Below are 144179 nucleotides of genomic sequence, written 5' to 3' on the forward strand. Positions count from 1 at the left end.
AAAATATTTTTAACTCAGAGTCAGAAACTGTAGGCAGATTCCAGCAGGAAGATGTATTGGAGCACAGGGGGAACAGTGGCACCGCGCTATAAAAAGGATGAGAAAACCTTGGCCATGACTGTGCCTGGCTGATGGTAGCCACTGTCCTAAACAGCCTCCCCAGACAGTGATACCCAGTGGGGAGCAAGAAGAGCTGCCTATTTTTGTGGTGGGGGCTTCAACTATGTAGGGAGGTGTGAGTCTTACTAGATCTCCTTTATTCTTAAACTCTTTTTTTTTTTTTTTTCACGGAGAAACTCAAGGGCAAGAATAGACAACACAAGGTTGGCAAGAAGTGATATGCTCCTAGCTTACTAAAAATGGGGATCTAAAGCCAAACTTCTAATGTCACTATTTAGACATTTGAAGGTATAACCTGGAAAAGGTTTTAAAATCTCAGAAAAAAATTAAGCTTTATGATCTATTCCATTATCTGTCAGTTCTCTGTCTCAGGCAACTCTCATTTCCAATGTGGTTACCTTTGCATAATGTCACATATTTCATTTTAATTTGTGAGACACTTTTGTGTGCTAAATGTTACTTGCTATTATTTTGGAAGTGTAGTGCTGCAAATATTTTCAACAAAATATTATGAATAGAAAAGGACAAAATGTGGAGTGGGGAGAGATTTTAACAAAGCAAAAATGGAAATGGTTGATTATACATAGTTTGCATTGTATTTATTATTAATAAAAGACAAATTGAACAAAATGCAGACAAGCTGTTCAAGGAAGCCAGTGGGTGAGTCTCACAGACCTTACACACACCTACATTTCTCATCCCTTGACATCCCAGAGATTTGGGCATTGGTTGATATACAGCTACTGACTCTGGCTAATTCTCCTTCACAGGCTTTATTTCAGTAAGATGGGTAGCACAGAGCTCAGTCCAGTCATAAATTTTATCCTTGTAGTACAACTATGAATGATGATGCTTTGTCAGCACTATCTGCAAAAAGCACCCAGCACGTCCTATGTGGTCAAGTGCTGCCCAGCGTGTGTCTCAGTGCCAGCCCGTTGCCACCTGAACCCTCTGCTCTTAGTCAGGAGCAAGGATCCATGTGGGAATCCTTGTGCACAGAATATTGATCTCAGGACTGGGCTGCATTTTCACCTTTAGAGAAGTGTTTGCAGCATCATTCTCAACATGAGAAATGAAGGTGCTTATGTGGGAACTCAGGCAAGTGGCTGCTGACCTGCCTTTTGGGAACGGATGGGCCACTCCCAAATGTTCCCTGGGCTAGAAGAGAAAGATGGGATCTGTCTCAATCACGATGGCAGCATGACCTGGTGTCCATGCCATGTACCATAGCACACACCTCTGCAGCGGTTGCATTTAACACCCTCAGTCATTGGCCTTGCAGTGGACCCTGTTGCATCCCACAGCAGCTAGGAATCAAGCTCTCAAATAATGCATCAATCTGTCAAGCTATTGCCAAATAATAGCAGATAAAAGAAGACAACTGAAAGAAGGAACCCACAAATCTGACTGCAGGCAGATGGTGTGTCCTGAGGACATGTCAAGGTCTTGGTGAGTTCTGTCCACCTTTTGTTCTTCAGTTTATGTGAAAGATGCTCAGGTGCCAGTCACGAAGGGCAGTGTGATACAAGTAACCAGCAACTTATTCAGGAAGCTCTGTGATCTAGGAACAGGGGCTCCTTCGGATGTCCCAGCCTTGATGAATGTGTAGGTTCATCCCATCTAACTTTAGTCATCCAGAACGTACATTTCATGCACTCTGCTCTTACATGACCAATAGGTAAATAAATATGCATGTTTGCAACACTTAGAGTAGGGGTGAATCATCCCAACTCCCCATGCAGGGAGGAATTGCTCTCTATAGGTGTCTCTCTCCCTCACACAGAATCACAGAATCACAGAATGGTTGAGGTCAGAAGGGATCTCTAGAGACCCTGGGCTAGCAAGAAAAAACAGACCATTGGCTTGAAAATTTATCTTGGATTAAAGATGCATCTAATTTTTTGACAGTTCACATTAGGTAAGACAAACTTACCTTTGCTGTGTTTAGCTCAGATAAGGATAGCACAAGCACTAAGGAGTTAATATTTACAGCAAGCTGAAAATGAAGGGTTCTAAGATGCAAAATATGGCAAAAATTTTAAATCCAATTACACAAAGGAACTAGTCCATAAATATGGCAGCAGACTTTCTCATTTGTGGTTAGTTCAAGATAGAAAGATTTTGACAGATAATCTTTTTTTTGAAAAAAGGGAAAGACCAACACACAACAAATTTCTTTTCTTTGATGAGATGTGAGATTGCATTCCTTTTGACTTCAAATTTTATGATATGCTGTTACAGCAAAGTGGTGATGAATCTTCTGAGTACAAACTACTACCAGCTGTTGATAAAATTGTGATCACCCAAGACTTGTTCTAGCTAAATTCTGTACATCTGTGGAACCAGATTTAAGGCAAAGGACCTGTTACTCTTTTTCTAAGTCAGGACGTCTGTTTATTGGTGGACTTTGCTGGAGTACAAGGGAAATTAACCTAATTCAACCTAACCTAACAGTTTTCTGAAGCTTAGTGGGGGTTCACCTACATTTTAAAAGTCAAAGGTAACATTTAATATTTCACATTTTTCTTTGAATATTTTTCCCTTGCATTTTTCTTTGAAGCAGTATGAGTACAAGCAAACTTCTGTTCTGCACTGGCACCCATTTCTTCCTATCGTGCTTTCCAGGGTCACACGGAACCCTGGAAACCTGGTCAAAATAAATAAGGGAGAAGGAGGTGGCATCTGAAGGGAGTCTGTCGCTTTGTGGAGCACTATGGACAATGTGGACTGAGAAAACAATGTGAGATGTTAGGGGCTGTACTGTAATCAGTTCAACTTTCCAGGTAAGTTGCACCAAAACATATTTATGGTGTTAGCAGAAGAGAAAAAAAAAGTATTGCCCTTAGATCCCCTGCCAGCAGTGACACCGTGTTCCTTTCCCCACCGTTTTGAAGTGACATTCTCCTCACTTACTGGTCTGAAGTTCTACTATCACAGCCATTTTTTTCCAAGCTGTACAGGATTCACAGATTTCTATACAGGTTCTCAAGGAATTCTCAAGGAATAAATGTTGGCGACTTAAAGATATGGTAAGTTGAAATTCTTTTAAAAAGATAGGAGTTGAAGAAAAACTAACATATAGAACTGCCATAAGACAACTAATCCCATGACTAGGAAACAGAAACAGGATATATGTTGAAATTTCTACATTCATTTTTTAGTATTTCTGAGCAGCAATAGCGTTTGCAAAATACTTTTCACCAGCAGGCAGTCTGTTTATGGAAGTAAAGGTGTGTGTGCTGCGAGACCCTTGTGCCTGGGCCTCTCTTCAACAAACCTGACCTGTGCAGAAGATTTGCGCTGCTCTGCTTAGACGAAGCCATTCTGCCAAAGAATGCTCTGAAAACAGCACATCAGGGATGTATCCCCCTGGATCCGTGCTAGGGAGCAGCAGCATAGCAGGGAGCCTCGAGCACATTAGGTGATTGCTGCCTGATGAAATGTATTCAGAACTCTCTGCTCTGGAAAAGATGTTAGTCACATTGTGAGAACAAGCTGTTCAGTCCTCAGTGAGTTTCTGGCCAGGTCAGTAATGATGTAAAAATTCTGTCATATTGCATATAATCGTACGGAGTCGACCTGTCGAGGCGTGTGTGCTCATCACCCCGGCATTGGAGTGCTTCAGTGGAGACAGTAATTGTGGTGGTGTCACCAGGAGGAGCTCAGAGTGCAGGACAGGATGTGCGGGAGAGAGAATTCCTTTTATCAAACCAACAGACAGAGCTGACTAAAAGAAAAGTGGCAAGATCTTCCTTTCTTCAAGACTGAAAAAGGGCTGATATCTCCCTGTCTTGTCTCTCTTCTCTTTGTAACATCCCCTGCTCTCCTCAGATGCTATTTTTCTCTTTGTTCCACCTGCTCATAAATCAAATTAAACTCAGAACAGTTGTTCTGTGCCTGTATTCACCCCTTTTTCTGTGTCAGTCCTAAAGAAAGGCCTGTTTTCCTTAAGGCTCTTTTTTTTTTTTTTTTTTTTTTTTTTTCCCAACGGCTGCCCTTGGTTTAAAGAAAGCATCACCTTGACCTTCATTGGCCCTAGTGGGGAAGTCATTTCAGGGATCAGAGATCAAACCAAAGAGGAACATGAAATTTAAATCACATTACAGAGTTAAGCTGTGTTCAACAGCTGAACATAGCACACCATGATTTTGTCCCCCAGCTCTACTTGCTCTTGATCTTGCAGACAGCAGCAGGCAGCTCCTACTTACTGGCAGAGGCTGGCAGCCCTGGTGGAGATATATATATATATACACATACATATATATATACACATATATATGTAAGTTTATTCGTGCAGGCCAAGGAAGAGACAGCTGGGTTTGTTTTCTGTTCAGTGCAGAAATGCAGAGCACATGTGGGTCTGGAAGCAGTGGAACTTCGTTTCTCCATCTGTGCTGGAGGGAAGTCAGTGCCATTGGCTCTACCTGGCCTCAGTGCTGTGCGGGACAGGCAGGGCTGGCACCCTGTCTGACAAGGCTGGTCCTGCTGGCAAGGGCAGGGCACTGACACTGTACCTGGCCCTGCATGAGGTGACCAGGCTTCAGCATTGCCTGTGCATGAATCACATCACCAACCATCCAACTGCTTCATGCTGCACGCTATAGATAGATTCATTTTAGAAAGCAGATTGTGCAAATAATTTCTTTAGGAATTCCTCTTCTCGTTTTGCTGACAGCTTTCAGTGTTTCTTTTATTTTTTTTTCTCTTTAAACTTCTCCTTACACTTTATTTGCCGTTTTTAATATTAATTCAAATGTGGATGCTAGGAATAGATTTTAGGAAAGAGGCTTGAGCTCTCATTTTGATACAGTTGCATTCATGTAAGAGCAGTAACAAAACACAGTAGTGTAGTTCTGGGCATAGTTACGCTTATGTGCTAAGTGGAGACCACCAAAACCTTCAGCTACAGCAAACCTGTGCCAACACGGCTACAAGATAGGGAGCTTTATCCCAGACTGACAGAGCTGAGATAGTAAAAGGTACCAATTCCTGTTTATGTACCACCTACACAGGCAGAACGGTGCTTTTAAAAGGATAGCTTGTTTTATTTTATGAGAATGGGTAGCAAAGAAAAGAGTGCATAGACCCTCCTGCTGTAGATAGAGCATGTATACATTCTGTAGTTTACTAGCACAGCGCTTTTAATGCTGTGCTGACCAGCTATGATCTTCTAAATGAATGATTTTTCTCACAGCACTTGCAAGTTGCATTTCTTACAAAAATACTGCTCTAAGCATCATGCTATCCAGGCTGCATAGTGGTGAACCACGGAATCACAGAACAGCTGAGGATGGAAGGGACCTCTGGAGATCACCTAGTCCAACTTCTCTGCTCAAGCAGAGTAACCTAGACAACGTTGCACAGGACCACGTCCCGGCAGCATTTGAATACCTCCAAGGAAGGAGACTGCACAAGTTCTCTCAACCATCAGCTACAGTGCTTTGTCATACTCAACATAAAGATTTTTTTCCTGATGTTTAGATAGAGCTTCCTGGTTTCTGTTTGTGCTTGTTGTTTCTCACCCTATCAGTGAACACCACTGAAGATAGTCTGGTCCCATCCTCTCGACACCCTCCATCTGATACTTATATGCATTGATAAGGCCTCCCCTCAGTCTTCTCTTCTCCAGATTGGACAAGTCCAGGTCTCTGAGTTGCTGCTCGTAGGAGAGATGCTCCAGTATCTTCATCATCTTAGTAGCCCTCCGCTGGACTTGATCCAGTAGCTCCATGTCCCTCTTTCTCCGTGAGCCCAGCAATGGACACAGCACTCCAGATGTGGCCTCACCAGGGCTGAGTAGAGGGGCAAGATCCCCTCCCTCCAACTGTTGGCAGTGCTCTTCCTAATGCAGCCTGGGATACCACTGTACTTCTTGGCCACAAAGGCATGTTGCTCACTCATAGAATCATGGTCAACTTCTTGTTCACCAGGACTCCAGGTTCTTCTCTGCAGAGCTGCTCTTCAGCAGCTCAGCCCCCAGCCTGTCCCAGTATCTGGGGTTATGCTTCCCCAGGTGCAGGACCCTGCACTTGCTTTTGTTGAACTTCATGCAGTTCCCTCTGTCCACCTCTCTATCCTATTGAGGTCCCTCTGAAGGTCAGCACAGACTGCTGGGGTATCAGCTACTCCTTCCAGTTTTGTATCATCAGCAGACGTGCTGACGGAGTGCTCTGTCCCTGCATGCAGGCCACTGTTGAATTAGGACCTCAGGATTGGCCTAATCCAATAAGGTCAATATTGGACCCAATATTGGACCCAATATTGATTCTTGGGGGAGGTCCCTAGCTACAGGCTTCCACAGCTCACTGCCCTCTACCACCTACCATCAGTCACTCAGTCAGTTCTCAGTCCACCTCTCTGTCTAGTTGTCTATCCTGTACTTCCTGAGCTTGCCTGTGAGGATGTTATGGGAGACAGTGTCAAAAGCCTTCCTGAAGTCAAGGCAGACAACATCCATAGCACCCCCCTCCCATGCTATGAGAAGTGCCTGGAGGTGTAAGCTAACACCCATCACCATGAGGGAAGCATCCATCCTGAAGACCACTTTTTTTTCCAGTGTTTGCTAAGCTCCTGCATTTCACAGACACTCTGGAAAGAGTGGTCCTCAAAGTGGATGCTGTTCCCATGGTGATGGGTGCTTGGGAAGTTCCTGCACAAATGCTCAAGCAATTTAGAAGGTATTGTTCTCTGTGTAATTGAATGTGAAATTTCATCCACATTTTATTGCAGAGGTTAGTATATACCTGGCTGGTTCCCATTCTTATTTCCTTTGAGTACTAAGCTGTGCTTATCAGTGTTTTAGGGCAGAATACCTTTTGTTTGCCTCTCTCTTTATTCAGGTTGTCTGTTTCCTTAAGCATCTGTTTTCCAAATGTACACCTCTTGCTCTGAACTGGGTCAAAATAAGGTATGAGTTTTGATAGATATGTTATATCCAGAACTCTAATTTCAGAAAGGTTTGAATCTAGGCTTGAAGGCTTGGCGATCTCTAATCAAAACAGTATTTTGAAGAGAAACAGCCAAGTTTTGACTATGCTTGTGTACCTGGAAGAGAAGGGATGGTTTTTGTGAAGCTCTGGGAGCAAACATTCATTGCAGAGATATTGAGAGACTTTATTCATTACTGCTGGCAAAGTACCTTGATTATAAGGTGCTTTGGGCATGAGTGGCAGTATTTTGATGTTTTGATGTTTTAGGTAGAGAATGTAAATGGCATTCCTATGGTACAACCACCTGAGTATGTTAAGTCCTCCTACTTACATTTCTGTGTTGTTGCAGCTAGGAATGCCACGATTCGCTGCAATTCTTTATGGACTGCCAAAGAAACAAATTATTATGCACTACAAAATGGAACTGGCATTTTAAATTTAAAACATATGACATCAGCATTACATATGGAACCAGATACCATCAAATCACATGCCACCTCGTAAATATTCAGGCTGGTGGGGCAAAAGAAATGAGCAATGGGTTGCTGGCCAAGAATGTTCCCCAGGGTCTATCGCTTTCTAAAAGACTTTTGAGCACTATGAGTGCACAGTCCACTTTGAACAACCCACGAGGAGCTACCTCCATGTTGACTGCAGATTTCCTTGGGGACTGTATGAGCGTGCACCCCAAAGCCATGGGTGTGCAAGGGGACAAGGGTAAAGAAAGAGCAGCAGTGCCCAGATTGACCATAACCCAAAGGTTATGCGGTGATGTCCAAAAGGATTCGCATCTCCCTTTTTGCCGTAGCTGAGCAGACTCAGCTGGTCACATGAGGCAACGTCACGATATGCGCTGGAGGACAACCTGTTTTCACCCTGCCTGGAATGCAGAGAGCTCACACACAAGCTCCAAGTCGTGGTTTGATTTCCCGGAATCATCCACCAGTGAAAAAAGTCCCTGCAGAGCTACTTTTGGTTATTTGAAACATTAATATTACATCAAAATATCACCGAGTTTTCTTTCTTTTTGGTGATATTGGAAAAAAAATCCTTTTCTGAGTTAGACCCCATCCAGACTCCAGAATAGCTTGATACATTAGAAATGCGATTCTCCCATTATCTCTCTGCACAACCTCTGTAAGAAACTCCATTTAAATCACATTTACCTAATACTAAGAATAGACTATTCTGCTCTGAATATCCATCCATCCTTAATTTATTAGGAGTTAACCAAGTATTTGCCCTTTCTTTTTGAAAGGTAAAAGGGATATGAACTCATATGAGTCTGATAGAAGAACTTAATGCTAAGCTTATGAAAGATTTGGACAGAATACTTTCTAATAAGAACTAAAACCTGCTTCTAAGGCCTGGGGGAAGAGGGGTCTTCTCCTCCAGCATTTTCAGCAATATGCTGTAATAATAAAGGTTTTCTTATTTTTACACTATTTTATATCCTTTACTGGTGAAGGACAGTTCTCTAAGGCAAAAGTAGACAAGTAGAAATAACAGAAACAGGTTTTTCTTTACTCCTTGCAAGATCTCTATCCACTCCATGCAAAGAAATTATCATTTTCAGATATTCCTTGTCACAAAAGACAGTTACCAGAAAACCCATTGGCATAACATTCCCAACAAACTCAGTGTCCATGATAAAAGAAGAAAAGAGACAGCTGATGTGTCCTTCAGCCAAAGGACCTCCTTACACAGCGCAGGCAGAGCATCGTCACAGACCTTTACGGGAGGTTTGCAATGAGCAAAGTGGCATGACCTCTGCAACCTAACATCCTCAGGCTGGCTACATGATGCATTTCTGACAGTTTGAACTTTGGATGGTGCGCTGTAAAAGGGAGGAGGGGGATTCAGGTTAAAATTTAATGACTCAAAAATGTTTGATTTCACTTTGAATGCTCTTGCTGGGATTTTATAAACATTTCTTCCATTTGTGTGGCTAAAGAATAAAACATTACTGGATTCTGTAGCAGATTCCATGAAGACCTTAGTGAAGCAGGGCTCTGCTTGAGTAGGATCTTTATGTGGGTTTGATGGTGATGCTTAACTGCAGAGTTAAATAAACAGCATTTTGCATATCGATTCACTTCTGAAATGGTGAGATTTTTATCCAGACCCTATGTGACATCTGAGGTAGCCCTAAGAAGAATTCAGAACACCACCCTGAGGAGCCAGGACCCCAGTGGTTCTCATGGTGAAAGGCTGGGACATACAGAACTGCATGCTGCGGGGGCTATGGGGAAAGTCAAGATGGAGATGATCTTCTGGACATTGATCACAAATAAATTATCTACAGGTGAATCACCAGAAAGGGGTGTGTGTAAAGCAGAAGATGCCTCCATTGAAAACATAACAGCTTGAACTCTGTGAACTGGCATGGTTGTGACCTGCTCTCCTGGCATGCACTCCTGATGAGCACACCCAGTGCTTTCTGCAGCACCCAAAGGACACATCACCTGCCTGTAGCTGTGCACACAAGTGATGCTGTGCCAAGGTCTTCTCTATCACAAAAGGGATGAGGATGGTGATGGTGGCACTGGGTGACCTGGGCTGAACTGATGCCGAGGAGCTGCTCCATGGGAACTCACTGTGGTGGTGTCACCTTCCGCACAGCCTCCCCCCGGCGTAGCTTAGCTTTCATTCCACTTCTTACAAACAGCAAATTTCCAACTGTAACAAGTATTGAGAATATCTGGAAAATGTGACCTGCAAGGGGTCAGAAACCAGAAGGCAGGGAACAAGAACCCATTATTCATACTTTTTATGATATTTAAAGGCAGCCTATGGAGGGGGTCGTGCAGGGAAGGCGGCTGATTTGTGATGTTTGAACAGCTGGAGCTGGCAGACCTGCGAGTGGGGCAGCTTGCACCCCTCAGGGCAGCCAATCACACCTGGCCCACATTTGAGAAGATTTCTGCCCCACCACAATTTCTGCCCTCTCTCTCTCTTTCTCTCTTTCCCTTCATACATATACATATAAGTATATAAAATATTTTTATGTATACTTATATACACACATGTACACTTCTAGGTACAGAAAGTCAAAGATGATGGCAAACAAGCTTGTAGCTGAGCTTGAAGCTGAGTAGTTTGCTCTACTTTCCTTTCCTTCTACCCCAGGCATTACGTGGGTGAGCGGTAGGAATGGGGGAAGAATAGAGTCTTTATAAATATCATTTGCTGTCTCTTTGAAGTAGGATGGAAGATCTGAGGAAACTGTACATCAGATCAATCTTTTGGAGTTATTCCTTTGGCAATGTATTCCTCATGTAGGATGTTTTCTGGAAGTGCGCGCTTGCTCATAGTTAATAAAAATAAGGTGATTTAGGTGTACAGGAGCAAACAGGAGAAAAAAAAAGCAATTAACTCATTTTCAGGAGTCATAGCAAGGCAAAAAATTAAATTATTTCCATTTGTATTTTACATTTCAATTGTCATAGTTTGCTTACCAGTCATGGAAGAGTCTCTGTCTTCTACTTCCCACTTCCCGATCTCATTTTTCTACTGAAAATATTTTTATTTCTGTTTCAGCTGTACAACAAACTTCTGAAGAGGCAGGGATTACAAAGACAAAGTGGGAAGCTGCCAATAGAAAGGGTGCTGAGTGAAGGCAAAAACTGAAAAAAAAAAAAAAAGGAAAAAAAGAGTATCAGAGATATTTTTTTTTGCTTTGCTTTTAGCTAGACTGAGCTGTGGTTTTATTTGCAGCAAGGGACAGTAAGTCGTTCCAGGCAGAGAAACAGCAATTTCTAAATGGACAATGCCCTTGCAAGAACTCAATGGTATTTCTAGCGCATGTATTTAGCACAAATCAAGGGAATGGAGAAGACTCATTTATAACTATTTGTATTTTGATGTTCCCACAGACCTCTGGCTTTTTTCCTTTTATGACAGTGAAGGACAGAGAATTAGTATCATCTCATATTTTACCCTCTGCTAGTGAAACAAATAGAAATTGAAAATGAACATTTATTCCAAGAAAATTCAAGATGGAGTGGAATAATATACAGCAAAATTGCCATCAACTTTAACAACCACAGAGGAGATTGCAAAGGTTAATAAGGGCATGTTTTAGAGTGCCTATTTACACTGAGCTCAGCTTGCGGTCAGTTAGCCAGTGGAAAAGTTGATTAACTCAAGTTGTAAGAACTTGGCCTGTTATGATAATAGATGATTAAAAGAAGCAACAAGATGGAAGAGAAATGTAAGAAACAACAAAACTTATGCTGTGCCATAGTAATTCTGTTTACCCTATTTTGTTATTCCTTCTCTCTCACCAGCACTTGCCAGCATTTTTATTTAGGTCTTATCTATAAACACACTTGTTCTTGCTGAACTGTGCTTGAAACAAATGCATTCTCCTTTCCCCTCCTGTGGTCACCCTGAGGTGTTCATTTCAAGTAGACTATGAGCATGTAATTTATGGTGGCCTAACAAGTTATCACCAAATTATAATTTGTTGTAGGCATCAAAGCTGATGAATCACAGTCAGACAGACCTGATTGCACCAGTGCTTAAATTGCTATAACCAAACATGGATTTCAGAGCATATCTCACCCCATCTCTGCAACCAGATGATAAGAGGGGCAGCTACAGTCCCACCTTCCCCCGGCTTAGCTCCCGTTGCTGGCTCTGCATGTGGCCAGGCAAGCTCCAGGGAAAGCTCAAGGGAAGCAGGGCCAGGACTTGGGCAGAAATGGAGGGCTGGGGGCCTGTTCTGGATGCCGCCTTCTCGACAGGCCTTGCTGCAGAAGGAGAGGAGGAACAAGGAAGAATGGAGGAGGAAGGATTGTTAGGAAAATAATAGCTGGCAGTTTTAATATTCAAGCATATACATAGCTTGATAGCACTGTATGGTGGGTGCTAGTGGCAATAAAGTATGTTTATGTGTGTGGTAAAATTTGCTGCAATCATTGTGCTATTTCCATTTGGTAGTGTTGACATCACACATATGTAGTATAGAAAATATGTTTTTCTTTTCCCTAAAAATTCAGTGCACTTTGGTTCACGAACTGCCAACCAATTAGCATTGGTGAGGAAGGTTTGGATGTTTCTTTCAGAATATTTTTATCTTTTAGGCCACTACTAGGTTCTTAAAGAGAAAATCTCAGAAGCATGGCTGACCTTGAATTGTCATTACGCCATGGAAGCCATCTACCTCTGTAGAAGAATAAAGTGTTCTTCAAGATTGTTTGCTTTTTACACAAGGCTTTCTGTTGGTGGCTGTTAAAAAACATGGGATGAGCCTGTGGGTCCAATACTGTGAAGTCCTCAGAATAATGGAGCAGTGAAGCCAGACTGTCTTCTGGGCAGTTGTTCTGGTTCTGCCTCTGTCACAGCTGAGTCTATAAGTGAGTAAACACAATCTGATGCTGTACAGTCCCCAGGTGACTGTGAGAGGAGCAACCAAAGATGAGAAAACACATCTTGGATGATCAGGTGGCCTCCGTGCTGCTCCTCAGCCATCACCTCACACAATCACTTTCACTGAATCCTCAGGGTCCTGGAGACTGAGCCCTGGCCCCGAGTGAGGACCACTTCAGAGCTTACTTCACACCAGGGGATGATGCCAGTGTGTGTCCAGAACTGTCAACTCCTCGCAGCAAGAAGAGAAAGAGCCCAGTGTTCCTGCTGCCCAGAATGCAGGGGGCACACATTCCGTTCTGTTTTCTTCACCAAATACAGTAATTCACATTTGTCTAAGTTAGACGTAACAGATCCTGATGAGACCTTGGTCTTGAGGGTAGGCCATGCCTGTTAGCAAGCTAAAAGAGGCTTGTGTTGCTGTTCTTGGTGGTGACTATATCGATAAACACAATTCTGATAAATTACAGAATGTTTATTAGCTGTTTTTATCTGCTTTCTTTTAAGAGAAAGGGTTCTAAAAATATAAGATATTGGTTTAATGGAACTCAATATTGAATTCAGTGGGGAAAATGGAGCAGGCGGGATTTGGCAGCTTCAGGGGGTGTTTTACAAGTGAAAAGTCTTCCCAGAAGTGATGATGCCGATCACCTGACTTACCAGTGAACATTCCAGATGTACTTGGCCACAGGAAGCCCATGTGTTTTTCATGAAGCAGTGAGGGTGTTTTGCTATCTCCATGTCTTAGTGGATCAGACCAAATCACATCTTTTGGGGTAGAATTGGATGTTGCCAGTTAAACATCAGGATGGGTACTTTCACAAGACAACCCTCAAAGAAAAACTTAGCAACATGTGATTCTCCCCAGAATCCCTGATCAGTGAAATAAGGAACTTCTGGCACTAAAAAGCTCTTTGAGCAGCAGCTCTAAGGCCTAGGAGGTGCAATATTTGCAAAACCATCACAGATCTTAAAACTCTTGAGTTCTTATGCTCCTCAGAGTTCCTAAACTATTACAAATATGATAACCCTTGCTTTTTTCCTTGATTAAAGTCCAGCACTGACCTTTATTCGAGAATAAGAGACCATCTGTACTGAGGGTGAACGTTTTAATTCAGAGTGCACCATTCAGGGATGAAGCATGATTTTGAAATCCTATCATTTGATGAATGTTGCAGTAAGTTATAAGGCAATATCCTTTGTTAAAGACCAATTAATCACCAAGAAAAAGTCAATCAAAAGTAATCTAAACTTTTATGCTAATTTTCAAATTTCAAATGAATAGGGCTATTCAAAAATCAGTATGTTGCTTAGCTCCAGAGCTGGAGATATTTGGAGAATGGAAGGAGTTTTTGTAAATGGCCACTTTGGGTATTTCAAAACTTTCAGATTAGGTTCTCTGTAATTTTGGTGGCCAAGAAGCAGTCATGCTTCAAATTGTAATAATCTGTGTGAATGTAAAAGCCCAGAGAGTGCTCTACACATGCCATCTAATTCACAAAAAATGTCACTTTTTCTGGTCATATCAATAGGAAACAGTACCACTGCTACTGAGCCACAGCTCATTTCTAAACTCCAGAAATGAGTAGGCTGCATCGTTATGTATTCCTGTTTTGGCACTGCGACATTGAACCTTGTCAGCCCAATCATCCAGAGACTCATGGTCAGACGAATGAATGACAATGCAGGACAGATGAATTTCTCTCTTTACCCTTTCCAAATTCTTGTCTAATAAATATTTCTACAAGGTAAAGTCCATCAAACTTCCTTCCCCTCTCTAGTCTCATTCTGATCTATGAGAGGGTTCTTTAGTTTCTCTGACTCCTGTTTTGCTTCAATACCTATACGACACCCATCTCAAGGCTCATACACAACCTTTGAGGTTGCAAAAGAAAGAGACTTAATAAAGATATTTTGTTACTGGCAGAATATTCATAATTAGATAATTATAATTTTTTAGATACAAAACACATAGCTTGAGACTGATATCATATGGGGAAAAATAGACTATCAGTTTCTATGACTACTTTAACAAATCAATCCACAACATTTTTGATTATAATTACCTTTTCTTGAAGTACCTACTTCGCACTTCATATATTTACTGACATGCAAATAATACATTTTCTTGATGAAAGAGGCCAGGATCAATACGCATAAAGAATTACTTGTCAAACAGACTTGAGACCTATGATATTTTGAGCGAGACTGGCTTACTCGATCATCTGTCAGGGATGCAATGGAACACAAATATCCTGAGGAACAGCCAGACATCATCCTGCTTGGTAAACATGAAGCCCTTATGTCCCTCTATCTGCAGTCACTAACTTCTTTTGGGCAGGCGGCATCCCTCCAAAACCTGGGGTGTCTAATGCATTGGGCAAACTGTGAGGCAGGAGGCTGCAGAGGATGCCCTGCAGTAAGAAGCTGTTGTGCAGAGGATGAGACCAACAGTGAAGCCAGAACGGAGCCGTGTGGTAGGGCTGCAGTGCTGGACCGTGGCGGTGAGCTGCTGAGCTCTGCATGGTGGTGCGAGGAGGCAGGGAGGAGAGATCGGTGCTTATTCAGCATTAACTCTTGCTTAATTGCAGCAGATGAGTACAGATTCCTTTAGAAGGTGTTTAGAGGGTTCCCTTATTGGCCATGGGCAAATATAATACTGTAGGGGATTCTTAGAGCTATGCAACTATGCAACTACAGTCATACGAACATAAATGTGGTTTTGTTATTTTGTTTTTTTTTGTAATGTTTTTGGCAGCTGAGTATTTGAGACTGCTGTGGAAGATGAATGTTATGATCTGTTTTCATCTGAAATGACTTGCGAGCTCTGTGTTTAGCTTGTCAGCTGGCACGCTGCAAATCAGTTGAATAATCAGAGCTGAACGAGCTCCTCTGCTCTGGTCTGTGCTCTGGCTCTTTTCCCCATCTGTGGATAGTGGTTACCTACACAGCATCATTTTCCTCGTGTCGCATGATATTTGGTCACCAATTTTCCTCTTGCTTCTGCACAGGGCTGGTTGGCTCTATTGGTCTGCATTTCCTTCTGAATTACTGAAATATATACAAGTAGCCTGGATATCAGAAAAGACAGATCACTAAAACTGACGAAGGAGATGTGACTCAGGCCAATTTGAGTTAGCCTGCTTATCATAGTCTTTGCTGCTTTGGGGCTGACTTCAGATGTGACTCATGTTGTACTAGTACTTGCAAAAAAAAAAAAAGCCTTGAAAATATTTTGATAGTATATCTCAAATAATTGGCAGCATTTCTGTTAAAGCTCTATCCTCTGAGTGCTATCTAACCTTTGAAAACACAGTACAGAATAAAGGGGGGAAAGGGAGAGAGGAAAAAGATGAACTTTGCTAAAGCTACAATACAGGTCACCAGTGGATACAAAATCATAATTCTTCCTGACCAGTTCCATGCTGTGGTTCTCCTTGTGAGGACACCGTTCACTACAGAAAAACAGAGTCATTCACATGGTGGGTGCTTTGACAGTTAACGCATCCTTGATTAACATGGTCTGTCTACATAATTAAAAATGAGCTTCAAATTAAAAGGATGGGGGAACTGAATCAGGACAATAACTATGAAATTAAGAGCAGGTTATCATGGTAATGATTGCTCTTCTGCAGTAGAGACTGTTCAGCACAAGAGGCTGGAAATCAGTCTGTTGTGGGAAATCTCAGTGTAGCACTTCCTAGAACAAAATGTTTTCCAGGTGAATTTCAAAATGTGATGATGAAGATGATCTGTAGGCAGCTCTAGCAGTTGTCCAGTGGATTTAGCTGCTGCTCTGATGTCCCTGAAGCAGCGCTGCTACATCAAGATCTGATACCCTGACTTTCAGTAACCTTCATCATCCTCATTTGCAATTGCAGTTGGTGTTTTGCAGCCCCTTATACGTAACAAAACAACCGTAAGTTGTGAGTGCTGTCTGCAGGCAGCTTGTCCAAGGGGCACCTTGTCCACTCCGCAAAGCCAAGGCCGACTACTGGGCACTTGCTTGCACTCTTTCAGGGCACTTTTTTTTTTTTTTTTTCTTTTTGATAGTGTTGCAATCTAATAAAGGAGAGTGGAAGAATAAAATATCTAAATTGATACTTGTTAGTCAACTGGCCATCCAGAAGATGAGGAGCTGAAAGCAATTTAATAAACAGATCTCACTACACAGTGCATCTGCAGGGTTAGTGTGGCTGGAAAACAGTTTTTATTTTCCATAACTATTTCACTCTACTGTCCCATTCCTTCCAACATCTCAGTTGTTTAGGAATCACAACATGTGAGTTGCTTGGGTAACCCAAATCTGTCCGACCACCTATATCCAGCTGTCTGCGAGACATGATTTTCCAGGGCATGGACAAATCCTGGAAAGAAATCTTGGGTAGATATAGCCTGGTTTGTCACAGGCTCCAACATCTCCTGGGTAGCACTGGGTAGCCCCTGGGTAGCCCCTGGTCTCCTGGGTAGCACTGTCATGTTGTTTCTTGCTTGAAGCACCCCTCCTGCAGAGAAGAATAAGCAGGACCTGCCAGGCTTTTGAAAAACCTTTTTGGAGAAGATTTGATACATGTATCCAGCTCAATCTGTTGTAATCTCCTTTGGATGCTGGCTTTGGTCACAGTTTCTTTTTATTCATTAATGTTTGTGAATCTATAAATGTGATTTTTGGTCAAAACTCTGCATGCTGTGTTAAGGATGTGTGCTCCAACTTGAACTGAATTATTACAGCCCACAGGGCATAAGTGCACATGGTGGGGAGCTGTGTCTAGAAGTATTTTGTTGGGGTTGATGCTGGGTTGAGGTTAGCAGGCAAATGCCCCAGGGAAAGATCAAGGCTTCTCCTTTTTTTTTCTGTTTAACTCTATTTTCCTGAAATGTGTATTTGAAGCAAATGTATAGAGGAGACAGCCCTTGTTTTGCTATTGATTTACTATACTGGGAAGAAGGGTTGATGGGAACTGTGTAAGCAGGGGATCCACGACGTGACTCTCCCAGACGTTGTCTCAGGGAGGCTCTTGTGCATCCCTCAATGAACAAATGCACTCCTGGGCACCTGTAGAAAGTTTAAAATGTTTCTTATAAGTGACCTGTTTATCATTTCAAACTAATGAAACACTTGTTCTCCTAAAAATCTTCATATAAGTAAGGGGAGTTCTCAGGTCCCAAATCAACTCTTTCTGGTTTGAAACCAGCTGCCCTTCAAATTGTTCTTGCACTATTGTGTCCTCATGCTCCTTCTTTTGGAACATGCTAACATTAGCCTGGTGCTTTAATATTGACACCTCCTTGTTTTTTATGATAAGTGGAATTGATACTCTTGGAAAAAAATCTCTCTTCAGCATTGAAAATTACATAGGCATCTGCTGCAGGTATTAGAAGATGTGTACTTAAGGCACTGAAAAGTAAGCTGGATAAAGCAACAGGCTATGTATCACAGAAGCAAACCTGAAGGAAGAAGAGGACGGGAGATAGCCCAGCATATTTCATCCCAAGAGGTCACTCTCCTTCCTTCTGGAATGGCAGAGTGTGGTTACAGCTCAGATGGCTCCTCATCATGCCTCTGTCATGCTCCTCTGACCACCATACTTCCCATGTGTTTGCCTGTCCTCTTTGAGAGCTTTGCCAGATCTCTGCCTGGATCTCTCATTCTCCATCTTTTCTTCAAGCAGTTGTTTGAGTTATTTCCTTTCAAGAGCTCTGCCAGGTAAGGAAATGTCAGCCTCATTCAGGAGATGCGGAGCACAGAGGCTGTATGAGTTGCCGAAGACTTTGTGAAATATCTCTCATGGAGGAGGGAATTGAATCCCAGTAAATCCTTTTCCTCACTCTAATTTTCAAAACTGATGTCATCCTAGTCAATATTAATTAATCTGATCGCGTGTGTCGTGCTGCTGCTTTCACAGTTATTCCTATAACCATTATTAGAAATGTGATGAATCATTTGTTTTTTCCTGGAAATGTACTTGAATCTTCTGCAGACTTGTGTTACATCCATCTTCTTCCTTCCAGTCCAAAAATCTGCTGTGCCTCTTGGCTGGAAAGTTTTACTGAGTTTGACTGACCTGCTCTAAGTATGAGTTCAAAGAGTAGTTGTTACAAAAAGATGTTCTTTAAAAAATAATCACTTCTGCCACTTTCTCCAAAAAGACATGCAGTGATAACAGAGAATAAAATGTGAGATCCTTGCTCCGGATGTCTGTAATGCAGTAGCATTTCAGCAACACAGCCTGAGGGGCCATTGCAGTAGGTACCATATAAGCACTGGGCAGATGGTCCTAATCCAAAGTGAGTGTAATCTAATTGCCAGGTCTGTGTTTTCATTAGCACGTGGGCACTTTTCCCAGTCCATGATACATGGCTGTATGTATGTCTGGCCAGCTGATGGACATAACCACACTGGTGCTTATCCCCTGTGGTTTCTCTCTCCAACTGTGAGCTCTATTGGTCCCAGGCTGCCAACTTCTAGACCTCTGTCCACAGCTCTTTCGTTGCCACTTGGTCTGCTTGGAGGATTCTCTCTTGCACATGGACCTGCAAAGCCATCACACAGATTTTCTCTTGTGCCAAAACTTGTGCCATGTCACTTGTCACCGCGTCCACCTGGGAACAGTGAGACAGGTGGCAAGAGGCAAGTGGCCTTTGCTTGGCTTATTTAACCCTGTTAGTAGGAGCAGGCACTTGAACACCTGCATCAGAGCATGGTGACTAGCTAGGAAAATATTGTCTCCTGTTACTGCAATTAGAATGTCTCTTCACAGCATGGTTGACATTGGAGGGACCTGTGGGTTGCATGGGGTTGTATCAAGGCACGTTTTGAAAATTTCCAGAGAAGGAGACACCACAATCTCTCTGGGCAGCCTGTCAGTGCTCTGTCACCCTCACAGCCAAGAAGTTTTCCTTATGTTCAGTTTGAACTTCCTGTATTTCACTTTGTGCCCATTGTCTCTTGTCCTAGTGTTGGGCACCACTGAAAAGAGTCTGGCCCTATCCTCTTTATACACTCCCTTTGGATACTTACACATATTGATAAGATCCCCCTTAGTCATGTCTTCTCCAGGATGAACAAGCCCAACTCCCTCAGCATCTCCTTCTAGGAGAGATGCTCTACTCCTTTCATCTACTCCAGTAGCCCTTTCCTGGACTTGTTCCAGTAGCTCCACATCCCTCTTGTGCTGGGGAGCCCAGCACTGGACACAGCACTTAGGTGCGGTCTCACCAGGGCTGAGTAGAGGGGCAGGATCCCCTCCTTCCAACTGCCAGTAATGCTCTTCCCAATGCAGCCCAGGATACTGTTGGGCTTCTTGGCCACAGGGGCACATTGCCTGCTCACGGTCAACTTCTTGTTCACCAGGACTCCAGGTTCTTCTCTGCAAAGCTGCTTTCCAGCAGGTCAGTCCCCAGTCTGTCCTGGTGCCTGGGGTTATCCCTCCCTGAGTGCAGGATCCTGCACTTGCCTTTGTTGAACTCCATGAGGTTCCTTCAGTCCAGCTCTCCGTCCTGTTGAAGTCCTTCTGAAGGTCAGCACAGCCCTCTGGGGTATCAGCCACTCCTCCCAGTTTTGTATTATCAGCAAACGTGCTGAGGCTGCGCTCTGTCCCTTCAACCAGGCCACTTTCCCTCCTTCTGCTCTGAGGGATGCCTTGTTTATCTGTTGTTTTTCATACTTCCAATTTACCTTCTCTGAAAATACCTGCAGGTAGTTAAATGGTGCTAATATATACACACCAAGGGACGCTGTAAAAATTTTAAATGGCGATTTGGGTGTTTGGCAGGCAAAGGCAAATTGTTCTGTCTTTCCATGATCTCACACATCACATAAGGGTGAACAAGGGATTTTCTAAACTGCAAAATCCCAGCGCTGCTGTCATTCAGCAATGCTGGAAACATACGTTGAACAGCTCTTGTTTTTATTGGAAGTATTTCACTACAGTAAAATGGGTTTGAAAAACAAAACACCATGCGGTTTCTCAACCCCAGAGGTGGCTCCCAAGTGTCAGGGTTGAGCAGCACTGGAGGATGCTACAGTTGGGGAGGTTTGGACTCTTGTGCTGTATAGATGAAATTGACCCTGGAATAAAGGATTTAGATAGGATTTGGTTCCTAGATCTTGTATTTCCCCTTTTTACTGAGCTGAATTCTGTCCTGCAGAGACAGAAATGATCATTCTTCAGAGCATTCATTCTGATACTTTAAGAAGAAAATCACATTCAAATATACAGAAACAAATAACCTCTCTGTGCTGCACACACCAGGAACATGCTGCCACATAGATTAGCATGTCCCTGCTACTGAATATCGCAGGCCCAGGGCCATCAAACAGGAAAACGCAGTACATGTTGACCTTTCAGATGCTTTCTGGTTTTATATGCTTTCATGCTAAGTGATCTCTCTTTTTTTTTTTTTTTAACCTACACTGAAGCACACTCTGGAGGAGTCTGAGCAGAAGGCTCTATTTCACTGGTTGTGGCTGGGACAGCTTTATGTTGGTGCTGAGAATATGTTTGTGTTGATAACAGTGACGCATAAGATAGATTTACACACTATGAATTATATGCACATTAGTGCCATGCATATAAAGCCAAAGGGCTCACTTGTCTTGCACAAGGTGAAACATGCACATATCTGAGAAGCAGGACCTCAATCTATGCACTGCCGAGAGCTTTGCAGTTTCAAGGCACTCTCCAGACTTTGCTGTGAATTGCTTAAGTCCTGGACTCTGTCCATGCTTGGACCCAGCCAGCAGCTTCTCAGATGTGGTTTAGCTGCACACAACGCCAAGGGACAACCTGCTCCAGAACCTTGGCGCAGGTTTCGCGCCCAGCATCATATGAGCCAGGGTGATTTTACACGGGGAGGGCAGCAGCATTCCACTATCAGGGTCCAAGAAAGGGTTTTTTCCAAAAAGCTAAGCTGCAGGAGCACACCAGGTAGCTGGTTTGCTACAGCTTTACACTGTGCAAGGAACTGCACCATCTTCACAGGCTTCTGAGCAGGATCTGTGCAGAGTACCGGGCTGGGAGCTTGCAGGGAAACCTTTGCTTTCTGCAATGGGGAAATGAGGTGAAGGGGGGATTTCAGATGTTAATTCTTAAAGCCCACAGTCACTGCAGCAACAGTGACTTCTCAGAAAGAGGGGTAAAAAAAAAAGAACTTATTTTCTCTTTTCTTTTCTTTCCTTTTTCTTTTTTTTTTTTTTTTTTTAGGGGGGAAATGTAGTCTGGTACATAATGTCCCAAGTTATCAGTCTTGATATTCTGTGTTGTTTCATCCACTCTAAATAGCATCACTTTCTGCAGTGTGGCTTGACCTATTCTTTTCTGAATATCTCATTTTGATGTGTACAAATGCATCTGTGACCTCACCCCAAATTATGAAAGGATGTCATGAATATGTATTATTCAAGCCAGAGCAATAAAGCTTCTCTTCAGTGACCAAGCACTAATTTCTCCATAAGTGTCTTGGCCCAGGAAAGCCATTTTATTCAGGTTGAATATTTCATGTAGGTCACAATTCATCAAAACGTGCAAGCATGTTCTTAACTTCAGCAGATGGATATGCCTATAGCTGCTTAGTAAAACACATCAGGATGTGCTGAAGCCCTCCTGAAGGCAATACAAATTCCAGGCTGAGTGTGACTCTGACATTTGAATTGACGCTAAAGGAAACGTAGTTCTTGATTTTCAGCTTTGAGAATCGGTGGCGGTGCAGGTGCTCTGGGCAGGCAGGGAGCTGAAGGCGCTGAAAGACTCGATGCCGCGTGCCGCACACAGCAGCGCTCGGGTACGGACCCCCGTGCACGATCTGTAGTATCACCAGCACGTCCTGCCAAGCCCCGTGCGGCAGCGTTTCCAAGGAGATGTTACATCATGTCGCTGTCTCGTAGGAGGTTGAAAGCAGCTCCATCTGACATGTTATTTAAGATTTCCATTAATAGAGCTTTGTGAAACTACCAATTTATGGACAAACTTCTCTCCAGTCTCTGTAAAAGAGACCAAGAAATATCTCTGCATGCTGAAGAGGGTTCACATGTTAAAGGATGTCAAAAAAAAAAGTCAGAAAGTGTCAAGTGGAGCTTCAGAAATGCTGCTGGGTTAGAAAGACAACTTGTAGTAGAAGACTTCAGCAGGTCCCTGGGTTCCTGTGGACAGGAATGAGGGCAGAGAGGGAGAGAAAAATCTTCGGTGAAGCAGAGAAGCTCACTGAGAACTTGTGTCCATCAAAATGGAAGTGTTTTGTGAAGTGAGCGCTGTGCACGTTGCCTGTTTAGGAGGTAAAAAGGAGAAATTGTTGACCTTTCAGTATGAAACTCAGTTTTTTTCTTTCTAACCAGTGACATCCGTTTCAAAAGTGATTGGGCACAGAATATGCGAGAGATGTTGCCAGTGCAGATTGGGGAAGTAAACTGCTCTCAGCCCACAGTGGACAGGCCAGTGGGGAAACAGCACTAACCTTCACTCCCTGGAACGTTCATTAGTTCCCTCATGTACTCTCACGCACGGCAAAGCAAGGACTTGTTAGGCAGTAGTGAGTGGAGTTTTGACTCCAAATCCTATAAATTACCACTAAGCACTAAGAACCCTCTTATCAGCTGCTTCATTACCTCCCTCTGGAGCTGTGTGGCACAGAAGAGGCAATCAGCTAAACCTGCAGCTGGAGAGGTTTAATTTCCAAGCTTTCTAATTACAAGGATAATTAAAGATTTTTAAGACAAGGTCAGAGAAACATCTGCCAGGGATGGCCCAGATGCGCTGCATCTGGTCTCAGTGCAGGGGTTTGGACAGCACCTTCTCCTGGGGTCCTTTCCATCCCTGTGCTTTTGTGCCTTCTCATCCAGCAGGAGCGATGCTGCCTGCTCGATGCTGAGTGCAACAAGCTGCCCCTCCAGAGGAGGCTTTTTTCAAGAGGAAGGCAGGAAGCTCTCCAGGACTTCCACGCTGAAAGCAAATATAGTCTTGTATTGTAAATGCCAGAGCTGAATCTGAGCTAAATCTGGGCTGAATCTATGAATCTGAGCTGCAGGGCTAAACAAGGCTGAATCTCTTCTTCTCTGTGCTAGATTCACTCACGTGTCACCTCCATTCACTTTCATTTTACTCTCACCTTTTGCTGGTGGAAGCAAAGACTGGATGCTTGACTCCAGAGTGTGGCCGCCTTCAGTAAACCCTTGTGTGCTTGTGCCTTGCAGCCTCAGGAGAAGCTTTCATATGAACTGCGGTCACTCTCTAACAAGTGATGTAGGTCATACCTGATAAATTTTTTACAGGATTACTGGACAAAGAAGAAAGAGTAGGCAGGATTTATCCAGCTGTCAGGGGTGCATTTAATACTGCAATGCACAACAGATTGATTCGCAAGGTCAGAAAGCATGGCACAGAGTAGGCAGAAAAATACTGAAAGGGATTTAAAAATGGGTTAAGGGCAGAGAATAGGCAATGTCATTAAGGGGAAACATTTTAAGCCTGTTATCCTTATTATGCAGCTTTTTTTGTTGCAAATCACCTTGAGGAAGGTCTTGGGAAAATAGCAAAGGGGAGGGGGCAGTGAAGAGCATTATAATCTTAGAGGGTACCAAAGGCTGCAACCGAGACCTGAGACACCTTCACGAAGTTCCTTTTTGTTCTAAGCATCCAGGCACCAGTTTACATCAGCTGCTGGCTGATCCACTGCCACCTGTATGGCCAGGACAGGTAGCACTGAAGCCATAACCGCAACAATACGGGATGGCTTTACAGAACAAGAAAGCACAGCAGGGAAGGCCGACTTCTCTTCATCTTTCTAAACATTTCAGCAAAAATTGCAAGAATGTGACACTTTGAGCATACCCTGACTGTAACCATCTGGGAGAAGTTTTGGTTCCTTCCTGGCTTGAGAAAAACTATAGTCAAAAATGTGCAAATGTAGATTCCCCAACAATTCAGTCTTGCCTCATTTTTATCTTTCCTACTTTCACTTTCAGATAAACTTCTCTACATGATCATTAGCAGGCCTAAAGTGACCAAGATAACACTGCTTTTGGAAACTGGCTTTTTCTGTTGTTTTGTTTTCTTCCTTCTTTCTTGGTTTTAGATTTAACACATTTTCTTTTCTCAACCATACGCTAAGTAACATTGCAGTGCTATGAGAGAGTAATTTAAAAAATAGCTTAAAACAGGCAAGTGTTACAAAAATAACCGGGCCTGTGGGTTGCATCCAAAAGGCTTTCCATCATGATGACTGATTAGAAGGCTCACTTAATTGTCTGTATGCAAATTTCGTGTCACCAATCCCTGACAGTCAGAAATCTTGAAATTTTTATACTTAAATGTTCACATCATCTTATTTGTGCTTTGGCTGATTTTGTTACCTCCAGCCTATAAGGAACTGTAGGAGTCTTTGGTTTTCACAATTAAGGAAACACACAGATTTCAGTTTCAGAATCCCCAATATTAGCACATTTCTACAAGTAATTGGCCTCACAATTTGGTAGGACTAGCTGTTTGGTGGCTTGGGTCACCAAGTAGAAACGGTATGAAATGGACTGGGATGGGAGGAAAAATAGGCCATGCAACACAACCTTTCCAGGACTGAATCCTGGAAGGTTGAATGTCTCCTGAAACGAGTGACTCAAAGTCTCCTGAAATCAGTGGAAAGGTGTCCTGGCTCCTGCCTGTTTCTGTTATGCCCTTTCCTGCTAGTCACATGCACCATGAAGGCTCACCGTTCACTCTAATGTCCCTTAGAGTGTTACCCTCTCCACCTCTGTCCCCATGTCCCATGAGCAGGAACAAGTGGCAGGGCTGGACCCTGAGCCTTTGGCTGCTCCCCGCAGCTGCAGCGTTGCCCAGGGGGGCAGGGGTGTACCCGGATTGCATGTTACACCAGTTTCTGTGTCTCGCAACATGTTCTTCAGTAAAGGTCAGTGAGTGTTTCTCCTTATCTCTCTGCTGGCTCCTGTTTTATGCTCCGTTGTTCCCAGGCCTTTTGCCAGAAGTCAGCAGTGCAGAGGCGTGCGAGCTGTCCCTTCCTCCAGCACTGGCTGTGCTTGTGGCAGGATCCAGCCTTCCCAAGGAAAGGAAACACTGCTTATGCTCCCATCACTGTGAACTCATGCACTGCATGCTTACAGGGTTTTAAAAAATATTTAACCCTGCAGCGAGGTGACTTCGGCAAACTGCTGCTGGCCATGGCACAGCTCCGTGCACCCCTTCCCAAGGTGAGCCTGCCAGCTGTAATTTCACGGATGGGCAAAGGGAGTTTCCTTTCCTGCAGAGATCCCCCGTTGGCAGCAGGCAGGTGTCAGAGCCAGGAGCAGGGAGACGGCAGCAGGTTCCCAAAGGCAGCAGCAGTGGAGTCATGGCCTTGGTGACAAGGGCTTGATGGGTCCTGATGCTAAAGGGGAGGTGAGACTGAATTTTTTGGGAAAAAAAGACCGATTAAGATGTGACTAAATGCACCCTGTACATTGATTATTAAACAGCACTGGGAGCTAATTGGTTTAGCTCTCAGATTTCTGCTGTATCTCAGCCTCAGGTTTACAGTCTCAGTAGCAGTTACACTGTCCCTAGCTAAACTCTCTTTAAAGTTACCATCATCCTCATTTCAGAGGATTTAGTGAAATCAGGGATCCCTTTGATCAAATAAGCCAATGTCTTAAAGCTTAAAAGTTCTGTAAAAGTAATGTGGTTGTGTTATCAATTCTAAGACCAAATATGAATGTGGCTATAACTGAGTCTTGTGTATATTGTTATTGTTTAAAAACTTCAGTCAGCCCAGGCTTTCCTTGATTAAGAGCAGCCAGATGGACACTGTAAATCAGTTTGAGAACTCTGTGCCAAACTCCATGCTCCAACAGATTCATACAGCTCCATTTAATGTCACAAATGGGATTTATGCAAATGGAACCCAGATCAGAATTTGGCCTTTTATGTTTGTTTAGATTAAGAAATTTGGACAGTAAAAGCCCGATTATATTCTGGCTAGCAGACTGGGTATTACCGTACTCTGACTAGTGGGAAGCCCAGGCAGATGGCTACATGATTCACAGGGAGGTAGGTCTGATTATATTGATATTTTCTGTGTAATAAAGCGGAGGGACATTGTGCCATATGGTAGAATATGGTTGAGGACCCTCAGCAGATGAGCACGATGTGAGCTGAGCTTTCTCATATGCAAGTGTCACAGTAAAACGCTCACTCCCGAGATGAGATGGCAGGAGAGGAAAGACAAGAAGGGGAGACTTCTGGCACTGCCATAGACACTGATCCAGATAAGTCTCTTGTGACGATGGGGCAGTGCCCATCCTCGCATGCCATAAGTGTCTGGCTTGTAAGTGTGGATGGTGAGAAGTTTAGTGGCCAAAGGGCGGTGAAGATGCTGACTGTGCATAACGTGGAGCTCCACAGCCTGTGGTGATATAACCTTTGGAAGACGGTTTTACAGGTTGGCTTCCCAGCATGTGAGTCTCCTGGGGAAAAGGGAGACCCCCCTGATGAATATAAGGAGCTTTGACCTGAGCAGAGCTTTGACTTGTGGGTGCAGCCCGGGCTGCAGAACACACGGGCATTGCAATGACTGGAGCCCTTGGTGACCAGAAAAGCGGTGGTTGGATGGGGCTGTCCAACACCACACAGAGCCAGGAGGACAGACAACTCTGTGTGGCATGAGCACATCAGGATGCAGGGCAGCAGGGAGGGAGAAAGCAAATGACTGGGGTGCAGATGAAAAAATAAGAGGGAGGGAAGATTAATATCACATGGAGCAGGAAAACCAGCAGCTTTTATGGAGCAGAAAGTTTGAAGGGAGCGAAAGAACTGCTACCAATGGAGAACAGATATATCTACTTTCTATATCCAAATGGTTGCTGTTGTTTTGATGCAACTCAAGGCTGCTCCGGAATAGGAACAAGCAGGTCTGCTGTCCTTCTTCTGTCCTTCCTCTTTGCAGTTCCGTGTCTTCTGCGAGCTTCAGGAAAAAAAAGGAAATTGCATAAAAAGAGTAGATTTTCGCAAGCTCTTTTTTAGAGTGTACTTGTGCATCAGGACCATCTAGGGCCACTTCACCTTTATATTTTGTCGAGTGAGGTTGTTGGTGGGAGGCTTTCCGTTCTGTATACTGCAAACTCATTTGCAGAACATTGCATTTTTTTAAAAAAGTGCTGCCTCAAAGCAAGGAAATTTGCTCCTCTAAGGCAATCACAGGAGACAGTGGGTTTATTCTTTGGGACCTAATCGGCAAGAACGACACAAAAGTGCCTTGAGGCTGGGCTTTTGGCAGTAGGCTGGAAGATCCCTCCTCCAAATCGGGCCTGGGACCTGCTGTGGCCCTGGCAGGAGCTGGTCAATCTCCGTGGCCCCCGTGGCTGCAGAGGGAGCCAGGGAAGAGCAGGGTCTGCGTCACAGCTCGCCCAGCGCTGGCCCCCAAGGGCATTCGAATTGAGGGACTTGCAGAGGAATCGCACAGGTTTGAATTGGGGAAGTGTTGCAAAGTTGTTTATGTCTGGTAGCAGATAAAAGAGGGAAATGAAGAATGAGTTTTCTTTATTTTGGGTGCTGTGGTTTGTTCACCAAAGCCTATGGCTGGCTGTATATTTAGCAGCTCTAAAACATCCGTCTAGACACATCAATGAGCAAGTGGAAAAGTACCGGAAAGAAAGTGCACAAGGCTGCCTGGCTGCTGCCTCGTGGCCCTGCAGCACATGGGATGTTGGGCAGGCCCAGCCCCACGACCCAACATTTCGCTGGTGGCCAACGCGGCTCCTTTGTGAGCAGGGGTTTTGATCCCAGGAACACAAGTGCTTCCAGAGCCTCAGCACCGTGGATTACTGGTCCCCAACCTCAAAAGCCTCCCCAGGCACCAGTCCGGCAGGCAAAAAGTGGGAAGGAGACATTGCAAAGCCAAGCTGAACTCTTCTCATGGGCAAAATATCAATAGTTTGAAATGCAAGTAATTAGCAGTACAGGTAACTCTTAGCGAGAAATGACAAATATTTTCAGATCAAATGCCTAGCTTCACAGGTACACAAGTGTAACCTGGCGTTCATGTAGCAGCTCCCATTAACTGATGTCCAGCAGCATAATTCCAGAGTGAAAACCTAATTTTCACCTTTTTCCTGGTAGTTTCCTGGCTTTTCTATAAAGATTGCTTAGACTATGGGTGCTGCTAATACAGTGGCAATTTTTAATTTTTTCACAGTGGAGTTGCACTCTTCTATTTCACTTCAAGAAAAAGAGAGCCTTGCAACTTCCTGAAATGAAGTCATTATCCAATAAAATAATTAATTCTCTTCTGTATGCAGAATAAAAAGTTAATACTTCTGTTTTGCCATTAGAACATAAAATGGACAGATTACATCAAAGAGGAACTCTGGCCTTTCGTGTGGAGAAATAGCTGTGCGCAGTAAGAAATGGCCTTTTGAGTTAGCACATGGCTCTCTCAAGAAATATGGGACAGATTTGCATGGATATATAAGTGCCAGGGCTTGCCTTGCCTCTTGTTACAGGTATTTAATGAGAGACCCAAGGGCATGGAAGTGGTATGGAGCAATCGTAAGGTCCGTGAGGTGTGGTTGCACAGCGTGTTACTGTGTGTGTAGGAATGATTCACCATGGTTGTCAAAAAGCAGGATTTAGGGTGAGAAAAGGAAATTGATATCAAATTTAATGTCTGAGGCATTTCGTGGAATGATTTTGGCAATTTGTTATCCAGGTCAACATATGATTTCTTACTTAGGGAAGAAATGTTCCTCTCTGGTAGACACGCCAACAAGAGGGATGGATGCTGGTGCAAGCAAGAAAAAAAGGCCTGTTTGCCTCGTCTGGCTTCCTGGCAAATGTCTTTATTTTCAGTAGTTTACGGCTTCTATCTTCTCTGCATAATTCTGCACTGTTTGGTTAAGAAATATCTCCAGATAAACCCTGAATTCAGAGGCAAAGACATCAAATCACTTGCCAGCAATGACCCAGCAAGTATCCGAGCAAGGAATGGGTATCAGAAGCCCTCATGGAGAGCAGGGATGCCTGGATGAAGGATCCGGCTCCCAGACAGATCTCTGCTCCGGCAAACGCCAGGGAAGATGCACATCTAAATGGGATGTTCTCCTAGATCTCCAATCTCAGCGATGATGCCGCTCAGGAAGAGGAAGCAAAAGAATTCTGACTTCTGCTTCATGGAAAGGAGGGGGGAGGACTGGGGAGTCAGACACAGAGATTGGGGAGGAAGGGAAAAATGGATAATATCCAGAAATCTGAGCAAAACTGAGCATAAAGGGAGAAAGAGACCTTCTCTGGGTGACAGAAAGTAGATCAGTGGTTGGGGACAGGTTCTCAGTGCACTTGAACACATCCCAGCTGCAGGGGCCGCTGTGAAAAACAGTTATCGGAAGGGATCATGAAAGATGGAGCTCCTTGCTCACCAGGACTGAAATTATTTCTCGAAACTGATGGGGATTTGTTGCTTTGTGTGACAGGCTCTGACTGTAACTTCATAACATAACATGTGCTGTGGCTGAATGGCAACTATCCAGGTTCAAAACAGAAGTTGCTGCCATGGATCCTCTTTTTCCAATAGTTACATAATAAGCAATGACTTCCCGTCGCAGCACAGCAAGCAGATAAACCCTGGTGGCATCTGCCACCGCTCCTCACTCCGGACAAGGGCACGCAGGGATGACATTTGAGATCAGGGATGATAACAATCAAAAGCAACGGGAAAATGTATTTTTCTGTAGTTTTGCACACAAATGTTGGCCATTTTCTGTTCTACATTTGCATATTCATCCTATGACATTTTATTCCCAATTTTAGCACATGGATACTCTCCCCAAAATATCAGGCCCTGCTTCCTTATATGACAAGTAATAACAATTACAAATAACAATGGCTGGGTCAAAAGACAGTTTAAGCAGCAGAAAGCTTGTGAAAAGTATCTTCTCTGGAGATCTTCCAAACATGCCTGAATGCCACCCTGTGCCCTCTGCTCTAGGTGTCCCTGCTGGAGCAGGGGGTTGGACTAGATGATCTCTAGAGGTCCCTTCCAACCTTAACCATTCTGTGATTCTGTGATTTTACTTTTTTTGTTTCAGACACAATTTTGTCTTATGACAGTAATTTTTACTCTCCTCAGTAGTTTCTAGAGCCCTCATTTTGCAGAACTACAGGACTGGGTGTCACTTTGTGAGATAATTTCCTCACTGAGCCAGGACCAAGTTCACCCGCAGCATCCCTAGATGTTTGTCCTGTCTATTCCCACCAATCTCCCTGGATGGTGACTCCATGGCACGGCTAGGAGGATTGCAAAACAAGCAATAACATTCTCATCCATTGCAACATTTATATAATACTTTACCAGAATACTCACAGACTCACAGAATGGTTGAGGTTGGAAGGGACCTCTAGAGATCATCTAGTCCAACCCCTTGTTCCAGCAGGGTCACCTAGAGCACGGGGCACAGGGTGGCATCCAGGTGGGTTTGGAAGATCTCCAGAGAAGGAGACTCCACAGCCTCTCTGGGCAGCTTGATGTTTCGCTTCTTTCTGAAGAAGATCCAAGGAGAACCACCAGAAGGTGCACAGATTTTTGAAGCATCTATCACATAGTTGAATTTTGCCTATTAGACCCTGTTTTAGGAAGCTTAACTAACGTGATTTTCACAATACAAAACACTACAAATGAAAAATTACTTTGCAAATATTGTCCTACCTGTTGTAGCTGCTGCTGCTCTTTTTATGATGGACTTGGTCCAGAATCAAGCCTGGAGACAACATTATTTTCCTTTCTTTGGGGTATCACCCCCTCCAAGGGCCAGCACCCCCTTGCACACTGCTGTTTCCCACTCTGCTGCTTCTAACTGAGAGCTGAACTCATTTTTTCAGTGTTATGATTTCAGAACAGAAAATAGGCTTTAGATAAGTTAGTGACTCAATGGCTTTCCACAGGATAACTTAATTTAGGGATGTAATCAGAATTCCAGATCTCTGAGGTATGGAAATGTTGTAATCCACTCGGGGTAACTCTCTGACTTTACATCCCTGTTAAGTTCGAGGCCTGCCTGTCGTGGTGCGCATGGAATAGTGGCCAGTGTGAAACTCAGTTTCAGAGCAAGTTTTTAGGAAAAACAGTTGAAAATATTTCTGGGCAAAACTGACAAAACTGCTGACTGGCCCAAAGCTATCATCCTTGTTTGCAGGAGGATGGACATAAAACTTTGGCTCAGCAAGGACTTGTCTACAGTGATAATCCTACAATAAGAAAAACAAGGAAAGCCTTTGGGCCACTGTGGCTGGTGGGGTTTTTGTGCAGGTCCAGCCCAGCTCTTTCCTCTTCTTGCCAAATGCACGCCACAAACTATAAATCAAGTAATATTATCTCTGGCATCTCGTCTATAAGAGTACCAGACCAAAAGATTTATATCTTGATCAGCATAAAGTAGTTGCAGCTTGTGTCTTTTGAGGGAAAAAAAAAGTCATAGCTTGAATTTGATGTCAGTTTTAAAATTTCTTTCTCTTTAAATCAAAACTTGTTCATTATGGTGATTTAATTCAACCTATCTCCCGTCCTTACCACCAGCTGCTCGGAGAGGCCTACTCAGCTTTCAGCTAGTAAAATAAATCTCTCTAGGAAGTTCCACCAGTGTTTGGATGCTCTCAAGGCAAAAAGACAGACTCCATTTGAAGAAATTCAACTTCAGTCATATCAGAAATACGAGTCACCCCTTCCAAACAACCAATTCTTTTTTCTTTTGCATGCTGAATGCATGTCTTCTATCTCTGCAAACGCATCTGTAAGATTTCCAGGAACAAAATGTGTATTGTGCCTCACTCCCCAAGGTTCACATATATATGAAAATATAATTTATTCACTTGTCTCCAATAGAGTCACTATTTGACAAACATGAGCTTATTTTCAAACCTGCTCTCCCTGAAGTTAGTAGTAAATCAGGCAGTTACAGGATAGCTGGGTACACTCAAAGTAACCAAGAACCCTACAGGAATGGAATTTCTGAGTGGGGATAATATATTTAAACCTCAAAAACTTTGATGCTTATGCAGGAAACATATACCTAAAAAAAGGATCAGACAGATATAGAACAAATGTGTCTTCCCACTTTCACTCCACATTAAGGTGCAATATTAAGGTTGAAAATGCAATTGAAAAAAATCGGATGAATCTTTTCCTTGGGATTTTCCAATTTCTCCGTGTACGGGTGTCCCTCCTGAGCGAGCTGTGCAGGGCCGGGCCTGGCGGGGCCGAGCGCCGGGTGCCGGGAGCCGCTGCCACGGATCCAAGAGCCGCTTTGCGGGATCACGCACCAGGGAGGTCACACAGCACGGATGACATTGCTCCCTTGGGGAACCTGAAAACTGCAAAGAAATAAAGATTTCCTGATAATGACCCTTTTCCTCAAAGATTTGGGAAAACAACTTTTCAAATGGAAGGAAAAAGAAAAGCTGAAGGCAATTAGTGCAGCAAATCTCTCCTGAATCTTTTCCCCGCCCCAAGCATTATTTTTTTCACACATTTTTCATTAGCTTGACTTACTGCTTAAAAGACCTATGCTAAATTGTGGTAAACCATGGCACAGTGGTAAACCACAGCGCTGAGCACAGAAAGTTCTTGAAACCATTACTGCTTTGGCCTTGCTAGTGCATTTTACATGTATTAGTTAGGAGAGGTTTTTTTTCTTTTGCTAAAATAATAAACATCTGGGGGGAAAGGATGACCTTCTCCCTGCAAATTAATGATAAAATAAACAAACAGCCTAAACCACATGGAAAAATAACATAGTTCCCCTTCATATGTGCTCTGCATTATAATAAAAGTATATATGCATAATAATGACTAGGCAGGTATAAAACAAAAGTTTCCTCCCTGCCCCCCCCTATATATTAATGTAACACTAAGATTGAAAATATAATCATGAAACATCAAGAGGGCAATGGAATCATGTGCAATAAGCCACATGTGTTTCTAAATAAAAGATCTTGCCAAACAGGCTTGATTACATTTTATGATGGAGTTTTACCATTCCTGGACAAAGGGAATGACGTAAAAGAAATACTCCGTGATTTTAGTAAAGCAAACGATGGGGTATCTTACAGAAAAGAATAATAATCAAAATTGGCCTGGAAATGAGCATTGTCACATGGATTGAAAGTTGGCTGGAGATCTACAAACAGAGTGCTAGGAAGGATAATAAAACATCTTGCAAAGGAACCTCAGAAGGGACCAGACATACCAGCTTTTGAGTCATTCTTCCTTAAAACCTAGGTCTAATGCACAGCCTCAGGAAAGGCATCCCACAGATCAGGGCAACATGCTGCCTGGACCATCTTCTCTGGCCCAGAGCCTGCTTTTTGCTGCCAGCTATCCCCAAAGCTGCCTCAGGCACAGGCAGGGAGTGAGAACTATGGAAAGTAAATGACTAATGCAAGCAGATATTGAGGAAGATGAACAAAAATAAAGACATGAAACAGGAGAAAATACATTTTTTATGCCTCAGAAAATACTCCTTGCTGTAGGTAGCTATGAAAGGCAAAGAAGTGATGATACCGAAGGAAAACTCTAACCTTGAAATCAAGCAAAATCAAATTCTCAGAGGTTTCCATCCTGTTCGTCCCTGCTGTAGGGGAGTCACAATACAGCAGCCACAGTTATTCCATGGTGCTACACTTTGTTTTTTGTTTTTTATACATTTTCTACAGCATTGTGAGGAAACAACCTTTACTCCAGTAATGCTCCAGTGCCACTCAGGAACAAACATGGATACCTTATTGCTTGATATGAAAATGCCCACCACAGCTTATGTAAAGCTCCAGACTGGGACCTGCACCTTTATAAATGCCTTCTGGAGGGGGATGAGTGACATTTCAGACAAGAAAGCTCCTGGTTCAGATCCACTGTCAGCAATTCTCACCTGACAACAGCAACAAGTACTTGGATAAAACAAAACCCGCTCAGTCGACGTCTCTATCAGAAACTGTCATATTTATAATGGAAGTCTTTCCAGGATGTCATTTCGTTATTAATTTAGCAGTGGGATACTACTATTCCCTAACAAAAACTATTTTATTTTACTGGTATACTTAATAGTATTTAAAGCACTGAGCAAAAGACATAGCTTTTAGTAATCAGCCCACTCCGATTGCTAGCCCTTTGGTGCAATCCCCTGAAACAGTAAATCGTTATCCCTATTGCTGTGCACGTTACTCATTAGTTAACGCATATATGCCAATTATAAGGCAATCCTTATATGCTAATTATTAGTTATCCGGAAAAGGATCCTTCAGTTAACGTAAGGAGCCCTTTGCATTGCTGGAGTGGGCTAAAAGGCCTTACAGCAAATGGGAAGCAGGCTCACTATTGGACAACGGCAAAACTGTGGTGTTTTGGGACCAATACTGCAGAGTAGTCAGGACTTTGGAATTTGCAATGTAAACTATTCACAAGATGGGATCCAGGATTTTTATTATTCTGCCAATAGAAACGTTTGAATTAAAAAGAATGGGAAAGCTCTTGAAGTGAGGTTAATGAGAGAGGTATCACTGGACGTACAGGAACATACATCAGCCTCACTTCTGGCTCAACAGCCTTTTCAAACACGGTGTTACCTGAGAGCCTTCATTAACATTAGATTATAATCCCCTGTAAAAGAATATGATTTATGAGCTTCTTGCATGTGAATACAGAAGAAGAGCTTTCCTGGAATATTTCTAATACATTTGCATTCAGGTGGTGGAGGAGGAGAGGTAAGCGAGGCAGTGACTGATGACCTAATATGTGAAATAACATTCATTTGGCAGCTTTTTACTTTTCCTCATCGATCCAATGAGGTGACTGTGAAATTATGGCATCCAAATAACATTGCAAAGCATTAAATAAAGCACAAGGCCAGAAGATTTTCAAATAAGTGGATAATGTGACATCAGTGCCAGCTCAACTTTTTGACCATAGCAGAAGTGTGCTGAGGACATAAAAATATTTGTCACTATGTCACATTGCAACGCATAAAAATCTTGCAAACTCTAGATTACACATTTATATGCATTTTAATTTGAGCTCATTGAATTGGATTTTTTGCTGCCTTGGTTACCAGTGCTGGCTATGAAGCACACGACCTGGTCAAAACCCGTAATTCACTCATTTTCTTGACAGGCCTCTCAGGATCAACATTTTTCATTGACCTGTAAGTCTTCTAGCCAACGGCAAACTGCTTCTGTGCAGAATCAAGCACTGAACCTTGAATGGCAGCAGAATCAGGATGATAGTTGTGATTACTATTTCATCATCCTATTTATTAAATGCACAGCCATCTTTGTGACACTAAGTCTAGCCTATATTTTAAAAATTTGTGGCCTACTGTGCATCCCCACAGCCAACTATGCTTTGACATCTGCAGATATATAAGTTGGAAGTTAGTAGACTTCCATTTCATTCTGAGATGATGGTACTGGGGCATCTAATAGTGATTAACTATGCAATTCCATTTATTTTTCCTGAGGCTTGCCATTAGCATATCTCTTTAGTGAGCTCTCCAGTCTTTTAATTAAATGGTTAGATCCTGATCATGTTGCATTAATGGCTGTGCTGCCTCCTGTCACATTAAAATAATTTAAAGTTTTTTGGGTTTTGTTTCTTTTTGTTTCTTTTTTTTTTAGACTATGTGATAAAAGCATCGCTCCATGAACATAAAAGAGCAGGGAGAGACCGTGGCTGAACCCAAATAGTGCCAGTAACTGGGGGTCCATGGGCAGCTAGTGGGTAGCCTGATTAAGCCCATCTCCCTGAGGAACGACCCAGAACATGGATCTGGCCTCCATGCCTCCCCAACACTCATACCCGGTTGTGCTGCAGCGCGTTGCAGTGTGCACTAATGGTATATTGCTAACTTTAATTTAAAGTGACCAGCCATCAGACCCCAAGCCTCAGGGTCTTCCGGGAAGAGAGTGCTCACTGGCAGTTAGATCTGCTAAGTGCAATATTGAAAAGCATCTGAAAGAAAAAAAAAAAGTCAGGTTCCTTTAAGAAAGAAATAAGGCTTTCAGTGAAGTCATTTTAACATGCCTCTCATTAATTAGCTTTTTCTTCCACACTCTGCCCTTGTAACAGTTATAATTAATGCATACACAATATTTATGTGACTATTTTTAGATTCAAGGAAGATCCAGTTGTTCAAGCGCTTGCTGCTCCCTACTCGCAAGGTGAGTGAGCCGAGAGCTTTCCCATCTGGCTGCAGAGGTGAACTCTGAGCAGCACACAGGTAACCAGAGCAGTGAAACAACACAAATTATGATGCTGATTGTATACCACACACACACATGTATATATATGTGTTCACCCATGTCATTCGTGGTGCCTCCTTTTCCCTTCTCGGGCTGCCCTTGCAGCAGCATTGCTGCGGCTCAGCTCGGAGCCCACTCTTCCTCCCACGGCACCTTCCTACCCCCTTTCTTGGCTTCTGATGCTCTCTCGCATCACTCCTGCACTACAGATCCTGCATATTCACAGAGATGTGCTTTTTCACTCTTCCAGAGTGCTGGAAGATTTTTTTTTTTTCAAAATTTTGGGGGTATCTTTTTTTTTTCACATTGTGATCTGTAAGAGTTTAATTTTAAACAGAAATTACAGGTAATCTGATAAACTTCTGTTTTGAAGAGCATGCCAGCTGCTACAGTAGTGAAACTTTTTTCACAAATTTGAATCCTGCCATAATTATCTCATGGTTTGGGTTTCCAAACATCTTTCTGTTCATTTAAAAGTAATAAACATTTCGGAAGAGACAGTATTTTGCTTGGTAACTAGGGCCAATATCCTCCCAATTCAGCTGAAATGCTGGGTCACAGCTTTCCTATTGAGAAATGAGTATGAATGTCTGCTGTAATCTTATCTAAGCTTACACCATCCAAATATTTTAATAACTTTATATTTTCTGACTTCAACACTTTTAATGACATTTAGGAAACATGCAACTAATACACTTTTCCTTGCTAAATGGCTTTCTGCCATCATGGAGAACAATGAATATTTAAAAAAATATATATTAAGGAAGGGCTGCCAAGGGCTTCTCATACCCCTCCAGACAATTGCACCTTTCCTCAGATAATAAAAAAGCAGGGAAACATTTGGTTTGGAAGTGAGGTGTGAAAGGAAGAGAAACATGTGTGTGGTTACATGGTTCTTCCAAGCAGAACGGATCCAGCTCGGGACATCGCAATGCAGAAGGCGTGTTGTACCAAACAAAAAGAATTCAGAGGAGCACAGGATTGATTGCACGTCCAGAAATTATGAACTAACAGGAAAAAATGAAGGATTTGGTGTTGTTTTGTCTAGAAGAGAAGACTGTGGGGAGCTAGTGACCAAACATGAAAAAGGTAGCTCCAAATAGGACAGAATAAACACTTCATATCCCCTGAGTTTAGGACAAGTTGTTAAAAAGCTTAACTGAAGAAAAGGCAATTTCAGTCAGACATAGGAAAAATAGTCACTAATGGTAAGGACAGTGCAGTGCAGAAGCTAGATGATAAGTGCAAATGCTAATCCAAAGAAATTTCCACGAACAAGTCATCTAGGTGTCCTTTAGGAAAGACACTAGTAAAGCTGATTGATAAATGAGGTGATCTGATCTCCTGATGTCCTTTCTAGATCTGTTTCTTACGATTTCCGTGTTGGTTCCAGGAAAAGCTTGGATACATCCTGAACCTATTGCATTTTCACTGGAAATGGTGTGATACCGCAGGCAGGACTTACGAGGCGGAGGGGGAACTGTGGGAAATGCGCAGCAATGAGGGAGGTTGGCAGCTAGCAAGGGATTTCTCCGGGCTCACAGTGGAGAGCCAGGAATTAAACCATCTTTCACTGCAGCACCAGCCAGTGCAGTCAGGCTCCACTTGGACTCCTGGCAATCCTCATGGCCCACATGAGCTAGCAGGTCCACAAGCTGGAAGCCGGGAATTTCGGTCCCCATCAAATAGACCATTGAGTGTGTAGACCACTAGCTCTCACTGGAGCTTGAGACCATCAGGAGAGCCCAATGCTCACTTGATGGAGCGCAGTAAAGTCTGAGCTCCCACCTTTGTTTTACACAAGCTGAAGATATGGCCATCAGCTTGTATTGAGTAATTCAACACCATATACAAGAAAAATATAGCTATTTTTGCTTGATGTCCCAGTCAGCAGGAGGACGTCTAGCTCATTTTTTATTCATCTGAGTCAGCTTTAAAAGCATCCTACTCTTGCAGTGGAAGATTTTGCAGCGTGTTATGAAAGGACAACTAAAAATCTTGCCCATGATTTTTTTATGTCTGTCATTCGCAGCTTGATAGTCCCACAGTTGTTAGGGGAAAAAAAAAAAAAAGAGAGACTTCTCTTTGGTGAATGGAAAATAGTAAATCTAGGGAGGGATCAGAAGTGCAATGCAATCCATCAGTGTGTTAAAAATACAAACTGACAAAAAATATGGTCCTCTGGGTTCTTAAACACACTCACAGCAAAAGCTGTCTCGGTTGTGAATTAGAGAGAGTGAAACCGATACCTGAAACGAATCCAGAGCAAGGATGATAATGTGGTAGCTTTTATAAATGATTGCATGTTACACTCAAAAGGGTCCCCTGTTTAAGGGGGACTCCTTCATGTTTCTTTAAGAGCCAATGTCAACAGTGTCCTTTCTGTTTCCAATAAACGCAAGTCCCATCAGTCATTAAACAAAGATGCTATATTCCTAAGATAACGCCAGTAACTTCCCATTCTCGTTACTACAGACGGTCCTGCTATGAATGTATAATTCTCGCACGGCCCGTACATGCCAACCTTACTCATGTTATGCAATTTATTGCTCCATGCCTCAGCCCAGTGAAATAAGAATCAGGCTGTCTACATGGCCAACACTTTGTAGAGCTCCAGGGAATCTGCCAGCAAAACCTGACTATACAAAAAATAAAATAAAGTACAGGTTATTTATGAGCTGTATGCAGACAAAAGCTTTTTCAACAATAATTTTGGGACAGGCATCAATAACATGCCCCCATCATATTTTAGGTGATAGGATATCTTTCCTCACGTATATTCTGATGAATAGAAACCAACCCCACTGCTGGGTATCACTGCGAGTCCTGTGCACTGGGGGTCTTCCAGGAGTCAAGTAACGTGCTGGGTATACATTGAGACTTAAGGAAGTTCAAGCTCATACTCAAGAAGTGTGTCCCCTGCACATATTTGAATATTTAGTGTCCATTTCCTAAAAGCTGACCTCCCTCCTTCTAGTGACACCTGCATTTTGTATTCATGATTGCGTTGCAGATACTGCTCTATTTACATGACCGCCCATCTAGAGCACAAGTTAAACGGCTCCAGGTGCAAGTGCACAGATTTACCTCAGAAATGGTGCCCAAAGGGAAGAGATTAGGCCTTATCTTAAAGGAAATGCTGTCCTTTCATGTCTAATACTTACCTCCCATGCAAGATGGCTCATGGATGAATATCCAGTTGCTGACTTTTAACTCTGCCTCACAATTTGCAACTGAAACCTTGGTCTCTGGGTAGCGACAGTAAGAAAGTGCTGACAAACAAGTGGGAGCACTGGAAACAGTGCTGAGAAACCAAAAATAAATAATCTTAGTAGTGAATTAATATGAACAAAGGAAATAATGCATAAAAATCAAAAGTAAGGTATAGGGGAAACACGGAAAATATGAATGCTAGAAAAATATGAATGTTACTCACTTATGGGTGGTGTTGATATCCAGATTGAATTGTTTACGCTGGCCCTATTTGTACACAAAAAAATGTGCTGGTTTAGCTAGACTGATTGGCCCTATTTGTACACAAAAAATGTGCTGGTTTAGCTAGACTGATCACAAAACCAAGCTTGGTCAAAGCAGAGCAATGTTTGCATTCAGGAAACATGCGGCCCTTCAAAGGCAAAATTCTCTTTGATGTGCTGGACTGAATTTCACACAGCATATGTAATAAGGCTGAAATGGGTATTAAGACTCGGTGGGATTGTCACAGGAGTGGTTCCTGTGCAAGGCCAGGCTGTGACAATCTTTCTTTCTACATATGGGGGGACAGCGCTAGCAGGGCCGTAGCACTGAAATTGAAACCTGAAGCATTAGCCTAAACATAATGCAGAGCCACGGGCTCTCCTAGGACATTGCTGGGATGGAAATGAATGCACATGGTGAGGGTACCACGTGGAGCACTCGGGCTCTCCCAGCACGGGTGCTCTGTGATACCCCATCGGGGCAGCACAGTTGCTATCTGGGGTCCCTGCTAAGAGATGCTCATTACGATGGCTGGAGAGACTCCACGATCTGCAGATTCCAGCTCCGCAATCAAACCAGGCCATCTTATATTCCTAAAGGGAGGAAATGCTGGTACATCTCTGTTTATTTGACACGCTTTAACACAACTACACAAGCAGGCTGATTTTCAGAATTCATGGGGTCTCCAAGGCAGAGCATCTGGCACGAGAGACCCTGTGAACTTCTGAGCATGGACATGGACAGAACGGGGCATTTCCTGGCAACGTGAACCTGCATGCAAGAGGTGTCAATAACTGCCGTGGCTTCGATCCCAGAAGGTTTGTGAGCTCCACTCACCAACTGCACACACAGCATTTAACGATTATGTTAGCAAAATACTGTGAAAACAAGGAAACAGGGCTTGGCATCTGGGCCTTCTTCTGCGGCCCCCTCAGGAATCATGGAAGATGCTCTTAGCAGTGGGGGATTCACACCACAGGGGAACCTTCTGCTGGTAAATAGCTGCTGCTAAATCTCCTGTGCTGAATTCCAAAAAAAAAAAAAAAAAAAAAAAACACAGAATGGCTTTTACTCAGCATTCCCAAGGGATGCTGTAATTCACACTAAGAACCAGCCGGACAACTCCAAGCTGAGGATAATGTGAAGCTGTTAGAACCATCCACCTAGTTCTCCTTTTCCATCTTTTCTTTTCAGATTAGCTTTTCAGCTTTTCTCCATCTGAACAGTTCCACAGTCTCCATCCACAATATTGTCCTCTGCAAGTCCTTTTTTTCGCTGCTTATACTGCACAAGCAGCAATAGATGCTGGATATTAGGTTATTAGTACAGAAAGCTGGTGCATCAGATGTCACTGTAAATATAACTGTCTCTGGAGTTTCCAGGTTTGATCTACCGTATGGCTTTAATTGCACGAGGCATTTGTGAGTTTCATACAATTAGTACGCAGGCAGTCATCTTTTGGGGCAGATTTGGTAGAATCATATTTATTCAGTGCATCTTGGTAAGTTAAGTAACACTCATTCATTTCTAGCCAAGCAAACCTCCTTGGATATCATGAAAAAAACTCCTTGGATATCATGCTTCTTGGAAGCAAAAGTCTGCTAGTGCTAACGTGTTTGGAAAGCTCATAAAAGCTGGAAGTAGCTACAGCCTGTGTATCTAGCATTTATTAACAATCCACTGTGGGTTTTCCTAATGTGGCAGATTTACAGGGTTGTGTTTCCATCTTGGATGTGTTTGCCCTTGAGTAATTCTCCTGTGTCCTGTCCGCAAACATGATTTTTCCTACAGCACCTATATATTTCTGTGTCCCAACCCTCCCTTTGTCCCCACAGTATTTTGTCTTCAGACAACACTGTGGCCAAGGCAACAGAAATGAAATCCTCTATTAACATACATGCTCTTTTCTGAGCCGTTTCTAGCACTGGCTCAAGTAGCATTTTAGCTGGTATTGGTGATAGATGGTGCAGTTTAGAGAATGTTTGTGCACTATACAGCTCAACTTTTCATTGTTCAGATCGATACAGGTTGGAAAGACCCAGCATCAGAACCCTGGGAGGGCAGCACAGAGGCCAGGGCTGCCATGCGCTGAGGGACGAGCGGGACCGAGCTGCCTTTGCCAGTAGTAGCCCCAGTCCCATTTTTTCTCTATTTGGCAGCTCTTGATAGGTTTGTTTATTTAGTTCCACCCTTTGAGATTAATCAGTGGAAGGTGTGTGACCTTGGAGCTGCCAGTTCGACTCCGGAGCTCTCGTTATAGGCAGGGTGCTCCAGGCTGCCCCGCGCTGCCGCTTGGTCGCCCCCAGGGAAGCAGGGCCTGCAACCCGGGTTTCCTCTGAGTCACTGCTGACAAAACATCTCCTCGGCTTTTCTGGCCCAGCAGGTTAACAAAAGGTATGTGAAAGCATAAGGGCAGTACTACAACTAAATACAAATTTATGTCTGTACGTTCGCACTTGCGAGACACAGAGAAGAAAGCTTCTTCTCTGATCTTACTTACCTAGTAACCGTATTTTAATCTGTTTATCTCAGTGAGTAGGTGAAAGAGGCAGGATTCAATAAACACTGTAGGAAATGTGCCTATGTTATTAGATAAAAGAACACATCTGAGCATGTGTGAGCATTTAGGGAAGCTTATGTAACATTTCCTTTGCAAAATAAATATATACTTAAAGTCTAATTTCCAAAACATCACCAAGAATATCAGCACTGGAAGTGGTTGCCAAATTGCTAAATATACTCCAGGCTTTGAATAGACATTTTGTACGGTTTCCTTTCCACTCTGGTAAATCTTTTCTTAGCCAATATCGCAGGAGCTTTGAGAGACCTGCAGCATCCCATGGGTAATGTGCAGTTAATGGTCTGTGCCTTGAGGGTTTACAGCCTTGGGTGCAGAGCTAGGGAAAGTCTGGAAAAAGTGGGGTTTTTTTCCAAATTGCCTTAAAATAAGGTCACACACTGCTAATTTTATACCTTTGTCCCCAAATTTGCCTCTGCAGTGCACAGGAGCCCTCATCGAGGCACATCCCCTCGACGCTCTGCTCACAGCCAGCCTGGGGCTGCTGTGCTGCACAGACCCAGCTCTCCCTGGCTGTGACTGTGCAGGAGCCAGAGGCAACAGGGAGATGAATCCAAGGGTTGCGAGCAGAGGGACAGGCTGACACGCAAGAGGCAGGAACAAGGTCTGCACCAAAAGTAGGAATCACGGCTTGCCACCTGGCTGGGGAGACAGCTGGGTCCAAGGCTCCTCGCTGCAAAATCAACCCACATCACGGTTTTGGATGACTCGTGCTTTAAAAAATTCAGAAGGTCTTTGCATGCTTTTGTGATGTGCGGCCATCTGCTTGCAAATTAGTGCAGGTACCGAAAATGCGTCATTTCAGGTCTTCTCCGCTTCAAGTGAAAGATGGTATAAATTCAACGAGCAGGAAATGGTGCGACTCATGAAATGTTAATGCACTTAACACACATAAACCTCTGCCCTAACTATCCATTTCTCTTTCTCAAGGATATCAAGGGCAGCCTGTGGACTTTCGGAAATCTAGCAAGCAGGCATGTTCTCCAGGAACCCCTTCCCACCAGCCTACTGATCATACATGTGAAGACCAGACTTTTTAGGACATGGGTAGGGAGGAAAAGTGAACAGTTGGATAATGCAAAATAAGAGTATTTCTGCATGAGGAGGCAGAGGTACTCAGAGTGCATCCCAGGCTTTAATATTTCATCTTTCCTTTACTGCCACGATCCTACTGGCTTGCAGAAACGAGAGTGCAAGGAAAGGGCAGGTGCCTGTAGCTGTTTCAACAAAGTGAGCACTGAAGCGCTATCACGGGCAAATGCAGGGCCTAAATGGCCACATGACATCGAACCAAATGTCAAGAGCATCCTCCGTTGAGCTATGGGAGCAGCACATATTTTTTCTGCATCTGGGAGGTAAACCAGACTGGGAAGTGATCCAGACAAAATCTAACTATTGATGCTGGATCAGTTCCCTATCCAGTTCAACACAGGGATGTAGAAACTCGTTCTGGCAGAAGGAGTAGAAATGCAAAGCTGAACATAAGACAGCAGGATGTGTTTTTTTGGGTGTATCTTTCTTTTTCTTTGTGATCAGTAAGAGATAAAATGCATGTAGAGCTGGAAAGCCTGGAGATAAAAACATCTCTCATCAAGGGTAGAGAGCCAGGACAAGGACCCTGCTCGGAGCTCTTCCTGGCCGCTGAGGACGCTGTATACAGCAGGGTCATGCGATAATGTATAGCTACCACAGCTGTACCAAACCATCATCTTCAAAGCAGCCATCCACGCCTTTTGCTCCCAACTGGCCGGGCTACTCCACAGCCTCGCTGTTCTCGCAATTAGCAACTTTCTTCCCATTTCCCGGCGGGTTTATTTATAGCCTATCTACACCCATTTGCCTTGAGCCAGCGCCACCCCTCCGCGCCGTAACCGCTGGCCCTTCCTCCTCATTGTTCCGTGTTTCCCGGGGCGCAGGGGCTCCCCGCGGGCCCGGGGCCTCCTCGCACCCTCTCGCCCCCGGTGGGTGCCCGGGGGGGCGGCGGGACCTCCCCGGGGGGCTCCGGGAGGGGCCGCGCGCGGGGCCGCACCGGCCTCGACCCCCCCCACATACGAGGTTGGCGCCAAGCGGCCCCCTCCCCCCGCCCGCAGGGGGCTGCGCGCGCAGGCGCCGGGTGTGGGGGGGGCGCGCGCCCCCCCCAGGTGCGAAGGCCCCCCCCCCGGCAGCGCATGCGCACTAACCCCCCCGGCAGCCCCCCAGCGCCGGGCTGCGGGCGACGGGGGCGTGGCCTCGCCGGCGGGGGGCGTGGCCGAGGGGGGCGTGGCGCGGCCCGGCGCGCCCTGTCCATGGTGCGGGCGGCGGCGGCGCGCGCGTCCCCGCGGCGGCGGCTGCGGCGCGGGGCTGCATGGACGTGATGTCCCCGCAACAGGAGCACCTGGGCGCGGGCCGCTCGTCCTCCGTGAGCGGCGACAGCGGGGCCTTCCCCGCCGCCGCCGCGCCCCCCGACAGCAAGAAGGTGAGGAGGCCGCCGCTCTGCTGCGGGGCGCGGGGGAGCCGGGTTTATTTGCTGAGCCGCCCGCGAAGGGAGCCCCGAGGGCGCAGCGGGCGTGGCGGGGTGCCCGGGGTGGCCGCCTTTGGGCAGCGCGGATGTCCCAGCGGCTCCTCGAGCGCGTCCGCCCTCCTCGGAACCGCTGCGAAACGCGCGGGGTGCCGGCACCGCCGCTGTCACAGGCGCGGTTTGCCCGGAGCCCGCCTGCCTCTCGGTGCCGCCAGTGCCGTGGGGCTTCTGCACCCAGGGCTTCGGTCGGTGCCCGTGCACGGTGCTGCGCGCTGCCAAACCCACCGGCAGCGTCGGCATGGCCGGGTCACCGTGTCCTCTGCTAAATGTGCCCATCACGGTGACACGAGGTCGGGGAAGGAGCTTGTGGCCAGTCCCGCTCCTGAGCCCTGGCAGCCGCAGCGGTGGCGCTGGCAGCTGCGCTCCACGTCCCCACGGGAAGAGCCCGCGTGTGCCGCGTCCTCACCGCAGCCTCGGGACCTCCCGCCACGGCAGCGGCTCTGGGACGAGGCTGCCCGGAGCGTGCGCCTTGCCGAGCCCTGTGCCCTGTACCCGCTTCCACTGCCCGCGGGGTCTGTGCAGGGGAGCGCGGTGCCCCCTGCGAGGCGGTGGCACCTACTGACTCGCCAGCCGTGAGCCCATGGAGCAGGGAGCTCTCCGAACGGTCTGCTACATGTACGGCCTTGCGGCTTCCATCGTTTCTCTGGTTTTGCTGAAGACTTCGAGGAGCCCCTCATACCTGGCGGTGTGGCCAAGCCCTCATGTCAGATGCCCACCTGGAGTAAGAAGATGAAGCTGAAAGTACCTGGCTGCAAGCTCAGCTTTAGCATTCTGCATCCTGAGGACATGCGTTGATGACAGCACCTCTGCTCCTGCTCTTGAGCACCTGCGATGCGAGGAACGCAGCCCGTGTTTCGCCAGTGCTCACCAGGCAGCAGGGGTATTGCTTTTTACAGACCTTGGGACTGGCAGCCGTGGCAGCCCTTGGGACACCCTCAGTGCGGTGGCACAGGTGACAGGGGACGTGTGGATGGATTTCCTCCTGCCAAGGAGCAGCGGGAGGCCCTTGCAGCAGGGTCCTTGCCTCCCTAATTTTACCTCGAGTTGAAGCTCAATGACAGTCTTGTTTTTACTACTTAGGTCCTCCAGGCTCTATATAGACCTCTCTGCGTGTTTTTTTTTTTTTTTTTTTTTTTACACTGTGCAAAATCCTATTTTTTTGACAATAGAGGAAGTCTTTCCTATTACAGTGGGAGATTACCCTGCCTGTAATGCTTTTGTGCTGCTCTACGGGAGAAGATGTTGGCAAGGAATCAATGTTGGTGCTGGTGACAACGAGAACACAGCATGGCAAGTTGCAAGATATTGTCCCCAATGTGTACTTAGCACTATTTTACCTTCTTTACCACAAATCCCCTCAAATGTGGTGTGAGAAGTGATGACTGAAGTTTTCTATCTTTTTATTATTCTGACTGTGTCTTTTTCAAATTAAATTTATTTAGGTAAGCTTTGTCACATAGTTTTGTGGTAACACAAACTCCAACTTTATCTTCCTCTCATCTGTCAAAGCAGAGTTCCAGGATCATACATTTGATAACATCACATACAAAAGGTGGAATTTGTCATGGGCTTATACCCTGTATTTTGGGTTACTATTCCAGTTATTTCTATGGAATGATTTCTTCTCCTTTTCTTTGTAAAGTGATTCTAACTGCTAACCTATCTCACAGCCTAAAAGTGACATGAAAGTGCAATGTTTTTGGAAAATTCCAGATTCCCAGTTTCACTGAGCTTACCAGAGCCACTGGACTTGACTGGGCTACACTGAAGTTTTATGCTGGCTGTTCAGTTTAGTAACCAAACCCAGTAAACTGATGCATCCTGAACAAACTGTTCAGCATAGACATCTTTTATGCCAGTAACACTGTGTCAGCAATGGCGGCTGCGGTTATCAAGTGTATTTGCGAGTTTCTGGTGTTTCACTTCTCTCTTCTTAGAGGAATTAGGTTCCAATAAATGCTGAACATTTCACACAGAACAATATTTGGTTATGTAAGCTGTCACCCTTAAGTTTCTCTTGTTGCCTCTTTGAAAATTTCAAGTAACTACTTATATCTTTTGTCAGACTCAGCAATGTTTTATATTTACTCATGACGTGCATGCAAAATTTAACCATTTGTCCACAAGAAGATACTGTTGCTGTGTGTGAGGTGTGTGCCATTTTGCACTCTATGCAAAATCGTATTTGTGGTTTGAGACCCAGAATGTGGAAGCCCATGAGTGCAGGAAGGCACCAATTTTTACCTGCAAGGAAAGGAGGGTTCCCAGTTCCAGAACAGGCTACCGAGTGTGCAGGATTCAGGCAAATTAACAGTATTGGAAGAGTAAAATTAGTTGTATGTAATCCTCATCTCTGACTCTGCAAAGATGAGAATTGAGTATGTATTTGCCATTATACTTGATGACATCTTGATCTCATGCCGTTATTTTTTATTTTTAATGTGCAGCTCCTCCAGACATATACAGCTCCTCTCTGTGAGTCTAGAGACTGACTGAGGATTCAGGGGTGTCTGGGAGAATCATCCCCACTAATGCCTGGAGCTTCAGCTGTCCAGGAACACTCCTAGCATCATTTAGTGAAGTGATGGACAATTCCTGTTGTTCCTGTCGACATATGCTGTAGCAATTTTTATCTGTGATGAGGGCTGATAGGGCCTCTCTTTTAGTGGTGGCATCCATGTCCTTAGGGTGGAATCACCTCCCCATGCTGTGCTGACTTGTCATAACATATTGTTGTAACATGCCTCGTGATGGTGGCTTCTTTAATTAAATCCCTCCTTTGTCTGTCCATGAGAGAACATGAAAGTTATGCATAAAATTATGTGTTCTCATTCCTAAGTCTCCTGATCTTGTTTTTTTTTTTGTTTTTTTTTTTAGTCCCTCATGGTGGCTGTAGGAAAGGCAGGAACTTAGCATGTCTTGTGGGATGTGGTACCCAAGAACTTATATATCAAATCATTGCCTTGATGCTTGAGGTATCCATGTGTGGTGTTTCCCAATGGATATCACCTGCGTTTCCTGCAAGCTGCTGCCAGGACAGCCCTGCTGCACAGAGCCACGCAGGACTGTGTCCATACGTTGTTGTTCCTGATTTGAGCAATGTTAAAAGGACCATTTGACTCCACGGAAGCCACCACAGCCAGTGTAGCTGCTCTGAGCAGTGTTGCACCGGGAGCCACAGGCTTAGTATCCCACACTTCCCTTCTCCATGTATTTAGTAACCTTCCATTTCTCCAACTTCTGATGTAAGTGGATGAGATCGTTCTCATACATTTATATCAGGGCTTCCAAAGAATTTGTAAGCTTTGGGAGGGAGTTGGCAGGACATCTTTGACTTTCAACAGTCTCTTTTCTGCTCTGAGTTAGCCTTTATTCTCTGTCCTTGCTGTGCTCCCTTACAGCTGGTGTTCCAAGATTACATATTTTTGCTTCCTCTTTGTTGATAGCTGTTGTGCCACTGTAATTGTTTTCTCCTTGATTCTCCCTCCAAAAAATGGCTTTCTTTCTTGGGAAAGCCCTTGTAAGTAAAAATATTCTGCAGGATGAACATAAGCATGTAGTTTTGCCACCTGCTCTGGCTTTATTTCTTCTAGTTTGAGAGAATTGTGAACTGTAAATCTAACAAACATTGGACTGTAGCATGTAGGGGAAAAAAAAGATTTATTGCCTTTGGTCGTAAATAGCCTAGTGATAACACGGGAACGAGTGATGCATAATTGTCTGGCAAATTAGCTGTTAGGTGATTAGAATTGCTATAATTTTTCTTTTCTTTACTGGTGAAGCAGTTAGTTGAACTTTATCATGCAGATCTCTGCAAAGGTTTGTGTTCTGTGCTTTGGTTCATGGCTAGCTAAATGAGAAATGTGTGTCACAGATATATGTTTTGTTGCTCAGACAACAAGAATGGAGTTTGCCTGTGCAAAATCCCTCATGGTTATTAGCTCAGATACTTTTATAGAGTAGGCTTTGTTAAAATCAGACTTCCTTTTATTAAAAAAATAAGGCAGTGAGGGAGAGAGCTTAGCTGCTTCAGTGAAATCCTCAGCTCAAAGGTATTGGTATGTCTGAGTGGTGTCCCTGTTACCCGGTTAAATGACCCAGGCATGTGGCTCAGCCTTGACCCACTTCTGGGGCAAGCCAGTAAATCGGGGGCCTGAAATCCTTTTGCCTTTGGGGAGGCTTTTAGCAAGGGTGTCAGCACATTGCTGAGATGGCATTTCTGCTGCATTCACCTGTCAGGAACCAAATCCTTTTCGGTTATTTTATATATGAATCTCTAAATTCACTACAAATTCACTATTCACTAAGAAGAAAGCATTCACTCAGAAGGCAATTGTTCCATATGTTACTAGGCTTTTAATTTTGTCCCATCCCTGTCCTTTCTTCAGATAGCAAGGATAGGACTCAGCTGATTACTTCAACTTTATTAGTCTCCCCAGGTTCCTTATATAGTCAGTGGAGGAAATCAGCACTTCAGTGGGAGGACTCACTTCATCTTAACGTAGACAACTAGAAGAGTGTAGATGAACTGTGTACTCAGTGTGTCCATTTCTCTCTACTGGGAATAAGAAGAGTACAGGTGTACAAATCTGAACGTGAATGAGGGAAATGCCCCTGCAGGCGTCTGACCATCGTGTTGGTCACCCGAAACAGCCTGTTTGTCTGGGCACGGTGCTCCAGGGGAAGTGCAGCAGGGTCTCTCCATTAACCTCCTGCTTCTACTGCCTGCACCTCAGCAGTAGCTGCGCGAGGTGCTTATTGCACAGATTTCTGCTTCTCTGGATGCTTGTGGAACACTGTGAGCACTCTACTATTTACATCTGCTATTTTAGTTATTTTTCAGCACAAAAGAAATATTAAGTACACGGATTCTTTTTTCATGTGTTCTTTATTTATCTTCTGCCATTCTCTTCTGTCTTGCCAAGCTCAGTGTAATTGATACGCGCAAATCACAAGAATGCTTTATCTTCAATTTGATTTTTTTAAAGACATGTTGTATGTTATCTTTTTCACAGAATGGGATTAAGATTGTAACTCAGCAATAAATTTGTTTATATTGATCCCATTTAATGGCAGTATCCACTTCCCCATTAGCCAAAATTAGTTGAATGCTGGCATTCAGAAATAGATTTTTCCTATAGCCAAAGGCTTGCAAGACACCTAGGGATGTTTTACCATAATCCATCTTTCCATTTGAGTTCTGATGCATGAGTAGAGGCAGCATAATTTCAGTGATGGTTTGCAGGGTTACTGTTTTCAGCATAAAAAGCTGTCCTGTTCATAAACCAACTACCATCACAGTTCACAAAGCAGCATTTAGAAGTGTACCTCTATTCAATATCTGGTATAAATTAATTCCTTTGAAATCCATGGTATTGTTTCTCTGTATGCCAGGTGAGAAATTAGCCAGATACTAAAAAATACCATTAATTCGGCAACTGCAATAGCAAAGCCTTATGCTGCAGATTGGTTTCTGCTAAAAAAGAAACCAAGACAACCACCACCAGAATTGCAGAAAGTATGAAATCAAACTTGAATTGCAGGGCAAGGCAGGGAAGTCACAGCTTTGAAAGTGAGGAAGCTGAAGATGACTCCAGTTACTCCTGCCTAATACAAGATTGTTGTCTTTGCATTGACACACTGTAAATATTCAGTATGGATCCTGATTTTATGATACATTTCACATGGACTCAGACACCAAGTACAAGTATTCCTCTGTGTTGATCTTATTACACAAGAAAATTGAGGTTATGATGTAGGACAGACATTGACAGCTACTTCTGTCCCTGCTTAGATAGTTGACCATTGCATCTGCTTTTGCTCCCAGACAGTGGAATCTCTATTCTTGGAGATGTATAGACCTTGACTGGGGATGACCCTGAGCAGCCCTGGTCTGAGCAGGGGTTGGACAAGAGACCTCCGGAGGTCCCTTCTGACCTGAATTACTCTGTGATTCTGTGCCAGTCGTTTCACTTTGTGGTAGTCCTCCTCTTTATTTAGTCCTAAAATATTGAAGTCAAGATCAGAATCTCATTGTCACAGGAACTTTTCACCAATGCTAACCCAAGCATGAAGAGTTGCCATACTTGTGAGAAATTTAAAAATGTTGCATTTTCTGTCTTTCTTTTCAGACCTAAGCAGTCAACAAGTTTAAGATCTATTTGAAAATATAACCAAATCTCCATTGTATTCACAAGAGTTGAGGTGCTCTAGTTTTAACCACCCTTGAAAGACAGCTACCCAATAATGACACTACCAATAAATTCTCAATTGGCAGTTGATGCTTTATATAAAATTGAATAAGAACAGCCAGTTGGGTGAAATCTGTAACCTGTCTTCTGTAGAATGCATTGTTACACGTGTCTCTCGGCATTTGTATTTCTAGATATACTTTTTTGAGTGCTAATAGCTTCTCAGATTTGCCAGTATATTAGCGGATTGCATTCACTAGGAAAAAAAATCAGCCAAGTGAGTATTTTATTTCATGCTGAAAACTACCAAAAAGAAAGATAACTATTTTAGTTATCAATTTGCTAAGTTATTATTCATCTAACTTCAGTTTGGGTAGAAGACAGCTAAATGGTCCAGGGCCTGGTTTATTGGTCTTCACAAGGTTATTTTTGATAGAAGAAAGAGGAAGGAGGGATAGTGTTTAAAGGCAATTTGAAATTACAGAAATGTAAGTTGTCATTGTAACATAGAAGTAACTGGGAATCTGGCAAAATAAACAAATGTGCTCTACATAAATAAAGAAGGAAGAAAAACAAAAAGAAACACAATAACAAAACCCACAGTAACAAGTGCACTGATACACACTTGTCAAAATCCAATAAAACACATAGTACTGTGTAGTTTCTTTTTTCAGTGATACATAGGGTGCACCTGCCCAAACAGGATTTATGCCACATCCAGAATATAAATTGGCAGAATAACCAGTTTTTCCGTAATATTCATGTTCCCAGCATTCAATGATTATTATTAGTGGAAAGGGGGAAAATCTTGCTCAGTGATTAACAGAAAACTTTGTGACAGTCAAGGTGGCTATTAGACTAGCGTGGAAGTCAGCTCAAGTGCTGGATACTGTCATGCCTAGGTGTAAGAAAGAGGTCAACCCCAATCCTTTGGGTATATTCTCAAAAATATCTGATTTAAATAATATAAGGACCATTGCATTGCCCAGGCGGAGAGTCTGTGCAAGACGAGGTCATGCAACTTACCAGATTTAGCCTGGAGAAGTTGGAGAGGGAATTTTATCAATTTGTACAAATACCTGAGGGGAGAATGTAAGGAAAATGGGGCCAAACTCTTCTCTGTGGTGGTCAATGACAGGACAAGGGGTAATGGGTACAAATTGAAACACAGGAAGTTCCACCTCTGTGTGAGGAAGAACTTCTTTCCTGTGAGGGTGACAGATCCCTGGAACAGGCTGCCCAGAGAGGTTGTGGAGTCTCCTTCTCTGGAGATCTTCCAAACCCACCTGGATGCCACCCTGTGCCATGTGCTCTAGGTGTCCCTGCTGGAGCAGGGAGGTTGGACTAGGTGATCACCAGAGGTCCCTTCTGACCTCAACCACTCTGTGATTCTGTGATTCTGCACAACAGGCTCCTGGGCTCCTTAGCCTGTGCCTGGCTGCAGGCAGTGGTGGACGCACACGTTGTGTGCTTTTATGTCCTGTCAGAGCTTCTGAAAACTTCTGTCTCTAGGGAAAGCAGTGCTGTTTGCTCAATATTTTTACTGTAGTATTCTACTTCACTCCATGGGAATCCATCTTCCCTTGATAGCTACTGGCATTTCCTCTCTTCCCTATGCATTTTGTTCTTTTTTTCTTTCTTTCTTTTTTTTTTTTTTTTTATCCTTGCCATATTCCCTGCCCTTGAGTGTTTCCTGTATTTTTTTTTCCATTCTCTTCCTAGTCTTCCTGTGTCCTCTGAGAAATTTTCTGTCTCTGGCTTTCCTATTTTGTTCCATACATGATCTGAAAGGAAAAAAAAGTCACTATTGACTACTAAGAGACAAGAGGTAACGCTCCAGTTAACTTAATAGCGGGGAAGGAAATCATCATTATCTTTAAGAGTTCTAAAGATTTGGAAAAAAAAAATTGGCCAGTTAAGCACATAAACTCAGTTGTGTAGAATCTAGACCTTAATTGTGTCTGTACGTATCAGGCATTTGAAATTTGAACCATCAGGTGGATATTTGACATATTTAAATTATAGTAGATCATGAGGAATCAAAAAGCGGTTGAGAAAAACTCTGGGTGTTACTTTATTTCATGTATGTGGCACCTCAGTCATCACTGTATGGGCAGGCTAGCAACTAATTGCAGGTTAGCAACTAATATCACTGGCTATGGTCCTGTTTTTTTTTCTTTTTTTCTTTTTTTTTCTTATGTTGTTACCTATAAGGTTTTGTTGGCAATATTTCACCCTCTTTCCCATGGTCTGAAATTGGATTCTGGGTGCAACAAGTCTGTATGCAATCAGTTTTTGTTCAGAATCTCACCTGTGGTTTCATTTTGTTTCTCTTTCCAATCAGAAAATGAAGAGTTTGGCCCAAAGACGCCAGTCTGCACCATCTTTGATCTTTGTCAAAGCACTTAACAGGTCTAGATCTGTCTCAAGGTGAGTCAGTGAGTTTTGATGGTCATACTCTCCTGCAGTTTTCCAGCCCAAGACTGGAGGTGTTTTTGAGGGGGAGATGTTTCTGAGCTGTCGTTCATATCAGGTTACCAACCTGTTGTCCATACTGAGCAGCTATGTTGCCAAGGGGTGGCTGTTCACTTCTGGTAGCTGCAGAGCAATAACACCCGCTGAGAGATGCGATGCATCCAGAGACACTCTGCCTGATCTCCTGGGAGGGGATTCCTGTGCTCTCCTCACACTGCTGCTCCATGCTGTTGAGCTGAGTGGGCCAGCAGAGCTGCTCCCCAGTTTGCAACCCGACTTGTACCCTTTGAGCTGCTTAGCTTGTTATTTGTTGACTAGCCATATTGGGATGATGACAAGGACAGGGAAAAAAAGGATAAATGTTTCCCATTTTTCACCTTGTACACTCATGCAGTGCCAGGTCTAACTGCTGCAGTTATTGTGGGATTGCACAGTTTGGTTTGAGCTGAGTTTCTGCCATGGCTCAACGCGGCAGAGTGTGTTGAGAGCTCTAGAACCAGATGCTGATTTAGAACAATGATGTGGTCACTAGGAGAGACCGAGTGGCCTCTCCCTTCCAGCAAGGTCATCTTGTGGGGCTGAGTATGTGAGTGCGTGCAAGTGTTAAGTGTTCAACCTTTTTTCTCTTTACCTTCTGCTGGGATCTGCTATTCCTGCCCCATTGTAAAGCCTCCATAGAAATGGCTGGGTATTGCCCGGCTCCAGCCCATGACCTGCAATTTGAACTACTTGGCATAGATAACTTTAATATTCTTGTGTTCATTATGTTCATTAGACTTTAAACTTGCAAAATGTAAGTGTTTACTAAAAGCAAACCATCTGGTAGACTGTTAGTGCTTCCAATTGTGTAGAGATCTTTACTAAGAAACATTAATGAGGAAAACTAAAATATAGCTTATAAAGAATATTTTTCTCCCACACTGTGTAAAGGAGTCAGTATGTGACCTTTGGAAAGTTTTCTCTGTTTGATCTAACTAATACCTGGTTTCATATTTGTCATCATGCAGAATTCCAGTTTTCTGGAAACCTGTGGAAGTATTCTGAGAAAACATCAGAGTTGCAAAATAGGAAAGAAAAATTAGTTGAAAGTATTTTGCAAGTCTTTTTACTGGCTATGACATAAAAGAGGAAATGTAGAAAAGAATTCCTAAAGGCGTTTACAACTTTTTGTGTAGTCCTGTGGCCTGAGCATAGGACTAAGAGCCAGGACCATGTGTTCGAGTTCTGGCTCTAAAGTTTCCTCTGTGGCCCCTCTCTGACTTTCTTTCCAGGTCTCTAAAATAAGACGAATGGTTATTTTGTAATTCCTTCATCAGAATGCTGAGTTTTTTTAAGAATGTCTATATTACCATATCTATTTTTCATTTACTATTATTTTTACGTTGTATTTGTAACTATGTTGATAGTTGTGATAGCACCTTCTGGGCGTACATCCGACTTTCAGAACTGATATGCTAACATTAGAGACAGATGAATTATTCCTGTAGGGAATAGCAATAATTGGAGGATACACAGCACAAGAGAACCCGGATCAACCCCGGTTTCCTACAGTTTCCAGGTGTCCTATAGGCACCTATGTGTCTGTGATGTCTCCCTGTCAAGCAGTCTTAACACTTGCTATTCCTTGCAAGGAAAATAAACTGTATTCAAGGCTCATTTTTCAAGACTTTCATCATTTGCCCACTAGGCTTCAGAAATAAGTATTTTTTTTTCTGTACTTCTACATTTTCTTGTTTTACTGCCTGCTGCATGAGTATCAGAGATTGGCCATAGCTGGAGACAGGACAGCTCTCCACTCCGCAGTAGTGTATTGCTCAGGTGTAATTTTTCACCTAAGAATTCGCTCTTCATTAGATGTGAATGTCTTGCTTGTATAGTTCATGTCAAAATACCTCCCGGATTTGGCACATGGAAGGTTTGTTTTGTAAAGACTCTTTTTCATGGAGAACTGAAGAAGGGGAAATTCTGCAGAATTACTCTGCAGAAGGGCGTACTTTTCTGGGCAGGGACTGACTCCGGCAATCTGAGGACTGCTTGGTGCTGCATCAGTCAAATCTGTCACCTTCTTGTGGTATGCAATAAGCTGGCCCCTCTTGTTGCTTTGAACTCAAGTGTAGGGATATCTGGTGCAGTTTGAGAACCCACAGGTCAGAGCAGGTGATTTTGTAGGTTCAGAGTCTATCATTAAAAGGGCAACTTTGGATGATGATGAGTTTGTTATTGTTCACAGGTGCAGTAATACTCACCTATGCCAAACTTGCTTGTTTGGCTGTGCAAAATGCATTCTTCTTCATCACTAAACTGATGGATGAGTTTGAATTTCCCATTCCTTTTGCCATGTAAATGAAAATGCTTAACTCTCGTGAAGTGCTTTCTCTTAAGGCTAGCTAAAGAGCAATAAACTGACTTCTCATGGATTCTGATCTTCTCCAAATGTTTTATCTCAGAGCTGTTTCAGCCCTTAGTTCCCTTTCTTGTAGACCCAGCTAGCCTGTGAAATCCATTATTCTCCTCTGGCAGTGAACCTTAATACTGAGCCTCCAGAACACTGACTTGTTAATGGTTGATTAATGACTTGTAGATAATAAAGCTCCTATGCAAAGTTAGCAAACATCTGTGAGGGATTTATATGAATCCTCTCACCTCAGCAGCTGGCTCACCTCAATATTTGTTGAAATTAATGAACAAGTGCAAAGTTTAAAAGGGCAGGAAATACTTAGAAGCACAAGTCAGTTTGTATTTTTATACCAGTTTATACATCAGGTGCCCTTGGATTATATACAAGGCACCTTCATAAAATGTGGAGGCAGCCATTTCAGGCAGACCTGCCTTTGGGCAATTTAATGGTATTTGTTCAAAGAAACCATTGTGACATTTGGAGATGGCTGTTTCAGCTCTCAGAGAAGTGTTTCTTTTTATTGGTAGTGTTGCTGTAGTTGCGATTGGGTAAGGATGTGAGACAAGATTTGCAGGGAGACGAAGTATCTTTTATTTAGACAAATTGATCTAGCTGGAAAAAAAAGCAGACACTCTTGTGCTCTCGTGCTCTTCTTCAGTCCAAAAAGAGAAGCAAATCTGAAGGAGGTCTTCTGTCCTTTGAAGCACGTTTTTGTTGGTTTTTTTTCAGCTATATCGTTTGATTTAAAGAAAATTAAACCTTTCTTATGAATTTTGCCATGTCCCATGTCCTGTAGGCTGTATAGAAACAATTGGAAATGTTTAGGCCTACAGAAGAATTCTAAGATGATTGTGTATTGTACAGTGGTGTTGTACAGTTGCGTAACCAGATTGTTGCTGGTGTGTCTGTCTCACTTGAGTGTAACTATGGACAGCGGTGGAATTGCTTCTGATTTACATAGGATATTATAGTGGAATTTGGGCCCTCACTTCCAACAGTTGAAGATATGCACACTGCTTTTTGCCTCCTATTTTTGCTTCTCTCCATTTTTTCACTACAGTTTATCCTTCCTCACAAAGTTGTGGTGGATAAGTATGTAATGACTGTTTCACATCATCAGATGTTCTTTTTGGAAGCAAAGTTATTTGAGAGATATATTGAAAGAGTAAGCTTTTGATATTTATTTTGGCTGATATTTGATACAGAAAAAAAAAAGGTTGAGAATTAACTCTGTTAATATGTATGAAATCAGCAAAGACCTTAGGTTAGTTTTATTTGGCTGTAGAGCTGTTGTGCAGTTAAAATTTTCCTCTCCCTTGTTTTTTCTTGGCACCCTTTAATGAAAACTGCCCTTTTTTTAGTGATATACTTTAATGCAACAAAAATTATGAACTTGAAACAGTAATTGCTAATCTCAGTATAATATAGGAATAAATATAGGATTAAAGACTTGTTTCAGCTAAATTCCTTTGCTGTCTCTCAAAATAGCTATCCTTTGTGACAAAGCACAAGCTACCAAGTTTTTGCTTTGTGTCGATGGGCTTCTTTCCCGATCCAGGATCCCTACAGAGCCAGTCACATTCTGGATTTCTTTCACTGGTGGTTTCCTTTTCCCTAATGCACATCTCACCAGCTCTTTGAAAGTCATGTTTTTAGAACTTTGCACTGTTTTTATGTGCTAAAACTTATTGATACACTTTTGTGTTCTTGAGTCTTCATGATCATTTACAAATATGCTTCTCTACATACTAAAGTTGTTAAAATATCAGTGATCAACGTTGTGTCCTAACAATAATATATTTGATGTACGATAGAAGAAAGGTTTTTGTTTGTTTTTTTTTTTTAAACAAAGTTTAATAAAGAAATCTTTAGTGAACCTGGAGAAGGAAATACCTAAGAGAACAACCTCAAAGCTTGCATTATTTAGATTGTACAATTGAAGATGTTAAGGTAAAAACAGAGGATTTCAGAAATATCTAAGGTGTTTTTTTCCTCTCCTGCAAAAGGAGTGAAAGTGCCAGTCATGGAGAGGCTGCTCTTGCTTTTCCTAACTCACAGGGGATGATTCTAGAATGTCATCTGTAATGGGAGCAGTGCCAAATGCTAAATACCCCAGATGATAACAAAAATCATATATGCGTGATTTAGTAATATGTCCAATTTGGCTGTAGTCAAATGCAAAATGTTCCCCAAATCTTGGGCACTGGGTCTGCAAGGTTTAGTCAAAAGGTATGTGGATGATCCAAGCTATGGGGCTGCATGAGAAAAAATAGACAGATTTTTAATAAGTGTAAACTACCAAAAGGTCTTAACAGTCCCTTTCTCACAGAGAAGATGAGTACTTGGTGTGTTAGATAAATCTGTCTATAAAGAGTAAGGCAATAAAAGTTTGTTGCGAATAACCAACATGTTAAGCACAGATTTCAGTTGTAACCGTTCTGCCCGTTCTCCGCTGGTTTCCATGGCAGCGGGTAATTTTGCCTACCAGGACAGCTCCCGCGGGGCGAGCGCGTTGGGGGATGCTGCGGAGGGCTCCGTCCTGCTCCCTTCGCCCTCCAGGGTGCATGTCCGAGGCCTCGAAGGCAACGTGTGTCGCAAGTGAACTGAGGCCACGCGTTGGGGGCCGCCGTGGGGTGCCGCCTCCACCGCCCCACAGCCTGCCCTGTAAAACAGAGGCTCTGGTGCACTGGGGCTGAGGGGGCGGATGCCAGCTGCCACCATGAAGCACTTATGGGATATACATAACCTCCTGAAAGTAATCGGGATAGCTAAGGTCCTGTCCTAGTAATGGTGATAGCTAAGGTCCTGTTGTGTCCCCAGTGAGGTATGAAACGCAGTATTGTATCCAGAGCTGCAGCGCTGGTGATGCGCCATGGGATAAACACTCAACCTGATCTCCTCGGCAGCTTGCACTGAGGCAAAGCTGTAGCAGGGAGTGAGATGGCACGTTCACAACTGAGGGAACATCCCTAAATCTCCCCCCATCCAAATAGCATGGTCTCGGGTGACTGAGGCTCTTAATCTCCTCAATTTACCCTCAGAAGGATGTGTGTGGTGGGAGGGAGCTTGCGGAGGCAACTCTTCCTGCCTCTGGTTCTTGACAAAAAGTGTAAGGGCTGTCAATATTGTCACAGCATTTCCCCAGGTGAAAATCAGCACTGAAGAGGTAGTCCTGTACTCCGCATTTTTAGTTCTAGAGTCACTTGTCAAAGAGGCTTCAAATATACGCCAGAATATAAAAGAGCCATTTCATGAAAGACAGAAAAGGTTCAAAAAAACATAAGATAGGATCTCCCAATGGGAAGGTCTAACTCCTGGCAGTGCTTGCAGTTTTATCTTTGCTTGTGGCATTTGGTGTTTTCTTCCATTAATGCTCCAGCTCCTGGAGACACGTGGTTATAAAAGTCATGGTTTCATTAGAAATTAAACTCCCAGTCATCAAGACAGAAGGGCAACCCTGTTTCCAAAGGCTCAGCCAACAAAGCAAATTAAACATCCTACATTTCTGGATTGAATTTTTGAATTACACTATTCAGCCTCAACATTTCTGATCATTTTTTTTCTGAAACTTTCAGTTTTGTGAAAAGTTTTGATAATTTTGACATTTTATACTTAATCTGAATGGGCGTAAATCTCTGACAGAATTTTCCCAGATTTATCCTTTCAGTGTATCATGAACTTGCATAAAAATAGTGGAAAATCTCAAAAAGACCAAAATATTTTGTGTAAAATACTCTTCCTTTTAATACAACTACATATAATTAAAATATAATAATATTCTGCAAGCTGTAATTTTCATAATACTTCTAATTCATGCTTGGTTTAAGTTAATTGTGACACTGGAGTATTGTTTCCTTAAACCGTGCACTAGAACGCAAAAGTTATTTTTATGTAGTAATAGCTGGGGATAAAATTTTATTAACTGTTAACAAGGAACAAAGTGAACTTTTTGAGGCCTCAAATGGCCTTTTAACTCAGGGACTGGCATTCCTGTCCTCCTGCTGAGGTTTTCTGTTTTGTTTAGTGTGTAAGCATGTGCCTGTATGTGTGCATATGTTTGTTTTTGATAAAACACATCAGTTCTTCATTTATTACCTACAAACTGGCTTATAGTGATGTTTGTACATCTGGAGTTTGAAATGAGCTGAGGCTCTCGGAGATGTGCTACCCTTTTTAATAAAATAAAAGGACTAGAGGTAAAAAGGAAAGGCTTGAAAACAGGGTTTTGGAGGGACTGGACTTTAAATGAGGGATTCATTTTACAATAAATGACTAATTGTTTAATACTAGCCAATTCCTCTTTGGATCTAAAGCAGTGTGGGGTGCTTCTCATTGGGATGAGTTCAGAGCTCGAGTTGTCCAGATGTCTCGTTGTCCCAATGCGCTTTTGGATTAAGCCCTTGCGGGGACTTTCTGGATTAGCCTCGAGTCTTGGCAACATGCAGCTTCTGTCCAGCCATTGCATATCCCTGATTTTAGACCATAAAATCTCTGCCAAGTGACAGGCTGGCTGAGCGGCTTGGGCAGCCCCAAGAAAATGGCAGGCCTGGCTCGGTCGGAGTTCCTAGTGGTCATTTATCTTGTGTAAACAAGCAGAAAGCCTCTAATGACGTGCAGGCTGATGTGCAGCCTTTGGTGCTCTCATCCTTGACAAGGGCCAGGATTAAACAGGCATTGCACTCCCGGGACTGATAGGGCATTGCTTCCTCTGGGCACACAAACTGCTTAGGAGGAGCTTGAGTCACACCACAGGTATAACAGTCTGTCTTTATACATCTTTTGTGCTCAGGGCTGAAGTGTTTGAGTACCAGAGGCTAGACCTGATAAAGAATAATCAACCCCAAGAGCAAGGCATGGGAAGAATTTACATACTTGAATATAAAACCTGTGACTCAAAAAGCATCATCGCAGTGGCTACCAGAACTCCCAAGTCTCTCTGTTCCTTAGGCACTTTTCTACTGACAAGGAAACTCCCCAAATGCCTGGAGTTTTGCTTTTGCACACTGCAGTACAGCATTTTTCTTGACTCCACTGGAAACTGATCTGTATCAGAAAACCAAGTCCCAAAGAAGCTCAATCCATTAGTCCTCAGGCTCTAGTCATCAGTCCTCTTGCCAAGGGCAAGAGTCTCACAAAAGCAGTTGCCAATGTGGCTGTCTTTTAAACCGCTAGTTGAGTCCACTTTCATGGAGTGCTTTTTTAGTAATTGTCTAGGGCAGCGGTTTCCAAATAGGCCAAAGCAGAGCTGAGGTAGGAAATCCAGCTCACTGGGTATTTTGACTGAGAGAGACCTGGTCAGTGTTGCAACCAAGGACTGGGCCATCTAGGAAGCTTCATGTAAGCTATGCTAGGTCATTTCTAGCCAGCCCCTGAAGGGCCCTGCAGGCCACTAATGCTCTTTGAGATTCTGCTGGCCTAGAAGTTAGTGTGCCTTTGATGGAAATGGGTCACCCAGATTCTGTTCTCTGCCTCCTCAGGCAACTAATCTTCCATATCCCAGAAAAGTGTTGCAGAGGATATCTGGAGTGGAGACTTTCTTCCCTCTCCCACTGTTGAAGGCCATGGTACAGAAGGGCATGCACTATTCCTGCAGTAAAAGGTTTTTATTCACAGGAAGGAGCTTGGCTGTATAGCTGAATGGTAATGCTATTTACGCGGCAGGGAAAATCCTGCCAGAATAATTCATGATTCTATCTCGAAGTGCCTGTATGCACTAAGATGAACCTGTTGGTTTAGATCCCCGTGTCCTCTGTATGGGCCTGTGTATTGAACACAGATGGCATTCAGTGGTCTGGGTATCTAAGCACATCCTAAAGGCATCCTGGGTCTCCATGGATTATTCATAATTCAGGATTATTCATGAAATACAGAAGTGCCACATGCTCTAGATGACCCTGCGTGTGCAGGGGGGTTGGACTAGATGACCTCTAGAGGTCCCTTCCAACCTTAAGCATTCTGTGATTCTACGAAATGCTTTTTCTGCCTCCCATGTTAAAGATCCTCATGTGAATGAACACTCAGGCTGAGATGTTCCAATTTATTTCCCTCACTTGTAGTAAAATGGTGTGCAAGACAGGGATTTTGGAGCACATCCCCTTTGTCAGCGCTGATCCGCTGATGAAACATAGTCCATCACTGAGCCCCTCTGATCAAGAGCAGCCTCACACACATTCCCCTCAGTTTTAGTGTCCAAGAGCAGGACAGGTTTCCCGGTGGGTGGTGTTCCAAGCCAAGCTTTCCCAAATCACTAATCAGATACAGACAAACTCTTCTTGCAAACCAAAGGGTCCGATAAAGGTAGAAGAAAGATGTCATGGGGTAGAAGGCTCTTGCGCTTCCGCCTCTTCAGGCTCCCGTTCTTTGTGGCCAGCATGTCTGCATCCACTCCTCCGTGTGTGATTACTGTCAGCTGCGGGGATGCGGGGAACCCTCTAGCCTTCCCTGGATCAGGCCACACGGGGAACAACAACCTCTGAGTAGCTTGTCCAAGGAGCTCTGCAGAGGTATTTGTTGGATGTGGAGGCAGTTACTTTAAGGGAGTAAACAGGTGCCTACAGCTGGAACTAATTTGTCTGCAGGTTGCTCGTAAGGAATCTGGGTCATTACCCATGCAGTAGCGGGCCACAGTGGGCATATCAAGTAATCTCTTCACTGTAATAGGATAATTCCTGCACTGTAGTACTAGTACCAAGATGTGGTTCAAAGCCCTTGAGGCAAATGAAAGACAAATTTGTTCCTGTGTAGCTGGGGACAGGTGCAGTGAAGTGACAATGCCGTCTTCCACAGGACATTGCAGGTTCAGAGCCTGTGTTGGTTGTTCCCCATATGGAAATGGGCAATAAGGGCTTAAGGCAATGTTTTCCCTGGTCAGTTTTTTTTAAGTCTTCCACTCTTTTGAGTGCATTTGTTTTTCTTAAAAGTCATTGCTGTCTAACTACAGGCTATGCCCATGCGGCACGTGTCGAGAAGAGCCTTGCTGAATCATTCCTTGAAGAATGGGAAAATCAGAGGTGAAAGCGGCAGGAATGTTGAGCTAGGCTACCTCGAGAGACCATGAGCAGCTGACCTAGTACTACCTCATCATATGAGGTGACTGGCAAGCAATTAACCCATGAGCAGTCACCTAGAAAGTGCTCTTTTTCTCTGTTAAAAGGTTTCAGGTACACAAGTGCCTTATTTCTGCCTTTCTACACTAGAGTAGGCAGATATTTAGGAATGAGTTCCCTAACAGCCATAAACGATAGGCCAGGAGGGATTTCTGAAGACTCCCACACCAAGCATTTCATGTATTGTGCACCTTAGTTTGAAAAGACCTGTTGCTACAGGGATCTTGCAGCATATGCTGGCTATTTTTGTTAACACAGAATTATCTTTCTGTCTTAAAAGTGAGCGTGAAACTCACTTTTGCAGGAAGGGCTGATTTTGTCCCAGAGTTAGCTCAAGATTAGTTGAGTTGACCTAAGCCTTTCAATGTCCCAAATGTGATTACTGTGTCACAAAAAAAGAAAGGTAAGACAGAAACTTCATCCCTCCAGTCCACTAAAATAATTCTGGAGGTGTGGATGAAGCTGGGATGCCAGTGTGCTCTCCCTTGTTCCACTGGAATCAGCAGGAAAGAGCCAATATGGAACTGGCAAAGGTGGCTTCTGCCTCTGGACTCTTATAGGTCATGAGAAGCTCCAAAATTTCATAAAACTCTGATGCAGAACAGCACTACTAAGTGATGGTGTGGTGGAGCCCTTTCTTTTGCCTTTTTTCATCCTTCCCCTCCTTCTCCTCAAAGGTCACTTCTTTAGTGCCAAGGAAGGAGAAGGAACAAAGAAATCTTTGTCTAGGTAAGTAGTGCCTGGACTGGTGCACCTGCAATGGCAGTGAGCTCAAAGTGGTGCTATGTTGCTCAGTAAAGTGAGTGGGAACTGCCGTGGGGAACAGAGGATCGATTCTTCCAAAGGCGAGGAAAGACTTTATGGACTTCTGCAAGAATATGACTTCTGAATATGTCCTCTCCTAAACTTTTCCCCCCATTAAAACCTCTTGGAGTTGTGATCACTAATAAAGCTGTATTGCAGGACTGGAGAACACCCACGCTGAAAGTGCATTTCAAGGTTTAAAGAACTTGTACTAAATCCTTTTCTGGTGGAAATAGGCAAAATACATCTGAAACGTGTGATGCTAATTTATACCAAAAGAGAATTTTGCCCTTGTGCTAAATTTTCAGAGTAAACACCTTGCAGCTGTTTGCTAAAGCAAAACAAAAAACCTTGGAAGGAAACCAAACCACAAGCATGTTTGCTGTCTCCAGCCACCACACTGTCGTACATATTTGCTCTGCAGAGTGTTGTCCTTTTGGCTATGTAGAAATGTAGAAATTACTTAAGTGCATTTTGTTTTCAGTCAAGTTGCCAAGCTTCCACACTGAAATGTGTGGAATTGTTTTTTTTATATCTGTTTATTTATTTTTATTTTTTGCAAATAATGCATGCTATCCTGAAAGCTATTTTTTAAAGACTTAATTATTTATTTATTTTTAGAAGACTACAAAAAATAGATTCCTCTATGCCTTGACACACTTTTAAACATTGGTTAACCTTACATCTTAACATTGGTTAACCAACACCTTAAACATATCGATTCATCATAATCATTTTGATTATATTTAATAAGATTTTTACAACCTGCAAAAATCATTTCAAATACAAAACTGGTTTTAGGATCATACAATTATTTAAGTTGAAATATTTTCTCAGTATATTTTAAATTAGAATGTATATGCTAGTACTGGTAATAAATAGGTGCAATAGGATGGAACCTGGCCCGTTCCAGTGAATTTTAGAAGCAGAGAGTGATTTTAGTGATAGCCCTGATTGCAAAAAATGTAGATTTATCCATCTGAGTTAACCTTGCTCTCCCATGCTGTTAATACTTATCTGCCTTCTTCTGCCCAGGGTTGCGCTTGCCTTGCCTGTCCTGCAGGGATAATATGTGTTTTGATCCAATCTCTCCATGATCCTGCTGAGACTTATTCTATCAGTCGCAGTGTTTTCTCATGCACCTTGCTTGGGTCCAGCTGCTTGCACGGATCGAGTGAGGACAGTCCCGTGCTAGAGGCTGGCAAGAGGGATGGCATGTGGCAGAGGGCTTCCTGTGAGAGCCAGGCATGTCCCTAAGGGAAAACACCTCCTGTACGAGGTGACTGGCTCTTACTTGTGCAGATATGTTACTTGAAAAAAGAAAATCCAACCAGTGAAACACATTTATGCAGTAGCAGTAGGCATTTTAGCAACCAGAAAAAGAAACTAATGCTCCTTAAATTACAGAGCAGACCTCTGTTTCATTGTACAAAAGCTACTGCCCAGGATGCTGATGACTTAGGAAACTTTAATGGAATGCCGCACAAAATAGACTTGCTATTTTTGGAATGCTGTGCTGTTTTCATAAAGTGCTGTTTGACTGTGTAAGCTTTACCACAGGTAGCTGAAAGCAAACATGCCCATTGTCTGCAGAAAGAAGCTCCCTTAGCTGTAGCCGGGATCAGGCTGACTCTCCGCACAATTAAGAGAGTTTTATTTTCATCTATGTTTTGCTGCCTTCCATAAATAATCCCTTTCAGCATAGGAACATTTGGTCAACCCTTCTGTTACCTAGTATCTTCCTGGAAAACACTACCTCAAACCGAATCCTTTTTTGTGCTTAGTTTCCCCCTCCAGGCATAATTATTACTTATTATAATAAAGTGCTGCATAAGCTTAGATGAAATGCATGTTTCAAATCTTGAAAAAACAAAGTGGGAAAAAACACCAAAGATAAGGAGCACGTGGCTGACTCGCTGAGTGCTGGCTGGGCTTGACTCAGAGGCAGCAACAGCAGTGAGCACTTAGCGCCCTTAAAAATACACATGATCATCATTTATTTTTTTAAAAAAAATCCAACTGTCTAAACAGGGCTGTGAGCCGGCAGATCGCTCCATGCGGATGAGCCTCACGCAGGGCGAGAGGAGCTCAGCCCTGAAGCTGGGGAGCTTGGCGTGGCCGTGCCAAGTGGCGAGTGGGGACAGGGCCAGCCTGGCAGAGTGGCTGAGGGGAACAGGCCTCGCTGTCTGCATCTGCGTTTTCAGCATCTTGCTCCAGCTGTAAATGGCGTGTGGATCTGTGCCAAGCCAGAAGCCATGTCATACGGATTTCTCTAGCCTGATATCATTAACATGCAAAACCGTGCAATATTTCCCAGTTTCTGGCCCTTGCCACCTAATTTGTTTCTTCAGCTGGCTTGAGCAAATGAGAAAGTACCTAAGCTAGGCTTTGATTAACCCAGCACAGTTCTGTAAAGACCTAGTTTCTTGCTGATAAGTTTCAGAAATATGTCTGCTGTGTGTCAAGCAATTATACCTTCCCCCAGGCTTTCTAATAGGGGAGTGAGGTTTTCAAGACAGGTGTTTTAGTGAGCTAATGAGCTATGAGAAACCAAAGTCATCAGGAGCATGAGCAGCACCGTTTCCGTGGGCTTGTGTTGCAAGAAATGCTCTTCTTAAATTTAACTTCCTGCTTTTCTTCACACCTGTAAAACATTGATCTGTTATTGAGATACTGTCAGGTTGGTCAGAAGTGCAAGATGTGTCCAAACTATCCTTTATTGTAAAATTAGGCAAGTGTGGAGGTGCTGACATGTTAGCACTGCAACTGAGCGCAGAATAAGCAGCCAAAGAGGGTCACTTAGTAGTCCCTGCTGTGTCACAGGCTTGGTTTTTTTTTCCCCATATGTCTATGCATTAAAAAATTTCCAGCAGTGAGACATCTTGTCTTCTGAGCCCCAGTGAATGGTGCCTGCCACATTAGCAAAAATCTGATGCAAGTTTTCATTAAACTGACATTGAAATTGCTTCTCACATGAACTTTTATGAGCTCAGGAGTCTGAAAAAAAGAGGCATAAAAGCACGTGAAAATATTGTTACTTGGTTTCTAGGGAGGATAAAAGATTTCCAAGGCTCAGCTGACAAAATGACAAGAGCTTGACTTTCCCAGCTTGGGGTTACACTTGGGGGTATCTCTGCTGTCACAAATCAGATGTCATCCCTGACAGATGTGCCCATTTTGGCAAAAAATCACAATGTAGGCTGGGCCGCAGACATTTCTTACAATACAGATACCTGCTGTTTTCAGTAGCCTTGAAAGGGTGCGAATAGCTTCTGCCTCTCGCAGAGGGCTGCACTAACCCCGTGCGGTGGCTCACTGACAATGAAGTAAATCTGCTGAACAGTGATATTGTCCCGCCTGAGAGATCCCAAAGTTCAAAGTTGATTTGTTTTATTATCACACAATCGCTTAGGGTTGGAAGGGACCTCTAGAGATCATGTAGTCCAACCCCCCTGCTCCAGCAGGGACACCTAGAGCATGTGGCACAGGGTGGCATCCAGGTGGGTTTGGACAATCTCCAGAGAAGGAGACTCCACAGCCTCTGTGGGCAGCCTGTTCCAGGGCTCTGGCACCCTCACAGTAAAGAAGTTCTTCCTCACATAGAGATGGAACTTCTTGTGTTTTAATTAATTCCCATTACCCCTTGTCCTGTCATTGACCACCACAGAGAAGAGTTTGGCCCCATTTTCCTTACATTCTCCCCTCAGGTATTTGTACAAATTGATAAAATTCCCTCTCCAACTTCTCCAGGCTAAATCTGGTAAGTTGCATGACCTCGTCTTGCACAGACTCTCCGCCTGGGCAATGCAATGGTCCTTATATTATTTAAATCAGATATTTTTGAGAATTTTTGAGATATTTTTTTGGGAATCTTATGGGAGATTGTGTCGAAAGCCTTGCTGAAGTCAAGGTAGACAACATCCATGACTCTCCAGTCGTCCATCCAGCTGGTCACCTCATCTCAGAAGGCTATCAGGTTCGTCAGACATGAATCCATGCTGACTACTCCTGATCACCTTCTTTTCCTTGACATACCTAGAGATGATCTCTAGGATGAACTGCTCCATCACCTTTCCAGGGATGGAGGTGAGACTGACTGGCCTGTAGTTTCCCAGCTCTTCCCTCTTGTGTTTTTTGAAGACTGGAGTGATGTTGGTTTCTTCCAGTCCTCCAGTACCTACCCTGCCATCCATGACCTCTCAAAGATGATGGAGAGCAGCTGAGCAATGATCCCTGCCAGTTCCCTCAGCACTCTTGGGTGCATCCCATCTGGGCCCATAGATTTATGGGTGTCCATTTTGCCTAAATAATCTGTAAACCAATCTTCCTTGACCATCAAAAAGTCCTTCTCTCTCTTGGTTCTCCCTCTTGTCTCCAGGCTCAGTACATGGGGACTGGCCCTAGCAGTAAAGACTGAGGCAAAGAAGGCATTTCGTAACTCTGTGTTCTCTGCATCATCCTCCACTAAGCCACCCTCCCCGTTCAGCAGCAGACTAGCATTTTCCCTAGTCTTTTATTTTTTCCCTAGTCTCTTATTTTATTTATTTTATTTTATTTATTTTCCTAAAGATAAATTGGTGGTTCCTCAGAGTCAACCTAAACTGGCCTTTGAGATCTTCAAAACAAACCTGTGGCCTCTCAACATTGCTAGGACAGGGACCATCCGCTCTGATTGATGGCCCCTGCCTCCACCCCAAGCCTCCTGTGTGTCCTATGCTGTGTCGTCCACGTGTGTAGGCACAAAACGTGAAGAAACCACTGGGTATTTGCATGGGCTATGGCACTGGCACAATTACATAATATTTTTGCTTGAGGTACCTATGCGTGAAATGAGTTTAGCCTAAGCTGCTCGCTGTGGTACCGGTTTGGAAAGGTGTCATATATGGTTCCCGTGTGGCTGGGCTGACTCAGGCCTTAGCCTTTCAAATAGCGCTCTTTTGCTGCTCTCCTAATTAAATGGTGCTCTTCTCACCTCCCTCTTTGTGAAGCGCTTCAGCAGGTAAAGAGCAAAGTGTTTTACTTCAATAAATCCCGGTCATGTGGAGGGTGTTGGTGCCTGCATCATTAGAGAAAATTGACTTTGGTGGATGCAGAGGACAACAGCAGCAGAGGGAAGTGCCCCCTGAAAGCAATAACCAAAACAACCTAATGAGCTTTAGGAAGGAGCATGAGATGGATGTTATTTAGCTGCAATAGCTCATGTCAGCCTAGGTGTCTCGGAACAGATTGTTCCCCTGAGGCATCTTATAGTTTAATCTAAGTCATAGATAGGCTTAAATCCTCATCCACTGAAACCCATGCAAAGCTTTCCATTGGCCTAAATGACACTTGGATCATGGACTTAGTAACAAATTAACATCAACTGTTAGACTCTGTTTTGAAGAGTCTTTAATTTCTTTAATTTCTTTCATTGTTTCCACTACAAGTAGGCATTAAAGCGAACATCTTCATTACAGTGAGGATTAAATAAACACCTTGGGCATCGCACCATTAAGATATCTGCTTTACCCTAAAACCCCAAGCAGGCTTTGCAGGGGGAAGAATATGTATTATTTGTACTTTTGTGGTGTCTAGTGAATACAGCATTGATGAAGTAAGTACTGATGTGTTTGCTTTCATGCTGTATGCATTGAGGATATATTTTTCAGTGTTTGGCTGATTGCTGATGCCTTTCAGCTTCACATGCTACACCTACAAAATTGAAGAGTTCTTTTAAATCACTCTGTACAGATATCTATTTTGATAATTTGAAAAATAATAGAGGTAAAATCTAGGCTGTGGAAATGCTAGAAGAAAAACTCAAATTATCTTTCTCAACCAGTGCAATGTTTTCAATCTATGCCTGAAAAAATAGTCCTGTGTATGCCTCCAAATTACAGAATTAACTTCTTGTTTAAACCATGCATGGAAACTTCAGGCTCAAAAATAGTATTTTCAGGAAGAAATATGCACTTGAGAATAGAGAATTCCACTGGCAGGGCTATCTCAGTCTTAGTATTAGTGTTGCTTCTACGAATGGAACATGGCTCACTTTGCAGGATATCCGCCTTTCAGAATTCAGTTCACAGTTCCTTTTTCTCAAGAAACAAGAATGAAGGTTTTTTTTTTTTCTTTTCTGCCAAGGTGGAAAGGTGACTGTTATTTTGTAGCTTTTATTTATATCTTAATCATAGAATGACTTTTAGGAGAACACAGAAAAGGTAGAGAAAGTCTTAGACAATTGAGAATTTTTTTTTAGGATATCAAAAATTGCATTGGCTTAAGTGCTGAATTTTTCCTAACTCTATTAAAAGGAATTTGCAAAGAGTATTTTGGTCCTTAACACATTTCCAAGTAAATCCCATTTAAGAGCCTGAAAAATTGGTGAGCCATTAAAAACTGAAATCCAAAATTACCTCTGTCATATAAGTCCCCAGGCCTGAGGATGTAGCTGATCTGCATTCTCTTCAGCGTAACAAAACTTCAAGATCATTTAAGTCTTGTAACAATAGAAAATTAATTATGAGGATCAAAACAGAATTTTCTCCCATTTTCCTTAGTCATGGGACTTTAGCAGGTTCTGGTTGAATTAATGATTTTGATTTTTTTAGCTTTGTTTCAAAGGAAGGAAAGACTGTCAAATTTTTCTTGATAAAGATTATCAGGTAAACTCTATTAAAGCATGTGAAAGTGCTTATTAGAGATCAGAAGACAGGGATGCAGAGAGCTGTGGATCAAAATCATTCAAATAACTGACTTGTGTTGTTACCTCTTGTTCTAAAGCAAACTTCATTTTGCTTGACTTCTGGAGGCATTAATAAACCTGCTGGATCTTCTTTTGCTTACCTGAATGAGACTGATTTTGCTTAGTTTTATTTGTGAAGTTCCTAGACTGACAAATCCGGATGTAGAAAATGTACAAACAAGACTGGTCAAACTGAGTTTGAGATATATGAACATGAATTTACAGGGACATTGTTAGGAGCAGGCTCTGCAGTATGTTTTTATAAAAGTTTCCACTGATTAGGTGATAGCAAGAAAATGTGAAAGATTTTGTACTAAACATTTCTGATGCAGGGTTTGAATAGAAGTAGCTATTTCCTCCACTTAAACTTGCGTAAAGGCCATGCATGGGTTTCACTTAATAGACTGGGCATCATTCCTGAAATGTTCTGTGTCAAGTGCTGGTAGGGAGTTTATGAAATCAAATTCCCAGGAGCAATCAGCCTTTGATGGACTGGTGAACTGATGAACCAGTTATGCAAAAATGGAGGGGGTAGGAAAGTGCTTGCAGTTTGCCCCTACTCATGTTGCTGGCCATGGAGCATATTTACTCTCTTGCTCTGGACCCAAACTCCCCTTTCTGCTTTAACCTCCACACTCTTGGGCACTCCTGATCAAATAACTTTGAATTATTCATTCTGAAAGTTATTCCTACTCCTGTCTCTCTTGACTGAAGAAGTAGGTAATTATAGACAAGAGGGAAACTTCCCATTAAGTTGAGGAACTCTTTCAAAAATTCAGCCTTCCAGGCCAAAAAGAGGACCTCTACAAGAGGTGGAGATCCCCATGGCTCCTTACAGACCAGCGAAAGTGTGTCTTGTTAATTGGCCTATGGGACAATCTCAGAGCTTATCCTTTCTCTGCCAGCTGTCAGGATTTCCTAAATCGGCTGAGTAATCCAGCCACAGGCATCAAGGGGCTGTGCAAGGAGAGGAGGGTGGAAAATCAGCCAGTTCTAAGTTAGATGCAGAAAGGTTCATAACCTTCACTGAAGATTTTGTCTGCGCTCTTGATGTCTTTAACATCACTCCCATGTGTTTTGTGACTTTTATTTTATAGGTACATATCCTCTCCCAGAAAAGTCATTAGAAGTTTTTCATCCATTCTAATGGAAATAGGAATGAACTATCATCTCACAACTGTTCATTCAGTCTTTCTTTGCCCAGTTTGCTTTACTGGTAGAGAAACATTAAGTCACACAGCGTGAGGTGATTATCTTGACAGGGGATGCTTGGGCAGGAGTCACTGGGGGCCTAAGGAGGGAGCTCTCTGAGAATCGAGCCCTTTTTGCCTTGCCTTCTCTGACATGACCACAGGACAGGGAACCGGAGCCCAAACAGACCGTGCCAAATACCCACCACCTTCTGAAGAATTTGATAAGGCTGCAAAAAAATGGCTTTTCCAGCCTAGTTGCTGACTTAAAGAATGAATAGAGAAGGAAGATGCAGCCAAATTTTACCTTTGTTTTTCTTTTTACAAAAAAAAAAAAAAAGAAAAGAAAAGAAAAGAAATAACTAAATAAATGCATTTTGGGGGGAAAAAAAAAGAACTGAGTACAACATCCATTCAACCTAAAGGAACATTTTTTTTTATTTGGAGACAGCCTTAGGGAAAACAAATAAATGGAGAGTTCCCTATACATAATCACTAGAAAAGATAGTGGCATGTGCTGGTTTTAGTTCAGGAGCTCAGTAGTCAGCATACACCCAAGCTATAGCGGACCAGGTCTCCCATCTGTCTGGGAGAATTTGATCCCATACCTCTGGCTTTCCAAAGGGAGAGCCTGCCCCTTGGGGAGGAGTGTGCTCCCCTCAGACTATCCCAGGAGTTCAGTTCTGCTGATAGATACAGATCGATAGACAGACAGTATAGATGGGATCAGAAATAGGGATTTCCTGTCTCAGTGAGTGAGCTGACCTTCATGTCAGTGAAAATCTGTCATTTCTGTTTTAGTAATGATTTAACTATTTTATATTGTGTGAACCAGTTAGATAAGGAGGGACTGAAGGAATCCTGTCTCTAGTGTCTGTAGCCCTACCTCCTGCTGGCTGCACTCTGCTTGGTACCTCCTTAGGAAGATCAGCATCTTCCAGGAGACCCTGAAAGTATCTGTTAACCTAAGTCTGTAGTTAGAGCGTTGATGAGCTAACTTCAATGGTCTTGAAGGCTTAAAATACTACCTTGGCAGTACCTTTAAAGTAGTATCTCATACCAAGGCTGTGATGGGGTTGGAAGTGCAAGGAGGAAATAATTAAGGCATGTCTAATGAAATAATGTTAGACAGAAGCTGTCAATTTTTTGTACTTTAGTCCATATGTCAGGACCGGCTGTGTTTCTTCACCTCCTGAATTACAGGCCGAAACCTTCCTCTATGTAATGCACCAGCATTGACCCCAGCAGCTTCTGCTCACTCTCCTATAGCCCCAGAGAACCCATAAGAGCACGTACGAGCAGAGCCCTGCTCGAGGCACCCAACCTGGCTGTCCACGGGGCTGACTTCAGTGCTTGTGAGAGGTGCACCTCGAGGGAGAGGCACTTCTTCTGTGCAGCCTTTTCCTGTGTTGCTTCTACACGTGTCTGTCTCTAGCAAGGTTCAGTTGCACTTAAGTTTTCTTTGGTTTTGTATAAATTTTAAATATTGCTCTTAATCCCAAGGACGTGTCTCTTTCTGACAAGGAGGGGCATACAAATATCTCTTCATCATATATATTTCCTCTGATTTTATGGAGAGCCTACAGAAAGGGCAGTATTTTCTCTAAAAAAAATGAAGACAAATTCCATGTGATTGGACTGTAACAGATTCAGTCCTTAAAAGTCCTTGAGTTGGGATTAAACAGTTGGATTATACTCATTACCCCTCTGTTCTTTTACTAAAACATAGCTAAATAAATTGCCTTTTGCACTGGATGTGGGAAGATGCTGCCTGGCTCTCACTCACTGACAAGTGGCTGATTTGTTTTCTTTTCTTTCCTTTTGCAGGGAAGGCTGTTTCTCCCCCATCAGCCCAGAGGATTGCCCCCTTGTGCAGTCTTTCATGTGCCACAACCGAATGTTTATCCTCGATGGCCACGTGCAGCTGAAGACGGGCCTGCAGACCCAGGAACGACACCTTTTCCTTTTCACCGACCTTCTGGTTGTTGCCAAGTCCAAGTGAGTATGGCATCCCAGGCAAAACTTCCATAGAGCAGCCCTTCTCTGCAAAGTATAATACAAACTTAATGCTTTTTTTTTTCCAGATTATTTTTTCCTAAAATCACAGGTAAGCTTTTTATTTGACCCATGAAAGATGGATGCTTTTGAAAACCCCATAGCCCAGATATCCAGGACACAAGATACTAGAGCTGTAGCAAATAGTCTGTTTCTTTTTTAAAATATTTCCTAGATAGTCTGAATTTTTTAATATTCCCTTCCCTGGGAATCCAAGTATCAGAAAAGACTCATCAGCGTTGAGCAGTCCCCTTTCTGCTGCCTTGAACTGGCAGTTCTGGTTTATCCAGATCATTGTCAGCTCTCGCAGTGGATGCACCATGGGTGGCTGTGTCACACAGAGGTTACAGGCTCTACCACTTGTCTGCTTTGATGCACTCCAATGGAGAGGAGCTGTATGTATAGAAATAGAGATGGCAAGCAGTGCCGCAGAGGCTGTTTCTGTGGGCTGTACAGGCGGAGCAGGGGAAGGGGAAGGGAAGGGAAGCGGTGTGGAGCAGTCTGGGTAGTGCCGTGGGTAATCAGGCTTGCTGCTGAGCTCTGATTATTCACTCTACCATTCACAATTAAATCAGATTTACAAGCTGTGCCTAGCAGGCCAGCTTCATGCAGCATTTGTGGTTTAAGGCAATTTTAGAGGGTGCTTTCACTTGCTGTTATGGATAAAGGGGAAATAATAACAAAAAATCCTGATGTGGCTTCATTCTCTGTTAGGCACAGCGTTCGTGGTGTCACAGGGTGGGCGATCTCAATGTGAATCTTGGGCTTTTGCAATGTGTCTTCTGGCTTAAGCAGCTGTCTCAGAGGCTGCTGGGAAAAGCCAGTATAAATCCCTGTTTTCTGTAGAAATCTGAGCTGTGTCCATTTGAATCACACACAGTAAACATCCAGCCCCTCACCCCCACCCTCCCAGCTGAGCTCCTTCACTTTTTATGGTGTGGCAACATTGAGGATATTTTACCCAAAAACATGTTCTACTACTGGTGAGGTGGCAGAAAGAAGGATCTTTACGTTTGGTTAAATCCTGCTATTTTACCAGCAGTAATAGTATTGTTACTGCATTTATGTTTGTGCCTGTCTTTAGGATGGAAACCTTAATTTAAGGTTTCAAACATTAGATATTTGCATCTGATTAGCTTTCTAGGCTCCCTTTATAGTCACTGAGAGACAAACTAGGATCTTGCTGTAGGCAACTCACCTTGACCTATAAAGGTGTCAAGGGAGGATGAGGAGATCCATGCTCTGTCCACTGACTAAAATGGGGGCATAGCCTGGCTAGCTTGTGCATAAACTCCTGAATTTTAGAAGAGTAAAGGCAGGTGAGAGGAATGGAGCCCTGGTCAGCACACTGAGCAGAAGCAATGTTAGAGCCCCTGGGTGAGCTGTACATCACTGCATGTTTGATTGGGACCCAGAGGGACCATTTGCACAGGAAAGCACCACTCTGTAACTGCTGCAAAATCTCATTCCCAGGGAGTAATAATGTGGGGGAGAGTCTGCAATTTCTGAAGAAGGCAGAACAGAACAAATTGTGCTTCTGCATGTAAAAAAGGGGAGGAGAAACAAGTGTTTGCTAGAAATGGTAAAAAGAGCATTTTAAATGATGTTACTTTGTGTATTTTACAGAACTGATTGGGTTGTTCTCTCTACAACTGCCTTGTCAGCAGTTAAAGCATCAGAGCTGTCACTAATGAATACTATTTAAAAATCAGCATTTTCAAAAGATATCATGTAATAAAATACATGGTTCCTAGAGGAAAAATCTGAATGGTGTGCATTGCCCTTCAGCAGGAACTATTGATTCTTACTGACTTTTGAATAGCTGATGCAGAGTCAAGACAGCAGGTCACTGGGATAATATCAAGTTAATGATGCAGTTGAATCTGACTTACTTTCAGAACTAGTCCCAGTGAAGGTACTAAAAATTTGTAGTGCTCTTTTGTGTTAAGAAATTGTTCAATCTGGAACATATACGTGCCTAAGAGAATTCTTTTTTACTTGAAAAATTACAACTCTTTGGAATCCCTTTACCTTATAACACATTTTGTCTCGGCTCAGGTAGCCACTCACTGTACAAAGGGAACTCATTTATTGTTAGACTTTTTATGATCAGCAGATGGGCAGGAGTTTTTTTTTTCCTAGAGAGCAACCAGTACTTTGAGTCCTGTGAGCTTGCTGGATAAACTCCTGTTGGATGCCAAGCTCCTGCTGAAAGGAATCTGCATCGCTCCCATTGAATGATCTGGGTACACAATTGATCTGGGCACTCTGGACAAGATGCCTGTAGGTTCATTATCCAAAGCTTTCGAATCATTTTTGGAAAAGTAGGCTGTTACTTTTGAGTTCATCCATTAGCCTGTCTTATAAAAATAAGAATAATATTCACATGCTGTGCTTCTCTCTTTACTGAACCTTTCTTCACTCTCTTTGTGTGAGGATTAAGTCATAAATGAGTTGATTGAAAGAGTTTTTCTCACTAAACCAATGTTAAATATGTGCATTTTTGTACTGTTTTCTGTTTACTGATTAGATTTCTACAGGCAGCATGTGTTTTAATGTGGCAGTAGTTGCAAGTAAATATTTCATGGGCCTGTCCATTGATCAAAATTTCTTACATTATGTTTCTGTCTAGAATGCACAAAGAAAAGGCTTCCTCATTCTCATTCTTAATATATATACACTTACACATATACGATTTAAGGTTGGACTTAGAAATTAATGGTTGAATAAACTCCTGGAATTACAGTAGCATTCTCCCAATGGATCCATTAATGCTTTTGTTAGAGTCTTATTAAGGAGATTAGCAAATCTAGTGAGAAGTTGATCTTCCATCTGTTACAGCTGCAAGGTATCCAATTGCCACTTACAGAAAGCAAAAGGAACTGTATTTACTCTGTGGGTAGGAGAATTTGGGATGTATCAATCCCTCCACCACTAATGTTCATGACTGTACTGTTGATTTCAGTGAGATCTGGAAAGTTGTCTGATACAGGGTGACAGCTGGTGTGGGACTTACTACTTAAAAAACAAAATATTGTTTATTTTTTAAAAATGTTCGGTTGTACTACTTCTTTAGCCAGTGGTGATATATTTGTTCCTCGAAATTGTGCTTTGGTTCTTAAACAGAGGATCCGCAGTTGACAAATGCTGAGAACCCATGGATTGCATAAAGGACGTGGCAGATAGAGATAAAATTATACTTTAGGCTCTTTAGATGTTAATGGAAGCTACTGTTTCAGCGCCTCTGGAAACCAGGCCACTTGAATACTGATAATAGCCGAGAGCTGCGACTAGGCATGGCAAATAGGGTAAGAATATACATCAAGTGTGATTGGGAGCACATCTCTGTGCTCCTGCCAGCACCCTGCCAACACCAGCTACTGGCACTGTAGGGGTCCGGCTTTATGAACTGTAAATGTTCAAGTGAATCAGCATGTAGAGAGTTCACTGGACTCGATAATGGAAGAAAAAAGTTGAGGGAGAAAGGAGGCTGGACAGACTGATTCCCAGCATAATTGTAGGACTGTAGTCCTGTCAGTGGAATCAGAGCAGGCATGCATTTATTAACATTTGCATGTACCTAATCACAATTGATGTGTGCATTTTTTTTATTAATCTGTATTTTCATAGTTTATTCTATAATCAGTCTGCTATAGTGTTCTTTCTTACTTTCTCTTTCTTTCTTCCTTTCTTTCTTCCTTCCTTCTTTCTTTCTCTCATTCTTCCCTTCCTTCCTTCTTTCTTTCTCTCTCTCTCTCTCTCTCTCTCTCACCTTCTCATTTTATCTGCTATATCACAAATATAATTTGCTGATAAACATATTGAAATGTTCTCCTATATTTTAAATGTCTCTTTGATAGGGTAACAAAACATAATAGATCAAAGAGATGAAATATACTGCTGACCAGGAAGCAGCATGGCATTGTTTTAAAGATACATTAATTTGACAGTGTTTGATAATGATCTAGTGCAAGTATCCTTTTTGCCAGTGTCAGTTGACAACGTGCACAGAGTCTCTTTTGCCCGTCACTGTAGTCGCTGCTGGGTTATCAGTGGTGCTCTATCCATAGCTATTCACACAGCATCATTTAAAAATCTCAGCTCTGTCATGATGCTGAACATTCATCCAAGTCCTCTTTCTAGCCACAGGTTCAAGTACTTTCACGTTTCAGACTGAAATAGTTTAGTCTGTGCTGAATCAAATGCCTTGTAAATGAGATTAATCTCAAAGAAGATACTCCAGGTGCACCAAAGCTGTAAGAAACTGCTTACCTTACATATTTATTTATAGGGCACTAATCACCATAGTGCCTGGTACTGTCTCCATCCACATTTGCAATCCTGTGATGAGCTGACATGCTCTTGTTTGCAGCCCTGGGATTAGAAGGCAAGATCGTTTTCAGGGAAGGGCCACTTTTCTTTCAGCCTTTCCCTGCTGGCCCAGCAGAATCCAAGTTCAACGCTTGAAGGTCATCTGGCAGTTTAGTCTGCAAGGCCCATAGTGCAAACCTGCCTTGAAGTGACTGACTACTGCCTTGCTACCGAGCTGAACTGGCTTTGTGAGATTTTAATGGTTTCTCACACAGCACAGGTCCTGCAGATCCAATGAGGAATGGAGTCTTATTATGAGAAATTAAGTGAAAGCAAAGATTTGAAATAAAAATAGTAAAAATTGGTAAACAGACTTCTATTTTAATGTTCAGTAGGATAAAATATAGGAAAGGATAATTTTAAATAATTGGGGGAAATTATGTAATGTATCCTGCTTGTAGATGAGTAAATATTTTGAGAATACAGGAAGTCCTGGCTCATTCTCCAAGTGGACACAGGCAGAAGTTTTTCAAGGAGAGTGTCCAGGGGTGCCACAAACTGATTTTCCCACAAATAATGCATTTGTTGATTCCATTTGGATCAGAAATTATATCTGGATATGCATCTTCAATGTCTTTAACAAAGAGAGAGTGCTTCTTCCATCACCTCCAATGCAAGTTTCACATGGGCCCTAAGGAAGAAGAAATTGTGAGCTGACCTGTCTTGTTAAGTTTTCATGTGTGTGATATACCTGTGATTTTCTGCCTACAGGTCACATTCTCATTTCAAACTGAAGTGCCAAGCACGTCTCTGTGAGACGTGGACAGCATTTTGTACAGAAGAAGTCTGTGAAGGCAGCACAGACCCAGAAAGGTCCTTTGTTTTGGGCTGGCCCACCACAAACTGTGTGGTGAATTTCAGGTGAGCATTGATATATGTTTTATTTATCAAGTTACCTAAGTTTACCAAGGCAGCCAGGCAATGAAGCTATCGCAAATGCCTTTCAGCACTCGTGACTGCAAGCCTGGGATGTAAGAACTTACTAGTTCTTAAACCAACTCTTTCTACTATTGTAGGATCCTCTGTTTTTTAGTGTAATTAGACAACCCCCTTGGTTAATTAATAAGCTGCGCTAGAAAGTGTGAACAGCCAAGATAATGAGAGGATCAGAGAGACCCTTGTAGGACACTTTTAAGCAGAAGAGCTTGTATTGGAAGTAGTAGAAAACATGCAGTGAAATACTGACCTTCTCCTACTTCTCTTTTTAATTAAACTGTGCCAGAGAAAATGTCAAACTTCGTCCTAAAGTGGATTCTCTGAATTTTAATGGAAAGAAAGATTTTTGGTCTGGTTCTCAGCAGTGTTGACACATAAGGGCTATAAAGATAATTTCAGTCATTAGGCAAATTTTATTCTCAGCAAGAGGGCTTTTTCATCACTTTGGATAAGGGAGGGCACCATCCTCCTTAAATCCCAGGTGGTCAGCTGCAGCAATTTGGTTGGATCTTGGCAAATACATTTTCCTTTTTACCAACAGAGAACAAAAACTGAGGCATACAGCTTGATTTCTATGTCACACTGCCCCTATGCAGCAGCAGTACTGCACACAAACTGCTGTTTATTGAGCTGGTTGTGCTGTTTATGTTTTCTTTTCTTTTTTTTTTTTTTCCACTTAATAGACCTGAAACAAAGCTGAAATTTTCTATCGATTTTCAGTTGAACTTCTGCCAATAAACATGAGCTTTGATCTAGAGACAAAGCTGATCCTTTATAGCTACCAAAATATATTTGGATATGAACACAATAACTTCAGTCCAAAGAGAATCAAGGATTTTAAAGGAGTGAAATGGCTTTATATCTGGGTATAAATAGAAAAACTAAAATACCCTGTGTGAGTCTGTAGGTAGTGTCCTGGTTAACTGGAGCAGCAAAAGCAGAATCACAGTTCTGATATGTATAAAGCATGTGCTCCTGAAGCAACATCATTCATTAGGTTTGCAATTCCTTGCTCTGAAATTCTTTCTCTGGAAATGAAGGACTGAATTTGTAAAAGCAGTGATGGGAATAGCAACTATTTCTTCTGGGGCAGGATTTAGTTCAAGAAAGCTGAGGCAAAATTAGATTAGATTCATCATGTAGTTCTATTATTAGCTTTGTTTAACTGGATGGTTGTGTATCCTTGAAAGTGTACAAATAAGTATTCAAAAAATAAAACCTAAATATCTATAAGCAAAATGGGGCCTTTTTTACTGTGGTGCACAGGACCTTGCCTAAACCAAGTAAGAAATAAGAAGAAAGAAAAATTTGAGAACTACAGGAGCTCTGTATACCTGAATGCAACTTTAAACTTTTGAATTAAGCTCTTCTTTTAAAGCATCCTGCTCTTTTATTTGGATGTTAGCTCAATCTGTAAATGGATGTTTCATGCAAATCTGCAAAACCTATTCAGTTTTTATACGCATTTGTGGAAATTTCAACAACAACAGCAACAAAAAAACCCCAGTCCGTTTCATCATGCTTTGTGCAAGGGCTATTTTGGTACTTGAATGCTGGCTGATTTGTCCCTGTTTTTCTATAATTCTTGCAGATCTGCCGAACAAAAGGAAACATGGCTTTCTTTTTTGCAAAGGTACTTTTATTATAGAGTCTTTAAGGGCATAGAAAAGAGACCAAGTGACCTAAACCAGCGATTCCCTGCTCTTTCCTGTCTGCTGCTTATGACCGCCTGTATCCTCATTTGAATGGAGAACAGTGGAGTTAATTTTGGTTTACAAAAGCTCATGTTCCTAAAACATGCCCCGAGCCAGAAGCTGTGGTGACAGTGTCTGAGTAAATAGATCTGTCTCAGTTCAGCCAGAATTGGACCCAGAACTGCTAGCGACACCTAGTTCTGCTAATTGTGATTTATGTCTTTATCTGGTTCTTTAGAGTTTGTGAGGTTGTTTAAATCATTCTTGCTGGAAATGATTTCTAAATCACCGTTCTTCACTTCTTTGAGCTGTTCTATGCAATAGGCTGTAACTCATTCAACTAGGAGGCTAGAGTGCAGCCTAAGGCATCACAACAATAGGTAGTTTTTCTCTTTTTTTTTTTTTTGTTTGAATGTGTCCTTTCTTTGCTTCAGCCCATTATTCATAGTTTGGCCTCCTTATATAACCTCTCTGTGCAACAGCTCTGCTCTAGAATTTATATCCTGGGTCATGATTGCAAATTTTTAGCCTATAAATTCTGTTCGTACGCACTGTTCCAGGGTGTAAATTCTCTGTTTTGGTGAATCTTCCACAGGTTGAAGAGGAAAATGAGGTACAGCTCCCCAGACCCAACTTTTGGCTCATAAATTCCTGAGCCTACAGGGAGTCTTCCTGCGATCTGGGCCATGAGAGAAGGGGCAATGGCAGGAGGGTCAAGGGGACAAGGGAGCTGGAGCCAGACACAGGTTCTAGGGAGATTTGCGGGCTTCCTTAAGAATAAAATTTATATTATATAAAGTTTATAATATTAAAATTTTACTTTTTTTTATTTATTTTGTCAGTCGAATAAGAGAAGAGAAGGAAAAAGACTATCCTAAAAGTATTCCCCTGAAGATAATTGCAAAGGATGTTGGAACTTGTGCATATGTAAGTAGTTTTGAGCTGAAATCTGGTCTAAATCTGAATCACCTGTGAGTGCTTCTCACCTATAAGTTGCAATGTGTTTTGTTCTTTATAATGATTGTATCATTAAAACTGTTCATATGAACACCCTGAATTTGCCTTAAAAATGTTTTTTAACACTTGACTGATATTGATAAATTCATAGGCAGGTAGATTGATAAAGAAATATTATCCGCAGGGGGTATTTGCACCTTTTTTACTAAGTCATTTTAAGCCCAATTTAAGTGAAGTTCTTGTGGGTAGACAGTTCCCTAGAGATGCACTAGCATTTACTGATAAACTATTCATTCTCTCTCTGCTTCTTATCCTTTCTTTCTTTTTCTTTCTTTCTTTCTTTCTTTCTTTCTTTCTTTCTTTCTTTCTTTCTTTCTTTCTTTCTTTCTTTCTTTCTTTCTTTCTTTCTTTCTTTCTTTCTTTCTTTCTTTCTTTCTTTCTTTCTTTCTTTCTTTCTTTCTTTCTTTCTTTCTTTCTTTCTTTTTCTTTCTTTCTTTCTTTCTTTCTTTCTTTCTTTCTTTCTTTCTTTCTTTCTTTCTTTCTTTCTTTCTTTCTTTCTTTCTTTCTTTCTTTCTTTTTCTTTCTCTCTTTCTCTCTTTCTCTCTTTCTTCTCTCTCTCTCTCTCCTTCCTTCCTTCCTTCCTTCCTTCCTTCCTTCCTTCCTTCCTTCCTTCCTTCCTTCCTTCCTTCCTTCCTTCCTTCCTTCCTTCCTTCCTTCCTTCCTTCCTTCTTTCCTTTCCTTTCCTTTCCTTTCCTTTCCTTTCCTTTCCTTTCCTTTCCTTTCCTTTCCTTTCCTTTCCTTTCCTTTCCTTTCCTTTCCTTTCCTTTCCTTTCCTTTCCTTTCCTTTCCTTTCCTTTCCTTTCCTTTCCTTTCCTTTCCTTTCCTTTCCTTTCCTTTCCGCACTTGCAAAGACATGAGATATTTTCTCAGAACTTAAGCCTTGTTGGAGGGCCTTGTTGGAGGCTTTGGGCCAATAATTCACTTAGAATTCTGTACTTGCATACACCTAATTGTAAACAATTCGTGCTCTCTGCAGGAATCGTTATTTAGGTAAATGTGGTTAGAATTAACATGTCGCTAAGAGAAAATGATAGTAAATAATAACAGTGCCATTCAAATGAAGGACTGCAGATCAATGTTCACTCAGGTGTTTCTGAGTAAAAGTCTATAAATCATATGTGCACTCAGGTATTCCACTATTGTACTTTTTGTTTCCCTTTTCTTAGATAAAATATGCTCCTGTGCCAAATGTGGTTTCCTGATATGTAATTTCTCAGAAGTACGTGCTGTAGTCTAACAGTTATTGGAAATTAAGCAATGGAAGAGCATACGGAAACTTTGTGATCCAAACAATTCTTATGGCACTGTAGTCCCTGTGCTACAGCAGCTGGAGATGCCCAAGAATTATTTCATTTCTGGAAGATGGGGGAAGGGTGAACAAGAGGCTTAAACCGTTTATTATATTCTAGCCAAGAGCAAAATTTATGTAAATGTGCTGACCTACTCCTGAGAGCCAGATGTCATTGCTTTTGGCAAATGTTAAATTTTTCATGGTATGAACATTAGGATATATCCTGAAGCAAAATGTACAGTATTCTCCCTCCATTCCTTTGATTGCCATGGCATCTTGTTACCATTAGAAACTTGTACAAAAGTGCAGCTCAGATCTTTTCAAACCACAAAATCTCATGGTGTTATTTCACCTGAACAGCCAATGGCCAGAATGAAATTATCTAATGCTACATATGCTAGCAGGGTGTGTAGAACCAGACATGGGACTGATGGTGAGCATTTACATCCTGGCTCTGCCACCCCCCTTCTTTGGGCCTTCTGGGTCATTTTTGCAACCACAAGTTTATCCAGCCAGTGCTTTGGGGTGGCCACACACCAGCTCCAGTCCAAAAGCTGGTGGTGGTGGTAGCAGAACCAGACTAGCCAGAGCACTCTGGACCTTCCCCCGTGTTTTGTCTCTGCAAGGTGATGGCAGTGGTGCTGCCACATCCCAGCTGTGCTAAGGATGGGTTCATGAACGCTAACAGTATGTTCGGAATGCACTGACCTGGATAACTACACAGTGTGGCAAGGCAGAGAGTGTTTCTCTGCACCTGTATAATATTGCTGCCATGCAGTGAGTGTTGAAATCTCATTCTAGAAAGACTGTTTTATGGAAAACATCTCTTATTCCAATATGCCACATGCCATAGAGGTGGTCAGGCTCAATCACCTCATCCTTGCTGTAACTGTTGAGCACCCAGCATTTCTGGTGTCCTCCATACTGCCAGTGGGTGCATTCTAGAGGATGCCAGAATAGTAGTATTGTGACTCAAAGAAGGATTATCAGAAGGAAGCATTCCTTGTAAGAAGCCAAACCCGGGTTTGAGAAGTCTATATAAAAAGTGGCAAAGGATACAGAGATGAAAAATCTCTGTGTGTTGTTTTCTTACCAGGGAGATATTCAGTAGAAAAGAAAGGGAAAAAAAAACAATTAATACGAGAAGTTCCTATTCAACTAGACAAACTCGACTTACATGTGTTTAAACTGATCTCCCTCATGCAATATCTAAAGTGCAGTTAGTGGCTGTGTCTTTTGTATGTATTTTAATGCGGAACTCTTCTCTTAGTAATCATGGTACTCTGCCCTCCTGGTAGAACTGCTGGGAAGACAGGAGCAGCTTTAGAAAGCAAATGATGAGGCCCAGGAACCAAACTTCTATCTCAGACAGCTGGCTTTTTCTCTGTCTACAATAACTCATTGATCAAACAAATACTTAACAATGTACACTTGAATGTAAGCATTTAATTATGTAAGGATATTGCACTTAGTACTCTTTGCAAATCTATACTTTTAATGCCACTTTTCCTTTCTCCTTTTGTTTGTTCACAGTCAAAGACCCTAGCTGTAACCAACGTTGATACAGCAAATGATGTAATTCTGATGGCCCTGCAGCAGCTGGGAATTACTGTAAGATTTGCACCAATTTTAATGAATCCTTTCTTAGTCATTTTTAGGGAAAAAGTCTTCTGTTGTACTTTTTCGAAGTCCTAGGATATGTACATATTTATATGAAAACCTTTCTCATAGCAATGTTGTTGAAATGAAACAGATGTGGCTATTAATATGTAGACCTCCAGAGATCATCAAATGCTTTGTTAAGTGTTGAATAAGCCTCTCGCCCCTGTAAAGGTTCAGTCATGTTTGAAACTGCTGTTAAATTAATTTTGCTGATGCCTAAGAGAAGATAACGTGACACAAGACATGAAGGTTTGTGACAGCTCCTTCTGCATGCTCGAGAGTGAACAGGGAACCTCTTGGGCTATTTTTTCCCTTTTGTTTCAAAACCTGCAAATATGTGTGATCAATTGTGTCCTCAGATTGTATAGACACGCATGGCTACTGAGTATCCAAATCAGACAACTCTCCAAGTATCCGTGGATCTTTAGCATCACATGAGACATGAAAGTCAGTGATTGCACAATAATTGAGTGCACCCAGTTTAAGCAATGGCATGAAACTGTTTTGGGAAAAGGTCTTTAGGTGAGTGAAGATAATGCAGGATAGTGCTCCAAGTGGACCAGGGATTCCTAGTAGATCAAGTAGTGCCTGAACTGTCACCCTTTGTCCTAAAACAGAAAAGGAAGCTCCACAGGTGCTAAAATGAATCAGTGCCAGGAAAAGAATTCAGACTCCCTCATTCCTTTTCTGTCATTTCACAATGTGGCTTTAAACAACACAGATGTTCACAGAAGCCCCTATATGACAACTTTCTAACTGGACTAACAGCATGCTATTTGGAAAACAAGTATTTTTTGAAATGTCTTTGCCTTGGTGCCTATGTTGATCGTGATGCATGGAATCTGACAAGTCTTTCCTTGCCATGGAAGAGCCAAATATGACTCTTATGCTTCCATGGGGCTTCAAGAGACCCCCATGAAAATTTAGAGCAACCTCAGAATTTGCGTTTCCTGGTATTCATTTTCCCTAGTTTGTACTGGCTTTTTGTACATCCAGGGGACAATACTGTTAGGCCCCCTCGGGATTTTTTCTACCTATCCATCTTGGAAGTTTTACATGTTCCATACTATGCCAAGACTGGGGCTCTGGCCCTCAGCTAAGGATCATGTAGTCTGTCCAGTAAAGGAAGCTCTGGAGATAATAGATGGACTACAAAGTGAAGAGGATAAAATACAGTGAGTTAAAATCCAGCCCTCCAATTTGTCTCCTCCAATTTCTACTGCAAATTGGACAGAGTGTACTATGTTACAACTGCAAGTCTTTATTATGATGTTTCGTTTTTGCACTTTTTATGCATATCATTTGCACTTCCTCATTTTGCATACAGAAAAATGAGGAACATGGCAGTACTGAAAAAAAAAAGAATGTTTTGTTTGGGATGCAGGGAGGAGGAGCTAGGTAGGTTTCAGCTTTGCATTCTTTTGTATATAGCAAAGCCATCCCTTTCCTCTTCTCTATATAAGAATTAACAGTGTTCTGAAAGATATAAAATCTTGCCTGATGAAATATTTGACCAAGTAGTATATTCCATTTTTCACTACCTCTTCATGAAATAAAGCCTTTTTCATTAAAAGCATATCGTAAGACTCACAATAAAATCAGGCAATGTAAATAAATTCAGCATTGCCTGTATATCAGTCAAAGTCCCCCTCCTAGGATTGTGCACCACGAGGAAGCTTCTCCCGATTTGCCATCTCGAGGATTTTTATGTTCAGAAAGAACCACTGAAAGGGAACTCTATGACTTTTCAATGGCAATTATAAAAACTACATTTCACATGTTGTGTGATTAATGGGGCTATTACTTTGCCTGAGTTCACTCCATTTTAATGCATCAGAGTTTTTCCTCTGTGCTTTCTCTGGTAAAATGACAACTAATTCCAGCAAAACGGCATCAATCATCTGTTCCCAATTATCCATCGGGACATAAAGAAGAGCTTGGGGTTTCCCAGCTCCATAAGTGCAGTTGCTGATTTTTCTGGGACAGTGACACTCCTGCTGACAAATGGCCTCATAAAGCCCATAATGGACAATATTTGCAACTGGGGGATGGTCAATCCACGTCTTGACACTGCGCGTCCCAGCTCTCCCCCTTTTCCAGTCTCCAGAGCAGTGAGCTCTTTCATATATGTATTTGAAAGGAAAAGTAAATACCTTTTCTTGTGCTCCTCAGCTGTATTTATTTGCTCCTGGCTGCCTGCCCTGAGGCTCTGGAGATGTCTATAGCCTATTTATTTTCCTTGTGCCTCCTGCTAGCTGACTTAGCAGCGGTGCTAATGCGGCCCCGAGAGCGGTGTCGGCCGCAGAGCAAGCGGCCAAGGCTGCGTGGGGTGCATCAGCTCCGCACCGCATGCCAGCGGCAAACGGGAAGAGTCCCAGGAGCTTCGGGACACTGGATAAAAGTCCCGACAATGCAGATGGGGGGCAAATCCATTTAAAGGGAGTCAGAATTCAACTTTAGAGCTGAATAAATGCTATCCCTAGATATTTATCACCTTTTGTAGCCTGAAAACTTTCAGACTTTAATTTTCCTTATTGTAGCACAGTCACTGAAAAGGGATTTAAAGTGTAATAGTTCAGTTTTTACACAGCGTGTTTTATCAGCTGTGTCCGGAGAGTGGCTCGTGCTGGGTGCTTTTCCTTTTATCCCCATCGTGCTGCTGCCTCTGGGGGATGATGATGAACTCCAGGAGCAGTTCCCACTGCTCAGGCTGGGCCTCCCCTCATGTGCAGGGAGAATTTAGACACTCTGGTGGTGGCAAGTTTGGGAAGGGGATTCCCTTGCTCACAGGGGAAAGGTGCAAGTTATCGTAGCTCTGCAAGAAGCCTAATGTAAAGCCCTTCTTAATGGCTGGCTAACTTGTTCTTAATTTTGGTTTTAAAGGGCTCTGAAAAAGATTACAAGCTCTGGGTGATTTCAGGAAGAGAAGATGCTCCTTATCCTCTTATTGGTAAGCTCTTGAAATGGTTTTACTTTTCAGCATTCGGCCACTAATTTTTAGTGCTGAAGAAAGCAAGGAATGCAGACAAATGCAGTTTCCTGTTTTCTTTTGTTTTTCCGGTGTTCTCTTACTTCCCTGTCCCACCAGATTGCCTATTAGGGAGCTAGTCAGACACTGATCTTTTTGCTTGTTTGTTTTGAAGAACAACTGTATTTGCTGTGTCCACTAAGAGCTGAAAGAGTTCATTTATTTCTGCACCAATTTTGTTATTTTCAGTTGCATGAGTCTCAGTCTTTCTACAGGACCAGGACCTCCACTCAGTCACCTCCTCTTTTGGAGCTAGTCCAGCTATGCCATATTTCTTCCCAAGTTTCCATAACATCATTTACTTCATTCTTCTCCTCAGCAAAGCTCAACATGATCTTGAGAAATATTTGGCTTTTCAGCAGCTGGACATAACTGATTGTGGAAGTCCTTTTCAACCTTGTGTTTCTTTCCAAAAGTCCGCAGATGATTAGAACAAGAAAAATTTGTGGATTTTCTGTTTTCCTCCTGCAAATCTAACTCCAGTAAATCCTAGCATTCCTTCTCAAGGCAGTCTTAGCTACAAATGCTTTGCTGGAGTCAGACAACATTAATATTTATAAAATATCTAACTTGTGCACCTTTTAGACAATGCAAGCTGTTTTGCCTTTGAAATGTACCAGGCTTTGTGATTTAGATCATTATGTGTAGCTTATTCAAATAAGATCACAGCTGCAGTTTTAAATATAGCACCAGAGAATTCCAAATTGGGAAAGACCTTTCTAATTGACTGGCTCTCTCTCACTGCGAATACAAGCTTCAATCTTTGGAAAAGAAGAGTCTGGTATTGAAATGATGCTGCACTAGGTATCACGCAAGGTTTATGGGATAAGGCCCCAGCTTTTATCCTAGGCACTCATCAGAATAAGAATTTGACTGCTTCAGCTTCACACTACTTCTAGTGTCTAATAATGAATCTTCCACTATCAATGTTCATTTTAAGGCAAATCTATGGGTAAGTTAACTAAAACATCGCTCAGATTAGATCTATTTTAATGGCGATGTCTGTAGACAGGTCCAAAACCATCTTTCTGGTAGCATTTTTGAAAGCTTCTCCAGAAACTAATTGCCTCTGTACAAGTTCCTTAAGATGCTTGTTAATGTAGAGCATAGTTTGTTGGCATTAACCTTGTGATAGCATTTCCTTCCTGTTTCAGCCTCAGACAGGAACTTCTATTTAATCTATTTTGACTACATGGTTGACTATTGCTGTGACTTACTATGGAAAGGGAGGGAAGATCATGCTCATGCTCGCTTTTTTTGCATGCTCAGCAAAATATGACAAAAATCTCATTTCTTGAGAGAACCATACAGGCAGCCAGTACCTAAATTTTGAGCACTGAAAATAAAACAGTAGAACAAATAAACACTGAATTCAGAAATAATCACTTGGATCTTTCTGAGGGACTTTTGTGTGATACAGCTGTAATGGGTCTGATTTTGCCTATACATTTGTTGAACAAGACTGAACACGGTAACCCAGTGTATGATTTATGCCAGTGTAAATATATATAAAAGCATCACTTCTGAGGCTGCTGAGAAAATGCTGTGTGAAATCTGCTTTTCCCCCCAAGGTAGATGGCATTTTTCAAGTCCCCGCTCAATCCAACACAGACGATGCCGCTTTCTCTTTGAACAGGACACGAACATCCCTTTGGAATCAAAATGAGCCACATCCGCGACGCGATGCCGCACGGATCGAAGCCGTGCGCGTGCCCCCGGCAGCTGCAGGGCTCCTTCCTGACGGAGCAGCTGCCCCAGGAGCTGCAGTGCCAGTTCGTGCTGAAGCCGAGCCGCCGCGCCGAGGGCCAGCAGCTGGGCGGTAGGTCCCGCAGCGAGGGAAGCGGAGAGGAGCGGGTGGATGCGCTTTTCTGCATCCCAGCTGCATCAGGGACTTTGCTGGGTAGCCCTTCCTGATTTGAGCGTGCTGTTATATGCAAATGGCTCTTGCCAAACCAGCAAAAAGGACTAGTTCTCCTCCTGCAATTTTTTTTAAGTTTATTAGCTGAGCTTCTTGCTGCAGCTCTTGTTCTGTAGCAAGACGATTTTACACATCAGGACTCAAGGCTTGATGCTGCCACAGGGTTCCCTGTACCGCTTCTCAGCGTTCTTTATCTCAACAAGGTCCCGATGTCTGCACACACTGGGACTCATGGCAAAGCCTTCACATGTGTTTGATGTATCTTGATGAACTGAGCAAATACGACCCTTTTGTTTCGGTTCCCTTTTGGCTAGGATGAGGCTAATACTTTCTCCTGCCTTTGGCTTTAATCCTGCGAAAATACGAGCACCTGCTGTCTGTTTTGCATTCCTATATCAGTGACACAATGGCAGTTCACCGCTCATGGATAAAACAAAAAAGCCCATCTTCACCAGACTGGGGCCTCAGACTGTAAACTGCAGGGCAAGGATGCCTCCCATGGTGTGTTGTTATTGAACGCTGCACACCAACACACTATGCTCAGCTAGGAACCCTGCCACACTTCACCGTTAATGACTGTATAATAATAAAATTAACATATGCACACTGTGTTATCCTAGGCCTCCCCAATAGCAAAGATCTTCCACAATGAATGAATAGAATCCATTTGTAATGTTTTAGAAATTAAATATAGCAAGGCAGTATCAGTGTCTATTACAAATTATTCCAGAAACTGATTACATTTTGTAGAAATTAATGTATTTTCCAAACTCCTGCATGCCCCCCTTCCCCAGTAATGTGCATCATACATTACTTCACGGCATATTTTAAGTATGAGGCAATCTAGCAAAGGGGTGTAATTAGGTTTACAGGCCCCGCTTGGCAGCTGACATTGACTGGCAAGAGAAAATAGAAATGCAAATCAGGCCTGTAAAGCTCTAATGCAGATGTGTTGTGCGGTGCAAACTGCAGGAGGGAAAGCCTGGCTGCTTTGGGGCAGCATGCTGGGGATCCACAAGAACTAGGCTAAGTGGGAAGAAAAGAGGCTGTTAATCCATTCACTTTATCCACTTTCATCCTTGCTGGGCAAAACCTTTTAAAGTGATGCATAGGTCTGGCTACTTGTAAGCCATGTTACCTTGCATACGTCACTGCTCGATGTGTTCCTCCTAGCTCCTTCTCATTAATTTTGGTTTTGGAAAATGGAGATGTACCAGTCAGGGCTCTGATTTGATTTTAGGCTCATCTTCACATCAGCAAGCCAAAATCTGTGCTGTTGTTAGGTAACTGCTAGGCACAACACCACATATGAGGCCAACGCGTCGCTGCCAGATGTGCTGTGTAATCTGCCCTCCCTCCCAGAAAAGCCTGTCCCAAGCTGAGAAAAGGGGAGATTATCTGGTCATCATGAAGTGATTGATACTCTAGTGGCTCATCTCCTTATAGTATGAATTATCTGAACACTGAGATTTTTCTATTTATCTTTGCTTAAAATGAGATAAAATCATGAAGTTGGAAGCAGAGTTTGAGCAGTCTCCACTAAATTCTACTAAATTCTCTCAGCCGATGTTTGTAGCTGCCTCTTATTGTGACCTGAATCAAGACATCATATTTACAGTTGGCAGGCTTAGAAGTGTGAGATTTTTAGAAGTCTAAGAAAGAGCAAGTGTTGCCGTGACAAGGATCAAACATTTGTGTGGCCAAACTGTTCCTATGCCAAGCAGCCAGCTCTTCTCCTTCTTCTCCCAGAGCTTTTCCATAACCCATGACACTGGTATCACTGTCCTGCAGACCCTGTCTTTTGGGGACCTAGCTGCCCTGCTGCACTAGGTTTAGGCAGAGCTGTAGGTGCTGACAGGCAGACATGGGTGACAACTGGTTGTGGTGCAGAGTAAAGTGCTGTGTGAATAACTACACTATTGCAGCTGCATCAGATGTCCTGGCAGGATGGTTAAAAAAAGTACAGAAGGATTTTCTGTGTGGAAGGACTGAGATGCTTCTGTTGATTCCTTTGCAGCCTATTGACCTCCTCACAATTAAACACAGCCATTCAGTAGTGCTCATTAGCACATGCCTGAAAAACATTGCACATATTCACTTGCTTGCAGTTTGACTTGAAAGAACAGACTGCTGCCAGTGGATGGTCTATCATCAGATTGTTACCTTAACATCCATTAAAAGAAAAAGTAAATTTTTGACAGTTTGGTCTCAGTACAGAAAGGAGATCATTAATGTTGTTTGTCTGGTAAGGATTTGGTCAGAAATAATATTCTGATATGAGGTTTAGAAGAGTCTGGACACTTTGTGAGAAGAGGAGCTATCCACTTGCATGAACTATGCGCTTGCAGGACACTATCTATGAATAGAAATTAACTGCTTGTAAAATATAAGCAGAGAGCAATCCCAGGGCAGGTGAGAATCACTCTTGGGCCACTGTTGTGAGCTCTGGTCCTGATTGCAACCAAAGCTTTTTTTCTGATTCAGGCCAGGACTAATCCACAGGAGCAAAGCCCTGAGGGCCACACTGTGGTTACAGTATGGAAGCACTGTCCTCTGCACTGCAACAACCTCCTTGGTCCCGGCTGGATGGAGGCCAGACAGTGTTGTAACTTTGCACGGCTTCAGGAAGAGATAGTGTAAATCTTCCCCCTCTCATCTGCTCTGCATCTCCAAACTTCTTCATCTCTTTTGATTTGTGTGACACAGAAGTGACTTTCCTATCTTTTTTTCAGCCTTTTCATGTGGTGAGGATGAGTTTTCCTGTTACTCAGTGATTTTTTAAGTGATACGGCATTTCACTGCTTTATGTTAGTTGCTAGTTTCTATCCTGCTGTGTTAAAAAATACTGATACAGATTTCCCTCAAAAAAAGAGCTGCCTTTGATCAAAATTACCCCTTGCTTACACACTTAATTTGGGCCTTGGCTCTTGAGACTGAAGCAAACAATGAAAGGCTAATAGATCTTTCAATTTTGAGAGTCTTTTTTTCCCCATTCCTACTATTCTTTATTCCTCAGAATAGCATTTCGCCTTAAATTTTAGTTTCACTGAGACCTATAGGGCTGCCAAAACTGAACACAGATATATATTTACCATTGTGTGAATAGCACTCCAAGTGAAGTAAACCTTGATCACATGCTAATAGCCTGTTCATCTGTAAGAAAAATTGTGGTTTTGAAAGTTATAGGTTAGCTGTGTTCTTCCAAAACATGACATACTAAGTAAAGCCCAAGACATTGCCAAGCTTCTATTTCATGACGCTTTGGACTGCTTGAACTGTATAGTCTTATTACTTTTTATGAAAAGAATTTTTCATTAGCCTTTAGCACTCATATGTTAAACTGTAACTTCATACTGTAAACCTGTAATGAAAAGACTTCCACCCACTCCCAAAGGGAACATGATTACCTAGAATGGCACGATGTATAACAAGAATCGCTGGGCTAAAAAACTTGTAGTAAAGTACAGAAGATAAAAACCTGCAGATTGTACTGCAGTCCTTATTTCTGTTGTTATACTCTGTCCTTCGAGATGAGAGAAGACAGAAGGTTTGACAAGGTGAAAGAATCAGGTAATAGCAATGTGCACAGGGTAGGTGAGCAACTGAATCAAAGCTGATTGGTTTTGAAGACATCCAGAAAAGGAAAAAAAAAAAAAAAAGATTTGGATAATTTTTCCCGTTTGGTGTTTTCTTCACAAGCACTATCACCGATCCCAATACCCCATGCTGTTAGGTAAGCATTTGCACTGCCTGGTGTTGTGAGATGTGATGGAAAGAACCTCCTTTCTGCATCCTATTATCAATCTTTCTCTATGCATTGCAAATAAGACTTTCAGCTGATAGTGCTGTACAGCACTTTCACTATTAAGATATCTCATGAAATCTGAGGGAAGACAACCCCAGTCCATCAGTGTGTTGGCAGCATGCTGAAATGCCATCTGGAAGGCACCGAGTAAAGGGCAGGCACTGTCTCTGAGCAATGGTCAGCAATGCTGGGAGCAAGGGTGCTGACAACAGGCTTGCTCTGCGGAGAAGAGAGCAAGGACAGCAGCTGTTCTTGGTCTGAAATGCCTTGCCCCATTAGTGGGTTCTCTCCCACATTACCGGGGAGCTAGACGCCTCCAGACAGTGAACCAACGTGAGGGCAATGGGATTAATTTTTTAAATTTTCCAAAGATCTGTGGGTTTGTGCCTGTGGATGGGAAGTGAGTCATAGAGTACAGCCCCATACAAAGTCAGCAGGCTGAGGTTTTCCATCCTGTACTTACCTACATCCTTCGGTTTAGTAGTTCAGTGCAGATCCTTGTGATCCTCTTAAGAGCGTGGGTGACACGACATATTCACTGTACACACACAGGTATCCACGTGGTGGATTTGACTGAGTCGAGTGCCAAGGAGTTGGTTGAGTTCATGACATTTTTTCCTTTGAAACCATAGCAACCACTACAAAATAAACGGTGGGATTAGATATGAAATGCATTTCTTCTAATAAACACCTCTCTCTTTTCCCAGACTTAAGCCAAAAGTCGTTTAAAAGGAAAAGATCTATCATAAATTGGGCCTTTTGGCGTGGCCCAGGCACTCACTTGGACAACGCACCTCTCTCCTCAACATCTGCTGCTCCTGGGAAGCTCTTTGGCCTCTTGCTAACAGCCATCTGTGAGGATGACAACCTGCCCAAGCCTCTCTTGGTGAGTCCCAGGCTCTGGGCAGGCTCTTAAAGTGCTGGAATTTCTTTGCATAGTAAAGGAGAACATGGGATGCTGTGTAAATGGGATACTGAAGTTACCCAAACAGAGAAACCAGAGGGAAATCTCATTTGTGGTTCTCAGCAAGAACTTTGATTTTTAACATGTGCTGTCATTAATATGTCGTACCTTGCAAATTGTATGGGATCAGGCTGCTCCTCGGGGATTTTTCTTCTTTATAGCCCATGCTGTAAGACTGACTCTCTAATCCTTCCTTATGCAGTATAAATAAACTCCATGTTCACACATATTTTTTTAAACCGCTCCCAAGATCACTGCAAAACCTCATACTTTTAAGAACATGGTGTCTACTGCCCCATATAGACAACCCAAACTTGCAAATAAATGCCACCTTCCCTGAAGCAGATGATTTCCAGCCCCCTTGGAGTCGGCCAGGGCAAGGAACCACTCTGGCTCCTCATTTTTGATCTGACATCACTGCAGGTTGGGTTGGCTGGAAGCCGTAGTGGTTTTTCATCCTTTCTCAGAGAGCTCTCATGCTGGGGGTCTCTCAAAGCTCCTTTCCCCTGGGGACATAGGAAGGGTTGCCCTAGAGTCCATTCCTAGGGATACATAAGGTAGACGTGTGGAATTTTTGGTCAGGAGCCTGTCCTGAGGACTGTCTTCTTGTTGATGTACCAATTGAAATATTTACTCAGTGGGAGGGAATAGGGCCTGGTTTGAGCCCTGCGGAACTGGTCCTGAGCACCAGGCTTTCAGCTTTCAGCTGCAATAACTTGCCAGAGCTCCACTGAAATCAATTTACAGTAAAAAAAAAAAAAAAGAAGAAAAAAGTTTATCTTCTCAGCTTGAGCTTGATATGTTGCTTTATCTTTGCCTGACCATACCATACTATACTCTACTTTGAATAGGGGTTCGCTTTTTTTTTTTTTTGAGAGAGAGAGAGAGAAAGTGTGCATTTTTATTATGCAGGTTATTTAAATAAGCCCTGCAGAGATGGATTCTGTAAGAACCTGGTCTCTCAATCTCTCTCTCTCTCTCTCCCCCTCACTCTCTTTCTCTCCATTTGAGAGATGAACCAAGGCTGCACTATGGAAATATCTTCAGAACTTAAACATCAGAAAACCCTTTTTTAAAAAAAAAAAAAAAAAAAAGTAAAGATATTAAGCATAGAATTACAACTCGGTAGGTTTTTATCTTAAACACTGTGTTTATACCACAAAATATAATTTACTTCTAATTTCATGCCGCATCTCTGGAGAATGGAATACTGCACTGGAGGTACTGCCTGGGATTTGCCTTTAAGAGAAGGAAAATATCAGGGCTGAATGCTGCAGGCATGTTTGATATTTCTGCTTAAAAACTTCAAACTTGCTTTCACAATTGAAGAACTTTCTTTTAGCCATTACCACACTGAAATCTCTTACACCATTAATTTTATGTAATTTCCTTGGATTTACTACTTTAGGAAGGGCTTCCCACTTTTTGTTCAAAATATGCCTTTAATGTGTTTAATCATGTGCTGAGACCTTGTGCTGTGGGTTTCAGCCAATTTTTGACAGAAGAGCCTATAAGCCTCTGCAAAGAAAATGGACCTGCTGCCCCAAATGCTGTTGTTGTGAATGGTGCTCTTCTGGAGTAGCTGCATATACATGGGGTACTGGCTTTCAACTTCTGCAAAGGCAAAAGAGAAATACTGAAGAAGTATATTTTTAAAAGTAGTTTTCATTAGACATCTCTGCATTGCTCTGTGTCAGGAGACCTACCTGATAGTCAAGACTCTAAAAATAGCCAAAAGCCATTGCTTAGCTCTTAGTGGTAGAATAACTTGGTTTAATGAAGACAGACTCTCCCCCAGCATCCCTTTTCTTGCCATCTCTTTGGATAATTTTGTGCAGACTATAGTGTGTGTGCACATAATTACAGATACTCTGTCTGCACATGTTTCCCCCCCAGGAAGAGGCAAACATGACAAATGCCATGTTGCTTGGAGTGCCTGCTCCTGTGGAGAGCCGCTGTGTGTCAGCGTATATAAGAACCTACCCAAAAGGAAACTGCAGAGAATTAAGCAGCTGGAAAATACCATGTACAAAACACTTCAGCAGAAGCCTCTGATTTCAGCATTCCCTTTCCTGTTCTCTCATTTATCATAAGAAATCAGGTCCATCTGTGATTTTAAAAATAGGGAGATAAGGAGAAATCTGCTTGTTTACTCTTCTCTTTTAAATATCTCATGTTGAGAGTTGTCTACCTGTCTACCTCACTGACTTCAGAGGAGCTAAAAGCCAAGTTTTGTCTCCTGGGTGACCTCCCAAGTAGTAGCACCTTGCCCCAGAGATGGTCCTACAGCAGCTCTGAACTGCTTGTGGAGTGCAGACCACTCCAAAAAGCAAAGGGGGTAAAATCTGACTCTGATCTGACATAAAAGTACAGATAGATACAAAGAAAAGGAGCACTTACCAGCTTGGATAAAATCTCAGAGTTTTCAGACTGCAGACCAATCAGTTGGAAAAGAAGCCTTGGTCTGGGGTCTGTGATAATGTTGAGCACACTGATGAGTAGTGAGGATTTTTTATCATCACGTGAAGCAGCAGCTGTCAGGTGCAGGGCACTGCACTAAGTAGAGTGCTAGCCTCTCCCTCTGGCACTGGGTTCACATATTTTAGTGACTTGGCTAATACTTGCACAGTACTTGGAAGAGATCATGACAGGATTAGTGCTGAGAACTGATAACGTAGTATTTCTGAAGGAATGTTTGCCAGAATGAGTAGCTTAATGTTCGATTTGGCATGGTCTGGAGAGTGCGACTTGACTTGTGTTTAGTTTGTGAACTTTAGGACTCAGAGGTTTTCACCTGTGACAGAAATGATGAAATCACATTTTAATGGTTCTGGAAAATTAAATCTGTTTCTGAGAAAGGTTTTCTGCCTATTCAATTTTGTTTAGGACATGCTTTCCCTCCTTTACCAAGAGGGCCCTTCCACCGAGGGTATTTTCAGGCGCTCAGGAAGTGCAAAAACCTGCAAGGAGCTCAAGGAGAAGCTTGATTCAGGAGCTGAAGTGGACTTAGCCTGTGAATCCATATTTGTGACAGCATCTTTGTTTAAGGTATGTGAAGAAGATTCCCTTCCCGCTTTGGGTGAGAAAAGCACAGATTTGAGGTACAAACAAGTTGGGCATTTACTCAGGGACAGGTCCAGAGAGGAACTGGTAGAATGAGTTAAGAAGAATGGGATGACATGTTAAAATTATGAGGATCCCTGGAGGAGATAACCACTAAATTAGGATGTGGAGGAGGACTAACCGGCTTACTCTCTTCAATAGGAATTAAGGATTTTGTTTTGTTGTCAGCTTTCCCGCGGTCTCCTTATATCTACTTGAAGTCAATAAAAAACTAGAAAGAAAGATTTTCAGGCCTCTTGTCTTATTCAGCAATAATGCCTTATACTACAGGCCCTTGTGATTACATGAAATTGTCCAAAATATTTGGATTAACTTTTCCATTAATTATCTTTTCTTACAAATTTTTATGTTAATGACAATGTTACTTGTGTGTAAAATATCATAAGCCTCCAGCAAGGCATCAGTCTAGGAGGAAGATCAGTATATTTCTCTGCAGATTTTATTGCAGTGTGTCTTGATTACCTGTAAATTTTGCTTAAAAGACACTTTAGCCCACTTTTTTTTTTTTAATCCCTTTTGGGTGGGATTTTTTTAATCACAGAAAGTCATTCCTCTTGCTGCCATGTGAGGGGTTTTCATTGGTGAGACTTACACGTACATGTTCCCATGGGTGGGTTTAGAGCAGGCCAGCTGCACCAGGAGAACCGCTAATGTGCAATACCCCTCCCATGAGAACAGCTTCACTGAGCAGTGATTGCTTAGTGTTTGCCACACTGAAGAGCACATAGACAGTTACCCTGTAATAGTGAATATTATTCATGCTCGCCCTGGCTTCCCTCACCCAAGCCTCTTTATGAGCTGGGATTTCAGCTTCTTCCCATTTTCAACACTCTATCCACTAATGGTTGAAGCACTGAGAGACAGGAGCAGAGAAGCTCTCCCTGACCAGTATAAACACTCCATTACTAAGAGGATTAGCCGTTGGTGGGAGAAGGCATGGCTGCCTTCTCTTGGAGGGACTGTGGCCCGGTGCTGTCGCCTGCCTTCTCTTGGAGGAGTTGTGGCCTGGTGCTGTTGAAGTTTGCCAGCTGAGGAGAAGAAACGGAGACTACAGATGACATCAGGGATGAGTAAAGGCAGACATTATGCAGCATTAAAATAACTGGCTCCACTACATATTTTCTGGTTCAGTGATACCAAATAAAGTATGCAAATACCTCAATTTTGACAAGAAAGGGTGAGGACAAAGCATGAAGATATTAACTTTAAATAAAATCCAAAAGACTTCCTTATCTCAAATGATTTCTGCTTATTTTGGTTGCTTTGTGGATCAAAATGCTTGTAAGCTTGTGCTACCCCATCAGTACATCCCCTTGTATCTGCATAGCTTTTCCTATTCCCTCCCACACTCCAGAACAGCTGTTTACATGTTTTGTTCTTCTTCTCTCTGGATTAGGATTTTCTACGCAACATCCCAGGCAGCATTTTGTCATCGCAGCTCTGTGATAAGTGGATCTCTGTGATGGATCAGGGGAATAATGAAGAGAAAATAAAAAACATCCAAAGGTAAAGTTAATTGTGTTCTCTATATTCTCCTCCTGTATATATATATCCCAATACAGAATTGCAAACATTCAATTTACAATCTATAATTAAAAAAACCCTCAACATTTAAATAGGTATACAAAATATCCTTGTATATGTATTTCTTGTATGGGGCAATTTTCTGATTCTCTTTTGTCATGATTTCTGGTTTTTGTGAATGCTAGTAAACAGGGGTAATCGTTTCCTTTCCTGAGAAAATATTTGTAATATTTATAATCACATTGTCCAGGATCTGGATTTCTGCCAGATGCCAAAATAAAGCAAAATGGGGAACTTGGTTTCCTGGGGGAAAGGGTAGCTGCAATCACTTCCTCACATTTTCCCCCTCATTCATCTCGAATTTTAGTGACCATTTTGAAGCCAAGATGGAATGAAACACTGGAACATAGTGACAAGGGAAGCCTCCACCCTTGCAGGTGATATGAAAGAGAGAGTGGGCAAAGTTTATACCATAAGAAACAGTTTTGTACACAAACAGGAGAACAAACTAGCTGACCTCACGCATACCTACATACATACATACTTACACCAACTAGGTGGTATGTAGCAAAAACTGTTTGGTAAAGTGAATACTGAATTACCAGGCAACTGAGGAGAAATGCAGATTAATTTTATTCATTCTATTTGGTTCATTAGTTTGACAAAGTGCAATGTTAATAGTTTCCTAATGTATTTTTGTCATCTTAGGAACCTGTACAGAAATATGTCATAGTGAGGGAAAGCAGTTGAGCAAGAACACCTTCCATGACATACTCCCTGCTTTAATCAGTAGACCATGTTACCCTATTCCTGTATTTTCATTATTTCTGACTTGTGTATTTGCTATCTGCAGGCTTTTTACTTAGTCCGGTCATTAATTTGAGGGCTTATGTTTGTATATGTTTTCAGGTTAATAGAGCAGCTCCCCAGAGCTAATGTTGTTCTGTTACGTTACATCTTTGGAGTACTGCACGGTATAGAAATGCGATCTGAAGAGAACCAGATGAATGCATTTAATCTAGCTATCTGCATTGCACCTAGCCTGCTCTGGCCTCCTGTTTCCTCCACTCCTGATACAGAAAGTGAATTCACAAAAAAGGTAGGAAAAACTGTGATGTAGTTAAAAGGAAAAAGAAAAGGAAAAATGACTTTCCTCTGCTCAAGAAGACTGTTGGTTGCAAATGTCAGACAGTATCTCTGCAGATCAGTACTTCTCTTAGCAGGCCCCAGAAATGCTCCCTGATCCATTATCATAATTAAATCTCTCCTGGGAGAAGGGAATAGAGATCATAAAGAAATGCCCAATGTACTAGAGAAATCCTTCTGCCATAAAAGAGATCTCCAATTACAGCAGCCTTTGAACACGACAGGGCAAAAAGAGGAAAAGATGTGTACAAGGAGGCCAACGGTATTTGCACCCTAGTCTAGGATCCCAAGGGACATAGGTGAGACAGAGTTCTGCAAAAGGCAGCAGGGAAGGAGATAAGAAGGGATGAATATCATCCAGCAGCTCCTATTCTGAAGAAGAAGATGGAATTTGGTGTGATTTGGAGACATTTGGTAAAGATAATTCTAGAGACAGGGTGTAAGAAGAAAGATGGTCAAATACTAATTAGAAAAATACAGCTATTACATCTCATTTTCCAGCAGTGAGAAGGTAAGGGGCAAAACTATTCATGACAGAACTGGTGACACTGCCTTAGAGAGAGAAACAAATTTATCCACAGTAGCCCTATCATCCTTGCATGGCTAGTGCTAGGCCTGGCCATTCTCCTAGGGCTTGGATGCCTGGAGAGGAGTTCCTCGCTGCCGGGAGGTGAGGACAGCTCTTCTTACCACCCTGTGGATTTTTTTCCAAAGTGACCAACCACAAAAACCAGCCAGTTGGCTGTGTATCCCCTTCTCTCAGCAGTGAGGAGGTTGATGGTGTTAGGAAGCCAGGCTGCTGCCAGACAGCATGGTCAGAAAGGACAGTGTGGAGCAGCCAGCGAGCTGGGGAACTGGGGAAGGTCTCAGTGGGTAGTAAGAGCAGAGCAAGGAGTTCTCACTGTGGTCAGAGCAGAAAATACCAGCAGGGATAATAAACTCACCTCTGGCTCCAATGGTGGATGTGCTGCCACTCTGCAAGTTATCACAGGAGCAGTAGTTGTTGCAAAAGGAGCAGCACCCACGTGTAGGTCCCTCAGGTGTTGCAGGAGAAGCCATTTCACTCTTCTGGCTCCCACTGTGTGGAAGATATTCCTGAACTTGCAGGAGATCATTCTCATCTATACTCTATGTTACTTATCTATATAGCAGGTTTATTCTGGGCATGATAATGGAAGATCTGATGGGACATCTCTCTCCCATTGCTTTCTTGCAGATTTCTAGTCTGGTGCAGTTCCTCACTGAGAATTGCTGCAGGATATTTGGAGAGGAAATTACCTCCCTCTTTGGAGAAATACTTATGACATGCAAGAACAGAGAGAATGGCTCAGGTAATACAGATTGATGGTTCATTCATTAATTTACACACAAATTAAACAGCTAAACCCAGCCATACAAAAGATCGGGAATATTCTATGAAAGGGTGCTGTTTCCCCTTCATGTTGTGTACCCAAATAAGCACTTAGTTCTTGCTGTTTTCTTCATAAATAAAAGGAAATAAAAAAGAAAATGAATGATTGAAAGGAAAAGAGAGAAAGAAAGAGAGAGAGAGGAAGAGAGAAAGAGAGAGAAGAAGAGAGAAAGGAAGAGAGAAAGAGAGAGAGAGAGAGAGAGAGAGAGAGAGAGAAAGAAAGAAAGAAAGAAAGAAAGAAAGAAAGAAAGAAAGAAAGAAAGAAAGAAAGAAAGAAAGAAAGAAAGAAAGAAAGAAAGAAAGAAAGAAAGAAAGAAAGAAAGAAAGAAAGAAAGAAAGATCCAATTGAGTTTTCCTCTCAAATACAGAATTTTTGCCTTCGAGTATATTTCTTGAGAATATCAGAAAGTCAGAGAGCAGCAATGGATTTAATATAGATGTCATGCCATCATATTGGGGTTGAAAATATCTGTTCTTTATTACTAAAAGATAGAGATCTCCAGATTTTTTATATTTGGAGATTTTGTGCTTAGCATAGAAAAATGAAGGAATTTGGAGGCTGAAAATGTCTCATTAACTAGCTGATAATATGCAAAGTATTTCAGAATATCACTAATCCCCTTTTCCTCTTCAGCCATGTGTTATTATATGTTTTTTTTTTTCTGTGAGGTTGAGATCTCTCCTTAAAATATTTCTGAAAGGTAAATATTTGTCTTGGCTAGCCTATGCTGATAGTGACTATGGCACTTGATAGTGCCAGCTTGACTCAGTGTGACCATCCTAAACTCTCCTGCCCTGTCTCCTGTGAAATCTAGTGATATTTGCCCTTCCTCCCCACACCAGCAGAAGCTCAGGGCACCTGCTGACTTGCTCTGCTGGGACTGAGCTCAGCTCCACAAAAGGTTACAGCAGCTCATCAAGCTTGCAAGCCTGCCCTGAGCCATGGTATTCAGTCTGCTGCAAATGTGAGATAATTTAAGTTAGTTTACCCCAGAGCAAAAGAGATTTATTGTAATTCTGTAAAATTATCAGCTCTGTGGAACAAGGCACAGGGGCACACTGCTCAGCTGAAATGGAGGGGAGACCTGTCTTCATAGTGTGGCTGTTAAAACTCTTGTAATTTTGGAAACACCGTAAAAGTATATGAGGTGTGCCCTGTTTTCTTCGTTTGCCCACGAGAAAAGGAAAAAAGATTAAATGATCGTTTCATAACAAAAAGAAACATTCAGTAAATTACAAATTTAATATTCTATGTGTAAATTGTTGTTTACAGTTGGATTACTAATGTTGCTACAGAATGACCTGACTTGAAAAAAAAAAAAAAACACAAAAACTCACGTTTATTTGTCCCACCGTGCCCTGTTTCTCAAATGCACTGCAATTTAACTCTGCAATTTAACTGAATTTTCAGTTTTTCCTTTTCGCAGTTAGAAGGTAATTCTTTTCCTGAAATTACAGATGTTTCTTCTTGAAGGATCTTTAAAGCATTAATGCTCCCTGAAGAGAAAGGAAGAAAATTATGACTGCCTGTCGGCAGGGTGCTTTGGTTACTAACATGCTAACAAGTGTTTTGTCTTTGCAGATGTTGCTTCCCTCCATCTGAATGACTCTTCCTATGACAGTCTGGAAAATGAGCCTAATGATGAAGCCGACTCCTCATCTAGTGACTGGATTAAGAACAGAGATCAGGATAACAGGAGCAGGGAGTCTGTCTTTACTCTGAGCGATGGTGATTCAGAGCAAACAGAGGTGGATGAAATCCAGAACAAAACCAAATCAAAACAGTTGACCATTTCTGTTGAGGTACACCATAAGTTTTCATCACAAGAAAACTCAGAGAATGAATCTCTCTGCTCCAATGCATTGGGCTTCTCTTCGGCAACTACCTCAGGTGCTCTTAAAACCCCAAGGAGACACAGGCGCTCCTCAGAGCCCACAATTGGCCTTCTGGCCCCTGGTTTCACCCGCCTCAGTGAAACGTGTGAGAAGGCAGCGCGCAAAGCCAGCTGCGACGTTTTCCTCTCTCATGAAGATGAAGACTATCTCCACCAGCTTCGTTCTTTACAGATGGAAGGGCAAAAGCTTATCAATCAAAGCTTGATTATAGGGATTAATGTGGGCAAAAGTGACAACGCAAGGCAAAACACAGAAAAGAAAGACCTGCCCCATTGCCTCCTGCCTCCAAACCCAGAGGGATTAAATATTTGCTCAGGATTTAGCTCTTCTAGCTTGTCTTCTCCTGGGACATCTCCATCTTTGTCATCAATGAGCTCCCTGGACAGTGCTTTCTCTCAGTTTTCAGACCAATCTGTGTTTACCCCAACTGAAACCTCCTCCCCTTTGGATAGCACTTTCCAGTTGCTAAAGAAACACGAAGACACTGCTGCTGAAGCAGGTGATGACTATTTGGTTAAGCCCACTGGGGTACCAGGGCCTCCAAAACCTACCGATGCTTTGGTTGAGGAGCGCTTGGTGGAGACCAACAGCAGGCCAGTACCTACGAAACCTACTGAAGCAGTGGATGGCTATTTGGTTATGTCTGACATTGAGCCATTACCTCTGAGAGTCACAGGAAGAGACAGACTAGATCCAAGATCAAAGAGGAGGTTTAGAAGAGCATTGCAACAATCCAAAGTTTGAAGAGATTGACCAAAGCTTTTTGAGAAGGAACCTTATGCTTAAAATAAACACCATAAAAAATGCCTTTGGTGTTAATGTGTGTTCATTTTAAGTTTACTATCCAGGCTGTTTAAGTATAATCGAGCAGTCCCAGAATTCATGGGTTTTCTTTTTTTCTTAAGGAATTGTTAAAGTAATTTTCCCATGTAAAGTTTTGCCAGAATATTGTAAGAATAACAAAAATTGTTAAAAAGCAAAGAAACAGAATGCTCCCTAAAATCTGAAAAGGTCCCAGGAAATGCTTAAGAGAAGTACCCTGTTGACTGGCCCTGCCAGGTGCTTGCTGGGACTCTCCCCTTGACTACTCGTGTGTTGAGCCTTGCGGATGTGAGTCCCAGTCTTTGTGGTTTTGACGTAGCGTGCAAAGTCAGCGTAGATCCCATAACTGTGGTATTATACTACTGGTCTGAAACTGATAGTTATTCCTTCCATTGTCCCCCAAGGAGTAAGTGTGTTGTTTTCTGTATGTTTATACGATATGTTTGATAGGTGTGGTTATTTCATTCACACTGCAAAAGAAAAGAAAAAAAATAAGCTCGTAAATATGTAAAGTTAAATGCTGAAGCTTGTAACTAACACCTCCCAACTCTACGTTTTTCATTTATTGTGCTGTTGGCTGTTCTGTTCATATTTAAGTTGTGAATAGTTTCTTAACATTGCTGTAAATGGCATTGTGTATTATTCCAAGCAGAACACATGTAATTTTATTATGCAGCATCTAAAACATCATATAATATATTAAAAGTAATGCATTATCTAAATGCTTTGAGTTTGTATAATATATCCTGAAAAATTTTGCTATTATATATGTTCTGAAAAGAAATGTGTATTTTTGTACTTGCAAAAACTGCTGCTAATTTTACGAGTTCTGTTTTGTTGTTACAGCACTGGTATTGATGTGTATGCATTCAATGCTATATATTAAATATTATTTGTTATGTCATAAATTCAGTTTATACTGTGTAATTTTTCTCTTAGGTGTCAATGCTACGAGCTATTGCAGGAGCAAAAGTCCCAGTGATGTCACTGCAAAACTTACATGGAAAAGGACTGCAGCATTTTTCGCCCTCTTTGAGTGGCATCATTCATATTGTATGTCATCATGTTGTTGGCTTTTGTGACATTTTAGTCACATTTAACAAGAATTCTTGCCCCTTTGCTCTTCTTTTGGAGGGAGGAGGGTGTCTTCAGCTAGTGGAATGGAGTCAACGCTACAGAGGTGCAGAGAGCTGTTCAGGTAATAGAAATTAGGCTTGGAAGGGGGCAAGATTATTTTTTTTAGTATTAGCGGGGTTGTGGAAGAAGGAATGCCAGTGTTAAATTAACACACGACCACGCAGTGCTTCTGCAACAGCAGCGAATCATTGGCTTTCCCTTCGCAGAAGGCCCCCAGCACTCCAAGTAACAGCGGCCAGTGCCGGAGTTTCCATGCTGTTCTGTTTAACTACACCCTGGCAATGGCACCTACGCACCTAAACTGTGAAGCCCTTCTGGAAGATGTAAACACTGTCCACTGCTCTAAGCAGCTTCCAAGTATTATCGATGTAAAGGACTTACAGCTTTGTGACAGCACAAGTGAATAGTCTCCAACAGATTTGAAGTCCTGTCTTACAAAGTTAGAGATTTCCCTCCTTGAAAACACAGGATCAGAGCCTTACTGGTTTGAGGTCTGATCCTGAAATCATCATATCTGTGAGCACAGCTGCATCTGTAGAGACCCATGTAATGTCATAAAACAGCATGCACTTAGCACTAAACTTACCTGTATAACTTTTTGCAAGCTCAAATACTTGACTGGAATTTATTCTTACATTTTTCAGATTCTGACATCTTTAATGAAAATATTGATACACAAATCTGATCTGTTCTTTTCACCTTCCAAAGGTAAATTCCTTTGTATATATTTTGAGTCTCTTTACCTAATAGTCCTACATATTCACCTCCTTAAAAACAAACAAAAAAAGGCTCTATTTTGAAATAAAACAGCTATTCTGCATTTCTTTTCGAAGTGGTAAGAAGCATATTGCTGTGCTCTCCTGCCAAGATTACATCAAGTAGCAAATGCTGATTCATTGCAACAATAATAAAGCTTTAGAAAAATCTCTAGTCCTACAATATAAATGTTCTGTCCTACAAATGATATCTTCCAGCAAGTCATTTATCTCTGCTAGTCTGAAGCAAAAGTATATCCAAGAGTGCTTCAACGTGAAACAAATTATGTGCCTGCTTTTGAGCTGTAGCTAATGGCAGAGCGCTTTCAGATTTAAACATATGGTGAACAAGCTGGGTGTAGATTTACTACAGTTTAAAACGCACTTCTGACTTGTCAGGCACATATCCTGCTCTTGCATGCAGCCCGCTCTGTGACAGCCACGAAGGCGAGCACTAGCCTGGGCCTCCGCTGCCTACAGCTCACTCCCAGGGAAATAAATCCTGCTAAAACTCCAAACAAATTATACCAAACATTCTCAGAGTATCAGATGCAACTCTGAAGACTCCAGTGCAGCAGTGTTTTCCTATTAGTAGGAAGGAGAGGGTTAATGTACTGGAGATCCCTCCCTCTTTCCCATGTGAATTGAGAGAGCCTGGGGAAAGGATCTCTGGTTTGGGGTGTGTTAAGAAGGTTTTGAAGAAGGTTTTGTTGCTCATGACTTCTTCTGTGAGCCTACTCATGGCCCATGAGAAGGTTTTGGGCTAAGGGGAGCTGCCATCCTGCCTAGGGGCACATGGGGCTCCTGAGGCGCCAGGGCCCCAGGCCCGTGGACACCACGTCTTCTCCTGCTGTGGACGATGGCTGCTTTGGGCTCGATACCGGAGCTTGCGGTGGTAGGTAGCAGGTGAGACGTTTCCAAAATATCTTCTGCTTTCCTGGAGCAGGAAAGAGGAAAAAAAAATGTAAAATAAATCACTGACTGTAGGCTGAAACAGCGACACTGACTGCTCATTCACTGCTGTCAAATACACCAAATGAAATAAAATGACAAATTTCTTCTCTCGTTTGCTCTTTCTGTCCCATAGGAGTTCATGATCTTATCAAAGCTGAGCATCCTGCCTCTGGTTCACAAGTGCTAACCAGCCTTCCTTTCAGGTGGTTTTGGAGATTAATTAAACTTTAGAGCAATTTGTCCTCAACCTGTTTTGAAAGTTGCTGGGTGCCAGGGGGGCTTTTTCAGTTCTGTCTGTTGGTCTCATAAATGCTGTTATTTCTTCCCTGCAAGCTTTATCTCTCCAGTACAGCCCAATCTGGGACAAAAGAAGATTTGTGGCATCTATTCTTCACTTAAACAAGTTTATACAGTTCCAGCAAAACAGATTAGAGGTCCTGGAGTCGAAGCAGAACCCATTAACTGAAGGCACCTCTTTATCCATGCCCCAAACTGCCAGGCTCTTGTTAATACTTGTTGGTCCAACTTCTTTCCTGCTCTGGGGACATAGCCTGGCTCTGGAATCTCATGGTCTGCTGTTTATTTCCATCTTTGCTGCCAACCAGCTTTGTGGCACTGGGTGAATTTACCTGCCCGTTTCCTCTTCCAGTCCTGTCTGGTGCTGCTCGTCCTGTCTCCACGTAGCATCCAGGCTGAGGCAGGGTCAATCTGCTCATGGCGCTTGTGCACCACCCAGCCTAGCACGGAGGTGTCACCTGCCACCTCTCCACACCACTGCTTCACAAAGCAGGGTGAAACCTCTCCCTCCTTGAGCAGAGGGGTTGGACTAGATCATCTCTAGAGATCCCTTCCAACCTCAGCCATTCTGTGACTGTGTGAAACCTGCTGACCATTCTGGATTTATCACAACTATAAGGATGTCTACACAGGATGATAAGTTTGCTAATGGCATTGCTCAGGCATACAGACTTGTCACTTCATTTTCTACCACATCTACAGCCCAGTCCTATGCTAATGCCTGGAGCAAGCAGGGAAACAGAAGTTGCTGCTTCGGGTGATTTCCTTTGATCCCAAGCATACCTATTCCCAGCTGTTTAACCAGACGTGAAGGAGATCTGATTTACAGATCTCTATTCTGCTTGGCTAACAAGCTTCATTCATTGAGAGAAGATGCAGAGACCTTCTGTTCTTGGTATAGCTCCTGAACTGGTTACTGAAGTTCTCTGATTCCAAATGAATATGGAAAAAAAAATATATTAATAAAAAAGTGTTTTTGTTTTCTTTACTGTTCCAAATCAACTCAAAGCTTGTGTACATTATTTTTAGCCAAACCACCACCTGTCAAAGGCAATTAAGGGTTGTATCGTGCTGGTGACGTGGTAAGGCGTGGGAGAGTCCTGAAGAACAAGGCTGAAGGCAAAGCACTCTCTTCTGGAATCAAACCCTGCTGCCAGCAGCTGAAGGTTGGATCCAATTGCTACCAGTTAGACCAAAGTCTCTGGCTGCAAATCCTACCTTTATACCCAGAGAATCTGCACACTGATGCTCTGGGCAACCCTTGTGCCCTGGCCTGGGCTGTTATCTCTTCTCAGAACTGTGGTGGCTTCATCACCAGCCTGCAGGAGAGTCTTCACTGCTGCTCCTGTGGGGTCTATGAACCACCAAACTGTTCAACCAGCTGCCTCTACCTGGGTATCCCTCTAGCAGATCCTGCTGCACTTGGAAAAGCCATCATTAGACACTGCTTTTATGCAGATCACAGGATAATTCAGGTGGGGAGAGATGTCTGGAGATCTCCAGGCCAACCTCCTGCTCACAGCAGGGTCAGCTCTGAGGCCAGACCAAGTTGCTCAGGGAGGCACCCAGCTGGGTCCTGAGAACCTCTGAAGACAGAGGCTACACGTGGGCAACCCATGCAATTGCCAGACTGATCTCATGGGGGAATTTTTAAATATCCGACACAGATTATTGACATGGGCTCATGTCTGGAGGAGGCACAGCAGTGACCCCAGAACTCGTCCCCAAATCATCAGAAAGGCAGGATCAGACCCCCATTCTTTAAGGCTGGCAAAATTCAGCCAAAGGCAGCAGTATAGGATACCTGACTAAAATATTTTGGAACAGATAGCATCGCTGATGTTTGAAATAATCTGGAAAATTTCACAGAATTACAGAATTACAGAATGGCTGAGGTTGGAAGGAACCTCTAGAGATCATCTAGTCCAACCCAGCAGGGACACCTGGGGCACGTGGCACAGGGTGGCATCCAGGCAGGTTTGGAAGATCTCCAGAGAAGGAGACTCTACAGCCTCTCTCTCTCTCCACAACCTCTCTCTCAATTTCTAAGAAACCAGCAAAAGTCCTAGTCTTACACCTAATCTTCAGACTCTCTCTTGTGCCAGGAATGGAGATGATGATGGTATGCATTTCCCCACAGATCACAGATAAGTGAATACTCACAGAAACATGTGTGGGACAGCCTCATGCACATGCAGCACTTGAGGAACCATATGGAGGAGAAGCCAAGGCCATGGCCATGCTCAAGACACCTCACCCGCCAAGGGCTGTGTGAGGGAAGAGGAGGGCACAAGGAGCCCTGCTGAGCCTCGTCTTTGGCGTTTGTGCAAGGCCACTTTCCCTTGGAACGGGCCTTTGCTCCTGCCAAATGTAAAAGGCAGAGCAGCACGATGCCTTGGGGCTATGTGCAGCCCTAAATAAACAGTAAGGGAATGGAGCCAGCTTGCTTTCATGCACAGAAGCACTTTCATGATTTCACTTTTCTCAAGATTCATTAATATTGTCTCTGCATTGAGGCTACTGTGGAGATAAACTAAGCGACTCATTAGAGTCCAAAAACTTGGTTTAAGGTGTTGAAAATTTCTGTTGGGATACAGTTGCCATACGAGGCCTAAAGGTTTTGGACACTCTTCTGTTTTATAAATATGTGCAATGCATTCTGTAATGGTTTTCCTTAACACTAGGTTTGCTCTAGGCCTTATTTTGCCTAGATTTTTTAGTGGTTTGACTGTAAATGTCAACAGTTCCTAGAGGACAAGTAGTCTGGTAGCTACTGCCAGTTGTGCTAAGTCAAATATTTAAGAATTTAGCTATTCAATGACCCTATATAAAGGAGGTGATTCCAATGCAGAAATTATTTCTCTGTACTTGATCCTCTTGTCACATATTATTTTGGTCAAAATGCTATAAATTCACTCTTGCAAGTGCAGCTGCGATTCTGACTTTACCATGTGAGGAGAGGCTGCCATCCTGCTCCTCTTCCGTATGAAGAGCTCCTGCATGTCTCCCCACTGAAGGGTGGGCAGGTGGAGCAGAGGACCATCTATGAGATGAGGGTGGGAGAGAGATGGGACCACATCGTCTATCTGCACAGACAAGGCTGATGGTTTATATTATGAATCCTCACAGTAAATACTTACAAAAGCAGCTCCTGTGGCACGTGCCCTGCTGGCTTTGGTGATTAAAGTCCAGCTCCCAAGCACAAGGACCGGGAGAGCACCAGCCGGGCGACGCCAGTGGGAAGACCCATAACTCATCCATGACAGTAGACCCCCTTGAAACCCTCAGCAGAGCTCTGGGCACTTGCCAAGCCCACAGCTGACACCATCACCCCATGTTCACAAAGACCTTTGGCTGCAGGAGCCTGGTGTGACCAGACAGCCAAGACGGTGCCTTCCCATAACCATTTTTCAGGCAAAATTTGGGCTCTGGGGATTGAAGTCATGAGGACATGTTGGCACCTAAAGATGCACATAGTTACTTAGACCCACTTGAATATTTGCACAGCATTGCTACATGCCTCTCTTTCTTTAAATAGTTAAATACTTGCAAATATGTGACCAGAAGCAAAAACTGGTGCAGTAAAAATATTTCTCCTATACATTTTTCACCTGTAATTTATTTTTAACAGGCTCTGAAAAAGTTTCAATGCCCACAACAAACCTTTCTGTGTATAAACACCTGAAAGACATTGTACTTTTCTGTGTAGACACAGCATTAGGGCAATGGAAGGTGCTTAGGCTTGGGCCTAGCCCAGATTTGCAAATAGCCCTGGAGAAGTCTGCTAAGATTGTGTATGTGCTAAATTCCTTATCATCAGACTTGAGCTCGTATTGAACTGGAGCTTTATTTTCTAAATAAATTAGAAACCATACCAGATGTTTCTGCTGGAAAAAATGTTCCCTATCAGGTTTCCATCTTCGATTTTAATTTATATTACAGAGATCTATCTATTATTTTACCAAGTAGAGACTTTGAATATATTTTTTCATTGTGGTAAGAACCAAGTAAAAGTATTCAGTACTTCTGCATCCAGTCTAGATTAAAAAAAAAGTGCAATAAAATGTTTAGTAAAACCAAAGTCTGAATTTTTTGCATTTTTTAACCTTGACATATGAATTTACAGTATGCTTGTCTGAGGTGTATAAATTCAACAGCTTAGTAATTAGTTTATTACACAGAAACAGCAGGCTCCAAACTTGCCAAGAATTTTTATAATGTAAATTCTTCACTTTTCTCACCTTCAGAAAGTCCATAAAAGCCACAGCTCTGCAAATGCGTCTCTGTGAACAAAATGCTCGTCCTTCCTTGTGGTCAGGAGAAGCAGGCAGTGTGGGCACAGAAGAGGTCCAATTGCAAAATGAATTGTTAGGCCAGGCCTACCCTTCCAAAGTATTTTTGTCTGTAATACAGCCTGCATGTGAATTTGCAGGCTTAGCTTGCAGCTAGGAATGCATAGACTCTAATCTTATAAAGAAATGAAAGCTCTCCAAGCTAATTTTCCTTCACAGTTGGCACAGAATCAGGCTCTGAAAACGATTTGACAGAACCAGCAAAAGCATCTCCCTTGGGCTGAGGATGATAACTGTCCTGGAAGTGCTTGTAGCTCCTGGTGGCTAAAAAGGAAACCCAAGCTACTCTAGACATCCATAAGGACTGCTTCCACCCCAACAAACTCTATAACCAAAGATCTGGTGAGACTAAAATGTTGTGTATGTCCAAGAGGAGACCAGAGGCTGAGGTTCTGCCTCAGAGTAAGGGTTGGGGAGAGTATCTAGGCATGTCTGCAGCCTTGGGTGAGCCGGGTAGGCTGCTCTCGGCAATGATGGTACTTAAGAAAGTTTGGGCGCTGCTCATCTGTGCTAACATCAGGTGTTAAACACCTAATTCTGAAAGCCTGGCTCACATGGATTTACTAAAAGAAAAAGTAATCCTCCTCACTACCTGTAAGTCTTCTGTGTTTTGTTTTGATATGTAAGTTGTAGGTACATTGCTTCCCCTCATTTCACATTTGCATGTGCATTCTTAGCTGCCTGGGTGCATCCTTAGATGCCCGTGTCAGCTAGCTGCCATTAGAAATCTAGGCTATGGTTGTCACTTGAATGGAAACCAAGCTAACATTTAATACTGGTTCTGAGCTTCCACTCATCAGTGTCTGGTCTATTTCTGTCTCTTTCATCCCAGACTGGCAGTTATAAATACCTCCCTCTGATCCAGCACTGCAAGCTCTGACATGTATTTCATTCTTCCTCCAAATATCACCTCTCTGCTCCTCAGGTATGTGTTCCCAGCCATAGTTTGCCATAGGCCATAAGCTATAGAATTGCCTGTGTGAAATGTTCTCCCGGGAAAGGGAGGGAAAGTGCTGCTTGTAGCCTTACTGCCTTCTTCTACCATCTCTTCTCCAGCCTTACTTCTCCCGACTTACAGGAAAGACAGCCCAGGGCTGCAGCGTAGGCCAGAGTGCCTTGGACAATTGAACTGTGCTCATGAATGGAGTTCACGAGTGTAGGGGAAGATCCACAAATGCTCTGGCTGAGAAGTTCAGTGTCCCTTGATGCCTTCGTACATCCATCCCATGGGGTCAGGTTCAGCCTCCTGGAAGCAGATCGATGGGCTGGAACTGGGCCCAGCTGCAGGAGGAGAGTGCACATCATTAGTTAGGAAGTAATGGTGGCAGGGCTGCTGTCTGCTCTGAAAACAGCCCTACACTTCTCTTCATCTGGATTTTTATCCTTTGCTGCCTGAGAAACCCCCAGCTTTGCACTGACACTGCTTTACCCCTTCCAGTTGCTTGGCTCGTGGAGAGCAGAGCTGTGGAGATAGGGCAAAGGTAAGTTCCACCTCCTTATATATGTCCACTGATGTACACTGCCCGGCCAAGCAGAACAAAGGTGTGACCGGGGCCACCTGCACATGGATTCACTTTCAGAGCAAATACTGATTTATTTCTGGAATACTTAAAGCATCCCAAGAGGCCCTTTACTGTGTATCTGTAACAGAAAAACAGCTGAAAGCCATTTTAGTTTGAGACGTTTTCCAAGGAAAGAAACAGTCTCACTGCAGATACAGGTTCAGGTGGCAGAACATCACACTGGGAGCCCGGGCACATGGGCTCTGTCTACAGCTATACCCGCACTTGCTGTGAGACAGGAGGTGCTTTGGTCCTCTCTCCTGGGCCTGTTTCCCAGAACAAGCCTTAGATGTAGGGTCTGTGTAAGGGAGGAATGGCCAGATCCAGAGCAGGCACTTACTTAGCCCGTACATTTGCAAGATTAATGTAGAGCCTCCCTCAGGGAAGCACATGTACTTCCAGTGTAGTCAACAGAGAGAAGCAGATGCCTTAGAGGGAGTCCAAGCAAGACCCTCCCTGTCTATGTTTAGGCACCTAAACTAGGCAGACACAGGTGCTTTCTGAAGAGCTGTGAAACCACTTCTCTCCATGCCTACATCCTCAGGTGATGACTATAGGAGAAACGATTCATTAATCACCTGAAATCATGAATAAGAAATGTTGCAAATTCATTGGTGAGGCCAGGCCCCCCTCTCTGTTTCTCAGTGAGGAAACTGGCTCTTTGCATCTTCTAAGAGTGTCCATTGCACTCAGACTCACCAACCAGCAAAGCCACCAGTCCCCGGTACTGCCTGTGTTTCCAGTGACCAGGTCCTCAGATATTGCACTTGTCAGCTTCACTAAAAGAGCTCATAGTCCTTTTGTTATTAAAATCATGCTGCTATTTTTATATGACTCCTTATTTCTTCGATCTTCTGCTAGGTGACAAGAGAAGAGCTGAAATCCACAAAGTGGCTGCATGTTCCAGATTGAGCTGTTTGGGGTTCAGCTTCAGCGAGCAGGTCCATGGGGAGAAACACATTTAATTTTATCATGAATCTCCATACATTTGCAAGTCAAAATTAAGATGAAAATGTCTCACATCCTACACTGGCATACTGAAATGGGGCTTTGTGAGGGAGCAGGTTTAGCATGCGGACTCCCGAGCCACCTCTCTGCATCTTGAGAGCAGCACGTTACCAGCAGCATCTGCGGAGCCAGGATTGCAGCTCAGGTGCTCAAGTGCTTCCCTCTAAAGGAGCCTTGGAAAACACTGGGAGAACACCCAATGAACCCAAGAAAATGCATCCAGGAGACTGGATTACTTTGATTTATTTTCCTCTCAGCCAACGTAAAATAGGTCAGCCCAAATGCTACAGATTCAGCCTGTTCCCTTGCTGATGTTTGATTTCATTTTTTTTCTTTTTTCTCTGTGGATGTTATTGATTACAAGGAACTGACAAAAACATGCATTCAAGATTTGTTTTTAATGTCCCCTGGCATTTTTTTCCAAGGGGAAAAAGAGAAAACATTTTTGGAATCATATTTTTAAACAGAAGGACAAGCCCTACTTAGCAAGGTGACCTTATTCTTTCGAACAAATGAGACAAAACAACAACGGGAGCAGCAAGCAGAAGTATGCGGTAAAAGCTTGAAAACCTCCTGATTTTTAATCACGCAGTCGCCTCGCAGCCCTAGGGCTGGGGCAGAGCCAGCTCTGCTCTCCTCATCCCCAGTTTCAGCCCTGGTGTCAGGTATTTGGACCCTGGGCTGCGACTCTTCACTTCCCCGCTCACGTCTTGCTGAGGGTTTCCTGGGTGAAGGGACTGATGAGATTGGAGCTGCTGCTGGGATTCCCCACCTCACATCCCAAATATCTATCCAGAGAAGGAGGTTTTAGGCACACTGAGGGATCTGAAATGACTGAAGTGTCTCCAGGTCCAGAGAACCATGGCTGGGGTCCTGCCATGATGAGCACATGGATGGGTACCTCAACGGGTACCACGTCACCCATCATCTTTGGCAGAGCAGGAGTCACATGGAATGTGCTGCTTTTACTGAGATTGATACTACATACCACTCTGATTTTATATACAGAGTTTTTTTACTGGTTATAGCGGTATGGGAGAGGTTTCTGTTTGTCTGAATATAGGGAAATGGTTGTGTTACATAGGGGAAATTGAGCATTATATAAGAACTGATCCAGAGGCAGTGTCATCTGAATCCCTCAGGAGCCTTGGACCCATCCATCACTTGAGGATTGTGCAATTGGTCTTAACTGGAGTTTCCATTGTGTATAAGAGGGGTGACACACGCATGTATGTCCATGTGTGTCGATGTGCACACACAGACCAGGAGCTCATGTGAGCTAAGGAGCAGTGAGACCAGCCACGGGCTGCAATGTGGTGGCCCAGGCTGCTGAAGGAGCCCAGTGGGCTACCAAAAACAGCCTCAAGGAAAGCAGGCTGGGCTTGCGAGCAGCAAAAGGAAAAAAGGAGACTTATTCCTCAGAGAGCCTGAATTAAAGACAGAGCGCCTGGAGTTTCCCCAGTAAAGAGCACTATTCACTCCAAGGGGCGAGGCGCAGGCCTCGCAGCCCGCGTACAAAGCGCGGGCGCATCGTGTCTATTGGCATTCCCTGCACAGTGTGAGCAGCTTGAAAGGACTTGGATAAACCTTAAAGAGGGAGAGATGAATTTGCCTTTGGGAAATAACACTCTGAATGCTCCATCTACCTAGGCAGGCATAGAGGTTTTTTTAGCATTTAATGAGTCTCTGCGCTAATTAGCTCTCTGAGGTCTCTCATTTGAAGTTTTGAACATTAGGATAACCAGAAATGCAAATTCTTGGCAATATCAGCAGATATTATTACTGCTGCAGCAGCAACGGCGCCGTAGATCTTAGCAAGGCAGAAGGGAGGGGAGATGCTTGGGCCAGGTGGTCATGCAGCCCGTCGTGAGCTCATGCCGCGCTCTCTGCAGGCCTTGCAGACCTTAAACAAGATCTGACCACGCTGACTCCTGTAAAAAGCCTTGCAGATGCAGTAGCCAAATACCGAGGCACAGCCCATGTTTTTCTTTAAAGCTGTGCTCACTTTAAAGCAGTTTGTTACACAGCTTTGGACTCCAGTACGGCATGGCAAAAATGGTCTCTACTCAGTGCTCGGACATCTGCAGCAGGAATAGGCCTCTTAATGTGCCTTCTGTACACGCTACTTTCCTCTCCTATTTCAGAGTTCATTTTGCTTAGATACTATCCGGAGGCTTACAGGGGAAGGGTGTCTGCAAAGACATTGCTCGAGAGCTCCTGCTCAGGTTTGAGAGCCTTGCAGGTAGCAGGAAGGGGAAAGGGAAGGGAAAGGGAAAACATGAAGTGAAGGGCAGGAAAGAAGAAAAAGAAAGGTGAAGAGGAAAAGGGGGATGGGGAAGTCAAAGGGAAGGGAAGGGAAGGGAAGGGAAGGGAAGGGAAGGGAAGGGAAGGGAAGGGAAGGGAAGGGAAGGGAAGGGAAGGGAAGGGAAGGGAAGGGAAGGGAAGGGAAGGGAAGGGAAGGGAAGGGAAGGGAAGGGAAGGGAAGGGAAGGGAAGGGAAGGGAAGGGAAGGGAAGGGAAGGGAAGGGAAGGGAAGGGAAGGGAAGGGAAGGGAAGGGAAGGGAAGGGAAGGGAAGGGAAGGGAAGGGAAGGGAAGGGGAGAAAGTTGGTGCAGTGGCTGACGTGCTACTGGCGTGCCAGAGCAGGGAGCAGCTGAGACACAACTGCTTCCTGCAACTGCTCAAAGTCTTGTTCTTCCAAACAGCACTATGAAGTGTCACCTTCTCCTGTAGCATGCCCTCAATAAGCATGTCAACCCAATTTATTCCTATTTCTCAGATCCTTTCATTCTCTGTTTAGAAAAACAGCACTGGCTTCTGGCTGGAAAATTAACCAAGTGAATCCTGGGCTTTGCCTCCCTCTGCCACAGGCTGATGAGAAAATTGGACTGTGGCTCTTCCCTCTGTCCGCTCATTAGGCCAGCAGCACATTTTGCTCTGTTGGGGTGGCCACAGGAGACTGCCTGAATTAATGTCCAGGAACCAGTTTCGTGGTTCAGGTGTCCATGTCCCAGCTCCCTTAGGCAGCAACTCATCGATTCCATGCGGTCAGGCTTTTTAAGCCCCTTTCAGTGAAACTAAAGCCAGTCGGGGGTCGGCAGAGGTGATGCCCATGTAGCCCAGGGGTCCTGTGAGCCACCGCTGTGTCCTCTTTGTGCTGAAAATCCTGCCGACAGCAGTGCTGCAAACCAGGTGTCTGACACGCACCAGCCCACACATGGAACACAGGGCAGGGATGTGTTGTCCATGGCTACCTAGGAACTGGCCCTAATGATACAGGTGATCCCAGTCCCCGATGATGACTCCCTAATCTCACGTGCTGTCCCAAAGGAGAGCTAGTTAGACCTTAATGTTCAATTAGTAAACATGGAAGAACACATTTTGTTCAGTTCTGCCCAAATCAGAGAAAATCCAGGTCATTGTAATTTTATTAATATTATTATTATTTTATTCTCCCTGTAGGGCCTTTACTTATTTTTTTAAAACCCAGATTGGGCTCCTATGTAAGGTTTATCTGTGCCTGAATTTTAGCCTTCTAGCTGAAGAAGGGGATAGGCCGCCCTCTTGAAGCCTGGCTGTGGTTTCAACCACTCACAAACTAGCTGGAATTAGCACTAGGTTTCCTCTATGACTGAAGGAGCAGCCAGACAGTGTCTGCCCCCAGCCCAAGCCATTTTACAGGAGGAAAACAGTCCCCTCTCCTCCATGCTCTGCACAGGGAGCCTTGACTGCCAGTTTAGTCCTCTCCATCATCTGAGCATTGGGGGCTGCTATCCGAGGGGAGCCAGGTGGGCCCAGCCATGACACTGGCATTCCCATGCAGTCCAGCGCGCTCAGGAGTCTCCAACGGGTAGTTCCAACCAGCTCCGTTACCTGCTAACTCTTCTTCACTGCGCACGGAGCTGATGGAAAAAAGGCTGCCTGTGGGACCGAGTCCACTTACTCCTTAAGAGGAATTGCTCCTTTCTGTCAAAGAGCTGGAAAGCGGCTGGATGAGAGCCTGGAAGCCTCTGCACCCATTTGCTTCCAGCCCTCCTACTCTGTTTGGGTTCCCTCTTTTTTCTTGCCCCTTTGGTTCCACGGCTCTTGCGTTTGTGGATGTCCAGGGCTTCAACAGGAACAGCGAGGCAACCATCCCCTTGGCCAGCCTTGGGGAAGGGAGCTGCGGGTTCAAACTGCTCCGGGTTCAAACTGCTCCAGGTTCAAGTGCCTGGAGCTGAAGTGTCCCACTTTGGGAACAGGTTAGATGTAACATGCAGGCTGTGATGTTAAATGGAAGCAATGGTATCAGCTCAGTCTGAGGAAGCTTTCAGCATAGACGGCATCTTTTTATTTTTTATTTTTTTCCAGAATTATAGGCAAACCCCTGAACAGCTAGGGTGCAAGCAGGACCCAGAGCAGGATATCTTGATCATTTGCAGTTTCCTAACTTCACAGAATAGAAACTAAAGTTCAGGTGGAGAGACAGCTTCTGAATTCAGCATGATGCTGTATAGGACTGGAGAGCAAACTAAAAGGTTCTCTAGGATTTAGGTGGAATTTAGACACCAAATGGGCAAAATCCCATTTTGACTGTTTGAAGGACCAGCTCTGGCCATAATTAACTCTAATTCAGCTGTGTGAGATGCATTGAAGGGAAGCCACAAATCCTCCAGAAGTGACCTAGATGTAGCAGGGTGAAGCGGGGAGTCTTATTGCCCCTGGCACATCCCAGGGCTGCCTGTTTGTGCAGGAATACGCTGCAGCCTGTCCCTCGGCAGCTGCCACCCATGCAGCCAGCTCTGCACTCGCATTTTGAAGGGAAGATGCTTCATGCTAGTCAGGCAGCTCCTCTGTGCGGACGTGCAACCTTCTCAAGCTGTCCCCGTGCAACCTCCCATCAGTTGCATAGAGGTGAGGCCTGTGCAGGGGGGATTTCTTAGGGAGAAACCTGGCATGAGAACCTGGAATCAGGTTTTCCCACTTTCAACCATTCTGGTCCCATATAAAAATCGCATCATCCCACCAAGGTTCTGAGGCAGGGAACAAGATATGATTTTTTAAGTGTAATTGCCTGCAAGAGCTATTAGCTCTATTTTTAACTGCCCTGTAAAAAAAGCTTTCCAATAATGTCATCATCACCCATCACTATCACCCACAAAATTCTTTTAAATAACTCAGTTATTTATTGCCTCTTTTACTATCTATTTGCCATCTGATGTTTGGCCTGACAAATAAATGCCACACTTTTATTTCCAACTTTGTCGTACGTACGGGCCTGTGCTTTCAGGACATCTCCAGAAGATCATTTCTGAAGACAGAGACGGTCTCTGTTGTGAAAGAGATTGTCCTAATATGGACAACCAGAAATCAGCAACTGAGCACACCAAATTCACAAATCAAGCAAAAATGCCTGTTGTACAAGATAATAGGTCAATTTGGGTAGATCTACAAATTGCATCTCAAGTGCAATGATCAAGGAGAGAGAACATATTAAAACATGTGGCTGCATAGTTGGTGGCCCATAAAACTGGGATTAGTAAACATTTTGAGCAATGAAAGCCACTAAATATAAAATGTAAAACCACCCTAAACCACTCCCTGGCACAGGGGACCTCAAAAGAGCAGATGAATGATCAGCTATAAAGTACTAAGCTACGCCTAAGTGGGCAATCACCCTTCATCGATGAAAAAAAAATAAATAGGGGAAAAAAAGAACAGCTGCCCACAGTCAGGCTTCAGGCAATGAAATGACCCAAACCCTGTAAAAACTCATGGCAGCAGTTCTCATGCTGCATTGCCCTTATGGACTTTACTTGAAGGAAAGTGTTGAAGGGCTGCAGAGCAGCGTTGGTGCCACAGCAGCTGAGGAGTTTTGTAGCACCCAAGGCTCTCCACAGAAGTCCCTTTTGACCTTGTAGCTGATCAGTGCACGTGCTGGTGAAAAGAAGTTTCATCTTCACCCTTGAAAAAATCATTGGATGCAGAGCCAGGGGTGATTAAAAATTTCTCTAATCCTCCTACTCTAATTTCCTTAATTTCCCAAGACAATTGATAGTGTCTGATTATTTACATACTTCATGCAAACTGACAGTAAAACAAACAAACAAAAAAAACAGCTTTCCACTCAATATTATTTCTTCTCCTTCTGGTAATATATTGAAAAAATGCTGGATAATTACAACCTAGCAGAAAGATCATACCTTGAAATAACTCTCCTTGGAATTCTCTTTTTTACCCCCAATCCCCCTCTAGCTTTCCAGACATATTCCACCTACAGCACCCTTGTCACCAGAAGCAAGATACATTTTTCTCCAACAAATACCAAATGGAAGTAGATCTTGCCAGAGTAAATACACTGTCAGCCAATATGTCTCCACAGCACGTCCTTATGATGGAATTATCAAAGTCATGGGTAACAGTCAGGATCATCCAAGATGCTCTCAAGAAAGTTATGTGGGTGAAAACTAAATGATCATTAGTTGCCAAAACTGACTCCCCTGACTAACTGACAAAGACCTGTAGGTATCCAAGGACCAGGAAGAGAGCTATTTTCACAGTACTACATTTCTGAATCTCATCTTCTGATTCTCAAGAGAGACTTACAGATACCTTCAAAAGATGGAAGTTGAAACTAAAATGCAGGATTGCTGCACATATTTAATATCACAGAAATATTGGCTGCATGGTGCATTTAAATCCCCTCCCATCACCTGCCTTCTGACCGTTTTGAGTTTTGATGGTTCTCAGCACCATGGTGAATAACACCAGATCATCTCCGTGCATTGTGGTCTTCCATTTGGTCCCACAGATTTCTGCTATCCTTTTTCTTTCAAGTTATCTGATTGGATAATACAAATTGTTTAGAGTAAAAGCCACTGCTGGTTAATCAGGGCTTAGCTTGAAATTTATTGCTTTGGTCTAATGAAAGGACTCCAAAAACAGAGCTACTTTTCCAACTAGGTAATCCAATAATAATCAGTTATTCACCTTGTTACACTGATTGCTGAAGACATCTTTCAGTAGTTCTCTTTCATCAAGACACAGATTTTTGCCTTCCAAGGCAACATGACGCTGTGGAGGCCACACGGCTCACGTCAGGGCAGGTTGGCTCATGCACCTTACACCAAAAGGTCTACCCCGAGAATAAACTCACCCTAAGAACTCTTCAGCTGAATTCTTTAACTAAATCCCTGCTCCTGGGAAGTGCATTTAAAAACAGCAATAGAAAAGCCTTTCTAGACCACCATCCTCCCAATGAGCTGGGGCCAATTACTGACTAGAAGTTCAGGTCAGTTTTAGAATTATGGACATGCTGTTTCCTTATAAACAGCGGCTGTTGGAAAGTAGCAACCTGATACACACTCAGATGTGAGCAAACGCTTTTGCTAAGAATTCTCTGGAGGTCAACTAACTTCTACAGGCAGTTTTCAGTCCTAGAGATCCTTCCCTTAAATCAATTCATTTCTAATATTTTAACCACTCAAGTTGTTACCCTTGATGGTCTGTAGGCACCACCAAGCTCCTGCAGTGCTGGAGGCACCATCCCACACACTGAGAGGGCTCACCCCTACCCTAAAGGATGCCAAGCATGGAGTAGGTTCCACTGACAGTGATTTGGAGATTTCACCCGAAAACTTCCAAAAACTGAGGTAAATTGTGTATGTCATCTTTGAAAACACACCAGGTATCAGTAAAGCCAACTTCAGGCAAAACATAATTTGAACAGGTTTGACAATAAACTTACCAGATATACTAGAAAGTTTGAGTTAATGCTGTTACATAACCAAGTATGCAGCTATCTAACCAATATATTGGTTTTATAGGCCTGTGTTTGTCACTTAGCAAAACCAAGTCAAAAAAAGATCTCTCAGAGCTTGTACTGTGGAGGCAAATCAAATAATTACCAGATTTGGAAAACGCTATGAATACATTTATCAGAATTAAATGGTGTCTTGTGCAGACCAACAGATCTGATTTTCTACATATGTCTTTTAAATAAACACCTTTCCCTCGGTGAAGAACAAAATAAAAAAGAAAATACTCAAATTGCATGCTTTTTTTACAGAAAAGAATGTTTTACACAGCAGTTTATTTCACATTACCCATTAAAATAATAAGTGGCATTTGCAAAATTTCTGAAGCCTGAAATTCTCCTAACAATCTGGAAGTCAAAAATCTCTCTGCCATGACCTTGAGAAGCTACCAGCAACGAGGAGTTTTTAAAGAGCACTAGTGTTAAAGCTATTAAATCAGAGAAAGAGCACATTGACATTACTGATGGCACTGCAGCTGCTGAGAGTGTGGCAGAAAACAGAGGATGCAGCTCAAGATTTCTGTTGCTTCACCCCTTCAAAAGCAATTATGATATATGTATTTTTTAAGGAGACTATCAAAGCTAACAACAACTTAGGAGAAAGCAGCGTCTGGCAGGGACAGTGTACTAAAGAGACAAGCTCTGATGCTGTTCAGACGTTACGTTTCTAAGTAGTGACTAATTAAATTGTCTCTTTCAGAAGACTCAGGTACCCAACTCATTTTCAAAACCTTTGCAGCGCTTTGTGGGATGAGCTGCGCAGAAGTGGAGATGTGAGAGCCCCTGGGACGGGCGACACTGATACTGCTTCGTGCTCCAGCACCTTGGGGAGCTGTTTTTCCCTCTGGCTTCACAGCTTTGTGGGTGCAAATTCCCGAAGGCCTTGCGGGGCTCTTCTATCCTCTTCCTGATTTTTTATTTCTACCATCAGCTCACCCCAGAGGGTTGCACTTTCATAGGGAAAAGACTGAAGGATTTAATGAGCCATGAGGCTAGCAAAAATTTTGCATTTAATACAAATAATGATTTTTTTTGGTGGTAAAAAGGAAATGTTTGCAGGATACTTGATATCTCTCTGACTTCCTTTAAACACAATAAAAAGTGCATATACTGGGGGGATAAAAGAGCAAAGCAGCTACATTCTCTGCGCTAATGGAGTACTGGAGTTTGTGCAGGGAGCTGCCAATGAGGGAACCATCGATAAATCTGCAGCTTTCTGAGGGCAGCAGCGCAGGGAGCGAAAGAGGACAGCGTGTGGGAGTGAAACGCAGGCGACAGCAGGCCAGGTATTTTATTTTTACATATAAATATTCAGAGGGCTCTGCAAGGAATATTGCTGTGTTTTCACTTTGGAGTGACTTTAACAAAATGTAATTTGTTTCAACATTTTTGTTAATCCAAACCATTTTGGTATGCTTATTTTGGAGAGATGGGGAGCCAGTCACAAGGATAAGAATCTAAAGGCTCTTTTTTTGCCTTCAGTGGATTTGGGTCAAGTGTTTGCAAATTCAGGTCTGTTGTCAGAGCCCCAACTGCTGAAATCTGCTCCCAGGACTGAACTTCTTCAATAACACCTGGCTCCTTCCAGGGTTAAAGGGTGGCTAAAGGCCGCTTCTGTTTCCAGCATTGGGACCTTCTTGTGTGTTCCTGCAGGTATTCTGTATCTGAAGGAGGAAAGAAAACCTACACTCCTGGTAAACAACAATTCATTTTGATGTCCCTTAGCTGCCAATAGTGCCTGCATTGTGTTATTTGGCAAGTGCCAGAGCACTAATATAAGCAATAAGGATACAGCCATAAAATTTTACTCTAGGCATGGAGCTAGGATTAATATTTCACTTGCTGGCAAAAGATTTTGGGAAATTATTCTGCCAGAGACTAAGAATTTCTGGCAGCTGACACTCAGAGAAAGATTATTGTTAAAAATTTCCAGGGTTTAGACCCATTACAGAGCTACCTCAGCTGGCCCTGTTCATGCAGCAGAAATGTATTAAATCGATTATTTATGGTGAACACGGGTTTATGGACAAACCAGGAGCGCTCAGAGTCAGTTGACAGTGCCGATCTGCTGGTTATATAAGCAGTGAAATACCTCCAAATATCCTGCAGCCACTTTGTGCTTTTATTCCAAGAATTAACCCCTTTCCTGGTAATTGGTTTTCTGACTTCACTTCTGTAGGCTGCTGTGACGGTGTCCAATGTCTTGTGCCTCCTTTAGGCATTTTTCCCTCTGAAGGTAAGTAACAGAAGAGACAAATTGGAATGGAAGTTTTTCACATCCTTCTTATCCACAGATAAATAATTTAAAGATGCAAGAGTTGTGGAGAGCCAGGGCTTCCCTTTCAGGCTGGTGTAGTAACTTGCCGTAGGAGGAAAGTCCGTCAGCCTCGTAGGCAGAGGTGGCAGGAAGAATAGAGAAGGCATCAGCCTGCTTGTACCTCTTGCAGAGGGACTGAGGAGAAGCTGGATTTTGGACGTTTATCACTCAGTTAGAAAGAAAACTTCTGCGCAGCAGTGACATGAAATTTTCACAGGTTTGTGCTGCTTAATAGGAAGCCAGAAGCCCCTTGGAGCGCATGTCCTGCCTGAGGTGGCACCTGCATCTGCACGTGCTTTTTCACTGCGCTGGGTCGGACAGAGCGGCAGACGGGCACTGCCCAGCAGGGCTGGCCGGTAGGCTGGGATCGTGTGGGCGGCCGCAGGCAGCCTCACAGTTCTTGCTACAGGACATGATTTCCCTGCACGGACCCTCTCACTGTCCCCACGGATTGGACCTGCTGCGGATACAGTTTCATGGGTGATTTAAGCAAGTCCCTCTTCTGCCTTCTGCAGCCAGGCCTGTGTGGCTGTGCAGTCAGACCGATCTGCTAATTAATCTGGCTGAAAATAATAATACAGCGACATTTTTTACCTGGACCAGCCCACTGAACCACTTGTGAGATGGCAGGAGCATTACCACTGGTGTGCAAGTGGCGATAGGAGAATTTCTTGGGAAAGCAGAAGATCAGATTACTCTTTTGGGTGTCAGTGGAGCTGGAGATCAGCTTGAACTGTCATGAAAACACCGTCTACCTCTCAAATTACTTTGAGCATTAACATAACGGAAGATAGAGGCAGTTCCTGGCTCCTGGCCGCGGCCTGAAACCCAGAAGCCTTGTCTGGAGCCGGAGGCTCCCTGGAGTCTGACCCCTTGGTCTGTAGGCCATGGGTGACACTTGTGCCGTTCATCGTTATCCCCGGAGTCCCTGAGGACCAACACCAAATCCTAACGGGCTTTTGTCTGTAGCAGGAACCTCCTAGGTGGTAACAGCCAAAACTCTAGGATCCTTGACCAAGCCGCTCAGGAACATAGAGATTCTTGCTGGAGTCTTGCTTTGAACTCCTCAAGAAATCCTCAAGCCTTCAGTGTTTCAATTTGACAAAATATCGGGGATTTGTAAAAGGAAGTATTTTCTGATTAAAGTTTTTTTTTTTTAATAGGAAGCTCTCTTGCAATGCTCAGTGTGGGCTGTTTGAATTGGAAACACAGCACTACCGGTTGACTGAGGGAGATCCCAAACTCCAAAGTTCCTCTTCATCCTCATTAAGCTCCCTTCTTTTGCTGACTTCTGCCTCACAGGCTCCTGTGATGATCCCCTCCTTGAAGGACAGCCCCTCAAAAACTCCAAGGAAAGGGAAACCAGCTGTTTCTTCATGTCTGTATCTGGGCAGAATATGTTTTTTTTTTTTCTCCTAATATTCTGATGAAAATCAAATGACTGTGGTGATCATAACAATTCAATTAGCTTGAAAGAAAAAAAACCGTGCTGAAATCTCCAGCAGAAGTTCTCATGTTCCAGCTCTCCCCTGCTGTGTTCTCCTGACAGTCATTTCACCCCAGGAACTGAACCACAACCCCAACGAACCTTCCCTGATACTCGTAGCCACCATATGACTTGTCTCCATGACACCATTTGTTTTCTTTTACAGCCATTTTCATCTGTTGTTCAACATTCCTCAGAGATGAGACCTTCTACCTTTATCCTTAGCCAAAACCTATCGCTAACTCCCTGGGAGGTGCATTCGTGTAGCTCTCCTAGGCACCCCAGCTGCGTCCTTGTGTATTTTTGCTTCAGCCTGCTTGCTCTCTCACTATTTCTCCCCCTACAATCAGGATTTTCTGGGAAGGGGAGGCCCTTCTTCAAAATCACCAGCAGCAAATCCACGAGCCTGTGAGCACTTACCAGATCAAAAGATAATGATCACTAAAGCCTACAGGCCACACAAGGCAATTACTTGCAGGATGGTAACATGAGAACAAGCAGCTAATGCTCCTCCAGAATTTTCCTCCGACGTATTTGGGTGGAACAGGAACATCCAGCTTGTTCAGGTATTTGCTTGACCCACAATGGGGTTAAAGAAGGCCACCTGTGACCAAACACTGCCTGCAGGAGAAATGCCACCCACAGCATTTCCTATGGCTGTTTAAGACTAAGGGGACAGACCTCCCCAAACCAACCACTTGCTCCTGGATGTAAGAAAGTCACTCAGTCTCAGCTGCGAGGCCTGGCTCCTACACACGCAGACTTCTCTGACGGGAACCAAAGCAGCTCCTGCCTTGGCATGGGTGCCCGCACGGCCGGGCTCCGTGCGCCCGGGACTGCTCTGATCTCTAGCACGTCTGCTTTTCTTGTGCCTGCTGTAACGGGTTTGCCAGCGGGGCTCAGCACCGGCTGGGCACATCTCAGCCCTCACCTCCTAGGGAAGGTGAGTGCTGACAGAGCCAGGAGCGGGAATCCAAAAGGCACCTAAGCGAGCGCGGCAGCGGCTGCGCCGAGGCTGCTCACAAGCCTCTTCATCCTCCCTGCCCGGAGGATCCTCCCGCCCCGCAGAGATGCATCCAGCCCCAGGTTGGTGCCGCGGGGAGCTGAGCGCAGCGAGCGACGATCCAAGGGCTCCAGAGCAAGGGGGATCCTGCCGGCAGCACTGACGTAAGGGCCCCTGCGCTACGGGCATTACAAGCCACAGCCCAGAGCGGTCGGACGCACCAGGCCACCCACAGAGAAAACAATCCTGTTCCTAGGATTCCCCAGAACACAGGAAATCCCCCTTCCCCTTCTGTATCTTTTCAGATCATCTGAGGAGAAATTATCATGAGTCACCTACTACAGCTGCGGCCTTCCACATGGTCCTCTGCAGGTTTTCTGCTATTAAACAACTAGTGAATCAGCTTGAGTCTCTCTCCTCCCCCGCACCACTTTAAACATTTACTTCTCTCTTTTCCTACTAAGGAATCTGAATTTTTTGGTCTGCCCTGTCTTCGTATATGACATTGCCCTTCCTAAAAGCAAAGCAGAAAGTCAGGTGTTATAGGAACTTCCGATCTAATTCCTATAGGAACTTCCTAACTTCTCTCCCTGGATAGACGAGTGGGGGAAGCAATATGACTTTCCCTGAATTTTTATTCTTGATGCATCCTATTGAAATGCTTCCAAGAGGGGGATGAAACCTCAATTTGGACACAGCTGCCTCTCATTTTTTGGAGCCCTGAACCCCAAAAGTGGACTTGCTAGGACTAAGGAGTTTTTCAGAGCAGAAACCAAACTGCAGCTGGCAGATACCTCCAAGAGTGGGCACGGCGATACAAACTGCAGGGCAGCCTGGCCTGCTGGCTCCCACGTGCACTCACCAACCTCAGCTACACCATGAACCTAACACACACAGCGAGAGACAGGCAACGCAAGGGGAACTTACGGAACTGCAATGTCTCAACTGCAAGGGCTCATCTTGGGCATTTCTTCTACAGCTACCGAAGCCACAAAGCCCAAACCAAGCTTGTTTTGCTCAGAGCAGTTGCTGCACCTCACTAGCTCCCTCCTCCCCTTCAAATACCACACTGAAGTAAAAATAACAGGGAAGTAGAAGGAAAAACTTCCCCCACCACTAGTGAAATACAGGCCTGTTTCTGCCCCAGACCATACATGTCTTACTAACTTCCTTTAAATGAAAAAAGGCAAGACGGAAACACAGTCATGCCGCATTCTGAAATACTAAACATATTCTTGCTTTCTATATACGTGTGTGTATATATATATATATATATATATATATATATATGTGGGGGGGGGAGAGAAAGTGAAGACTTATTTTCTAATGAGAAAGGAAGTGCCTTCAGAAAGTAAGTTATCTATAACCTTTATTTGCACAAGGAAGTAACAGTAGATATGTATTCAAGTAATTCTGATACTTTAATAATGTTTCACTGCACACTAAGTCGCATCTGTATTTGAATGTGCATTAACTGCTAAATATAAGTATTTATAAATTTTATTTTACATCCAGAAATGCATTCAGTGTGGCACAGGACAAAGAGAGAAGAAGATTAATACCAACAAGGTGCCTCAGAAATTGATATAAAATAAGGTTTATTTGCAAATCATTTTGACATTAAAGAAACAAGTATACCTCCGAGCTGTGCATTTTGGGGAGTCCATATCAGTTCCCTCGTCTTCCTTCTGCGTCTTGCATTTCTATGCAGTGTAGCATACCTCTAAATTCAAGACCAACTTGGAAGTGTCCTTTGGCCTTCCTGTGCTAAATAATTCCTTCCACAGGCACACTGCAGGAAAGCCACAAAGTCTTGCTAACAAGAAGCTGTCGCATGAAATGCACAATGTAAGAACCTTGCTTTACAATGAGAATTGCTGCAGGTTAGTTGTTTCACATTTGTTTGGCACACAGTGTTTCAAATACAGCGTTAAGCACTTTGAGATCCCACAGAGAGACATGCCTGGTACTGGAAGATAAAAACAAAACAAAACAGAAAAACTCCAAAAAAATCCCCAAAGCTCACAGCTATGCTGATTACTTTTCTGTCTTCAGATTAGGAATGCATAGTACACTGTAACCCTGGTTATGACCTACCTGAGAGCACTATCCTGGAGTTTAAGGAACTATGTTTCATTTAAAAATTAAAAGTGCAAGATTTAATGAGAATTATCACAGGTAAATGAACTGAGGACAAAGGCAATACAAAGTGAAAACCAATTTACTCTAGTTTGTGACTGTGGAAAGGTCACATCCAAATTATTAAGCAACTTTTGAGAACCCTAACGATTAATGTGATCTGGTAAGGAACTTAAGTGTATTTTGTTTTGAGGGAAAAGTCTAAAGGGAACCATAAAAAACAAACAGCTTCTGTGAGAAGGAAATCAAGGAATCAGAACTAGATTTACTATTTTCAACACTGTTCTAGAAAATATTTCTTTTTATATCAAAAGATTGCTTTTCTTCCTTACGAAGCTCAAAATCATGCCAATATTCAAAAACATTACATTACGTAATAAATTACTGAAAGCCGGTTCATTTAGTTATTTAGGCAACAAAAATCGGAGAGACTAATAATGAGTCTTAGAGACATTATTTTATTTTCATCAACTTTAGAAGGAATAAATCAAGGTCCAACTGAATGCTCTCAGCCATCAACCTATAGGATCATCCACCACGGGGGTCTTCCTTTCGGTCAACCTAACCCATGTTTATGGGATAAATACAGTTGGTCATTTCATATAAATCAGTTACTGAAATCATCCTTGGAGTGAGGCCCAGACTCAAGGATTCTCTTTAAGCTAAGGACTTTATCTAACATCAGACTGCCTCCTGAACAAGCTTGCAACTAAAAAAAAGAGATGAAGATTTCCGAACACAAGTTGACAGCACAGTGCCCTGCTCAATCCCAACTGTATCACCCAACAGCAAGAAGTTACATACAGCTCCTGTGGTTTTGTTCTCCACCATTAGAGTCTTTACCATTAGAGAGCTCTGAGTCTTTGCTCTCTGAGCCACATGAATACCCACATTTGTGGTGCAAAGATAAATGCAGTTAAACTGAGGTTCTCTGTTGCTTGCATGAGCAGCCAGCAAGGTCCTGCAGCAACTAGCTGCCAGCACGATGCACTCTGAGCATAGCACCTGTAACAGGACATTCTGAAGACCCCATGTAGTCTGCTAAGTTTTGTTCTCTTACATACCTAGGTCTTAAACCTAGAAATGCCCTTTTTTATAGGAAGCCTTTTAGAAGTGATCCAAGTGTTCAAATGCCACTCAAAGTTTTGGCAGAATTAATATTGTAAGAAATCTGTATTACACTTATCTCACTAACAGTTATAGTCCAGTCATCACTTAGAAGAAGTATTATTGCATTTTAAGCATAAAAATATAGGAGGTTCTATAAAGAAAGTCAAAATACCATTAATCTAATATTGATAGTCAATATAAAATAACTCACAATTATGTAAGCTTCTGTATTTAATTACACATTTAAAAATAAGTTATAAAAATAATTAAGTTTCTTTAAAACCCCTAAGTTATTTTCTTCTAGGAGTTTTTACTCAAGTCTATCGATTGTCTAGCATCAGCAACAGCTTCAGGTACTCGAACAGTCATATCATTCATAGATTTCTTCAAGCAGATCTGGCAGCCCAAACGTGATCTGTAAGGAAATGTGACATGCCTTTAGTTTTAGCCCAGCTCTACATCTAACAGCACTTTGTAGCTTATTTCCCCAAAGTTCAGTCATCCCATACACATTATGGTACAGAAACAGTTAAACTTGCGTGTGGTTTTAATCAAGACTAGTAGTGAACAGCCATGTAAAGATATAAATGTAATTAAGTCATGGCCACCTATTTGCCTACTTATAAAACAGAGTACGATACATGTAAAGCTTTATGTTGAGTATTTCCTGCTTGCAACACACAATACAGGTAACCCTTCCATTTTTAGTGATTCATTAATAGTTTAGTCAAACATAGGGATGAACCAAAAAGTCATCACATCTCCAAGGAAATGCAGGCAATAAATGAATTCCGCAGAAAAGGCACAGCCCGACCCATCCAAAGTCTGAAGGAACCCAAGGCAACACAACGTGCTTTGGGACATGTCTGACATCTGACTTCAGCTGAATTTTTAGAGCTAGTCAGATAGACAGAGACTTACTGAGGAAGGAAAAAAAAAAAAAAGTTTTTTTTTCACTTTCTTCTCATTTGTATCTTCCCAAAAGTTTGCATCTAAGTCAAAAGTTCTAGATTTGGGGTGGAGGAACTGCAGCTACTTTAAAATAATCCCACCTTTGAGTAACTTAGTGTTAAAGCATCCCATTCCCACCCAACTACTTGCAGTTCTGGACCAGCCAAGCGGGGTTCAGCACAACCAGATTGCTTCTGAAGCACCTACAGGATAACATTTCCATTTGCTGCTTCTTAAAATGTCTCGTGCGTAACAGTTGGCTGAAAGCAAGAAATATCTTCCTATGACCAACATTAACAGCAAAAAAGCTCTGCGATTAAAACGATGGAGGGCAAGCAAAATCCCCTTGGGACCTAATAACTTCTTTATTATAGATACTATTAACAGATACCATTTATTTTTAAAAAATCTAATTTGTTCTTTTCAGAACTCATTCCAAAAAAGCAACTTAAAACAGAGTTTGCCAGCAATTGTGTATACTAAAGAAGCCTTTCAGTGTGTTAGCAGATCCTAAACCAGGATCACACAATGGTGAACAAAGGAGCAAACTACAGCTGAAGATAATTTGATTAGTTTCTTAACATGAACTAGTGAATGATACTCTGGGGAAAGAGAATACATTTTGAAAAGCATATTTATGGCCCTCATCCTACAAATTTGATCGCCCAATCAAAACACTATATTCACACAAATAAGTGAAAATAAATGAATTAATGCTCATGTTTTGGATGAGACAGGTTGAAGCTAAATATATTTTTAAAAATACATTAAAAAAAAAAACTGCACTTAATGTCAACAACCACTGCATCCTCAAAGGGTGAACCCTTTATTTCAGTTTTGCTTCTTCATTCCACATGCAGCAGCTTCTTCTGCTGCTGCTTCTGTTGCTGCACTGGAGTCCAGGAAAGTCTTGCTTGCCAGTTCTGAAATACATTCCCTGCTCTTCCAAGGGACTCCTAATCTGCACTTTTTCTGAAAGCTCCCAGCTTGCCACATTCTTCTTGGCCTATCCTATCCTACATTCAACGCAAGGGCAAAATTTAAGAAACCAGAGCCAATCAACAGAAAGAAAGCAGATTAAAAGGGTGGGAAATGCAGCACTATCCTTCAGGCAATTATATGTTAATTACTGCCTTCCTCCCATTCCCATCTGACTCTTCACCTCCTTTTCCAAGCCTTTTACAAACACACTGACCATATAAAACATAGCAGAAATCACTCTGGGATTACACTGCTGATTTGACTGCAAGACAGTCAAATATTTCTACATCGTTAAAGACAAGTAATCATTTAACCAATTCTTTATCCTTTTTGCTTATCCCATTGCATCTCAAAACTTTGTAAAGGATTTCTGGAAGCCAAATAAACTACATGAACTGTAAGATATTTCTTCACACTCAGTGATTCATTTGAAGAAGCCCCATAATGGTTACTTCCCTCTATAAAAGCTCTATTGGATTTTTTTCTCACCATTATTTAGTAGGAACTATAAAAAAGTAACAGCCAAGAGACACACGCATAAATTGCCCAGTATGGAATTAAACTTCCTGCTCTCTAGTTCCAGTAGTCTCATTTTAAAAATTGGGTTGCTACCTTAAATTCCTCTGTTTTGGAATCAGTTTTAATTAAACATTAACAGACTAGCAATTTCATACTGAATTTGCTTAAAACTCTTGGGTAAACATCACCTAGTCCTTACCAATTATCTCCACTCATTTTATTAATTTGTTCTAATACCTCTTCTATAGACACATCAGTTTGAGACTAATCCGTCAGCAAATTCCTTGCAAAGAAAGCTTCAAGGTCAGGGACATTCCTAAGTCTCTCCACTGCAAACAGTGTAAGAGATTTCCATCTAGATTTTTACATAGGAATATATAGCTGAAGCAAAAATAAATGTCTACCCTCACGTAGAAATGACTAGGACAGCTTCCTATTACTGGTACAAAGAACTAATTCGAAGTACTTCCTTGCAGAATCATTTTTAAAAAAAATGCTATGTAGGGCAGGTATGAAATCTTCTGAAATCACTGGAAATATTCTCAAAAACTTGACCAGGTAGTTGCTTTGAAGCCTGAAGATTAGGGCTTGTGAAGTCTCACAAGACACAGCTGCCTACTCCTTCCACATATGTCCTATGGAACATACACAGTCAACAATGCTGCCCACCAGCAATGGACCTGCAGAGTGGAGTGGTTTGTGACACATTCATAAAAAACATGAACTAATTAAAGATTGATGGAGAAAGCAAAGGTAGAAAGAAGGGAAATGAGAACAAAACAAAAAGCAAACAAACAAAAAAATCTCAAACAGGGCAGTGCTGGCAAAGCTTTTGATGAAGGAACTGGGTTGGTCTAGTTTCACTATTGGACACCTCCACATCAGACACTGAAGAGAAAGTTGTGGCCTTTCCTTGGCTTATAAAAACCCTGCTGACATCTACCCAATGTGAATTCAGACAACCAATACATGAGTTTGCCAGTCCCATTTGTGTAACAGAACCCAGCTATTCAATAAGAAATGATCGAGCCATTCTAGGAATGCTGAACTGCCTCATCCAGGGAGCCTTTTCAGTTCTTTTGTGCAATGAAGTGTTACGCTGCCTTACGTTTCCGTGAGGCCGTACGCTAGGTCTAGCATGTCCATCTCTTCATCAGTAATTGCATCCAGTTTCTCAAATATGTGGTCCTCAAAGATTAAGTGACAAGTTGAACAGGCTAGCGTTCCTTCACAGGCACCTAAAGAAAGCAAGTAAACAGCAAGTAACTTCCATATTACAGCAGAATTCCTTTACATATCTGATTCTCTGCTTAGTATCAGCAGAAACCTCTTACTTGAGCAGTAGTGTGTCATGTATCCCCACATTCATAGATCTGTTTACCATTCAACTGTTAGTCGTATTTCTATGTTTCCTACAACAGTAAAGTTTACTTGAAATTACTTACTGGAAATAGCTAAAATATTTATATACATAGTATATCTTCAAATAGAATCCCACATTAGAAAAATAAGCAAGTAACGAAAAAAAATGACATATCAGATGTTTTAAGTGTTGTTTAAGGTTGGAGAACAGGGGAAAAAAAAAGAAAACAGCCCACACTGACCACTGCTTACACTACAGAGGTGCTTTCTGGAATGAAAGGCTGGTAAGAGCAAATGAACTGACTGTAGCTGAATCATTCAACTTTTTAAAAAGTTCTTATACAGAGATACTTCTATCAGCATTATTACTGACATGGGATGCCCCCTAGCGAGAGAAGTAAATAAGAATTTTTTTAAACCTTTTTCTCTTCACTTTAAAAAAATCCGCCACACACACATTTTTACATTACTTACATTGTTTTCATTGAGATTATTACTGTATCTCCAATGATTATGCTGGCTCCTGTTTATTGACAGCATTGCCTTTTCACTTTAAGATGGCTGACATTTCTAAATATGAGAATATATTAACTGTAGAGTGTAGCCGTAAGCCTCTAAAAAAGCTGCCTAAAGCTAGAGTTGTCCTAACATGTCACAGATTTTCCAGAGACTTCCCCAAACTGGGCAAGATTCTTCCTTCCCAAATGTATGCGTTTCATAACAGAGATGCTACAGAGTTATCAAAGAGATTTTATTACTATCAGTGAAATGCATTTGCACTTGAATAAAAACACACGCACAGATTAGATTTCCATCTGTGCACTAGAACAAGCTACTTAAAATACATGAACTACATGTATAACATGGAGCAAGTATAGGGAAAGTTAACTCCATTTCCAGCTTTAGCTTATAGTATTACTTTCTTACACTTATATTCACAGAATCACAGAATGGTTAAGTTTGGAAATCACCTTTAGAAATCATCATATTCATTTAAATCCCTGTTTTGAATGCTCGCATGGGCAGAACCACACTAATTCAGTGGAACTAACTGTGTAACAGAGGGCAGTCTGAGGGAATAGGGAAGTTTTCAGAACTTCCTCCATTTTTGATTTTAAGCAGAACCTCTACGGAGTTAGAATTTCACTAAGGCTTTGGAATACAAGAGTCTCTTTTTACATATATATATATTCATGACTTAATATTTTACTTAAAATTTGATTTTAACCAAAAAGCGCACAGTTCAGTTTGTACTGAGGCCATTATTGAAGGCTCTAAATTACTTAATCAGGTTTAACAATCAGTGCATTACTGCCAAAGCAAGGTACCCCCTACATGCTTACGGTGATGCTCCATCCAGCCATCCTACATAACTGATGGATTCTTGTCCCTAAACTACATTAACATAACTCCTAATATAAAAGAGTAAGTATTTTTAATTACACATGTACCAACTTAAGTTTGACAAGATAACTAGTAAGCTTTCATCTGGCTTGAAAATACAATGCGACTCTGAAAACATCATGTTAACCCGGTATTTTCCATGCTTTTCTATTTACAACCTTGAGTTCACAGTTTCACATCTGAGATTCAGTCCCACTTTTACTTACATTTCCAGGCTCACAACTCTGCACACTGGAAACCTTGCACAGTTAAAGTACTAGTCAATAGATGTAAATTTTTTTAAAAACTAAAAAGAAAATATAAAGGCAATTTTCCAGGTGGTAAAGAGAAATAAGAAAATGAGACTCCTAGCACGCCTCCAGAGAGCTTCGCCAGGGCTGTGAGTTTTCTAGAGATGCAAAACATGATTCTTCAAAATACAGACAACTTATATTTGTTTTTCTTGCCTGTTAACTTTGAGCCGAGAGTAGAAACTGCCTATTTTATGCTTATGCGAACTGATGAAAAACGCCCTCCTGCCAAAAGTCCCCAAATAAAACACACACACACAAAATTAAAAGCAGCACAAACGCCAAACTAATCAACCTGTGGAGACTAAGGAAGCCAACAAACAAGGGAAGTTAGTTCTGTTCTTCTCCCTGTTATTATACTCCCAGTAGTTTTCCCAAAAGGTCCATACCTAAAAGACCTGTCAAAACAGCTGTAAATGAGAATAGAGAGAAAAAGAAGAGAAAACTGAAGCACTATCTTTCCAAACAAAACCTGACTGAAAATGAATGTATCGGACTACTGCAACTCACTATTACCACTCTTAGAGCTTAGAGAAGGAAATAAAAGAGGATATCCCACCACCACTACTCATCATCCCTTATTTTTATTCCTGGTTTCAGGAAGACAGAACTTAGTATGGCAAAACTCAAGAAATGAATTAACTCCTTTAGCTTTTTTATAAGAATTAACCTTTTTTTTTTCTCTGCTAACTGACATAGATTTGGTTGTTCTTTTCATTCGCCACTCAAGGACCCCAGCAATTTGTGCTACAAAAGGCCTGATCAAAAAAATACATATATATCAAGACTATATGACAGCACAGCCACAAGTAACCTGCCACTGTCAGGAACAGACCCAGTTTGCTCCGCATGCAGAACAGGAGGGTTCTCAGGCAGCTTCTTTCAGAGCGCTGTCAGGGTGGAATCTGTCTGCAATCTCCCCTCTTTAACTTCAAACATTCAAACACTTTAACACTTTAACAGTCAAACATTAAAAGTTTTAATGGCTATCACAAAATATTTTCAGAACTTGATCCCGTACATAAAAATTGGAAAAAAAAATGAGGAACCGTGTTTTATGGACACCACAGATAGACTGGTAATTCATCATGAATTCTAGACACTGAATACATTATTCAAGGAATCTACTTACCAAAACCATCTATGTCTAGATTATTATCAACAACAACATCCAGCAGTGAATCCCCTGGTTTTCCTTTGGCTGTTAGTTTGTCACCATCACGGTTTATGAAGTGCACAGTTATCTTATCTTCTGAGCTGAAAAATAAAATTATATAATGCAAATATATAAGAAAGAATTATAAATTATTTTTACATCTTTAAAAGTGATTGAATACTGCTAAAACAGTAATCAATATCAACTCTAACAGCATACAAATCTAAGTAAGTTATTGGCTTTTAAATTGTGTAATATATATAGGCTTCTTCTGTTGTACATTGAACTTAGTCATGAAAAATAAGAAAACCTTGAGGTTTGTCACTATATGCTATGGAAGACCCTGATGCTTCATTTTTCACTAAAGAATGTCAGAAATGCTTTATTTTAGATACAGTATTTATGTTTTTTCAGCAAAGAAAAACAGCTGACATTAAATATTTTCTTTATACCTTTTATGTACTCTTGCTTTAGATTTATGAAATTATAATTTTCTGATGATTATCATGTAGGCCAAATTTAAAATGTTCCTGTTTCTGGATAAAGTTTTCAGGATATCTTATTAATTTCAAATTTCAATTCCTCTCCCCTTTCACTTTTCTCACAGTATACTACCAAAAGTACTCCCAAAACTTTCTGCTTCTCTGAACACAAATCATAATACACAAAATATATTTGTCTTCTGACACTTCATAAATTTTAATTTTAGCAAAGTTGCTTTGAAGTTTTAAGTTGGTGTCAAAGGAAGAAGGTTTCACAAAGTTTCCTGCTTTGCTTTTTGAACAGTTACATACATTTAAGAAAAACTCCTCACACTTGGCATAAATATTTCCTATTTCTATCACTAGCACTTTTGGTGTGGAAAAAATATAAGGATTTTTGGCATCCCATACTATGATCATTTCACATTAGTATTAAAGAAAAGCTGTTAATATTCTAACAGTTAAGATACAGGGTTTTTTAAATAGACTATTCTCTTTCTTATAGCAAATAATGAAAACAAGACAAACTCACTGGATGACAGTGCTCTGCCAAGAGACACAAACAAAACAAATGAAGGCTAATGCAACACCTATGTTTGGGTGTGAAATTGACTTTTAAGGAAAGCATGTTTAATATTACCCTTAAACCTTTTTGTAACTGTAGACTTTGAGTAATCAACCACACAGAATGTGTACAGACTTGAAAATTAAGTCACACCCAAGAAAACTCTAGCCTGAAGATCCAAATGTTAAAACCAAAATTTGACAATGACCATATTAACACTCCAGTAAACCAGTTGTACTGGAATTGGCTATAAAAGAAAATATGCTTTTACCATAATCTAAGTTGCAGCTTGTTTTGAAAAAATGATAGATATGTTTGTTGTTCTAGATTTAACACACTTGCCGTAAGTGTAAAATTACTTGGCAGCAGAACGTGCCATGATTCATCCTGATGTCATGCTCAGTTCTTACCAAATAACCCCTTACTCCATGCTCTGGAAGACAGCCACAGGCTACTTATGACAATGATTTCACTTGAAAACTGCTATCAGTAATAAAGCATTGACTTTGTTCTTCTGCAGAATTCAACAGAATCATACACTATAAAAAAATCCAGAAATCTTAAAGATGCATTTTTAGCAAGTGTGATTACAGTTGCACATTTGCCATCAATGGATGATCCCGCTCAAACCATGCTGGGATGGTTCAAAAAAATACCACATTTACCCTCCTCCTCTGCACACCGTCACCACCTCCTCAGCAGGACCAACGAGACAGGCAACTGCTTCTTAAACACAGTTCTGCAAACTGTATCACCTTCACTGAAAGACAGCTTCAGCAGCAGCACAAGACTGCCAGGTCTGCAGCAGATGGAGTGGTAGAGGTTCACATTTTCAAAGCTAAAGTAAACCTCTGACATTTAAAAAAATAATTTTAAAATTGCTTCAGAAAGTCCTTCCATTTTTCATACAAATACACTCATTTCTGTCAAGCTGAAACATGATCCAAATACAAACATAAGGGTACTTGCACTTACAGACATGCTCTGCTCAAGATATAGGCATACCAAGTGCCACATTTTTCAATATCCAAAACTTTCTCTTTTCTTCATTATGAGATGACCACCAGTAACACAGACCACATAGCAAAACATCTAGTAGATCACAGGAACCTTTGTAAAAGATAAGTCATCTCTCTCTTAAGACGAACTACCATTATTAAGTCCCTGTCTTTTGTTAAAGAATGTTGGAATAAATACTCTTTTCTACAGAACCTTGTTATTAACAGAGATTAAAATTCATTTATTTTCAAAAGCAGAAAAACAAATCCAACTGGAAGACTAAGAAAGTGCATCCAACTTCACTAGCCTCTTTAATAACTCTTACAGTCTTAAATTCATATGGCCAAAAAGTTTAGTTTACAAATCAGTGAAGCTTTATTATGCATAAGCCTTGCTGGAAAAAAAAAATGCATATATACAGTTTATGTACGTATACATTTATTATGTATATACACAGAGAGTAATGAGACTAGTCACACACTGAAACTGCACAGTATGCTTATCTTTTGTCTGACCGGTACTATTAAAATATATTATTTATCTAAAACCTGCATGAAACAATATTTAGGCTTTATGAATCTGAAGTAACGATGCTTTTATCTACCTGGACATCATTTGAGTGGAAAAAAAAACATACTGTAACACAGACAAAAAGAAATGCACATCGGGTCTGTGCAAACATAAGCAGTCTCAGAGTTATCATGAAGAATCACAAATGCTGCTCACTATCCCTCCCATGAAGAAGGACAACGCACTCCAAGAGCTCTGGCAGCCACCTCATCATCCCCAAAAGAAGCATCCTCCAGCGCCACTCAGCTTCCACTCCCAAGTTAGGAGCCACCTCTTGTATCTCCCCCAAACACACAAATATAACAACTGCAGCCCAGTGTTGTATACAGAGAGATCAACTCTCCTATCTTTGAATTTCCAAACCAAAAAATCTTTTTTTTTCATCCAATAGTCCTGTTCAAGTACCAGAAGAATGGCATAGGTGAAACTATTATTAACACTAACAAGCCCTGTGTTAACATTCACAAGTCATAAATCTGGATCAATACCTCAAAGGTGATAAAAGAATTATGATGTGCAGCAAAAGTATTGTATAAACTATTCTAAGCTGATATAAAAGCATTCTGAGACAAATACAGCTTATTATGAAACAAAAATTGATAAAAAATGGATAGAAAGTAACAAACTTCATAATGAAAACATTACACTAGATGCTTCACTGAAACCCTTGGAAACTTCTGCTTGCAAGGATCACCAACAGATGTTCTGAGTTTTTACAAATGAAAAACAGGGAAACAAAGACCTCAGAACAACAAAGTTAGGGCACTCACTCCATGGAGACCTGTTTTCAAGACACTAGACAAAGTCACTCAGCAAAGATCTAAATCAGCACTTCACAAACTTCATACAGGAGTCCTAGACAAAAAAAAAAAAAAAAAAAAAAAAAAGGTCACTGTCTCCCTGTATGAAAATTACCCACAAGAACAAAGCAGAGGAGCAGCCACAGGAAAGTCTGAAAGCAAACTGATGGAAACAGCTTTGATGGCTGGGACATTTCCCAGCTCCCTGCAAACAGGTTAGGCCTCCCTTCTGACACCAGATGGCTTCTTCTGTTTGGAGAAGAAGAAACTTCCCAGACAACCGGGTCACCCCGGCTTCTGCGTGTATTCTGAGTACCGAAACTAACTGTAGGCTCTGATCCACCTCTGAACACAGACGCTGCAAACCAAGGCCACGAACAAGCACAGCCTCTGTACACACACGCCGAAGTGCGAACACAACCGTCCACCGCCGCAGCTCACGGTGTTGCTCACGGTGTAGCTGACGGTCACACAGCCTGAGATTTTTTTGATGTATGCTGGTGCAGGAGGGGCACGTGTGCACCCAAGGCTGAGATCTTTGGGTGCTACAATAAAAAATTAGCCACATTTTCTAAAGAGGTGGCAAGTGCTGCATGTAAAAAGAGTAACATTGGTAAGGTCGCATATATATACATACAAGGTCGCGCATATAAGTATTACGTAATTATAACATTTAATAACATTATAATAATTTTACAGTCATAATTACAAGTGTATACATGTATTTCCCAAGGCGTGGCCTAGCGAGCTTCCTCGGCCCTTGCCGTGTCCCCGTGCGCCCTCCCGTGCGCCTGCGGCCTAACCGGGCAGCGCGGCGGGCCCGCCAGGCCCGGCCCCGGCGCAGGGCCTCTCCGCCCGCTCACCGGCCGCACGGGGACACGAGGCGGCCGTTGGGGGACGCAGCGCGGCAGGTCGCGCCGCAACCGCTCCCCGCTTACCTCAGCACGGCCCGCGCAGAGAGGCCGAACGGCCGCGCCGCCCCCGCGGCAGCGGCGAGAGCAGCAGCGGCGGCGCCGCCGCGGCCCGGGCTCGGGCTCGGCCCGGCCAGGAGGCAGCGACGGGCAGCGGCGGCGGCGCCGAGGAGCCGCAGGGGCGCCGGGGCGGCCATGGCGGCGGCTGCGGGGGGGAAGGGGCAAAGTCCCTCCGCGCGCTCCTCCGGCGCGGGCTGCGGCGATTCTCGGAGCCGCCTACGCCGTCTGCGCAACGCAGTCCCCGCCCTCCCCGAGGCGCGCGGGTTCGGGCGGCGGTTACGCAAAGTGCGCAGCGCCCTGAGGCGGGCGGCCGGGGGCGACGCGCCCCGAGGGGACCCTGGCCCGGCCCCGCCGCCTGCCCTGCCTCGGTGGCCCAGGACACACGGGAGTCCCAAACCGAAGCCCTGGCCTGTGAGAGTGCCGGAGCCGCCACAGGTGTCGCATGCAAGCTTGATGTGGCTCCACAATGTGTGCTTTGCTACACAGCGTTACATTGCCTGGCTAAGCAGATTCCCTACACCCATTGCACTTGGACCGGAGAGTGATGCAGGAATGCAGGGTTTATTTTTACATAATTGATTCCTACAGGAGTGCAATTGAAGGGGGAAGCAGGGAGGAAATGCTGTTGACCCCTGACTTGGTGTGGCAGACACAGCTGCTTCTTGTGCCGTGATTTCAGGAGTGCATTTTTGTAGCGGCAGAGCAAGGTCAAGGAGGGGATAGCATCCTTACCTGGTTCCTTTTTCCTTAGGCATGGAAGAAGGCTGCAGTGGGAATGCTGAGAGCTCCGGAGCATCCACCTGCAAACGTCTGTGTGCTGCATCCATGAGCTCCAGTATCCCCGACAGGATCCCTTCACATGTTCCAAAGGGGCCAGCACAGGGCTTTGCATGGTCTGAGTCTTCTGTTTTGAGCTTTTTTTCCAATTAGGTGATGTCAAAGTAACTTTTATAACACGTGCTCTGTATATACCCCTTATCTGAAACTTGTTTCTCATCATCCTTTACAATCCAGTATTCTTCCATACAGGCAGATGGAATTTCTAATGGAAACACATAGTCTGATACATCCTGGAATTATACTTAATTTCCTTTTGTGTGGACATCAAATTAGCATCTCCAAATCATTTAGTGATCAGTCTATAAACTGGATGTTTCCCGCTGCTTTTCATTAATGAACCCACAGATGCCAGTGGGAATTTTTGGTTCCCTCGAGCTGAACGCAGTAAGCAGCTTGAGCTTTGCTCCCATCTCCTGGTGTGTGGGATTCTCATCCAGATATCATTTTCATGAGTACAGGTCACTTCCACTAATGAACTTTACTTTGTTACCGTGTTCAATGGGTCCCCATGCCTGAGACTGCCTGTGAGTTGGAAAAGTTGAAGAAAAACAGTGAGGATGGAGCAGTTGCGTTAGGACATCTGGATGTAAAACAGTGAGTAATATAAAGAAAGAAAAATTCTCAGCAATCCGTGCCTAACATCTCTTTAAATCTCACATAGATTTGTTCACAAATTTACATTGTTTGTCTGTATGCCACATTCATCCTTATGATAAACCCTTTGGGATGGAGATTGCATCTTTCCTTTGTGTTTATATGAGATCTCAGCCATTGGGAAACAGATGTAGTGCAAGTATTTTTGTAGTTATGTTCTCCAGTGTTTTACTGTTCTTCAAAATTTTTATGTGTAACAGGCCAACAAGCCGCTAGATGGCAAACAATTTCAGTGAGATAACAGACATGTAATTGCACAATCTTGTGTCCCAGCTGGGTAATCCCAGGGCAGTCTTTAGGAATGCAGGGGGAAGCTGATACTGTTCTCCTCCAGCCCAGCTTCCCGGCACTCGCTGCCTTTTGCTGTGCTATTTGTGCAGCCAGATAGCTAGATGTGGGTTCATGGAGATGATCTGTGTGAAAACTAACCTAGCAAAAGCAAACAAACAAATATAAAATAAAATAAAATAAAATAAATAACCCCCTTGCAAAAAAATCCAGCTTCCAGCCATAATAGCTTTGTCCGCCAGCTCACTGCCCCCTTGAACAAACAAGAAAACCTGTCCAGGTTTTCCAGGGAGACCGGCAGACTCTGGTTAGATTGCTCTGTGCTGTCAAGCCAGGCTGTCACAAGTTGTTCTTCTTTCTATCATAAAATTCTAGGCTTCAGGGTGCTAAAAGCTTTGTGAATGTATATAAATTATCAGTCAGATACTCTCTATAAGGCCTCGGTGACTCCAGGGTTTGTATTTACAAAAGGCACGGCATGAATGTGTATTTCTAAACTCTGAATGTAGTTTTTTAGAAGGAATTTTGAAGATAACAAAACTGTAAAGTAATCAGAGCTCTGTGTATGACTAGTTTCTTCATTATCAAAGTT

The 144179-nt window shown here is 42.8% G+C and overlaps 2 protein-coding genes and 1 long non-coding RNA gene across 3 annotated transcripts; 1 reads left to right on the forward strand and 2 right to left on the reverse strand.

Annotated features, from left to right (window-relative positions):
• Positions 1–45058: 45058 nt before the first annotated feature.
• On the forward strand, positions 45059–105140 carry ARHGAP20 (Rho GTPase activating protein 20). Its single transcript, XM_088522228.1, has 15 exons — positions 45059–45189; positions 53827–53912; positions 74007–74177; positions 79317–79466; positions 81133–81174; positions 82078–82162; positions 85077–85154; positions 88089–88155; positions 89870–90052; positions 94664–94842; positions 97807–97968; positions 99440–99549; positions 100477–100666; positions 101930–102044; positions 103707–105140. The coding sequence occupies exons 1-15, from the start codon at positions 45079–45081 to the stop codon at positions 104762–104764; spliced, it is 2787 nt and encodes a 928-aa protein (XP_088378354.1). The 5' UTR covers positions 45059–45078; the 3' UTR covers positions 104765–105140.
• Positions 105141–130087: 24947 nt separating this feature from the next.
• Positions 130088–130464, reverse strand: LOC148595146 (uncharacterized). Its single transcript, XR_015913227.1, has 2 exons — positions 130182–130464; positions 130088–130143 (listed from the first exon to the last, which is right to left on the reverse strand). It is a non-coding gene; the product is annotated as an uncharacterized LOC148595146 (long non-coding RNA).
• A 374-nt stretch (positions 130465–130838) lies between these two features.
• On the reverse strand, positions 130839–141942 carry FDX1 (ferredoxin 1). Its single transcript, XM_088522200.1, has 4 exons — positions 141773–141942; positions 137395–137519; positions 134315–134444; positions 130839–131170 (listed from the first exon to the last, which is right to left on the reverse strand). Exons 1-4 carry the CDS (start codon positions 141940–141942, stop codon positions 131056–131058), a joined length of 540 nt encoding a protein of 179 aa, XP_088378326.1. The 3' UTR covers positions 130839–131055.
• Positions 141943–144179: the final 2237 nt, after the last annotated feature.

Source organism: Tinamus guttatus, unplaced genomic scaffold, assembly GCF_059628265.1.
Source record: "Tinamus guttatus ecotype Peru unplaced genomic scaffold, ASM5962826v1 Tinamus_guttatus_pri_ptg000150l, whole genome shotgun sequence".
NCBI classification, from domain to species: Eukaryota; Metazoa; Chordata; class Aves; order Tinamiformes; family Tinamidae; genus Tinamus; species Tinamus guttatus.

Excerpts from the sequence above, each read along its gene's own strand:
- ARHGAP20 (XM_088522228.1), top strand. The coding sequence starts at position 45,079 with ATGGACGTGATGTCCCCGCAACAGGAGCACCTGGGCGCGGGCCGCTCG. Across the intron at positions 82,163-85,076 it reads ATGTTGGAACTTGTGCATAT|TCAAAGACCCTAGCTGTAAC; the intron begins GTAAGTAGTTTT and ends GTTTGTTCACAG. Across the intron at positions 90,053-94,663 it reads CGAGGGCCAGCAGCTGGGCG|ACTTAAGCCAAAAGTCGTTT; the intron begins GTAGGTCCCGCA and ends CTCTTTTCCCAG.
- FDX1 (XM_088522200.1), bottom strand. The coding sequence starts at position 141,942 with ATGGCCGCCCCGGCGCCCCTGCGGCTCCTCGGCGCCGCCGCCGCTGCC. Across the intron at positions 137,520-141,772 it reads TCTGCGCGGGCCGTGCTGAG|CTCAGAAGATAAGATAACTG; the intron begins GTAAGCGGGGAG and ends TTTATTTTTCAG. Across the intron at positions 131,171-134,314 it reads GCGTACGGCCTCACGGAAAC|ATCACGTTTGGGCTGCCAGA; the intron begins GTAAGGCAGCGT and ends ATTTCCTTACAG.